The sequence below is a fragment of the Sinohyriopsis cumingii genome, chromosome 2, assembly GCF_028554795.1.
Source record: "Sinohyriopsis cumingii isolate HCF-2022 chromosome 2, ASM2855479v2, whole genome shotgun sequence".
In the NCBI taxonomy this organism is placed as follows: domain Eukaryota; kingdom Metazoa; phylum Mollusca; class Bivalvia; order Unionida; family Unionidae; genus Sinohyriopsis; species Sinohyriopsis cumingii.
The window spans coordinates 53883265-54025963 of record NC_142962.1 but is presented as its reverse complement, the minus strand read 5'-3'; the positions used below and the strand labels follow the sequence as shown (position 1 = coordinate 54025963).

General features: G+C 36.0%; 1 protein-coding gene across 1 annotated transcript; it reads left to right on the top strand.

The window, feature by feature from the left end:
• The first annotated feature begins 22165 nt into the window (after positions 1 to 22165).
• On the top strand, positions 22166 to 110025 carry LOC149804877 (voltage-gated delayed rectifier potassium channel KCNH1-like). The gene is made up of 10 exons (XM_089945501.1): positions 22166 to 22360; positions 71706 to 71936; positions 77177 to 77305; positions 78418 to 78539; positions 80533 to 80928; positions 84594 to 85011; positions 94423 to 94622; positions 95647 to 95899; positions 101436 to 101632; positions 106632 to 110025. Exons 1-10 carry the CDS (start codon positions 22282 to 22284, stop codon positions 107877 to 107879), a joined length of 3273 nt encoding a protein of 1090 aa, XP_089801627.1. The 5' UTR covers positions 22166 to 22281; the 3' UTR covers positions 107880 to 110025.
• Positions 110026 to 142699: the final 32674 nt, after the last annotated feature.

Here is a 142699-nt window from a genome sequence, read left to right as displayed (position 1 = left end):
GGTCTATGATTACATTTTCTGTTTAATAAAATTCTTCAATTTTACTATCTGTGGAGGGTACTAAACAATCACAACGAAAGTACATTTGGGTCTGCATTTTATCACGGTTTAAAAGAACAAACTTGAGTCATAAAGTTAATAAAGTATTTATTTCTACACCTCTGGCAGTCTGAGTCTTAAGTGTTTAACTTTTAACACCACTAGTTGCTAATGAACCACGCACACATGAAAATCTGCTCTGAAGACATCCAAGTTTCGCATGAATTCGTGCCATTATCGTTTCATTATGAAATTGAAATAATATTAACAAAAGAATAATAATAATAATTACCATAATGATAATAGTAATTACCAGAATGAATAGCCCAAGCGCTGGTCGGCCTCATTACGCCCAATGTTGTCTTTAGGGTCATCGTCCACCTTCTCATCTCGTTCGGGCTTAAATTTGTATTGTCTAACCTCAGCGAGCAGAATCTTCTTAAGATTCATTGCGTTCGCGACCTTCGCCATCACCTTCCTCACACGACGAAGATGAGTATGACACATTTTCCGTAAATTCTCTAGAATCATTACTAGATTCCGCCATCATCACCACACACGTTAAATTTGAGGGACCTCCCGACAGTACGTCACTTCCTGAAATCTTATTATAACTAAGTATACAAATATTTCCTGCGTGTTTTCCGTAACACATCCATAAATGCGCACATTATCTTCATTTTAATGCACATTTCTGAGTCACGTGCCGAAAAATTAACATTCTGATATATAGTGTGTATTACACTATACTAGACCCTTAAAGTTACGCTAGAATTTACACGTTAATGCGTAGTTTAAGGGATGTTAGTGACGCGGTACCATTCTGCTCACATAAGGTCTTTACGTAAGCTTAGCTCAGCAAATTGGTTCGCACAGCTTTCGCAAGAGCTACTGCGTCAGCGGAGAACGGTCAACAAAAAAAGGTGACAAGACAAATTTCTATGTCAGGCAGTCAATGATAATTATAGCTGTTTTTTATAGTAGGAGGAATGACACATTAGGGCAAATAATATTGGGCATCGCCACAAAATACTTTTCTACGAGTAATTTCAGCATCCAGGCCAGCTACAGCTTGTTTTATATTAAACCAGGACACACATGTACTTATATAAACCCCAGCATCGTGAGAATCGAGTCTATAGTGATACCCTGTTCATGAAAGCGTGTTTGCATGCGTTTGGCGAGCGTTGCTTCCCCGTGCCGAGTTTTGTTGATGGTCTTTCGAAATAGCAGATTCTAGTGTGAAGTTCCCGTTGTACATATTTAACCAGTTTTAGTTCACCCTCGTGTTACAACTTCAGACCTGTAGTGCAGTCTCGTATCTTGTGGATCGGCGTCTCGTATTCCGCTTTGGTCAGCGTTCTCCTCTCTACATGTACGTTTTTATCGGCCTATACAGTCTTGACGAGGGTAATTGAAAGTGTGCATGTTACCCTTGAACTGTCGTACTGAGCTGACCAATGATATATTGTACTGTGACACTGTCGTGTTCCTGTACCACCGCTTCTTTGAGCGCGGTGTCAATTGGTTCCCGACACAACGAGTGGCTCAATATATGACTTTCTGCTTGTTTCTGTCGGAACCACCTCTCGTACTGACAGCAGTATTTATACCGCCTTACTGATTACCTTTGGTATTAATTTGCTAAGCTGATTATATACGCCTACAAATCAAATGCCTTTGAATGTGAGTACTTGCTACGGAATGATTTTGTTCATCCCGTCTCATACTCGACAGGGATACTAGATATTTGGAAAGACAATCTGAATAAGATGACCTATTTCTTATGCCATCTGCCTGAAAGAGGACCTTTTTAATCATTAATTTCGACTTCAGCTGCTGCTAGGATATCGACCTTCCAAATCTCTTTATCTGTTTATAATAGCCAGACGGCAGCTAGATGCATGTCGTATGGACTATTTCATCTTGTATGTCAGCGTCTCCTCTACCAAAATCTTCCATTTCAATATCAGAGAGTACTTGAACAGTCGTAAAATTCAAGGGGTAACTGATCAGATCTGTATTAAATAAATTATATCCGAATGTTAATGTTGTGCATGTTGCAATACAGATACAAACAAGACCCATTTCGTTCTCTCCTCCCCGTGCTTAAAGGAGTCCGTGGCACCGTTGTTGAGTCTAAAAACCCTAGCACCATTGACCAATCCTTAACAGCAATAATGGTATTGCTCCTGACATAGCTAGGTATGGCATTTCACAATTGTTTTGATAAGCGACTCAACAGTGCAGGACGCCAACCGTACACTTGAATAAAACCTGGACAACTCATTCGTCAAAGGATCAATGCAAAGTTTGCAAGAAACAAATAGAGCCCGTATTGACGATTCCCATGTTTTCGATCTCTGGCGGACGGAGAGGTAGCGAACTAACGCTGTCTGTCAGGGTATCGAAAACGATACCACTAGCGCTTTACATATCGGCTCTAACAATGCCATGACTCTACACAATCCGATATGTCTAACGTTGCAACGCTGGGAATTGTTTTGTAGTGCTGCTCGATTTGGAGCTGCTAAATGACTACATACATACTACCAATTAGGCTTTTCGGACCGCACCAGCTTCTAGCTGACGTTAAATAACTACTGTAAGGTATTCAAGAGTAATTATAAGTAATCAAGCTTTACCATTCACGGTATCTCTCTGGAGTACGACGTTGTGACACAGGCAGAACTCCCACGCATAATCAGGCATCAGTCCATGGAAAAGGTAAAACTATACTGTTGTGTCATCAGAGAAAGGTGGAGAATAAAGACCGGCCTATACATGAAATATGAACCCAAACACGCCGATAAAAACAATGAAGGCGACAGTTTGCTGCTCGAGGATGCGACAAAGAGTGCTGCGTTTAAGCATGATTTGGAAAATTTCTACAACACACTTACTAAAAACTTGTCAATGAAGATCGACGGCATCACAAACCTTATTTTAACTCAAGGGTTGTCGAGATACCAGCAGTGTTGAGAGGCCATAAATTAACAGCAAATGAGTCTACCAAGGAAACAGCTTACGGCGATTGATGTTGGTGTCTTTCACCAAGGTTTGCTTGCCCTTGTCTTCGACATAACCTTACGATTCACGGGTCAGGAAGGTGCATGGAACAAAAATGTGGTGCCTCAAGTTAAAACTACGGTCTATACGGCAGATGTGTTAAACGTGTGCTACACATCATCGTGGACACATACCCAACATACGGAATGGCCAAATTGTATCCGTCATCTACTAGCAAGCATGCAAGCACAAGTGCAACGCTGAACTTAGGTGCACTGCAACCTTTGATAACATTCAAGCACTCTACACCATCAGGCAAGACAAGGCACTATTACCAGTCAACCCGGAGGGCAAAGATCTGGAGGCCGAGGTTGTTGCAGTCGCCAAATGTTTGAGGAAACGCATCAACCACCCTTTTTATATTCAACGAGTTTGCTTTATTTTTATGGCGTCCAAGACAATGTGATGACCTTTAGTAAATTCGCTTAGGCTCGCTTTAACGTTCAGGTCATATCTCAAAAGTTGCCAGTGACATTTGCGAGCAGACATTGTAAATTGCCCTTTATATTTGCAAAGAAAATGACTCATTTACGAACATGCTACGATTAAGAAAAAATATAATTAAAGCCGCGAGTCTAGTAGAGGGCTTTATGTTTCTAAGAAAGGAGGTTTGGTAAACTGCTTTGCTAACAGACCAACCAGCATCCTACCAGTTTGTTTACCGACACCCACCCACACCTAGCCTTGAGTTGGGGTAATGCGAAGGACCATTATTTTACTTGGAACTGTAACCTTAAGAAATCTATAATGTTCTTAGAGTTAAACACTTAGACAACAATTTTTTGAGCTTCATAAGAACCATGGCGGTTGCTGTAAGTGACACGGAGCTTGAGATACTTTATAAGTGGACAACTCAAAAGCAAAAATAACGGGCAAGCCGGATGTAAAAACTGTGTGGCAACCCGCGCCGCGCTTCAAGCACCCGACGAATAAACACTTGCACAGAAACGTGATCATTAGTCTGAGTTGGTGGCTTCTGGAGCAGCGAAATAATGGCTGACATCTTATCTAGCGAACTTTAAGGCGAACATTTTCAAAGAGGTAACAAACACATATGATACATAGGAAGCTAAACTGGAGGACATGGATTCTTCGCGAGAATCGTCTCTAATTGGATTGTATACATCATTTGTAAACCATTTTCTGCCTAAATTTAACAGCGAATGTTTAGCTTTTGATTTAAAACATAATACAGTCATCCAGACTTCTTTGTTGACAACCAATAGCCATCTTTGCATTACGGACAGTATTGTACATGGAAAGTCACTTTATGATTTCTGGAGCGGACTGCTTTTGGTAGCCGGTTTTCTTTGCACCTCATTCTGATCGCCAAGACAAGTTTGTCCATTGCAGGTGCAAGAGCAGCCAGCATCGTCTAAATGACAGCAAAAGCAAGTGTCTCGGAAACCGTCGGAACGATAAGCACTCCAGATTCCGCAGAATTTGTTCTACATGGGCTTAATCCTTTCATATGGAATAGTACTGTGTCTTTCACAAGTCACTAAAACAAAATAACAAACTTCTAAACTGATAGACAAATACTTTATTCCTGTTTTAGGTCCGTCTGTTGGAACCAATTTTGATCCGAGTTTACAGATGTGTTGTTGAAATCAGAAAAGATTCCAGAGGAATTATATATTCAAAATAATAATTGAATTACTAATTGCTCATTGCTGTTTGGATTAATATATTACTTTGGAAGTTTGTGAACTCATTCAAAGACATCTTGGACTACATTATTTTGTTATATCAGGACATTTAATACTATTGAAATTAAGTCGGAATAATCTATAGCATTGGACTTGTGATAAGACATTTAGGAATCAATTCACAATATTCTAAATGTCTTTTGACTTTTCATTTCGTATTGAATAGAAATGAATTGTTTGGTGATTTTACTTAAATTATAGGTTTCAATTTCTTTCTGTTAGATATTTTAAGATCTAGATTAGTAGCATTTGCCTAGACTTCTAAGACGACGCAAAGGAAGTAAGCATTAGATTTGGACCTTTGGACGCAAAACATGCCAATTACACAAGGCATCATCCCTGCTAATATTATCATAACCGAATAAAAGCAACAATTGCTTATACTACCCTATCATTCTCTAGCTCAAACCTTCTCTTCTCTGCAGAATCAAATGAAGCCAACACCGAACGCTTCCGCCATGGCAAGGCTTCGGAAGAAATCCAAGCTGCACAGGCCGAGTAGCAGTATAAGCGCAGCAAGTGTCTCGATTGATTCAATGAAAGATTTCGGCTAATCTTTAACGCGAGCACTACTTGGTGTCTGGCAAAGAAATAGACTATGATCTACCAATCGTCAACGAACCGAATCTTTTAAAGATATAGACGCTGTCACCCGAATATAAACGATACGAAATTATTTTTGTTGTCCGGTAAATGGAATGGGGTGCTCGTTGTCGTTGGCTACATTTCTTATAAATATTTATAAACCCTGTGGCGTTGAAACGCGGAACACAAACAAACACCGTGGAGATGGTTCGCCCTGTGTCAAACCTTTTATGGCCATATTAGACTAACCTGGCACAGGCTTTACAACTCTATGGTCTTAAATTAGGTAACAGAAAAGAGCGAAGACAAGAACATTTGTTAAATTCAACAAATAGTTTATTTCCTTAGAATAAAATTAAAAATGTAAAAAGAACTTACGGAGTTGTCAACTAAATCAGAATAGCCCTAAAAGTTATATCACAAGTCCAAAAGAGTAGAGTATTCCGAAAATAATTCTAGTAGTGTTCCGATTGAATTCCAATTTGGAGTGATGGGATATACCAATAACCTGGAATAATGTCGATGTGCTAACAGTCTTGATATATCACAATAATATAATTCAAAATGCCTCTTAATTAATTCACAATAATCCCAAACTATAGGTTCAGTCCGATAGCATTAATGAGCACTTTGTAATTCAGATAAAGACTTGAAATAAATAAATCCTCTCAAATCAAATCTGAACACAACTAAAAGACTGATTCCACTTCAGAAGTTAAGATAGGAATAAATAATTCTGACGTAAGCAACCTTAATATAAATAACTTGACACTATAAGAGGACCAGGGTCAGTAAATCATTTCCTGAAAATTCTAGGTTATAATAGAGATCAAGTTTATTACTAGAACTTTAGTCAATTACATGGCAAACATCACGTAAACCAGGAATTCACGAGGAGAAAACCAATATTCTGAACTCAGATCCAAGTAAACATGTGTACCTAAAAATAATAATAATCTTAAGACAAAATCAACAATCACAGAAACAAACTAACTTTGTAATGTGTTGTTTTATATATATAAGAAAATATATTAGTCAGGAAGGTCCAAACCCCTACCCTCATTTATGGACAATGATCAATAGCACAGTACAAATTAAATAAACATAACACTGTCTCCCCGACTTACCATTTATGCATGTACAGCACGTCGTTCCGAATGCGTTGTGTCCTGTGACAGCCTTTACTGGAGAACATAATGGTTAAAGGTCAAGGAAACACCTCAATCTCGTCAGATGAATGTCCACCGACAATCGATGAGTACTTCCTTAGGAAGACCCTACCCGGTATGCTAGATGACATGTCGGTACTTGCTTCTACAGACGGACTAATCGTGCTCTGTCAATTCGAGAAACCACGTACGTACCACTTGCCTGGTCAACCACTCGTATCAGTTCAATGTTCTTGGAGCAAACTCTCGATGCCTACTCGATACCTCTGAGTGCCTAAGCCGTTGTAAGCCTCAATGATCTTGGGGAGGGTGTCCACCCATTTGTTTTTGTTGGTACCTAAAAACCAGGTTCGCAGATAGTTTTGAGCGTGAGCTCGAAGTGGTCAACCCACTCGAGTGGGGGGTTGCTTTTCAGCTTAGCAAAGTGATGTTTAATGCTGTTTCATTTTTACGGATCAGCAAAGGGTTTGGAAGTTAACCCACAGATTACAGACTAATTCGTTGGGCTGCGTCAGCTAAAATTCGGACCATTTCTACAGTTGCGTCGCTTTTGCTTTACAGAGACTCGACGTATGCATAGCGACTAATGCAGTGGATTGCTTTGAAAATGCTCTTTTACACGTGTTTGAACGGTCCAGCTTTTGAAACAACGTTATTTTGGTTTTGGCGTGTGCCAGGACGACCCCATGTAGGGGACGAAATCTTAAGGTATAACAGTAGTAGTAAATGGGGTCACCCTAGGGACAATGGGACTTAGCATTAAAAACACCCCTGGGTCACTCTAGGGACAATGGAAATTTAACATGGAGAAAAATCGTGGGTCACTCTAGGGACAATGGGAATTTAACATAGAGTTTGGGTTTGTCTAGGGACAAGGGAAATTAACATGAGGAATAGAGTTTGGGCTTGTCTAGGGACAAGGGGAATGGAACAGGGGACTATAGTGTGGGTCTGTCTAGGGACAATGGGAATTTAACATGGGGAATAGATCGTGGGACTGTCTAGGGACAATGGGAAATTTAACATGGGGAATAGATCGTGGGACTGTCTAGGGACAATGGGAAATTTAACATTATGGAAACCCCTGGGGGATATAGCCTCAAGGGAATTTAACATATGGAAATTGAACATGGTGGATCTGTATAGCGTCAAGGGGAATTGAACATGGTGGGACTATCTAGGGACAATGATGGTAGAGGGTCAAACACAACAGAGACAGAAACATACATACACTAGTACAAGCGTGGGATTTATATATAAAGCATTACGAAGGCCTGAAATCTTGCTGGGGTGTTCAAAAATTTGCATAATTGTAATGATGCTATAAATAGCTATAATCAAGGAAATGCTCAACGACAAAATGGATGTGACTAAAAGTAACGTTAAAATGACGAAATTGTCCCAGAATTTAAAGGAAAATAAACATATCCCCGAAAATTAAGTTACAATCGTTTAGACTAAAATGGATAAAATTAGTAACTACTTACAATATCAAGTTCTGTGACGATCGTGGATAAATACCTATGTATCTATAATCAGCTGAAATTCCTATGAAATCCCACTATCTATTTATAGCTCCAACTTGTGGGTTTTTCCTTTGCAAAATCCCACTATCTTTTTATAGCCTCAGCTTGAGTGACGTTCCTGTTTATGAATTCTAGTATATATGTATAGCTACAAAATGTGGAAATCCCCAAGTCGATATTTATAGTCTCAAAATTTCCAGCGTCAGTGACGTCACTGTACTGAACACTAGGGGATAAATGGCAACAGTGTTGCAAGTGGCTGACCTGAATACGCGCTACTGTAGGTAGGTAGGTAGAGTGTATCTGATAGGGATAAAGTGAGTTTTATAGGGACAAACAGAGACCAATACACACAACATACGCGTGCAGACACACGCACACACACACACACACACAGAGGGAAGAGGAAAAAACAAACCCCAAATATACTATCAACACAGAGGGGAGATAATACAAACCCCAAATAAACTATCCACACAAACGTACGCGAACGCATACAAACCCCAAATATACTATCCACACAAGGTCGCTAACGCATACAAACCCCAAATATACTATCCACACTCGGGAGGAAGAAAAATAAAACAACCAAATATACGATCTACACAACGTACGCTAACACACACACACACACACACCACACACACACACACACACGCACACCACAGAGGGAAGAAGAAAACCATTATACACTATCCACACGGAGTGAAGAAATAACCCTTTATATATATACTATCAACAGAGAGTGAAGAAAATAACCCATTATATTCCATCAACACAGAGTGAAGAAGAAAAAGTTTTTTGAAAGCACCTAAGCCCTCACCTGCAATGACCAACTCTGCCAAACACCTACACTCCACCCCCACCCCCACTCCCAACACTACAAAACCCATTTAACCCGTTATTTTATGGCATCAGTGTGTGCTTTAGGAAACATCAAGACACAAAATGATGGATGAATAGACTGACTATTGTTTACGGACTTGCATGCCTAAAGAGCGTGCGTGAAGGAAAACATCCTTCCATTTCAATTCTAACTAAAACATGATCCAGAGGGATAGAGAGAGGTGAAAGAGCACAATTTCATAAAGTGTGAGTAAAAACAAAACACGCCATCCTTATTATACAATGTCAAGACCAAGAGACACTTACGTTTTCTTTCTGGTCTATTCTCTTTTAGAAGGTAGTATGAAATTTCACATCAGGGCCAACGCATCGGCTCACATTGTCAATTTTTCCATTTCCATGTCTTTACTGGCACAAGTTCTTCATCATCTTCAATTTCTTCTTCTTCTTCTTCTGAATCCATCTTCTCTGTTTCGTCTTGTTTCTGTTTCTTCTCTTTTCTCGTAGGGCACTCTGAATTCCAGTGTCCTTTCTCCTGACAACGATATTAGGTATCTTGACTTTTGTCTCTCTTTCTTAGACGAAGCAGGTATTTTGGAGACAAATACCCATTTACCTTTGCAGATATAGCAAACTTCATTAGCACACACTTTCGTATGACTCTCATCAAATCAACGACCAAAAGAGTAAGTTTTGTTGCCACTTTCGCCTGTGAATTATGCTTTCGTATGACTTTTAGCAAATATTTGACCAGCAGGTCGATCTGTGCTGACTCTTCCATCTTCTTGATCGTTTGAGAGTGGAATGAATACTCTGACGCTAAGACACTCTCCTTATATACAGGGACCTGCTGCGTATGAAACCTAGTCAAATCTAATTTTGCAGTAAGATGAAACGATTTCATTGAGGAAGTAAAAGGCAATGATGTATCGTATCGCCTCACACAGAACCTGAAGTGTTAGCTCAGATCCGTGTCAGCGATTTCGAAGACGACATAACTGAGCTTTCATCAATGCTCTCCATTTATGCCACAAAACCACGAGTCCTGATTCACGCCAAAAGAAATTTCGTTCGGTCCATAAAAAAGAGTGTTACATCTGAGAAACGCAAAAACGAACTTCCAGGAAACTGAGAACGACGGCTTACACCTACAACGTGAAATGTATGAGTTCAAGTAGTGCGTAAAACTTAGTCAAATTAAATTTTTATAGTCTAGACGAAACGATCTCTTTTCGAAGAAGAAAGCAGACACCAAGCGACAATGGCGATCCGTGTCACACAACACTTTTCAAAATGTATATGATCAGAGGTTTGTTCTAGCGATCTGCACGGTTAAATTAAATGTTGATGTATTTTGTAATAAGACGGACACAATTTCCATGGGATCGCCCATGGAACCATTGTTCGTGCATTAGTTTAATTTTTTAAAATATTTTTTTTATATAAATCGCCTATAGGATAGACCCAGTAAAGCATGGCCATTCTCGTCACTGTGTGAATAGCTACTCAAGTCAATTCGAAGTGAACGCGGTAAAAAAATAAGTATAGCCAATGAAATGGCTTACAACGGGTGATGCATTGTTTTGTTCTAGGACTGTGTGGCATAATAATCCCTATGTTCTTGCGTTGTTACCATTACAGTGCAGACAGACTGAAATGTGAACTTACAAGCCCTCTTTGTGTGTGTTGTACCATTTCTTCTTACCACATCAAAATACTGAGCGTCACAGTATTGGTTCGCGTTTTCAAGCTGACCATTTTTTTTATATCTCACTTAAACATTTTAACATAAACACTCACACTCACATCGGTAAAGTCAGAACAGATGTGTTACAGTATTGAGGGGCATGTTATCTTTTTTTTTCAAACTAATAAATTTGGGGTTTGTATGAAGTAAAGAACCGAAAGTACAGTGAAACTCAAAGATGATGACCCAATCTGTCTGTCTATTGATGCGTGTATTTACTTAAGAAGAAATATGACCTCTAAAACACAAAGAGATACGGCAAGCATGATTAGAATGAACATAACGATGTTTTCCTTCACGCCCGTGTAATTTAGAGCTTCAATCCTCTTTGAAGACAAACTTGGTCTCCTTTTGTAGGGCTTGAAATAATAAAAAACCTAAACAAATCTTAAGCACTTTGCTATAGATAATTTCATCAACAGACTAAACAACATAAATAAAGTTACAACACTAGAAAGCCTTAAATCTTCTATCAAAAAGAAATGCATAAAAAAATTAAAGATTAACGATAACTAACCAATGAAACCGAATTTAACAAAGGCAGTGACATGTGAAGAAATGGCTCTCACTTTGGAAAGGTAGGCGAACGTACTCTGTCATGCACCATCAAGTTGAAAAAAAATTATAAACAGAGAGAAACCTGAATTCAAAATTCAGTTTTTTTTTTCTTCAAAATTGTTTCGTTTCTTTTTTCTTTTTTTTTTGGAACAAATCTAAGCACTAATATAGAGTGGAAAAGGGAAAATGCACATACAAGCTTTGATATTTCTGAAAAAAATGAGGGGATATTCCTAACGTTCATAATCACCTATATATGCTTGGACTTGTCTGTGACTTATCCACAAAACAAGATGTACATATTTCTGGTCAAGCTGCAAGTGTGTGCGTGATTTTGAAAATGGTAAAAATTGGATATACAATTTTCTCGTGACACTTATAAAGTGAAGAGTCTGTGCAAGTGTCAAAAGCCAAAGTCATATAAGTTTTGTATTTTGTACGGCTTGTAAAGATTTCCACTTTAGAAAATGTGAAGTATCACAAGTTATTATCACAAACATAAGTGGAACATAGGGGCTTGCAAGAAAGAAAATAACCCAGACAGTTGGTGTCATCAAGAGTGCTAGAGACGGTACCCGAACTTGCTTGCTTGCTTACTTGAATTAAAGTGATTTTCGCTCTAATGGAGCATATATCACTGGTTTAATAACGCACCGCGTGATTTTTAATTACTCCTGGGGAAGGAAAGAGAGCCTCATCCCCAGGCTTTTATGTACTCACAGACTACTTTTAAATTTAGCCACTCAGGTGTAGGACTAACTAGTCCTTAACAACCTGACTGAAAGGCTTTAAACATGAGTGGGAATAGTCTCACCACACACTCATTTTTCTGTCCGAGCGTGGTAAAGGAGGAAAAAAGGTGCTCAAAAAGACAGCCATGGGTGTTAAGTACTCAACAGAACGCTAGCCCGTACTTATTTCAAATCAAGTCCCGTTTTTGCTAATAGACAGTAAAAAGTACCAATAATGTGTTAACCACTTGTGCAATTAGTTCAAATCTAACGAGTCTGTTAAATTTCCTACTTCCTAACATATCTATCTAATATTAGTACTTAGTGTAGTGTACATAAAAATAGCCATACTGATCTTATTTAAATTATTATGTCTAAGAGACATATACCAGTTTGGTCACTGTTAGGTTTAAAAAGTTAAGTTTGTTGCGGTGTTCCAATGGGTCAAGTTTGTTTCGAGAATAGTTTAGTCAAGGAGGGATACCAAGCCAAATATGGTTCCCTAGTTAATAAAAAGCAATCTTTTGGAGCCCTAAAAAAGGCTGTTTTTTCTGTTAGAAGGTAACACGTCTCTGTTTTGCTTTCACGTTCTTTCTCGCACTCCTAGTCTCATGATTCTTGATATCAGGAAATGTGTAGCCATGATGGGCGGCAATGTAAGCAGCGGCTTCTACCAGTTGACTGAAGGGGTATCCAGCGTAGGTTTGTTTGTCGAATTGGGGAAGAACGCTGACCCTAATCCCCATTGAGAAGGTCTTGGTTTAAAGGTGTCTAGAGATTTGTAGGCAACGTATTGTATGACTCTAATAAACTACCCTGCTTTGTTGACGTCATACAATGCCTGATCTAGTCCCATTTCGGTGTACTTCTCAACGAGTGTCAGCGTCCCCCTCCTCCTCCTCAACCGCCTCAATTTCCTCTTCTGGTTCTGATACTAATTCTTTAGTTGAGGTAGATAGTTTCAAGTCCGCTGCTATGGTGTCTGTCGCTGTTATTGTTGTTGTGGTTGTTCTTTCAGCTGAGATTGCCTGCAGTATCGGAGTGAGAAAAGAACGTTGTTGTTGTTGTAGTGTTTAACGCCATTTTTCAGCACGCGATAGGCTATACATGGCGGCCAGTATTAATGGTGGAGGAAGAACACGGGAAAAACCCGGAAAGAACCACCGACCCACGAGAAGCTACTGGCAAGCTTTCTCACATACCCACATTAGCCGAATCCGAGACTCGAACCCACGCAGACAAAGGTGAGATGACAGTGATCCTTCTAACAGAAAAAAACAGCCTTTTTTAGGGCTCCAAAAGATTGCTTTTTATTAACTAGGGAACCATATTTGGCTTGGTATCCCTCCTTGACTAAACTATTCTCGAAACAAACTTGACCCATTGGAACACCGCAACAAACTTAACTTTTTAAACCTAACAGTGACCAAACTGGTATATGTCTCTTAGACATAATAATTTAAATAAGATCAGTATGGCTATTTTTATGTACACTACACTAAGTACTAATATTAGATAGATATGTTAGGAAGTAGGAAATTTAACAGACTCGTTAGATTTGAACTAATTGCACAAGTGGTTAACACATTATTGGTACTTTTTACTGTCTATTAGCAAAAACGGGACTTGATTTGAAATAAGTACGGGCTAGCGTTCTGTTGAGTACTTAACACCCATGGCTGTCTTTTTGAGCACCTTTTTTCCTCCTTTACCACGCTCGGACAGAAAAATGAGTGTGTGGTGAGACTATTCCCACTCATGTTTAAAGCCTTTCAGTCAGGTTGTTAAGGACTAGTTAGTCCTACACCTGAGTGGCTAAATTTAAAAGTAGTCTGTGAGTACATAAAAGCCTGGGGATGAGGCTCTCTTTCCTTCCCCAGGAGTAATTAAAAATCACGCGGTGCGTTATTAAACCAGTGATATATGCTCCATTAGAGCGAAAATCACTTTAATTCAAGTAAGCAAGCAAGCAAGTTCGGGTACCGTCTCTAGCACTCTTGATGACACCAACTGTCTGGGTTATTTTCTTTCTTGCAAGCCCCTATGTTCCACTTATGTTTGTGATAATAACTTGTGATACTTCACATTTTCTAAAGTGGAAATCTTTACAAGCCGTACAAAATACAAAACTTATATGACTTTGGCTTTTGACACTTGCACAGACTCTTCACTTTATAAGTGTCACGAGAAAATTGTATATCCAATTTTTACCATTTTCAAAATCACGCACACACTTGCAGCTTGACCAGAAATATGTACATCTTGTTTTGTGGATAAGTCACAGACAAGTCCAAGCATATATAGGTGATTATGAACGTTAGGAATATCCCCTCATTTTTTTCAGAAATATCAAAGCTTGTATGTGCATTTTCCCTTTTCCACTCTATATTAGTGCTTAGATTTGTTCCAAAAAAAAAAGAAAAAAGAAACGAAACAATTTTGAAGAAAAAAAAAACTGAATTTTGAATTCAGGTTTCTCTCTGTTTATAATTTTTTTTCAACTTGATGGTGCATGACAGAGTACGTTCGCCTACCTTTCCAAAGTGAGAGCCATTTCTTCACATGTCACTGCCTTTGTTAAATTCGGTTTCATTGGTTAGTTATCGTTAATCTTTAATTTTTTTATGCATTTCTTTTTGATAGAAGATTTAAGGCTTTCTAGTGTTGTAACTTTATTTATGTTGTTTAGTCTGTTGATGAAATTATCTATAGCAAAGTGCTTAAGATTTGTTTAGGTTTTTTATTATTTCAAGCCCTACAAAAGGAGACCAAGTTTGTCTTCAAAGAGGATTGAAGCTCTAAATTACACGGGCGTGAAGGAAAACATCGTTATGTTCATTCTAATCATGCTTGCCGTATCTCTTTGTGTTTTAGAGGTCATATTTCTTCTTAAGTAAATACACGCATCAATAGACAGACAGATTGGGTCATCATCTTTGAGTTTCACTGTACTTTCGGTTCTTTACTTCATACAAACCCCAAATTTATTAGTTTGAAAAAAAAAGATAACATGCCCCTCAATACTGTAACACATCTGTTCTGACTTTACCGATGTGAGTGTGAGTGTTTATGTTAAAATGTTTAAGTGAGATATAAAAAAAATGGTCAGCTTGAAAACGCGAACCAATACTGTGACGCTCAGTATTTTGATGTGGTAAGAAGAAATGGTACAACACACACAAAGAGGGCTTGTAAGTTCACATTTCAGTCTGTCTGCACTGTAATGGTAACAACGCAAGAACATAGGGATTATTATGCCACACAGTCCTAGAACAAAACAATGCATCACCCGTTGTAAGCCATTTCATTGGCTATACTTATTTTTTTACCGCGTTCACTTCGAATTGACTTGAGTAGCTATTCACACAGTGACGAGAATGGCCATGCTTTACTGGGTCTATCCTATAGGCGATTTATATAAAAAAAATATTTTAAAAAATTAAACTAATGCACGAACAATGGTTCCATGGGCGATCCCATGGAAATTGTGTCCGTCTTATTACAAAATACATCAACATTTAATTTAACCGTGCAGATCGCTAGAACAAACCTCTGATCATATACATTTTGAAAAGTGTTGTGTGACACGGATCGCCATTGTCGCTTGGTGTCTGCTTTCTTCTTCGAAAAGAGATCGTTTCGTCTAGACTATAAAAATTTAATTTGACTAAGTTTTACGCACTACTTGAACTCATACATTTCACGTTGTAGGTGTAAGCCGTCGTTCTCAGTTTCCTGGAAGTTCGTTTTTGCGTTTCTCAGATGTAACACTCTTTTTTATGGACCGAACGAAATTTCTTTTGGCGTGAATCAGGACTCGTGGTTTTGTGGCATAAATGGAGAGCATTGATGAAAGCTCAGTTATGTCGTCTTCGAAATCGCTGACACGGATCTGAGCTAACACTTCAGGTTCTGTGTGAGGCGATACGATACATCATTGCCTTTTACTTCCTCAATGAAATCGTTTCATCTTACTGCAAAATTAGATTTGACTAGGTTTCATACGCAGCAGGTCCCTGTATATAAGGAGAGTGTCTTAGCGTCAGAGTATTCATTCCACTCTCAAACGATCAAGAAGATGGAAGAGTCAGCACAGATCGACCTGCTGGTCAAATATTTGCTAAAAGTCATACGAAAGCATAATTCACAGGCGAAAGTGGCAACAAAACTTACTCTTTTGGTCGTTGATTTGATGAGAGTCATACGAAAGTGTGTGCTAATGAAGTTTGCTATATCTGCAAAGGTAAATGGGTATTTGTCTCCAAAATACCTGCTTCGTCTAAGAAAGAGAGACAAAAGTCAAGATACCTAATATCGTTGTCAGGAGAAAGGACACTGGAATTCAGAGTGCCCTACGAGAAAAGAGAAGAAACAGAAACAAGACGAAACAGAGAAGATGGATTCAGAAGAAGAAGAAGAAGAAATTGAAGATGATGAAGAACTTGTGCCAGTAAAGACATGGAAATGGAAAAATTGACAATGTGAGCCGATGCGTTGGCCCTGATGTGAAATTTCATACTACCTTCTAAAAGAGAATAGACCAGAAAGAAAACGTAAGTGTCTCTTGGTCTTGACATTGTATAATAAGGATGGCGTGTTTTGTTTTTACTCACACTTTATGAAATTGTGCTCTTTCACCTCTCTCTATCCCTCTGGATCATGTTTTAGTTAGAATTGAAATGGAAGGATGTTTTCCTTCACGCACGCTCTTTAGGCATGCAAGTCCGTAAACAATAGTCAGTCTATTCATCCATCATTTTGTGTCTTGATGTTTCCTAAAGCACACACTGATGCCATAAAATAACGGGTTAAATGGGTTTTGTAGTGTTGGGAGTGGGGGTGGGGGTGGAGTGTAGGTGTTTGGCAGAGTTGGTCATTGCAGGTGAGGGCTTAGGTGCTTTCAAAAAACTTTTTCTTCTTCACTCTGTGTTGATGGAATATAATGGGTTATTTTCTTCACTCTCTGTTGATAGTATATATATAAAGGGTTATTTCTTCACTCCGTGTGGATAGTGTATAATGGTTTTCTTCTTCCCTCTGTGGTGTGCGTGTGTGTGTGTGTGTGTGTGTGTGGTGTGTGTGTGTGTGTGTGTTAGCGTACGTTGTGTAGATCGTATATTTGGTTGTTTTATTTTTCTTCCTCCCGAGTGTGGATAGTATATTTGGGGTTTGTATGCGTTAGCGACCTTGTGTGGATAGTATATTTGGGGTTTGTATGCGTTCGCGTACGTTTGTGTGGATAGTTTATTTGGGGTTTGTATTATCTCCCCTCTGTGTTGATAGTATATTTGGGGTTTGTTTTTTCCTCTTCCCTCTGTGTGTGTGTGTGTGTGTGTGTGTGTCTGCACGCGTATGTTGTGTGTATTGGTCTCTGTTTGTCCCTATAAAACTCACTTTATCCCTATCAGATACACTCTACCTACCTACCTACAGTAGCGCGTATTCAGGTCAGCCACTTGCAACACTGTTGCCATTTATCCCCTAGTGTTCAGTACAGTGACGTCACTGACGCTGGAAATTTTGAGACTATAAATATCGACTTGGGGATTTCCACATTTTGTAGCTATACATATATACTAGAATTCATAAACAGGAACGTCACTCAAGCTGAGGCTATAAAAAGATAGTGGGATTTTGCAAAGGAAAAACCCACAAGTTGGAGCTATAAATAGATAGTGGGATTTCATAGGAATTTCAGCTGATTATAGATACATAGGTATTTATCCACGATCGTCACAGAACTTGATATTGTAAGTAGTTACTAATTTTATCCATTTTATAGTGTGTGTGTGTATGTGTGTGTGTGTGTGTTCGCGTACGTTGTGTAGATCGTATATTTGGTTGTTATTTTTTTCTTCCTCCCGAGTGTGGATAGTATATTTGGGGCTTGTTTTTTCCTCTTCCCTCTGTGTGTATGTGTGTGTGTCTGTGTGTGTGTGAGTCTGCGCGCGTATGTTGTGTGTGTGTGTGTGTGTGTGTGTATTGGTCTCTGTTTGTCCCTATAAAACTCACTTTATCCCTATCAGATACACTCTACCTACCTACCTACAGTAGCGCGTATTCAGGTCAGCCACTTGCAACACTGTTGCCATTTATCCCCTAGTGTTCAGTACAGTGACGTCACTGACGCTGGAAATTTTGAGACTATAAATATCGACTTGGGGATTTCCACATTTTGTGGCTATACATATATACTAGAATTCATAAACAGGAACGTCACTCAAGCTGAGGCTATAAAAAGATAGTGGGATTTTGCAAAGGAAAAACCCACAAGTTGGAGCTATAAATAGATAGTGGGATTTCATAGGAATTTCAGCTGATTATAGATACATAGGTATTTATCCACGATCGTCACAGAACTTGATATTGTAAGTAGTTACTAATTTTATCCATTTTAGTCTAAACGATTGTAACTTAATTTTCGGGGATATGTTTATTTTCCTTTAAATTCTGGGACAATTTCGTCATTTTAACGTTACTTTTAGTCACATCCATTTTGTCGTTGAGCATTTCCTTGATTATAGCTATTTATAGCATCATTACAATTATGCAAATTTTTGAACACCCCAGCAAGATTTCAGGTCTTCGTAATGCTTTATATATAAATCCCACGCTTGTACTAGTGTATGTATGTTTCTGTCTCTGTTGTGTTTGACCCTCTACCATCATTGTCCCTAGATAGTCCCACTATGTTCAATTCCCCTTGACGCTATACAGATCCACCATGTTCAATTTCCATATGTTAAATTCCCTTGAGGTTATATCCCCCAGGGGTTTCCGTAATGTTAAATTTCCCATTGTCCCTAGACAGTCCCACGATCTATTCCCCATGTTAAATTCCCATTGTCCCTAGACAGACCCACACTATAGTCCCCTGTTCCATTCCCCTTGTCCCTAGACAAGCCCAAACTCTATTCCTCATGTTAATTTCCCTTGTCCCTAGACAAACCCAAACTCTATGTTAAATTCCCATTGTCCCTAGAGTGACCCACGATTTTTCTCCATGTTAAATTTCCATTGTCCCTAGAGTGACCCAGGGGTGTTTTTAATGCTAAGTCCCATTGTCCCTAGGGTGACCCCATTTACTACTAACAGTCCGCTGCTTTCGATCCGAGAAATCTGTACTCTTGTCCTTGGAAGTAAAAAGGACCTTCTCCATGCTAATCGTAAATGTTTCCTGTGTCTATATCAACTTGTGCAAGCATCCTAAGCTACATTAACTGCGTATTTTGTTATATGACGGTGTGTTCTGGCGTTCTGGGAAATGTATTGGATGTGAGCGTTATCAATGCTGCCGATGCCCAAGTACTTGTCTATCTGCTCTGGACAGTTTGTACATTTTTAACCCTGGGAAACCACTTTCTGGCGGGCCCAGTAGACGGTGAAACATTGCGTTGCGCGAGCCTGCTTTTTCTTGTTGTCAAATGGTCCTGCGGTTTCCCTTTGTCGGAATAACAAAGCAATGCCATTCAGCCGTCGGACGCGTCGTCGGCAATTTTGGGCCCTAGGGTACGCTTTTCTGTAATACGGCTGGCATTGCGCATCGTGTAGTCGCGTATAGCAAGATTAACATCTTCCACGCTGCAATGCGTAATTGCTGGGATGTACCATTTAGCTGTGACCATCGGGCACCACGGCCTACGAATGAGTTTTGTGGCACGATTTTGCATCAAGTCTCTGTCCACACCATCAAGTCTCTGTCCACATAATCAAGTCTCTGTCCACGCCATCACCGCCCTCTGTCGCAAGATAATTAATAATAATTTGATCTTTAATACTAAGTGTTCGTTGTTGGAGTTAATCTTTCTCGTGCATACCAGCTGGACATATTTACGGCCGACCAAAGAAGCTGTCAGATGTTATTTATCGCCTTAAACAGATACCCTAGACGTTTACTCGGTCCACCCTAAACGCTGGTTGAAACAATATACGAGGTGAACTCAGGATAACGACTGCTATAGATCAAACTGAAAGTATTAGCAACATTTGTATTGTGTCACTTACAAACATATTGAAATGAATACTTTTGCCACGGTTTGATAACAGTGCTTTCTCCTTATGCAGCCATTTTGTTTTGATCGCATGACAATCTGTCGTTCGCGTTCACATGACATCGTATAACGGAATGCATAGCATGGCACATAACAAAGCAGAGAGCCAGACTATTTATGGCGCCTAATGACGTTCGAGGTTTCTTCCGCGAGCTTGTTCCGATTGTGATTCACCATATTTCCTCAACGATGTACATACAAATATTTACAGTAAGTCAGTCTTAGGCGGTCGATGTAAACCTATAAAAAGTGCAGACAATCGGTGTTCCCGCAATTTCATAAACTATAGACAATGCTGATGAGTATATATTATTATGTGAATATTCTGAATTATATATTTTCTACTTAGTCCAACATAATACGACATGCCATAATAAATTGATACTCATTTTCTATTTTTGCGTTACATATGTGAAATATTCTAGGTACAAAAACAACAACAATAACAACAACTACTACTACTGCCAATAGTAATAATAATAATGTCTGTGCTAATTATTCTTTTTCAACGTGAATCCAATTGCTGACATGACCAATGCCATCAAACACATTTGAGGGACACTGTTATTCAGACTGCATTATTGTGTACTGTTTGGCATGTGTGTGTGTGTGTGTGTGTGTGTTTTCAATATTTCTCCACTATCACGAGAATGCTTACTACTTTTATCAAATCTCAAAGGCAGGCTCCAAGGTCCATGCTGATGTGTAATGTTGAATTGCTAACCAATTTATAATAACGTTTGCTAACTACTTGGATAAATAATTTTGTTTTCATTGTGACGTGAATGCAATCAGAAACTTTATGATGAATTATTACCAGAAAAAATGGACAATTTGAGAAAGGCAGTTAATGTAAAAAATAAATTGATCATATATCTTAAGGAGTTTATATGCTTTACCTTTTGTTTTAAATAAATTCTGCAGAAGTTTAACATATTTTGCTTTTATGTCTTATCTTGTTGTACGTCATGTTTATATTTATTTGGAAGTGTTTCTTTTCCCACATTTTCTGTGCGATTCTTAATTTTTCCATTTTCGGTACTTTAAACTGACACCATATAGCCTTACTGCGTTGAAGAGTGTTACATGCAAATACATACATACATACATATATACATACATACATACATACATACATACATACATTACGAATCGGTTTACTGTTATATGTGACGTCATCCTCGAATGAGCCTACCAGACACTAATGTACAAGTCATTGACCGCACGGTCATTTCTAATAAATGTGAATGACTTTGTGCTGTTTAACGTCACAAATAGTGATCAAAACAGATTTTAAAAAATGTCATTATTTTTCTTTCTTTAATTTCTACATGGAGAAATGGCGCAGAAAATAGAGATCTACCGACAATAACGTGTTAGACATTGGCATTTTTGAAAGCGCCTTCTGAGCAGGCCCTACTGCTCATTTTATATTTTTCCCAAGCAAATTACAATAATTACCAATGATCAAATCAAATTCCTGCTGTTATTTTAAATGTCGAGGAAAGGATGTGACATATAATTGAGGCACTCATCAGACAAAAATGAGAGAGAGAGAGAGAGAGAGAGGGAACATTTTAATAATTCAGTGCATAACCATATCCTTATTTATATGCTTTTTAGTTGTAACCGTTGATGGCAATTACATTACAGTGAGTAGAACGACATAGATAGCGTTAAAAATGTTCGTTCAGAGTCAGATTAAATATTCATACGCTAAAATCGATTAAAAGATAAAGAAGGAAAACAATATCCTAATTGTTGGAGACATAAATAATTTCAAATGTTGCGAGTATCGATTGAGACATGAAGCAATATGGAGACCTATGGGCTTCCGCACGCGCGGACTCATCCTGCGCGTGCTTCTGTTAGGAACAATGTCGTCTGCTTTGAAAGAGAGAAAAGGCTATAATCTATACTATCTGATGTCTGTATCAAACCTAACTCTCGTCGCCATAGTGACGAGTGCATTAGGACACTTACGTCAGCGATAACTGTAACAAAAATGAATTCCTCCAGGTTAATAATTACCTGCTTGCGCATGCGTGCCAGTCAAAGGTGACCATTAATAATTTCCCGACTCTATTTGCGATCATGCTGATAAATGACTGTCCTCGACAATGAGATTGTGCTATTTGAAAATGTCAGCCTTCAAAGTCTATGACGGAAGTTAGTGTTCGAAAGATTCAAAGTATGGATTTTCATGTTTAAGGACTTATAATCGGATTCTGTGGAACAAAATATATCAACCATGCCAGGTGCCAGGCGAGGATTAGTCGCACCTCAAAACACTTTCTTAGAAAACATTATTCGAAGATCAAACGGTCAACGTAAGTAGTTTTCAGTTACAATTGCTCATGGTGTCATTCCTACCCACCCACTGCCACTTTCCTTATCATCTCCGCGAAGTAATTTTATTGTATCTATTTTTGCACTTTGATGAGACTTTTGCAGGCCTAGAATTCAAATAACATTTCATATTATGCTTACTGTACTTTGTGTTTATTGTCTTATGCCATTAATTTTACGGGAATTAAAGTTCAGATTTCCGAAGAACCTAATTTCACAATCATAACTCTCTATTGTAAAGAATATAAAATAACACCGTATAAAGTATCCACTCTACGACTGATAATTTAACAAATCAATGAGCTGAACATTTTCATTTTAATTTGTTTGCGCGAGTTAGCGCTTTTAACCAGATCAGTTCGAGGGATATAAGTCGATTTTGCAAGAACCGATTTGCTGACTTTATAATTCCACTTTCACACTACCTCTCGCCTATCGCCAGGAAATCTGGAGAAAAAGGGTCAATTTTCAACACTAATAGTCATTGTAATAACGTCAGTTGATTCTGGTGGGTATCAAAGTCCCCATAATCTCTTCGAATAAGTCTGTCAAACAACGATTTCATTTTTTGTATTGTATATGCTTTTGGCTTCCGTCACAATGGTGAAAACAAATTGATATATTAAACTATCCGCTGCTAAACTTGAGATCCTGTCCTAGGAGGTTACGTGTCGAACAAATATTTGGGCATTTCATTTCATTCCGACATCTTAATAACAAAAAAACAAAAACAAAAAAAAATCCTGTGTGGAAAGCTAAAGTCACAAAAATATATTCTATTTTAATTTTTTTGCGTAGCGACAGTGTTCTCTGCAATGGGCTTAAATGAGGTTTCTTAATCACATTGAAATTGGTTGCATGACACTGAATATACGTCTGACATTTTTCAAATGATATAGAATGACTTTAACTTGCTTTATGTTTACTATATCGTATTTTCCTCTATATTTAGGATTAGTTACATTTAGTGCCTGATAACTTATTGTTCTAATAGTACGTCCTTGCTCTTTATTGTAGCTTAGATCACAACTTCAAAAAATCCCCTTCTTCAGCATAACGCAACATTTGTATGCCGATGTCGGAATTTTAGTTAGCAAACTAGCTAGATAAAAGAAATGAATTAAAGAACTGAAGTTGATTTATTTGTATGTAATACATTTTTGATACAATACTGTGTGTTAAAATACTTTTTTTTAACAACAAACATTTGTGATATTATCAAAGAATGGAAAACAATTAATCTTATTGTACATATCTGGGAAAATTATTAACCTTGTGCACATATAAAATCCATTACAATTCGGGAATTACTTTATTATATTTGCACTTTGGCTGACGGATGCCTATGGCAGTGCTGTCGCCAATTTGACGCTACATGGTTTCCGCTAACGCGTCTCAGTTAAAGCAAATCTACAAATGGCACAACTAGCGATATTCGTCAGAAAATTCGAAAGCAATATAAATTTATATCTATTCTTACACTTATTAAAAAATTTAGTCAAACCTCCCCTCCCCGGCATATATACCCAAAGAATTCGTAGCCCGTGGCACCAGCTACTATAGTCATAATAGGGCATTTATGTCAGTTTCTGATTGTACATAGTAGATTGAATTGCAGGAAATTTCTAATACGAAAACGTTTACTAATAAAGATAAAATCAATTATAACTCGCCTGTGGCAAAGCAATCGGAGTCATTTTGCAATTTAAAAATGTTTGGTTCCAAAATTAAAATAAAATATTTATAATCATATAGCTTGAAAGAAATAATTACTGCCGGATGTGTTTATCCAAATAATTTAGAATAACAAGTGTAAAATAAAATTTCAGGCTGGTGCTTTGATATTCCCTATATTCGATAAATGCCAAAAGTACACAAGAAATTTTCAATTTTCTTAAACAACGGGTTATCAAAAATATTTCTGACTCTTTACTAAAGCAAATGAGGTATGAGATACTAAAAGCAAAGTGAGCCAGTCTGCTGCAGACCTTGTAAATAAAATATTATGATATAGCAGTACATTTTCTATCAGTAATCAACCAAATCTTTGATTTCGGAGCCGTTCCACTAGGAATATCAGGACTATTTAGAAGTGTACGAGTTGTATCCTTGCCAAAATAAACAAACGAAGTATTTCAAGTAGTAGACAAACTCTGAAGTATAGAACTTGGTCTTTCAAAAAAAAAGATGTTCTATCAAATTAATAATATATCTAGTACTTTAAAATCGGCGTTTTGATCTCGAAAATGCGCAACACGGTAATTTGTAGCTTATTGTGAAAGCATTGTGACAATGCCGAAACTTTTTGGAGTTACAATAATATAAAATTCTGCGTGCTCTGTAATTAAAACTGTCAGGCGACCCACTTGACAGTAAAACCCCAAGCGATAAATTGACAGCTACTGCTGCTAGACTGACAGGATATTATAACATACACCCGTTGAGGTGGTGTTGATTTTTAAAAATCTGTGTCTGATATTGGAGATGTATCAATTCAAACAGGCATACTGTCACACATATAGGACCACAGGATGTTTTTTAATGGCTCAGCAAGATGGAAAGGCAAGTGAGTCCATTAGTTCCAAACCTTTTCTGGCCATGACCCTAAACAGTAGTGTTTCTGAGCCTCAAGACCCTGTTTTCGCATTTTAAAAGTTTTGTCACCCTAAGAAAATCATAGCGACCATATGCAACTCTTCAGAACGTCCTCGCCACCTTGAATTGCTTCGCGAGTTGGGGATTGGAAATCACTGCCTTAGGCATATCCAAAGATGGTTTTGGCGGCTGAGATTACTTTCAGATCCATATGAAATCTAGATTAAACAACGGCGGGGTCTTCCATTGGTCAAGCATTTTTATTGTTTTCATTATGCAATGGATGAGAGTGTTATGGTGTGACGAAAGCTCACGCAGGCGTACCAGCTGATATACATATTATAAAAATAGTAAGACCTTTTTCGTATAGCCATGGAAAGAAACGGGCCAAATCTTACTACGAAACCTCTGAATTAATGGATCATCCTTAAAGATGAACAATCTATAATTATGCTCTACAGCTTATATCTTTTCTTTTTTCAAGTAGGTGAAATCATTCAATTCATTCAATGTGCTCTTCTGACCTTGCACAATTCCAGCTGAAACTGTAAACTTCATAAATGTTTAGAATTAATTATTTGACACAAAGCTCACAACATCTGGAAAAGAAACGTTACATGACCAGGAATGACGTCGATGATAAAATTATCGACTATAAAACAAGGAAATAGGGAGCAAACAAATGTCATATGATTAGTCACTGAAATTCTTGTAAGCTGGATAAATGAAAGTCACTAAAACTGCTTCTTAACATACCAACACGTAGATCAAGATAGAAACTTGTGTTAAGAAGAAATCAAAACCCTCCTGAAAAATATTTACATTACTTTCAGATGACACATATTCCAACCTGCCATTTGTCTCTATGTTGAACATTTTGATTTTGAAAATTCTAATAAAACTATGTTTTATATTGCGTATGATTACATAACTATGCAAAGTAATCACGTGAAGTACGCGGATAATTTGAAATGTCAAGGTTATGAGGGTTTTATGTCTTGAGAATTATTTAACGATGGTGTCTGATTTGCTGATAGGATGGAATAGTATATGTCTCCGGTTCCAATGTCGCATAGGTTAAGAAGTTAAATTCACCTCAGACATTAAATGTGGCCATATTTATTTATTCATGATTTGGATTTTATGTTTGCAAAAATATAAATAAAATGTACCGAAAGCCCATACAAACGTAGTATTCGATCGAGTGGCTGAACGCCATAATGTCAAAAAGGATAAAGTTGATCCTGCACATAGCCGAGACATTACACCTTACACGTATATTCTGAATGTCATTATTAAAATATTTATCCACTGATCTGATTGTTATCATAAAGAGATATCTTAGCACAGTGTCCTTGCGTTCAGCTATTTTAATCATTTTATAATCGTTCTTGACAATGCAAGCAGAAAATGGAACTGTCTCCGATAATACATAATTTGATACGAAATCAATGAAAGTGTTTGAACTTAGGAAAAGCACACTTTGAAAGCAAATAGTTATCTATGACAAGTTTCTAACAAGTAGGAAAAAGGCGCTGATGATAGCAAGATAAATGGAAACCGCTATTGATTATTTGTCCATTATTGTATTGTCATGATGGTTGGACGTTCAACTAAAAATGAGTATTTATTACTCGTTTTACTGCATTTGTGTCGGTTTTTATTGCCATCAGAATGATATATCTAAAGATCCATCGCTTACATACAGTAATCAGAGCAGTCTAGTAAGCTAATGCATCCTTTTCTTTTGACAACACCTGTATCTTATCGTACGAAACCATTTGAATGATGACAAAAGAGAAATAAGACACACACACACACACACACACACACACACACACACACATATATATATATATATATATATATATATATATATATATATATATATATATATATATATATATATATATATATATATATATATAGTAATTAAAGTTTAGGATGAAAATAGCAAAAAAAAATATTTAACTGAATAATAAAAGGTCAAAAGCAGGCATAAGTTTCATCTCACCAAATGAAACGCTCAAACGTAATGCTGTTTTTCTTAAGCTTCATTTAATATATACTGCTCTATTTTCTCAGCAATGCACGAATCAAACACTGTGGTCTGTAACAGTCATGTGGTTACTTTATCACCGTTATATCCGATATAGCATCTTCCAGGCAGAGCTGAGTTCTCGTGCAATGGAGAGAATTTTCTGAGTTCCTCCCTGAGCTAGATTAATAGAATCAATCGAAAGCATCGGTAAAGGAAAGATAAATCCCACCCAAGTGTCAGTGTAAGTGGGCAGAAACACTTGACGTTATTGATGCACATATTATAAGGCGCAATTTATACACAAACCATTGGAGTTTGAGGATTGGATTTTATACATGCACTTGCAAGTACAAATCGTTATTGAATATACCAGTTGATCTAAACAAGTTCCCTAATAAAATACTATAGAAGAGACGGAAAAGCCAGAGATAGTTTTGACTGGAGGCAGTGTGTTCAACTTTGTGCCATATTGGCTTTTATCGGAACAAAACATGCCCACCTTGAACGGCCCAGTGAAGACAGTGGTTGTTCCTAGCTGAAAAAAAACTGAACAGAATGACAAAACAAGTGCATGCATTTGGTAGAATGCTTTCATATGACAAAGCTTATTAAAACCGTATTTTTTTTGAGGATCATAATCGAGGTAACGAGCTTTAGCATGCGCAAAATATCCGCTTGCAGTTATCAAAACAGCTTTTGCTTTGCATATGCTGACTGGTCTTTACAGGACACACTTCCTCAAACATAATTTACAATAGACTGTCATACTGATTACTTCTGAGGTGGCACTGCTATGTACTATTGATAGTAGACCAATCGCCTACAGGTGCTCACAGTTTACATTCTACACTGAAAGCTGCTGTGGATGCTACACAGATTGTTTGCATTCCATACTTTTGTGTGTAGTCCTATGTAAAATAATGAAGTTGCTATGCCTGAGACAATACACTTCATAGGTTAAGCTTTCTTTTCAATAATTTTCAAGATTGTTCATTGCTTCTTTCATTTCATTATGTGTGATGAGTCAACAAGGAAGACATAATGTTATACATTAATCCATGAAATTCATCATTGATGAACAAAAAACATATATCGCCCCGTTCAAATCAAATGAACGGCTTGATACATCCGCCTAGAAATTCGAAGCAATTTCTGTGAGGATGTTATTGCTAATTTTTTGTAGTAATCCGTAGTTAGAACAGGGAACTCCTTAGTATTGTAATTAAAACTTCAACTTTATTTTATTTCAAATCGATATAGACGTTCTTCCAATGTTTATTTTTGTGATTTTTACAGTTCAAATGTTGAATTGATGCGATCATGCTTGTGAAGAACACATAAAAAGATAATGGACGCGTGACCCATGCAAGGGCAAAGACGGGTGATCCATGCGCGGTCAAGGATGAGTGACCCATGCGCGGTCAAGGATGGGTGACGCGTACACGTATTGGAAGCCATTATCGAATCCTCGCCCTGATTTAACTAAGAAGCTAAAATTATCTTCTCAGATTTAGATGTTTCAAATTATTTCTTATGTTATGGGTGGGGTGGGGAATTATGAACGTTTCACTGAACATCAGGCTGGTGTTAAGGATTAAAATAAAGTCACAAAGCCATGCATTTCATTGAAATTAGCCTTCTTTTTATCTATGACAGAAAACGTGAGATTTCCATAAGCTTGAGTAATTGTTGAACATGTCTTCAAAGAATAATATAACTTGCAAGTGTACAGTGTTAAAACCAAAGAGTTGTTATTCATTCTGTCATCCCTTCTACAATACCTACCTCTCACGAACATCTCATTATTGTCAGAAATACCAAATGCAAGGTAGTGTCAGTATTGATGCTTACCGTAGGACCTTTCCGGCATTACAAATTTAATCTTTTTAAAACATAAATGTTACAACCCTATAAGAGTTTTTATGTTCTGAATAATATCGAAACAGATGTTACCAGTGGCCAAACCGTTGACTGGTAAACATGTGTCATCCATGAACTGTTGAGAGAGCTATTAATTTCTCATCCATAACGATGAATCAGGATTCAAAGGATTCCAGATAATTAGGAATCAGATTTATTCTGATCCTCTTAGGATTGATTGACAGGAGATATATGTTTGTCGTACTCTTGTATTCTATTGACCTTTGCACATAGCAGTATTTCAAATGAAATAAACTTCTTTATTTTCTTCTTCTACTTATACATAGCTAATCAAATATTGGCTACAAGCCTATTACTAATTATTAGTCATCCACTTGCAGCGGGATGTATAATACATTGATATCTTACAAGTAGTAATAAATCTAAAGATCAGGTATACATTCCTGATTGCACACGAAATTCGTGATGACAGCTAGTTTGTTTTCCAGAATATCTTTGCATGCATTAACTTAAAGTGGACTATTCGAGGCCATTGGAAACTGCTTTAACCTAATGCTCTAGCTGCGAGATATCTGTCTGTAGAATTAATGTCACAACAGGAATACAAGAAATAAGAATAACTCCATGATATGAACGAATCTGGTACCTATTATTACTATATTATTACTATATTTTACAACATACCCCCCACGTGACGGATCGTAGTGCTCAATAAATATTTTAAATATCTATTTATGTTACCTAGCCCATCCAATGGCAAAATACTTAATTCTTCTAGGACCGTCCAAACTACACCAGTAAATGAGAAATTAACCTAAAGTCGTCAAGAAATCGTACTATTAAGATTATTAGTAGTAGTTGTCAACACAAACGCAAACATCATTTAAAGATCCTATGCTAACTGTAGGCTCCTAATATTCTTCAAACAGACCCTATTCACGTAGGCAAAGTCTAGCTAAAGATAATCACGTTTTCAATATCATTGGCATCATAAAACTCCAAAATCCTCAGCCCCAATAATAATAATAATAATAATAATAATAATAAAATTTAATAATAATAAAATTTAATACTACTAGTACTACTACTACTACTACTACTAATAATAATAATAATACAAGCATAAATATTGTTAAATGTAATTACTTGGGTAAATATTTTCACAAAACTGCGAAAGGCTGAAAATTGACTTACTGGCTGTAATTTTGAAAATAATGAAACAAGAAGGTTAGATTTTTGTCATTTAGGCCGAATTCCTCGTTTGTTTTATATTGTAATATCCTGTATCGTTAATTATGCTTGCGTTCTTTGTCGGCCCACCTCAGTTGGTATCATCTTAAAGGACTCGAATGAATATTCCGTCTAGCTGTAGTTGTTGTCGACTTTCGCGTTGACTTCGTTACAACGTTACTTTTGTAATTATTCATTTGGCTTTAGTAATTATTCATTCTCTTTCTAAAATCAACGGTTTCGCCAACATATTGAATGAAACAGATCTTGTACTTTAGAATAGATATTGTTATCCCGGCGCGAATTCATAGCTTCTGATTGATGGTTTAGCTAACTCCAATTGTCAAACTTCGGAAAGATTCGGTCTTGTGCACATGTTTGCAAATTAGGGAACGCCTGTCTTTCCAGTGTATTTGCATCATTCTATGTATGGGCTTGTTTGAAGTTACATCGGTATGTACCAGATGTTCCTTGAAATATTTAAGAACGCAACCAGAGGGACTTCTTAAAGGATACCATTCAGATGTTCGGACGATTCATCATGGTTCCAAATTGTTTGTTCGAGGCGAGATATTTTATTTTATTTTATCTCAAGATAATGAACATTATTTTTCTTCAAAAATAATGCAATGGATATAATATGTTATTTTGCTGTACTTCAGATCAAGATAATTGTTTGTGAGCCGGAAATGTAACAAACGAATTCCCAGATCACTGCCTCAGAAAATTATTTTGTTGGTTACTAATATAATCGCGTTATACAATGGTATGTTTAGCAAAATCGGTACAGACTTTCTCGTGGTAGCCAGCTCTATATTGTACGATTTCGACAGGGAGCAAAAGTTTAATCCGTTGGAGTCGAGACCTATGTTCGAATCCGACAACTCAACTGATGACATATTTACAATAGTGATGATATTCAAGATTGCCAGAAAGTTTTTCCTGCGAAACTTATATTCTTTTTTTTTTCCTTCCGTGGTGAAACGACGTTTGGGATTTCTCTGTATAATGTGATCTCTAGAAAATGTACTGTGATGTGTGTCCGATAGCTGCCTTTTTGGGCTCGTCAGAAATGTATCCAGCTTTCCCATATAGCCACGAAATGTATTTTCATCGCAATGTCGTAGAAGTTAGGTATGGCATTTAATACCCGCCTCCAATTCCCTGGTTTGATAAAGGTATAAAGCTGTCAGGATTTCCAGAAGCTTCAGAGACGTGAAATGAAGAATATAGTTCAATCTTTTGAGCGAAACGTAACTTTTAAAAAATAATTAGACAAATTTTGTATTCCACATAGGTTAGATAATTACACACACACACACACACACACACACACACACACACACACACACACGCACGCATACACAAGTACGCACAAATGTTATTTAACATGTAAAAGCAGCAAAAATCGTGAAACTCTCATTACATACTTTACAATAGTATTTTTTAATTGAGTAATGGTGATCGAAGTTTTGTGGGTTTTTCTTCTGAATTCCATAAAGATCGGAAAACATCATTATCGCGCTGATTCTAACCCAGCTGTTCGATATATACGTTACTCAAGACGAATGGAAAAAAATGAGGCTTTGGGTTCTGTTTGGAGTGGGGCGGAAGGTGATATAATTTTACAAATATAACATCTTCACTTTTACTGCATTGTGATAAGCGTAAAATTCGATCTTGTTGATTGTGATATTTTTGTTATTAGATCTCTGGACAATGTAACCAACACCATTTTCTGCGTTATCACAAGCAATCTTGTCTCAGAGGACGTTGTTTGATAAACTGGGTTCTCGTAGGCTTTAATTAAATTTATCTTTCAAATAAAACACTGGAGCTCCAGGTGGACAAGTGGTTTAAGGTGCGCGCCTTTCCTGATCAGAGTCATCTTACCTCTGTCACGGTGGGCTCGAGTCTCATGCTCGGCCAATGTGGGTAAGTGGTTCTTACCTGGGTTTTCCTGGGTTCTTCCTCCATCATTTATCTTATCCGCCATGTATAGTCTATCATGCGTTGATAAATGACGTTGAACCCAAATCAACAACTACAATAAAATAAGTATTCATTGCCTTTATAAACGTATTCGTGTTCAAGTAAGTTACTACTTGATAATCAAATTAAACATTATATTATCCTTACAAACACTTAACATTCATATGTGATCTAAAAAAATGTACGATAAATGAATTATCTCGCAGAGTTCCGGATAGTAATGAAGGCATTATATAATAATTATTATACAATTATAGACATTTATTGAGGTAAATATCAAGTTTATGTGCCAGTTAACTACATACTAAATATGTATTAATACTGATATATGCCAATACGAAGAAAGTTTATTAAAAGAATATATTTGCTCAGCAATTTCCTACGTTAGTATATTGATGTATTTTGCTGTACATACAGGTAGCATTGCTGTATACGCAGATTAAGGAAATAGTTAGACACTAACGTATCACTTGTGTAACCGCGACTACCTTGTATATATTTAAACTGACTTAAAATCAAAGAACTGTGTATATGGGATGAAATGAAGTCACTTCGATATGTTATCGATGCTTTTCCGTTACAATAAAAAAATTACCCTGATACAAAAAAAATATATTTTAGACTCTGAGACAAAGAAGCCGACGATGATGATAATGATTTTGATTATGTCGCTACTGCTGTTGTTTTCGACGCTGAAGACAATGATAATGATTTAAAAATGGCAAGGATCATAAAGAGGAAGATCAATAAAAAAAAAAAAAAACACTCAACCAAAAACGTTGCCGCTATCATAGTCGTCTTATTCATTGTCGTCCTCGATCTTCTAATCATCATCACCAAAATAGTATCAACTGTATCGTACAGGAAAAATATTGTCCGATACGCAGCTATTTTCAACCAACGTAGAATAAACTTTAGAAAGAACGTTGCCGAAGTGACATATGATACTATGTGTCAAATACTAGTACTAATTGATCCACGATCGTTTGAGGAAATAGTTTTAGGTATATCGTAGTTTGTTGATTTTTTGAAAAATATTTTTTAAAACATGTTAATCAGAAACGTTAAATGCTTTTTGTGAGAGTTAAAACGAATCCATTAAATCATGCAATTGTCCGTGTAATGGGCATGCGCAATGGACCGATAATTAAATAATCTTTCGTCGAAAAACATTTTTAAGTATACATATCACTGTGGCATTAAATGTGACTGAAACATCATAAGATCGTGTAGTTTCTGGTTAATTAGAGAGTGGATGCATCGTGAATCTCATTTACTTGTTGTCAGTATATATTTATCAAGTAGCGTTGCTCTTTGATTTAATGGTTGGCATGTCCTTTCAAAGAGAAGTATCAATTTGAATTAGTGATTGACAAAAAGATATCTCAAAGTGCTGGTTGTCATAGCAAGTGTACGAAAAACCAGGACATTAATCATGTAAACATGGTTTCCTCAAGGGGAACTTTTAAGTTTCGTAACATTGTCATCGCGACCGGTGCGGTCCATGCGCACATAGACGTAAACAGTTTGGGATAGAAATGCAGTGAAAATTCCTCGGACACTAAACGTAAATTGAAACTGTGATGCGATCGAAAATAAATACCATACATATTTAAACTTAACACTCTAATCGTCTAGTCTTTTTTCTGTGAGATACAATATGGTGATAACAGCCCATCATATTCTCACATAAATTAAACCTTTCCAAAAACCAATGTTGGATTATTGATTTTGTTCATTCGAATTAGCTTTTTGTATCTTTCAAAGCAAATAAATGCACAATAACTTCGCTATAACGGCCCCTTTGTAATCCGGTTTCCCCTGACCAAATTGTTTCGGACTGAATGCTTAAGAACCTTTGCGACTTTATCCTTGTTTCCTCTATGCCTGATTAATTAATTTACAAGATGTATATATAAAATTGACTATTAAATAGAAGCAGGTCATGTAAGCTTGTACCTGACCCACGTACCAAGAAATATATATATATATATATATATATATATATATATATATATATATATATATATATATATATATATATATATGGGTCAGCGTTGCTTCAAGTTGGGTTATTTTATACAGGTACTAGTCAGTTTCATCAATGATCAGGTGTTGAGGAAACCATCATCGTTTAATAATATTTATGTGTTTTTAAGAAGCTAGACTTAAAAAAGCAATTTTGTATGAATTAAAATTAACGCACTTTGTGCTCAGACCTTGTGGCATATCCATCACAGGAATTTTGTTCTTGGTAAATTTTACCACCCCACTTCCCCGCCCCCCCCCCCAAAAAAAAAGTGTAATATTTAGCAAATTCTCAAAACCAATCTCCAGATTTTCTCGTGATAGGTAAGAAACGTGTTTGTTTATTATTAATGTTTATTAAGCCACAAACTTTGAAATGATGTTTTATCCTTCTAAGTTCTATTTACAAAAATGCATCGAAGTTATCTTGACTTAGTATATTGTTTTTAAATAAAATATAAATATTTTTTCTTGTATAATTAGAAAGACATTTTACAATTGTAAAAAAGGAAACTTTGGTCCGTAGAACGTCGTAAAATTATCAGACAGCGATATATTCGTGACAGTTAATAGTATCTTTATTTAACTAAGCTTTAAATTCCAGAGAGAGAGAGAGAGATGAGTTTAAATATAGAAATTAACTCATCGTATCATGTCCATCAGTACAGTTTTGGATATAAACATAAAATTACAATTTAAAAAGTAGAAAAATTCGGGATGAAAGGAATGAAACAATATAATTTATACAACAGATCCAAACTAGAGAAAAGTATGTAATACTTCCTGACGATTGAAAGTCAAGCATCCGATAGCATAGCATTTTTTGTTAATTGAATCAGAATTAATTTTGCTTCACAATTGATCGCTGCGGAATACATCATTAAATTTTGTAGGCTTACATTAAGTTGTTGTATTTTCAGTTATGAGTTCCTAACTTGTTGTTATTAATAGTGACAAAGAGTGTTTTATATTCCATATTAAATCAATATGTTGCAATCGTCACCATAGTCTGGTGATGAAGTCGAAGTATTGACTCAGTTGTAATTGTCTACACTGAACATCTGAATTGATTTCATATTGATTTCTCCCTGGGGGTTGACTCGGAATGGAAACACTTCAGGAAACTAGTGATAGTTTTATTGATAATAAAATGTGTAAGAAAGGAGGCTAGGGAATATTGGCAGCTAATATATTAGACGTATCACGCTATTTTTAAGGTTTGCAAACTTTTAGTTTTTATCAGTCACTTTGTTCTAGCTGAGAATAGGACGAAACAAGATAACATTTACATCGAGATAAAGAAATCTGAGAAAATAAATGATTCAACTAGAGAAAACAAACGCAACTAAATTATGGAAGTCTTGATGGTGTGAACGCCCGGGTCACTGTCACAGTGAAAAAAAAGGTTGATCTTATTACAGCATACTATATGGCATGCGATGTTTCTTAAATGTTCAAAGTAAGTCAGTCTTATGGAATCGAATCATGGCAATAAAAACTAGAAACGAAAGAGAAAGAGAGATACTGACAGACAAAGAGAAGAAGACACAGACATTGAGAGAAATTAATTTGGTGTAATTAAAGTCGTAAAACTACAATTAAATGTATAAAGGTTAATACCGGTCATCTGGTTTCTCAATTAGTGCAAGAGGGAGTTTATTTAATCCGCACTCAAAAAAGAAATCATAACCATTCTAAGTAGAAAATCCCCAAAAGCAGTAATGATTCTCGTAGACGAGCATCCTCGTGTCAGCACATCGAAAATGAACAATATTACACGGCATTGTTTGTGTATATATATATATATATATATATATATATATATATATATATATATATATATATACTTTCATAAACGATGTATTTCTTTTATTCGTCAGATGACAGCAAACAAAACTACTGAACTTCGTTTTAGATATACAAATACATGTATACGGTAGGTTTTGACTCGTCTTAGATAAGAACCAAAATATACTTTTATACATTTATATTGTATAAACATGTAGTTAAAGAATTATCGCTGACTTAACACATAAATAGCAGTGTTATAGCGAGGAAATGGGAACTAAGTGCCTTCCCCTGTTTCTTAGCTTGACGGAAATGGCTGTACGAAGTTCCGAGCGTGTAAAGAATAAATCTGAACTTCGGTCGCCCATTTCCGTTAGGTGACGAAATAACTTCGGAGTCAAGTTGTAGGAATAAACATCAGTTTGATGTTTTTGATGATTCGCCGCTGGCGGAGTGTACCACATACTTTACACTAACGAAGGCAAAGAGTTTTCCCTTTTGAACTGCCCTCAGACCATTGGCAACGTAGAGGTCAGTCCTACGGATCGTACCTCGAATGTGTGTATTACGACCACCTCAGCTCTTGACGAAACAATGGTTGACATAGAAATTGCTAATGAATGGAATTATTATTTCATTTGTAACTTCTTTGACCATCCTCCAATGAATTCAATCGTAGAAATAGATGACTTGGTCCATATTGACGTTTCCTGAGGAAACGTTTGTGAAGATTAAAATTCAGGATTTTTCAGTAAATTACTGTGCTGACATACATTTGAGGCATATTTCTGCTTCGCAGAAAAAGCCGATGACGTTCCAATTTACCACAAATCCATGCTTGTCATTATGTCATAAAATTTTAGTGACGTGGTAATGACTAAGTTATTTCTTCAATCTTTTTAATGCAAAGTCTCGGGAATAATGTTAAAACTGAAAGGTGAAGATATTATATTGATTTTTTTTAAACGTCGTTCAGTGTAATTTTCAACATATAATTTTAAACGGCTCTATTCTATACAAATCTAGCAGGATGTTTGACCTAAAAAAATAAATAAGTAAATAACAGTTATGAAATACCGCAAAGATTACTTCTGTCTTTTTCAAAGAATCGAACTTATCCCACTCGCAATGGAAGGAGACGAAGATGTTTCGAATGAGGAAACGTACTGTCATATGATCCTAAAATCTAACGTAACCTTTCACTTCCGTCAAGAATGATAGAGAGAGTAACGTAGTTGTTAGAGTTCTTTGATGCAGACACTGTATGTGAAAAAGCAGAATACATTTATTTATGTTAAACATGAATGACCGTTAGAATACATGTTGAAAATCCCCCAGAGATACTCTCAGACGTTGAGCCTCTCCCTCGTGCAACAAGGCCCAAGTATAAGTATGCCGCAACGTGTTTTGCCTTTCGAAGTTGATTGGTTATAGCTGACACAAAATTAAACAGATATATCGATCCATGTGATGAAATCTCCGCTTGTTTTATATTATTCATGGTTTATTTCTGCACCTTTTAATTACCACTATCCCCAATAAATTATATTATTACACTGTCAAAATGCTTCCCGTGGGAAATCTTAAGTAAGTGATCAATTTTATTATTATTATTATTTCAACCACGAAGGTAGCAAAATCTCAAGGGATTTACGTTTATTAAAATACCCGTCAGACTACGAAAGTAATAGTCTTTAAAATTAGCATATGCTTTATTAATGAGATGGCAATGTAGTTACTGTGTTTGTATTTGGTTGAACAGATCTTGGAATCGACGCACTTTTGTTGTTTAGAAATGTATCGTTTTCGCTGTGTGCCATTCGTACAAGGAACATCTCTAATATAAATGCAAAATGACTTTTTATGCACACACATACAATGTAGAAATGTTAACGATGTAAACAGTGTTCACATATCTGTCAGTCCCCTCAGTCAACATATTAGGGGGTAAATATCGGCAATTTTTAAGATGATTTAGAATCGGAAGAGGATGTCACCTTGCAATGACGTAACTACCGTGGTAGCAGGTACAGACATGCTGTATTTGGGGCCTGTCCCAACCAAGAAAAAATTAAAGTGACAGTAAAGGTTAGGGGGCGTACAAAAGGTTTGCTGTGGGGCCCGTGGTGAGATAGCCACTGTGACCAAGTTAATTCAGTTACGCTCAGTTTGCAAGCATCACGTGCCCTATTTTTTCCATCTTTGACAAACCTGATTATGGGTGTAAGCAGAATTATAGTCTCTATCTGAACAATTTGTAATAGTATGTTTAATCCAGTTTTGTTCAGTAATTTACCCTTTGTCATAGAGAGTGACATGTGTGGGTAAAATTGACTATTAAATAGAAACAGATCATGTAAGTTTGGTCACTCACCATTTGTTCGATTCACTCGGAATATTATTTAAAATAAGACAAATCTTCAAACCTCTTTGTGGTTGTTTGGAATTTGTTTTTGTTTTTTTTTTTTGGCCATTTTGTGATGGCCCCTCACTGCTTGCATAAATTATAGTTTTGGCATATTTTAAAACCTGTATATCCTAAAAGAGAGAGAGAGAGAGGAGACAACGACACAGAAAATGGAAAAAAATTAACTAGACATAAATATGGAAATGTAAAAGAACTAAAAGCATATAGTTTGTCATAAATGGGATAATAAAGTAGGCCCAGAGATGATGTCGCCATTATGGCGATACTAATTTTCTTGCTTCTGTGGCGGTTCGTTTTTCATTTTTTTTTCAGACTAATATATTCAATTTCATATTATAAAATATGTAATAAATTTCCAATATTATGTTTTGATGTTTCATTATGAGTGACACTTTTACATTCTAAGAAAATCATAATGAAAAGAAATAAAACAACAATATAATAAACATTTTGTTTCGCTTGACATGGTTAATATGTTATCATCTGTTTAAATTCTTACATTTATTTTAATGGTTGTCAGCATTGTTTTCATTGTGTCTGTCAACCTCATGGAATATCGAACATATAATCTGAATCCGGTGTTTCTTCCTTTAAAGTTTATTACTGAATTTAGCAAGAAAAAAAAATCAAAGTTTAATTGTTGTCAGGGAAAACTCTCTAAATGCAGTATGTTTGTTTCAGCTAGTTACTGAAAAGGATTATACAATCGCGCTGGTACAGCTTTTCAGAGGAAATGCGTTTCATCGACGCAGCAAAGAAAAACACTTTAGTCAAACCATACGTTCTTTCTTTTGTCTTTCTTCTTAAAAGCAAGCACCAGACCAAGATCGTTTCGTTGGTAAGGTATTCATGTTAACATAAAGTAGTTTAAAATAAAATCACAATCAATGCAAAGTTGGTATTGATGGAAGAAGTATAATATAACTGAAAACCTGTTTTACGAAAGTTGAAGCGATAAAGTAGATCGAATCCATTCGTACAGGATATTTCCAAATGCTGGTTCTGAACTTTCTTCCTGCCGATTATGGATTGTGGAGTGAATAGCTAGCTTCACTTAAAGGTGTTACTCGTGTAACAGAAACACTCCCTATAGTAGTCTACATTAATCAGAGTCCATTGATCCGTAAAACCAGTTCACCGAAATCCATCTTCGGTTATGAGTCTGAAGCACGCGCTACCGTGGCAACCATCATTCACGCGCTTTGTCAATACTCTGATAATGAAATTTTCATGTTCAACTTCATGCCCCCGGATATAGTTACATCTAGATTCAAATATCGCATTTGTCATCAGAAAAGTGTTACAATTTTGTAAAGTTGCCATTACTCAACGTAAAGGTCGTGGTAAAGGGTGGGGCATTGATTATACCATAATATTGTAAGCAAGATTCAGCTAGTGCGCGCTGATTTTAGTCCGCTGAGCCCAGGTAGTGACTGGAGTACATACGTATTGATATTTAAATGTGTAGGCTAGTACAATATTTCAGCTTCCTACTACTGAATGATACCATTCGTGTATTATTAGTACAATGGCGGTATAAAGATCAGGTGCTAAGAAAAGCTCGCACGGATTCGACTTGTTTGAACATTCGCTTCGAAATATTAGATACCATTTTCATTTTGAGTTATAAAAGATATTTTTCTGTCGCAACATATGTCTTTTGTTTGAATGCGTCAGGCCTGTGTAACAATAATATGTCCTGTTTGTGGAGATATATGTATACGGTGCCATATTTGTATCTAGTTCCTAAAATTTGGAATAAGTCAAATGTTATTTTTTTCTTCACGAACAGGAATTTCCGTGTCAAGAAAGGAAATTTACATCTGTGTAACAATCCTTAATCCTTCTTGCTTAGACAAATCTGTGCGGCGCATTTATTTGTACTTTAATTAAAAAGTTTGCAACTAGTAGATTTATTTATTTATTTATTTATTTATTTATTTATCAGAATTATTTATTTACAAAATTTAAAAACAATAAGGCGTGATTTATAAGACTAGCGTACTTTTGATCTGGCGTTATCATAAAACAAAATGCATAATTGCTTCGCTAATTAGAGGATTTTGCAAAGAGATCTCGCAACGACAATCCGCAGACATAGATAGAATGCAATAGAATCTTGCATTCTCTTTGCGAATAAGTTTGCTATACAGACACTCAACATAATAAAGCATGTTAAACATGTCTTGACTTCTTGTATGTAAAGTCTGATGACATACAGCTGGGCAGAAGTTGGTCAAGCGGCTCTTATGTTATGTAAATCAATTCGTCATTTTTTGTATGTTAAGGCATGCTTTTAAAATGTCCTTCGTATGCTGTATCGTTCTGTGACGAGACAGTGACGAAATAAAGAAGTATGCTATGTCCATTATCAACTGATGTTTAGAATTTTGCAATAGTTTTCCATTTCAGATAAGTATATATGAATAACATTACCAGTTTGTATTTTAAAAACTCGAAACATTTATGAAACAGTTCGATAGTGAAGCTTCTCGTTACCTAAATGATAACGAAGAATTATTGGATTATAAAATGCTGTACCACTTTGCAACAATTCGCATTGCCAAGAAAATGGCCATTGAAAAGTTACACATGTAAACAATATTCATGTTTTACACGTTTTTGAAGTTCTTTTTACTGCAAACATGGTAGACCCAGATCTATTGTGACAAAATACTCCTGCAGATGTTGGTCTACGCTGCATGCTAGTAGTTAGAAAATAACCAAATAACTTTTATTAGCAAACCATTTTCTAATATTACAAAAAAAGACATTTTCCAATATTAGTAAACACTGCAGAACAGATACTATATCTAATATTACAGAATTGATTTTATAATACAATGCAATTCTATTATTAGGATACTGTTTTCATAATTATTTTAGGATATTAGAAAAATTTGTATAGTCTATAGTGGAAAGAAATCATTTTCAAATAATAGAAAATGATTTTCCGATATTAGAAACTCGCTTTTAATATTTCGATAATGTCGATTTTCAAATATTAAAACATCAGTGACCCCCCCCCCCCCAAGACTGGTCATATCCCAACTTCCAAACAATGGTTTCTTCCTTTGTATATCTCTATCTTTGTAAGTTAGCATCTAGGTCGATGAAAATCGAAGCGTAAGTAACGTAATGAAAAGGATATTATTTTGGAAGGAACGGAATCAATCTGCTTAATTATGCACATCTCACACTTGTATTTATTTCTAATAGTAATTTGCATATTTCTAATAGTAATTTGCATATTTTTTTTTCAAAATATAGACTGATGAATACGATTAATTATTACATCATTTCTAACTAACACATAATCTGAAATTCGTTGTTTGGTGTTATATTCTCCGATGACAGATGAAACTCCAGTCTTCAGTAAATATACTTTGTGATATTCTGTGTGAGGGATCGTTCATTGCTTCTTAGTTACTTATACTATTTTTAGTATCGGCTGCGTTGATTTTCAAAATTTATATAAAAATTTTTTTTAATTATTAGAATATCATTGTCTAATATTAGATGATACCTATTTTTGTCAACAGTGGATTGCCTTTTACACGAATATATACGGTAATCATTAAGTTGACAATAATATTGATACCCGTTGTCGTTACTAAGTTGTTACTAATACAATTAGTGTGTGTGTGTGTGTGTGTGTGTGTGCATATGTGTGTACCATTGAAGTCTGTTGATGCAACGTTTAAATCAACTTTCATCTCGTAAATATGACTTATTATCTCGTTATTACGACTCAGCTATGTCGTAATTCCGACTTAATGAACTCGTAATTGCGTGTTAGTAAGTCCCAACTAGGAGATGAAAAGTCGTAATTACGACTTTATTACCGTAAAGGCAATAACTCACGTCATTGAAAGTTAGAAATAAGTCATGCTGCAGCAGGGAAATGCGTTTGATCCTAAACCAAATTATCTTATTATTATTATTATTATTATTATTATCAATATGTGCAGCTCTTTTTGCCATTTGGGGATAGATCGTGCGAGGATATGCAGCTTTAATATTCACTAGACCAGATAATGCATTAGTTATGACAACTAACAAGCAAATACTGAACTCTATGGGCCTTCATAGGAGATAAGTTCATTCTGGTGTACTGGAGGTAGCCCAATTTATTTAAGAGCAGATTATTAATTCCGGTAATGAACAAGGCTTTCACTGGATGCATTTACGATGTCGTCAACAGAGAACGATGGTATCAAGGGACATGATACAATGCTGATACAATTACTCGATCCTGTTGGTGTACAGTTGCGGAAAAGTAGGCATATTCGGATACCTTTAAACATGGTCCTGATAACAATTTTGGCATGTCGATTCTTACGATAACTCAAACATGGGTGAGCTACACGCACACGTATGTTTGTATTTGTGCGTAGATGGAAGGAAAATACAATATTCTGGGTATCACGGTAACAGCTTCATAGAGATAAAATGACAACTACTGGGGGTGGAGTGGGTCAGTTATATATCTCCCAGATAAAAACCAAAGCGATGCTAATAATTAAAGATCAAATATGCAACCGAAATTAATATTCTCCATATACATTTTAATGATGTGAAACTGAAAAAATATTCGGCAGAAATGAAACATTAAGGCGTTCAAATTAATAACAATACAAAGCACATAAAACTGTTTACCAAAAGTATATCTATGAATATATGTTGCAAACAAAACTGAAGAATTCCTAACCTTAAATCACATGATAATGTCTTATAGCAGTTACTTTTAAACTCATGTAAACTACTGCGATATCATGTACTTCTAAACCAAAGATGTTAAAAGTGGTGTGCGTGTGTGTGTGTGTGTGTGTGTGTGTGTGTGTGTGTGATTTGGATTTTTAACCTAGCTTTAACAATTCTTTAGGCATATCGCTACGATATATGCAGTATGGCAGTTTATAGTGATGTCTAGCATTCCGCAGACACGTAGTTTCATGTCCCACCCAGTCATATTATCCTGACACCGGGATGACCAGTCCTAACACTAACCTCTTAATGCTTAATGCCTATCGAGGCAGCTGTTACTATCACTTTTATAAATATTTGGTATAACTTGGCCGAGCTTCGAACCCGTGACCTCCCCAATTTGAGGCAGACGCTAGAACCACTAGGCCACCGGAGCGGTGTTACAAGTGGAAAGACTTCAAAAACTAACAGTGAGAATTGTACGTCACAACAATAATGATAATGTTTACGAATATATACATGACGTGAAGATCATGACCATCTATGTAAAACTCTTTAAGGAAAGGGAAATTTACCTGTAATGTCTCTGATGGTTCTATACCCAACTGTATTAAGTGGTGTGTTCCGTAAAAGGACAAATCGTAGTAATACAGATTCTGCTGTACCAATACTGCGCTTAAAGTCATGTAATAACTTTCTTCTTCCTAGACACAAACTGAATTGTATAAAGCATATTTGGCTTTCTCTGATCAACTCATTTGGAACTTTCTACCTAAAGATAACAACGAAATGGTGTCATTACCTTCCTTTCATCTCTGATGTTTGCAATGGAATCAATCCAGATATACCTAAAACAGGTTATGGAAAATTTAACCCTTTCCCCGTCCAAAAACAGTTCAAATTGAGGATGAACATGAAACAACTGACATAAAAGCCTTTAGTATATATACAAAAAAAACACGTCTTTTGAAGCGTTGATATTATGCAGTTTGATAAACCAATAGGGATGTGAAAAGTTCTTTCATTCCGTCAATGCCAATATTTAATCGTAACTCCTTAAGCCATGCAAGTAGGTATATTTGTATGTGGTATAAAAACAGATAAGTATAGTCTGTACACTGTATCTTTTATATACCACCTGTTGTATAAATGTTTCATAAAAAAAGAGGCTGGTACATATTGCATTACACAAAATACACAGGGTCAAGGAGGGGCATTTACCCGCCCCCCCCCCCCCCGATTTCACCTCTAAATATGTTCTGGCGTATATCCACAAAAATTAATAGCTGACGACAACGTATTTGCCTGACTCCCCACAAAAAATAAAAAATGCGGGCGCCCCTGCCTAAAACAATTGCAATACAAATACTTAAATCACTATGTGCTATTCAAGAACTTCAAAATAAATTTAAACAAGACTCAGTCATGTAAGTTAATTCCCCAACTGTAAGTTCTTTGGGCGAAACTATTGTCGAATGGTAGATAAACCTACTGTATCTTTATGTATAAATGAATTGATAAATATCGCATTAAATCTATGGTAAAAATACTATTAACAACTCTAAACGAGAATTAAAAACAAAATATAAATTATTTATTACGTTAGACAACTGATACAATTCTCCACGCAAAGTACAAAGGATGGCGTAAATGTGAGTGTGTAGTTTTTCAAACTACCATTCACTTCAACTTAAAAAATGTGCTGAAATTAAAGGCACTACTAAAGGCACTACTGTAATCTGTAATAATTCTTTATGAAAAAAAAATTCTTAAAAATGGAGGTGAAAATCGTTAAACAGAGACGCAAAAATCTCAGTTTCTCATTTGGTGAACCAGCAACATATAATTGAAAGGAAATACATTTCTTGTGGAAACTTGTAAATAATGTCAAACAGTAAAAAATAAACGTTGTAAATAATGTCAAACAGTAAAAAATAAACGTTGCTGCTCATATGTTATTCAAAATAACTGACATTTCATGAAATGCTAAAATTCGCAATATCTTGAATTGGTCAAAACGCACGTGTGATTAAAAGTGAAATATTGTAAACAAATCTGGAACAAATTGAAGGCAATTTAATTAATATTTTTTGGTGCATTTTGGTGACAAGAGAAAATGGTTGGCATCTCTGGTTGGGTGCATGCAATAAATCTGTTTTTCTTTTGATTTAATGTTTGTTTCTTCTTTTTACAGGAATTTATATGGAAGGGTCTGAAACCAATACAAACATTGCAAACATTGTATGGATAAGTAAAGACTTTTAGCTAGTTGAGATGGACAGACATTCGACTCCATCTATATCATAAATGATTAATATTTAATCAGCATCTATTAATGTTATGTGGTCGAGTGATTGTAATTGACCAGTGGATATGAATTGTCATTATAAACGCAACTATTTGTGTGCAAGCACTGACCGTTCTCAACGTTGATTTTGCAAACTAATTTTTCTCTTGTCAGATCTTAACTTTTGTTTTTCATTTCAAGACTTCATTTTGTTTTTGTTTCATATGGTGATTAATTTTGTTTGATAAATATTTCTTCGGACGTTTAATATTCAGTTTCTGAGAATACATTTCATATCATGTACTAAAATACAACAATCGGCAATTTTCACGCCTTCAAAAGGTGATCTTGTTTTTTAATCACGACATTAGCGTTAAAAAGTTTTTAATTAACAACTTATTTCGGATCTAAACGTGTTTGAAAGTGTGATGGTTAATGCTTTTCTTAAACAAATATATTTAATAATCATTCTGTAAGGTAATACTCTGTATAATTAACGCACATATATTTTAATTTCCTTAATGTGTGCATGTATATAAAGTTTACTATTAAAATCAATTGCTATAAATATTGGAAACACAACTATGGTACTTATATACGCGCATCAGTTACACGTATAAGTGACAACTCGTAGCCAAAAGGCCCTAACTGTAGTAGGTTGTTTACGGATGAACAAACGCAGTCTACAAAATATACACAAAGCTTAATTTCACTTACTGAATGATTAAGCAAAATTATGTTTTCTTCTCACCTTTTTCCCCCAAAGCAAAGTAGCACAACTTTATATTTTATGTATTTGCAATTTTCTTTAATTTGTTGTTTTTGATAGTAAGGCCGAATACCATACTAAAGTTATACATTACAAACCTGCATTGGCCTGGACTTTATCATACAGATTAATGATGATTTTAGTTTCATTTGTATCAAACATTGAAAATACAAGCAGTATGTACAATGAGACTAATTCATCTTTGATGAAAGTTGGAGGGGTATAACACGGTACCTTTTGGCATATTAAATCAATGAGAAACCATGACCTCATAGAATGATTCCGATGCAGCAACGTTATAATAGTAACTGAAAGTCACACAACGTATGTTACAAATGAATAATTTCATACAATATTACTAATAACAAGAATTATACGAAAATAACAATACTATCCTGTGTACTTTTGCTAGTAAGAAACTAAGTGAACTAGACTTTAAAGGTTTGCAAATAGAAGCACAATTTTCTTTGTCCGCTATTACAATATCGGAGAAAATGTTACATGTCAAACTGCTTGACTCGACTAGCATTACTGGATTGACTCCCTGACAACTACAGGTTGTATTTCAAAATGCCAACTCATTTATAGGTATTATCTGGAGACGTATTAAATAGTTCACAAATATTAGAAATTTATTCAGTGATTTGTGTACTTACTTAAAAATGTATTTTCATAAACATTCAAGTTTTATCAGTAAATCAATGAAAGTGGAAAAATACTTGATACTGTTGTAAAGTAAAGCCACATTAATTTTTGGCATGGTCCTATTTTCCCGCCCACAATGTATCACTAATCTATATAATATACGTCATATGCTGTAGTTTATAGATAGGGTTAATGTTTCTACATTATGATCAAGATATAATCCCCCAAAGTGTTAAACGTGATGTATTTAGTGCCTAGGAAGTAATATATATATATACATATATATATATATATATATATATATATATATATATATATATATATATATATATATATATATATATATATATATATATATATATATATATATATATATATATATATATATATATATATATATATATATATATGGTGATATTATTTTAAGCTGGGGATATCATTCTCTCTAAATTACGAACCACAAGATACGTTCCTCGAGCAGCGACAGTTGTCGACTAACATATCGGAAATCATGTTTCGTGTTCCAAAATATGGTGAACATTTAGGACATCATATAAATCCTCATTTCGAATGAAATTTATGAAACTCGTCGAATAATTTTTTTGTTTGTGAGCCTTGTCAGAATCTAAGATCTTTATCATACAAGGAAAAATGCAATTTGTAACTAAAGAAACAGGTACAATTTGTAGTGAGAGACAATAGTGGTAGCAGCAATTAAGAAATTAGTGAATGGTATGATTCGTATCAATTAAAATATATGGCCACACATTATCAAATTCGACACATCATCAATTCCAGTACAGTGAAGTAATTTGCGCTTCACTTTAACATACAGCTATTAAAGTAAACATTTGGTTGTACATGGTACAAAACAAAAAAAGAAAAAGCAAAACACCCCACCCCCAACCCCCAGAATCAAACATATATATGAAATGTCCTTTGAGCTGTCCTACTTCCTTCAAATTTGACAAAGTTTCAATTTAAAGCAAGTTGATATTGAATCCTTGGAAAATTCCAACACATTTTCTATTCGTTGATTGGCTCTGCATTTGCGATAAATGAGACTTTGATTTCCCGTCATGAAATCTCGCATTTGAGTAAAATGGATGTTTTCTGTTCTATGATCGCCTCTAATTAACACTGATATCCATTCCGCATTAGCACTGTTTCCAAATAAAACGTTTATGGTTTATACTTGTTTTGTTAACATAAAGCCAAATAACTTGCCTTGAGACAGCATTACTGCAGCCGTCAATACACAGTAATTATTATTTAGTTTTAGAATCGATTTGCCAAATAAAATCAAGTCCGTGTATCCTTATATATACTTCGACCCTTCGTATGGTCATTCCTTGTTGACGACATCGTAAATGCTCCCAACAACAGCCACGTTCATTACCGAAATTAAAATACTAATCATCGATAAACTGGGCTACCACTATTAGAATGAAATCTACCTCTAAAGGGACGTAGCAAACACAGTATTAATTTCAGAATTCTCATACTGATTCAAAATCCGGGTATCTGATCCCAAAACAAGACCAACAATCAATCAACTCAATCCCAACGAACAAAAGATACATATCCGTAGTAAGTAGTAATTCGGAGATACGAACTCGTAATTACGAGATATATAGATTTTTTTTATTTAACGTCGCAATAAAAAGCTTTCGTAGTGTACAGTAAGAGTGAAGATAAAGAATAATATTTAAATAATGTCGTATTGTATCCTGTTATTAAATTTAAGTTAAAATAACAGCATCCTCTGGGAAATATGCGTTACCTTGAAGATAAATTTATCATCATCCCAATGAATTACGGTCGCTCTAACATTATGTTTGTCAACTGAACAAATTTTAAATCCTCTTTAAACGTCAACTCTGCATAAATCTGCATAGATTTAATTTAGTGTGTGTGCGTGTGTATGCGTGCGTTTGAGTAAGGTAGATTTTTAGCGTAGCTTTACCAGTTTTAGTCATATCGCAACGATGTCTGCATTGTGGTAGCTTGTAGTGATGTATATAACACTGGGGCATCATGCCGCAGACATGTGGCATAATGTCCCACCCATTCACATTATCATGATACCAGTCCGACCAGTCCCAACACAAGCCTCTTAATCCTGAGCGCTCAGCTGGTGTTCGAATCCACGACCTCCCGCATCCGATGCGGACACTCTAACCACATAGGCCGAAGGAGCGGTCTTTGCAGTTCGTTAGTATAATCAGTAGAACAAACTACATCTGTTTTGTTTTTCTTTTTGGAAGCTGGTCTCGACTAAAAAGTGAATTGTTTGATGCCCCATACTACGGTATGAAATGCGCTTGATGCTCATCCAATTTGCAATACAGTGAATTTGTGACTTTCCATAATTACTCCTCCCTTACCCCGTCAAAGCAAATAAATTATAACCTTCGACGTTCGAATAAATATAGTCACTTGCAATTTAAGGCTAAAATCTACTATATCATCATTAATACCCTCTTCAGTGGCCCTTTAGAGCAATCTTGAACGTGATATACAATATAGCAAAAAAGTTAAATAATGTTAAAGTCCTAATATTGAATCCAATAAAATACCTAGTTTTAGTCATCGACCATCAGATGCTATCCAATATCAATACCATATTGAGACACAATGTAAGCTCATTAAAACTGATCATTAGCGCGTTTAACTTGCGGATACCCATTATGTTCTTACGGTGGTATAGAGACCACCATTTCTTCATGATGCGTCCCATGTGTAGTTAAAAACGAAATGAGTTGAGAAAATTACTCTCGGTGCTATATGCAGCTAAAACTGCTTGTTTAGGGAAAGGGCAGTACCAACACAAAATACAGAACTGTACAACACGCATGCAAATATATAATTGTTACCGGCCAATTACAATAACTTATTCAAACCACAAATGCTTTCATAAAATTCTCTCTCTCTCTCTCTCTCTCTCTCTCTCTCTCTCTCTCTGTGGTGATTTTCCATTAATAGCTTTTGCTACACTGTTCTCATCTTGAAATACTTATATCATGTAGGGAGAAGGCTTATAATGTTGTTTGAACTTGTGCCCAATCTCCTTGTATCTTACTGTAACAATACAAAATAAAGCACAGCAGTATATGAGAGTCAATCCCAACCCGTCACCAATCGAAGCACAACAATATTTCAAAATCTGTAGTAAAAGATAACCAATCAAAACACTAATAATTAAAACACACACCCCAACAACAAAAAAAACCCCAATAAAACAAACAAACAACAATCCCTGTCATCCATCCAGTCCAACTACATCAGTATTTAAAAATCAGCCACTACCAAACACCAATCAAAACACAGAAGAAAGATTTGAAGGAAGTGCATTTTAACAAACGGAACTGAATGTAACATGTGCGTAAAATGTTTTTAAATGTGAAGGTTCCGTTTAGACTTTTTTATTTTTTCCTTTACCATAGTTTCGATTATACAGACAATAATTCAATTGTGCTAGCGCTTACATTGATTTTTCTATTCATGAAAGGGGTTTTATAAATATTTAATGCTAAATAAACATATACTGACGGAACGACAATTATATTCTCTGTATTTGTTATTTTTTCTTCAAAGAAGGCAGCGTTTGATGGATCAATTTGAAACGACTAGGTTTATCGGTCTTTTAAACTGTTGTGTGTACATTTCATGCAATCATCACAAATTGTTGGCTTTATTTACGTATGGAGGCCCCGAATGGCCGAGTGGTCTACAACGCTGTCAGTTACGGATCACTGCCATCTCACCTCTGTCTGCGTGGGTTCGAGTCTCGGATTCAGCCAATGTGGGTATGTGAGAAAGCTTGCCAGTAGCTTTTCGTGGGTCGGTGGTTTTTACCGGGGTTTTCCCGGGTTCTTCCTCCACCATTAATACTGGCCGCCATGTATAGCCTATCGTGTGCTGCAAAATGGCGTTAAACCCTACAATAACTACAACAACAAAAATATTTACGTAGGTATATGACGTTGTGCATATTTATTTTGATTTGCTTCTGGTTTTTACATGTGAGTTTCTAAAAAGTCAACGTTCATAGATGGAATAAAAGTAGGCCTCTTTCCATGGTATCTATTGATCAATAAATCAATCACTTTTGTATTTCTTTCGCCAATCATTTTTATTTTAATAACTAAGAAGTATCTATCTATCTATCTATCTATCTGTCTGATTGTCTGTCTGTCCGTCTGCCAGTCCGTCTACCCACCAACCCACCCACCCACTCATCCATCCATCTATCTATCTATCTATCTATCTATCTATCTATCTATCTATCTATCTATCTATCTATCTATCCATCCATCCATCCATCCATCCATCTATCTATCTCATCTATCTATCTATCTATCTATCTATCTATCTATCTATCTATCTATTTTATCTATCCATCTATCTTTTAATACGTATTCTGCACAAAAAATAACTGATTTGTTTCTATGGTATCTTAATGATAATATAATGTCAGAAACTTAATAGGTCGTTCTCATTTTGTTATCAGAAGGGCTTCAAAGTAAGCACGAACACTTGCTGTTCACATGGCAATAACACAGACTACATTTTATTCATTGTGTTCAATGTACAAGAATATTCAGTTAAAACTAATTAAGCATTTGGCAGCTGAGCAACGCCGGATTATGGTTAGCCGCCATCCGTTCCACCGTCAATCTACAAGAAAAAATCTTTTGTCTAAAAAGATATGACTATAGTGTCAACGATTGCATTCCAGCTAAGTTCGTATTATATTATCTTAAATATGAAAAAAATGCAAGAACTTTATTGAATAATTTCAGACTTCAAAACCTGTATGTGGCGTTCGACATTCCATATTTGTTTACATTGTTACGATGTCAATTGCCTTGTCCCACAGTGCTTAATGCATTGTCACTGCGGTGTTCGATTGATACAGAGCTGTTATTATATGACGATAAAGGTCGTAGATTAGAAATGTAAATAACACTGGTACAAGTAACTTAGTGACGTAAGAGCTCTTTGCACACGTGTATTTATTCCCATATTACCGAGCTTAAATTGAGACTCTACGTAAACTATCGTGTAATAATCAAAACAGAAGACTAACCGACCCCATACCGACCGCCCGCCTTTCTCCCTCTCCAGCGATTTATTTATGAAAGTATGTACCATGAATCGAAAAAATGGGAACGGTTTTATTTATTTAGTTCCTTAGATTGTATTCCATTTTGATGTTAGCAGAATAAATAAATACATAAAAATTTAATTGACTTTACGGTAAAGTCAACATATTTACGTTCATTATGTCGAAATTTGTATTTCGTATTCGCGAGAAAGTTTTAAATCATTCTCTCAGCACAGTCTGATTGTCCATTATCTCAAAGGAATAACTTTTTAATAAACATGGAAACAAAGCGTTGGCTGAACGTGTGCTTCGTGAAATATTTTATAAACAGTATTATTAAATTGCACATTACAACTTTGTGATTAATATATGGTTGGAAAACACATACCTTGCCAAATGTGGTCGAAATTATGTATGGCAAAAGGAATGGAAAATGGTCTTTGAACTGTGCTAAACCAGATTTTGAGCCTAAAAGAAAAACTATTTTGTCCTGAGCCTCACGACCCCGTTTACACATTTTGATAAGTTTTGACACTCAAAAATCTGGCGACCCTCCATAACGTCCTTGTGAGGTTGATTTGGGTCGCGTCCTGGGGGGTTGTGAACCACTGGTATTAGATCAGATGGGTTATAGTACTTGACTTGCCAGTTATATTGATTATGCTATTTTGCACAATGTTCTCGTGCAAATGATCGTTACGTAGATTGAGGAACGCGTCCTTAGATCACTTATGATAAGTACGAACAGAATAATTTCACTAAGGCTGATTCAAAGACTGTTTGATTTTCATGGTCTGCGAACAGTATATAACCGTTTCGCTTTGGAAGAAATACTGCAGACAAATATTACAATTTAAGAATTAAATCAGAAGTCTTCTCTTGGAATGCATGTTTTCGGTAACTAACAGCACCATCACCTCTGAATTGACCTATCGCCACTTGTCAAGCTTGCTGATCAATTAACCAATCAGCGAGCGTAAATTAGACACACCTCCAGGCATTGCTTTCTTCCGCCATTTTCCTCCGACAAGCTGATTGTGGCATAATGAATTGATTATGAAAAGTATTTACAAATTTTGCAATGATTTGTTAATTTTTCCATCGATAAGGGTGAAAATAAGTCAGTGGGCGCTTTGTGATTCTGACAGGTGATACCCAGATTGTCTAAATGGAGGAAATTCGATGGATAAAGACCTTTTTTTATGGTCGTGTGTACGATCAGCTGAATATGGAAACAACTGATAGCAATTACAACATGTTGATTGCACAAACGTATGTAGAAAGCACGCCCCGTGGATGGCTTGAAGAAAAAATAAAGAATTAAAATTGAAAAATATATGCAACAATAAACGTTTATAGAATATGAGTGGAGAACCCCATAACGTTCGGATTTGTATGTATTTCATTTTTCTTGTATAGTAATGACTGAACCCCAGACAGCATTATTTTAAAGTTTGAAAAGTTACATTTTAATGTTTGATTTTCACAAAAATAATAATGTATCACCTCGATTTTTCAGACACTTGAGTCACTCTTTACTTGCTCATTTGGCTGAAGAAGGGGTGGGGAAACAGAAATGTAACAATAAAGAAATACCAAAACAATGGTTTCAGATAAATATCGTCCGATATATTAAGCATGCATTTGTACATGTTAACATCAACAGAAGTCACTGATAAAAATTCCGTCCGACGAACACAGTAGAATTGTAAAATTATTATGTACAACAGTATACTTCTAAACAAGTATTATTTACGATTTTGTCATTAATTTTTAATTCATTTACTTCCTAGGCAGCATGAACATATGCCAGATAAAATTCACAAGAATAAGATTATATGCTAAATACTTTAGCATCTTTTGCAGCGAATTTCTTTGTACATGAATAAGTTCTCGAGCAGTTTTAAAATTGATTTTTTATTATTATTTAATAATAATAATAATAATAATAATAATAATAATAATAATAATAATAAATATCTTAGGTTATTACTAAACGAACTTGAACTACAAATATAAATATTGTCTACTGGCGTATTATTTACGCAACTTTGTAATGTTACATCTTTTAGAATAATACAAACGATTTTTTATAAACGCATAACTTTAACTGAAACATATTTTTTGAGAAATACTGCATGTTTGTCGGAGGTTAACATGTGGTCATAGTAGGCGTAGCAATCTATCATATCGCGTAAGGTCAACTGATTTATCGCATACCAATTTTATTAAGGCGTATTTCAGTACAGCAAGGAATGCGATAATCAGAATTTTGTTTCTAACTTTCAGATCAAAGATTCCGAATTCTTTCAATTAAAGATTATGACCAGGGTTGAGTAAACATCAAAACCACTAATAAACTGAAGGAGTAATGTTATTGATTATTGATCTTGGAACTCGTGAGCATTGTAAACATGAATAAAGCAGTTTCATAAAAACTATGAAAAACTTAAGAAGAAAAAAAAAAGAAAAAAGCTCGAACCATCATCATCGATTGGAACTTTTTTCCCTTAATTTAAATTTATATCCCATTTTTAAATTGGTTTGTTCCTGTTCGTTCTTATGGCATACATTATACGATGCTTTAGAAAGTTCGATTCAATAATATGCAAATATTTATCAGAATAAAGGTTCTTGATGTTATTACTAATATTACATACAAATTATCTCTGCTATTTCAAGTAAGATTTATAAAAAAACAAATAATCTTTTTTTACTGGCGTGTGTTTAAATTCTCAATAAGTGAATAATTGATTCGATGGTCATTCATTCATTCAATTATTACTGCAGAAAAGCAAAATTATATTAAGCTGTAGGTCTCATGTAGAACAATAATTAACTATATAAAATGTTGTTGTTTCCAAATCATACGCCGTATTGTTAATCTCCCGCTAATTTTATGTTTTGCAGCCATTTGCTATAAATTACGCAATGAAATCCCCACAGTGATGTATGGTGACAATATGTATATGCCACATAATAATTGTTTTCAGCGAAGTGTCCAAACGTTGCCCACGTTTGAAAAAATATCAACTTGAATTACAACTAAGAACAACATGTGACGACCGTAAATTGTCATGTCTGACAGAAGACACAGAGTGTAGAATGGATTTTAACACCCTAATTGATAAAATAACAAAATTCCATTTTATGTGTGACAATATTTATTACGTTCACAGTACTAAATGCATTTAACAGAGATAACATTTGCCTACATGCAACTCAAAGCAATGACCGTTTGATCGAAGCTGCAGCGGATACTTTTTTATTGCGTTCTTTGGTCCCCTCCAAAAGGAAGGAAACAAATAAAGCAAAATAAAACAAGACATTCCCTGTAAAAAAAGCAAAAATAACAGATAAAACCTCCAACAAACAAACAAAAACTTAAAAAAAAGAAAAACATATCCACCCACCCCCCGAAAAAAATCCCCAAACAAAACAACAACGGTTGAAATATTATGTCCTTTTTAATCTGGTCACATTTTTCAAACATAACTCAAGAACTGAGTCCATTTACGGTCTATGCCAGCTTATTTATTTATAAAACAAACCTCTAAAATGTTGTATCCCATTAACGACTACGGTCATCACGTGCGGACTTTATATAGTCTAACAGACGGCATATATAAGCTATAGTTTTTGTCCTTTTGATAATATCAGGTTTTCTATTTTCATTGATACCTTATTACTTTGTTCAAACCTTTTTCAACCATTTAATCACAGAAGGTACTAATTTGCTGGCCGGATTTAATTCATAATTGTTCGAAATGAGGCTCTTTCCTTGGCACGTGAAAACATTACGTTTTATTGTATTCTTTTTCTTAATTTCTGAAATAATACAATGGTAAGATTTCTTATAATCCATATCATAATGTCGTGGAAATAAACGTAAAATGCTAATAGCTACAAATATTAGGTTACAATAAAAAACAAACAACGAATTGGCAGTCTATAAAACGTCATCTATAATCATTTAAAGAAAAATGACCGAAAGGAATAAAATCCGAGTAAATTTTATCTTGAAAATAGTTAGAGAAATCGAACTGAAGCAGCAGTTTCTATTTACCTGAATGCCGGGGGGGAGGGGGCGTAATGATACATTTATGGATTTCTACATTTACGATCGATGCTTAATTTTGCATCGGTTTGGCCTTGACGTGTGATTTATAACTCCTCCATTCTGCAGAAAGATAAGAGTACAATTGTCAAAGCATCGTTTCTCAATAGCCCTTTAAATTTCTAAAACAGACATAATATGATACGTTTCCAAGCCTCCGTTTATCAAAAGAAAGAGGTCTTTTGAATTAGTAAATGTTTCGTACACCATGGTTAAACGTCATTAAGAAACTAAAAGTGTGATTAAAGTATGTGAAAGCCTGTTGTATTAAATCTTGCTTCATTTTCTATGCTTTTTATAGTGTACCATTGTGGTATCAAAACTCGGTTGTCATACGATATCGGTGTTATTTATTATTTCATTTGAAGAGATGAATAACTCATAATGTGTCATTGTAGCCAATCTAACTTCCGTCATCAACTCAGTCTTATATATATATCCGATATATTTTTAATTTTACTTCGAACAATTAAGAAATTAATGAATTTAGGTTTTTGCAAGACTATGGTTAAATCCCAAATGTCACCGTTATTTATTAATTTCACCATTCTCCATGTCTAACTAAAGTTTGGAAGGGAGTTTAAATAAGTTGTTAAAATAAGCTGTTTGATATGAACCGTTCTGTGAAATAATCAACATGTTAGGTTTAAACGATGTTAAAATATACAGATAAAGTTTAGAATTAAGAGGCGCAACCCTTAATCCAGTCAACAAAGTCGATCGTAATTCCGATCTTTTTCCGGAGTGCTCAAAAAATTGTTATGTGACACATCATACAAATTCCGTTAGCTACTAATCTAATAACAACAACATTCGCTAGTGGCACACAAATTGATTCGAGAGAGAATGAAGAGAGGCATGCTCGTATTTTTTAAGCGGATCGGACAAGATAATGCGCATTAAATAAAAATAAGTCTCGAGTGTATATTGGTGATCAGCTGGGGCGCCGGAAATTACTCAGTCCGACACAGCATGGTGTTAACTTCTTATGTTTACAGTGGTGACGTCATCGAAGCTTGTGTTGCAGCATTCCCCTGAAATCGATTCACCCACGGATGTCGCCGATCAACATCGAATTAATTCGTACATATGTGAAAAATAGATGGGTTTCTCAGTTCCAGGAAGAAATTACATGACTCATAATGTGATGAAATGTCGGTATTATCTGGTTTTAAAGGAACCCAGCGATGTTTAGGACCAATATCTTTCAAGATTCAGTATTATTCAGATGATTTGGCATGTACGACTTTTTTTGCACTTGGCGGCGGCATTGCGGTCCAAGCAAAATAAATTTTGAGACCTACATGAAACTTGTATGGTACGATGATAAATTATAATATAGATTCATGTTATTAATCTCACTTTCCCTGATTTATTGTGATCGCTGTAATCTAAACGTACTTTACCTTGATATACGTATGCTGCCGTCAGACAATAACCGCTCTATACGCAGAATTTCAAACATTTACCTAATTGGTGAAAACTCTGTTTTAATATTACACGAACGAGTCTCTAATGTTTGAGCTGTTGAAACATCAAATTTACACCATAAGGCAAGTAAGTATACTGGATTACATTCTGATAATCAACTTGTCATTATGAAATTTCAGTATAATATCCAATAGGTGCTTCATTCTGAGACTAACATGATGATCACATAGATAATAATGTCAATGCTTTGTAGCTCAGCAGTGGCTTACTGCGCCGTGAATTCTCCACGGAGCCTCTCCGGGCGAACGTGATCCTGCTACATTTGCAACTGTGTGGTGACATGGCGACAGCTAAAATAACCAATATACTTGTTTGATTTTTTGGAAAATGAGAAAATAAAATATATGTAAAATAAACAGAACTTCTAGTTTATTCTTGCAGAATGCTGCCATCTTACACGTGCTTCTGTTTGTTCTATATTTCTTACCTCTCATGTGGCATACATACCTGTGTGCTACGTTTTCGTTCTAAATAAAGTGTATATTGCGCTTACTAACTCTTAACTCCCTCGGCTACCGGACCCACGACTTCCACCCTCCCTCATTAGCTTTGATAAAAACATTATGCGACTATGCTTAGCACATTCTGAATGTGTCGTATTGAACATAGTGTATATTAATTGAGAGATTTTGTGAAAGAAATCAGATGATTAAACTTGGTTAAGTTATTGGTTGAAAAATGCCATGAAACTTATTTTCTGCTTGTTATTAATGCGTTGAAGATGCATCCCTACGTACAATAATGGTAAATATATGGCAATATAATAAAATTGTACAATTGTACAGTCTTCAAAGCCATAGTAAATTTAATCTTTAACCTGTTCATTGTAGCACAATATTTCTTCAAATAGAGCTTCAGCTGAATATTGTCATTGTAAAGAGTTGTCATTATGCCGTGCAATGTTAGGGTTTTCTGTCTTACCATAAGATAAAACAAGCATATTCACAAGTTTATGGGTTTATGAAACAGACTGAACAAATGACTTTACAGCTAACGTTGCAATACGTGTTTAACATTGTAAATATGTAACCTAATACAGTCGATATTTGTAAACCTGGAAAAACATGTAATTTGGACAAGCCTTAATTTACAGCACATTTCAAGAGAAAACAAAATGTGTTTCGTATGTAACATTTAAAATTTGTTTTCTTACAGAATTTTGATGCATTGTGATATTTAAAATTGATGTGGTCATATTTGTTTTTCTCGTGTAAATCCATACATATGCTTCGGAAATTTGGAAACGTGGCAGTAATTCAAATGAGATATCAACGGTATATAACATATATATTGCAGTGATAGATAATTTCCCATTATTAAGACATGACAGTTTAGATTCATTATTTTTTAGGGTTTAATGCCATTTTTCAGCACATGATAGGCCATCCTTGGCGACCAGTATATTTGGGACAGGAAGAACAAACGAAATCCCCGGGAGGAACCACCGACCCACGGGAAACTACGGAAGTTTTCGCATATACCTACATTGCTCGAACCGAGACTCAAACTCACGCGGATAGAAGTGAAATATATTAGTGACATGTAGAGGCGAGCGCCTTAGAAAACTCGGTCACTCGGGGCCCTCGTCAAAATTTAGGCCGAGGCAGATTTTAAGGTATTGTTACGACTCTAGGTCTTAATGCATCTAACAGAAAGAAGTGAAACCGTCACTTTAATTAAAATCAGCAAATTATTTTTTCTATATTAAAAGTGAAAATTCAAAAGACACTTACTGTATTTTGAATTAAATCCCAAACAATCCTGAATATCCTCTCACAAGCCCAAAAACATAGAATGTTCCGAATCAATCAAATTAGTCTTGAATGTCCTAGAGTACCTCAATGATGAAACCGACAATATCTTTGAATGAATTCACAATAATTCCAAATAATGTGTTAATCAAAAGTCAACGAGCACACCTTAATTCCAATGAATAATTTAAGTGAAACATTCCTCACTAATTATACAGGAAAACAACTGTTACTTCTTATCAAAATGGATTTCAGCAGACTGATCAAACCAAAAACGAATGATTTGTTTATCAGGTCCATATGTATACACACTTTTGCTTGACATATAACTCAATGCAGTATGAAGATTTCCAGCGAAACAATGTAGACTTACTCTAAGCAATACTGACTGTCACGTTTGCTCATCCCCAGTTCGTAAGTCGTGTATAAACTAAGGTGTTGGTACAAGCCATGGTTTGATATATGAACATTGCCGCAGGCTAACGTTAATCTCATACGCAAAGTTACCGTGGCCAGAGAGAAGATCTGGCACCTTAGATCGGCACAGGCGTTAGATCAAGCGTCTTCACACCAATGTGTTAAAGCTTAGTCATAATATCAGAAGAACAGAGAGAAGGACCGGGGCGTGTTCTAAATCCGTCCCCACGTGGACAGACAGCGAGAAGGACATTTTCCGCTAAGTTTGATTGGATCGGGTCAAAGCGACATCAAATATGAATTGTGATATCAATTTCGATCCGAATTATAACTTCTAACTCGCAAGCGAAAATATAGTCTCGCCTAGGAAGATTGCTGAGCAATATATGGTTACTCAGTGGAAGCCACTCGTAATTTGGCGGTAAAACGTAGAAAGGAGATTCTAAGGAAAGAAAAAGCTTCGTAAAGGACGCTTTTTGGGGGACAGAATGTCCGGTTAGTTAAGTCCCAAGTCTCTAAGAGGGAGACGGAAGTGAGACACTAGTAGAGCAGTCGGAGTCGACAAGTCTAGTCGGGGGAGACAGTCGAGGAGGAGGAGGAGGAAAAGGAGTCGAGGAGGAGAAAGAGGAGGAGTATAGAGAAATCGAGGAGGAGAAGGAATTCGAGGAATAGGAGAGAAGAATACACATATGAGTAGAATACAAGGATAGGTGGAAAGCTGTCTCATACTACTAATCAAGTGATGCAATAGGCTATCACAGGGTCGAGCGGAAGGAGAGTGCTTGGGAAATTTTAATCATTTGACCATTCAATCGTCTATAAATTGTCATTCGTTGAATTTCACATTTTTGTATCTTGTTACGTGTTTAGGCTCGAATAAATATAACACAAAAAAGAGTGAAAACAGCAAGCTTTGAAAAATATAATAATTTATTTCCATGGAAAAATACTGTAAAAACGAGGAAAGAAAATTACGGTTTTAAGAATTAAATCCAAAAACAATTCAAGAATAATCCACGAATAAATTTTTTGAAGTCCTAATAATGAAATGTTCTAATGATTTCAAGTTCAAGTCCTGACGAAGAATCCAAGATGGAAGACGATAAACGTATGCTGTAACCTTTAGTATCTTGAAGTCTACAGTTCCATGTAGAAACAAAAAATATCATTCTGGGCGCATGGGACGTAAATCCAATCAATCAATCAATCAATCAATCACTCCGGTTTTGGAAATCCGAATGAACTTTTATAAGAGCTGTCTTTGTTCAAGAATTTCGTATGAGCACACGTATATCTCAAGGAAAAAATAATTAATCCTTTTGAATCCAAGTAATTTGAAATAAGTCCAAACGACACAACACTTTCCAGTGTAAAAGACCAACTTAGAATATCTCTCCAAAACAAAGGTTATATCGTATTCTAAAACGCAGTTGCAAAAATCCCCAAGTTGCGAAATCGAAAAAAGGGGGAATCACGTGATCTTGTTTATATCAGATAGCCTAACATGAGCCTGACGGAAACCGATCATTTTAGTGTAAGAAATAAAATTAATTTTTTTTACATCTCAAACCACTAAGTCCCACCTTAACTTCTACAACAATCAGTCATTTTGAAATAAAAATAGAACTTATTTACGTGGCTACTACTAACTTTTAATCAAGTTCAGGATCCAGGTCAACACCTTGTGTTTACTAAAACGACGAGTCAAGGTCAAACTATAAGATCATAGCAAACATAACTACATTTTTTGACATATAATGAAATTGAAGAAAAAAGATTTTAAACCATACAAATAATTAAATGAGATATAATTATATCAAATATGCATAACACATCTCCCATAAAGAAAAGAAAGATTTATATGATAAAGCTTTCTTTTTACCACAGACTAACTATACATGAGGTTAAAAAGAACTCATATAAATTACATGAGTGTACATGAAATAATACATTGTTATACACAGGAAAGTGCGCTTCCTATTAAATTATATTTTCCCTTGATGTGCCTGATGTCAAGATGATATTCCTGTAACAACAAAATCCACCTAGATAGTATTTGATATTTATTTTTCATCTTGCCGATGAAAGTAAGGGGGTTGTGGTCACTAAACACAATAAAAGAAGAAGAAGCTGAACTAACGTAAACTTCAAAATGTTGTAATGCTAATATCAAAGCCAAACATTCATTCTCTATTGTTGAATAATGTCTTTGGATGATCAATGCCATTTTCATATTCTTGAAACAGAACTGCTCCAACCCCAACATCACTTGCATCAACAGGCAATTTAAAAGATCGGCTGAAATTTAGACCTATAAGAACTGGCGCGCTGTTAAGTATGACTTTCACCTTGTCAAAAGCCTACTGACATTTTCAGTCCAAAGGAACTTGTTTTTCTTACTCAATAAATTTGTCAGGGGTTCAGCAATTATATAAAAATTGGAACACAATTTTCGATAGTATCCGGCCACATATAAATATCGCAACAGCTGTTATTTATTAACAGGCACGGGAAATTCAGAGATAACCTTGACTTTAGCATCTATATGTTTAACTTGTACATGTCCCCCGATATGCCCAAGAAAAGTTACACTAGCACGGCAAAATTCACTTTTAGATAAATTAATTGTCAAACATGCATGAGTGAGTCTGTCAAAGAGTTTCCGAATTGTTGCTAAATGTTCTTTCCAGGTGTCGTTGTAGATGATAACATCATCGATGCAAGTATCACACTTGTCTAGACCAGAGGTAATCATATTCATGAGACGTTGAAATGTATTTGGCGATCCTTTCATCCCAAACGGCATTACTTTATACTGGTAACGAATGTCGAAATTTCCTTTGCACTTTCCGTTAGTGGAGTTTGCCAAAATAATTTCTGAAGGCCAAATTTGGTGACATACTTGGCATTTCCGATTTTATCAATACAGTCATCGATTCTTGGTAATGGGGAATGAATTCGGTTTTTGTTAGGCTATTCATCTTCCTATAATCAGGACACATACAGAAAGTTTTATCTGGTTTTGGAACAAGTAAGGATGGTGAACTCCAGTTACTTTTACTCGGCTCTATAAAATCTTTCTTTAGCAAATATTGAATTTCTTTTTGCAAGTATTCCTGTTTGAGAGGGTTCACCCTGTACGGGTGTTGTTTCACAAATTTAGAATTTGCAATTTTAATGTCATGGAACATTTTGTTGGGTCTTGTAGGAACATCTGGAAATAAGTGCTCATATTGAAATAATAAATGTTTAAGTTCATTTCTTTCTTGCTCTTGCAAATGCTGTTACAGAATCAGTTCACAAATCTTTTCTAGTCCAGATCTTTCATAATTTCTGAATTCCAAAGATTTGTCACTCCAATATCAATATAATCTGATGAGATTCCTTCACTTAAATCTTCACTGAGTGGGACAAGTACAACTAAATTAATTGTATGTTTAACCTGGCTATCTCTTCAATATACTCTTTTAGCATGTTAATGTGACAGAGCTGTTTTTGTTTACGTCTTCCAGGAGTATTTATGATGTAATGTAAATATTTTATTTTCCCGTTAACTGTGTAGGGACCATGATACTTGGCCTGAAGAGGATTTTGTGGTATGGGCAAGAGAGCCAGGACTCTATCACCAGGTTGAAAGCTCCTTTCTTTCGAGTTTTTATCATATCTTGACTTCATTTTGGATTGAGTTGATTGTAGATTTGCTCTTGTAACCTCACAAGCATTTGACAACTTATATTTAAAATTAGAAACATAATCAAAAATATTAATTTCAGAATCTTCATTAGAAAGAAGTTTCCCTTTCAATAACTTCAATGGTCTACGCACAGTGTGTCCAAAATCCAGTTCAAAGGGACTGAAACCTAACGATTCGTGAACTGATTCCCTAACAGCAAACAATAGAAAATGAATGCCTTCATCCCAATATCAAAACAATATGATCGAATCATATTTTTCAAGGTCTGATGGAATCTTTCTAATGCTCATTGGCTGTCAGGGTGATAGGCAGAATATTTGAATTGTTTGATGCCTAATTCGTACATAAGTTGCTGGAAAATTCCAGACATGAAATTTGAGCTTTGATCAGACTGGACAGATTTGGGAATGCCAAATTGAGTAATAAAACTGTATCAATGCCTTTATTAATGTTTTAGATTTTATATTCCTCAAAGGAATTACCTCTGGAAACCTTGTTGACGCACACATAATTGTCAACATGTAGTGTTTGCTTGACTTGGTCTTAGGTAAGGGACCAACACAATCTACCATAGTTATACTAAACGGTTCGTCAAAGACAGGAATAGGTTGTAGATGATCCTTAGGTATTTTCTGATTGGGGTTTCTACCTTTTGACAGGTATGACAAGATCAACAGTATTTCCTAACATCACTTATGAAATTTGGCCAATATAAGTGGGTTAAGATTCTTGTGATACGTTTTATTGATCCCTAAATGACCAGCCAAAGGAGTTTCATGGGCCAGACTAAGTATTTCCTGTCTGTAAGGTTTTAGAACTACAAATTGATAGTTCACTGACCATTCGTCATCAGCATATACATCGTGAGGCCTCCGTTTTCTCATACGAATTCCCTTTTAAATTAAATAAAAATCATGAACTTCGGTAGCTTCAGTTTCACTAATGGTCTTTTGAAAGAAGCATAAGATCTCATGATCTTTTTCCTGTTCAAAGACAAGTGATTGTCGTTTATCACCATGATGAGAATAAAGAGAATGAGTCGTTAAAAGAGGATCACTGTGATCAATATCTTCTGATTAATTCAAACAAGGAATGAAAGTAACCTCATAAAAATTCTGACCAGTACATGCGTCAGCTAAAGGAATACTTTCCTTGCTTATCATCATTCTCAAAACCTTTCTTTGCCATAGCTCTGGTAACTACACAAGCTTGGAATAAATTAGGGAATTCTTTTCAATTGGATCGACTTTCGCGGCCACGAAAAGCTTGTCAGTTACAAGTGGATTAACCACAAACGTGTCTCCAGCTAGATGGTTGCCTAGTAATAAATCAATGCCCTCAGACACGGTACCAACTGTCACGGGTCCTGAGATTAAGTCTGATGACAAATTTACACAATGGAGAGGAACATTATCAAAGCCGCACTCTACTCCCTGATTAAGAACACTCTCATTAGTTGAAGACTTCGCCGAAAAACGCAAAGTATCTGACAATAAAAGACTCTGAGAAGCTCCTGTGTCCCTTAAAATTTTAATAGGGTTAGGATTGACCGAATCAGTCAAGAGTGGTATAGAACCCTTCGATATGAATGGTTTATAAGTTTCCATAATAAAATCAGACTGGGGTTTATTAGACCCAACAAATGTATTTTCAGTACATGACCGTGACAAAGACCTCTTAGAAACAAGAGCATTTGGAATATGTCTGTCTTGATTCTGATAATTTTTTTTTAAAAAATTGTAGCAATCAGAAATAACGTGTCATTTTCTTCTTGCAATATGTACACGTAGAAAGAAACAAGGATCTTAAATCAAGCTTATCAGAAGCTTGATATTTAGATGTTCTGCCGGTTTGAGTTTTCGAAGATCTAATTGTTCCTGGGTAGGATTTTAAAAAAAAGATTTCTACTTTTAAAGATATTTAGAAAAATCTTGTACATTTCACTAAAAAATGTTGAAAAAATAGGGGAATTCAAATTTAAAAAACAAAGTTTTCTGAAATATTCTAGCCAAAATTCAAAATAATCCCTTTTACAAGCGCCCAGTTTTTATGTCCACGAGATCTCAAAAGCCAATTAGGTTGAGTCGAGTGCGAGTTTGTACATCAAACTCGAGTTTAGACATCAGTTTCAAGGTTTTACTTCATTTCTGACTCCAAACTCGAATTTGAGATTAAAAAATATCGAATCGCGTTAGAAGTAAACTTCAAACTTACGCAAATACGGCAGTGTAACCAGACACAGACGCTGTAGTGTGGTTAAAGAGCGCTCTGATATTGTCGTTTTAACATGAAACACTCTTCAAGGCAACACATGAATGCACATTTAATTAGCACAGTTTATGGCATACTGGAAAAGTCGTTCTTTTTTAAAAATAGTGACTGGTGGATAAAAGTTCTCAGAATGTCTGTACGTTTACTCGTAGGGGTGGAACAATACATTTTTATCCTGTGAAATATTATTCAGTTTAAGATTAATACTTAAGAAAGCACCGCTGATTATGAACTACAAACAAATCAGCTTAGGCGTAGCTTTGTCTGCCTTTTTCAAAAGGGTAATAAAGAAAACTTATTTACAACTTTCGTAGCAGGTGACTGTAGGATACTATTCGACTCTGTAGGTCTTTTGAAGCGTAAGAAATGTCCAGAAGTGGTTAGAGCAAATAAGCGTATTTTAAAGTCATTTAATATCACATACCGTATATTATGTAATATGTTCCAAGCCTCGTTCTCATTTTGCAACATTCGTATACGTTCATTGTTATGGCTGGTTTGCCACATCACGTGATTAAAATAATATTCTTTGATTGGTCTTTAGAACTAACTCGTGGAAATATATTAGTATAATCATGGGTTATTTTCGACGGACTCTGTGATCTGCTATATAAGATACATTTGAGATCTCATTCTGTATCGACGAAAAGAGTCATTAGAAACAGTACAAATAGCACGTGATCGATATCATAAAAAGTGCTGTCACGGTGATAAATTTGTTAAATGTAGATATTGAAACAGACGGTTGATTTTGAGAACTTATGTTTTCTTTTGTGATGTTTTTCAGTAATGTCTGGCACTGTCAAGATTCACCGTGCACACTCAGCACTCTTATAGTGTTCTGAATGTGAGATGCCTGTATCATACGTATTATATGTAAGAATTGTTGTTTTTTTTTACTATCAACTTTGTCTGCTACGGCCAACGGAAATATTTCCGCAAACTTTAGCCCCTCCGTGTGAGTTTCATTTTTAGCGATTAATGCATAGGATTGATTTTATTACCTTCTCCCACATGTAAGAAGAATGGAATTAATCCATCTTTGATCAGCCGTCGGCTTTCTCACGGGACCTAATATTTAAATGAGGTATAGATAGCTGTCGTTATTATATTATATTTGCCTATCTCAATTTGAGGAGATTATTGAGAGGTTTAAGTTGGTTTGCACATTACTTTCCTCTTAAATACTTCTCCAGCTTTGATTCAGAAGATTTCATGATTAGCTCTGAAATCGCCAGAACTAATGGCGTAACTAAGAACCAGTCATTAATTGTGAGATATGGAGGATCATCAAGGCTTTGGACAGTATGAGAAAGAGTGCAGAAGGATTAATAGTGGTTTATAGCGCAGATTATTGCGTCTGGCGTGTATAAGCGAGATAATAAACTGTTCTGGTACTCGAGAAACAATATTGCAGTGATTTATGATGATTCCAGAAGAGCGCTTGTATAGCATAGTTCAGTAGGTCCGTTAAAAAATATTGGACGTTGAAAAATTATATAAGTGAAGGTTTAGGCTAACCAGTAATGATATAAACTTTGAAGGCAAATGGGATTGCTTTGGGCATTTAATGAATGTATATTCCGTGGAAATAAAAGTAGAAGATTGAATCCATTTTTAGGGGAAAGACGAATCAAAAGAGTTCATGTGACAAGGCACGTTATATTAAACGAACATGATTCATTTTTTAAAAGTAGATTTCTATTAAAAGAAAACACCACTGATGTAAAATCTTGAAATACAAATCTGTTGAACCGGCGAGTTGCAAACATATACTATGAGACTCTAAAAATAAAACTATGGCAATACTAGTTTTATAAACATTTACCTACCGAATGATATAGTAAGAGTTTCTGGGGTTATTGAATGGAACACAAACCGGTAATTGACCTTTATGATTGCAATATGTCGGGACGGTTTATTCTCGCCTGATCATTTTAGTTCAGGTCACTTTTTATATTATATATTATTGTTCCCCTTGTTGCGGTTGTTGAGCAGGAACATTTGATATACAAACATGCAGTCTTTTCAACACATTTTCTTTTTTTTTTTTTGTCATTTACTGTGATCAGTCATTACCTTTAGAGTCCCCGTATCTTTGAGCCGCGCTGTGCCCAACAGGTGGACTGTATCGATTGACTAAATTTCCAGGATTGACAATTCGCAAATTAGCAGAAGTTAGAGTTTATAGTAGAACTTTTTATTAAGAATATTTTTTCTATGGAAAAGATTCAGATTTAAAAAAAAAATAATCATAAGAAAATCAACTTAATGCATGTATTATGTTGCTTGGAAAGAACACGTATTTCAGTATTTGAATCATTAATACTCTTGGATACAGTTCTTACTCTATTCAGTTTTCACATCACTCATTCAAAATAAAACCCTCAACAACTAAAACAACAAAAAAAAAAAAAAGAAAAAAAAAACAGCTGTCAGTTTCATAAATTATAATAAAAGAAGTTCCGCTAATAAAAGTTGCCTTTATTCATAAAACCCAGGTGCCTTTGTTCAGGATTTATAACTTGTAATCAGCCGTTTCATCTGTTTTACCGTATTCGACCACAGTAATTATGGTTAGTTTATAATACCATTTATCATATTGATTTTATATTCATATCATCATGAAAATCTAGATTGATCAACGATGTACTTAATTAGTGACTAATGGTTACCAAAAACGTTAAATTAGAAAGATTTGATTGATTAAAGTTTTTAATTTTTTTCAAATTGTTTTTTTATGTATTTGTTGATCTAGTTTATATTGGTGAGCCAGACGAAACTTAAAGGATGAGAAATAATGATATTTTGTTTCATTTAATTATAACTTAAAGATCATAAAACTCTAATTATTCTGTCTCATGTAGGCGAGAAGCAGATACAAATGAAACTTACCGAACATATTCCATTATGTAAGTATACACATCTAGGCAAGAGGTATATACAAAAGCATTTATCCGAGCTCACCCCAATAATGACGTATTCATATATAGGCGAGAGGAAGATACCAAAGCAATGTACTGAACCAACTCCATTATAAAGGTTTACACATGTTAGCAAGAGGTATATACAAAAGCAATTTACCGAACACACTCCATTGTAACAGTGTACAAATGTAGGCGAGAGGCTAATACAAATGAAACTTACCGAACTTATTCCATATGTAAGTATACACATGTAGGCAAGAGGTATATACAAAAGCAATTTACCAAACCCACTCCATTATAACCGTATACACATGTAGGTGAGAGACAGATACAAAATCAAGTTAACGAATCCATTCCATTATGAAAGGGTACACATGTAGGCAAGAAGGATATACACATGCAATTTACCGAACCCACTCCAATTTGAAATTATAAAAATGTAGGAAGAGGTATATACAAAAGCAATTTACTGAACCCACTCCATTACGAAATTATATAAATGTAGGAAGAGGTGTATGCAAAAGTAATTTATCGAATCCGCTCCATTATGAAATTATAATAAAAGTAGGAAGAGGTATATGCAAAAGCAATTTACCAAACACACTCCATTATGGAATTATAAAAATGTAGGAAGTGGTATAGACGAATTGCAATTTGCCAAACCCACTTCATTATGAAATTATTAAACTGTAGGAAGAGGTATATACAAAGCAATTTACCAAACCCACACCATTATAACAGTATACACATGTAGGCGAGAGGCAGATACAAAAACTATTTACAGAACTCACTCCAGATGAAAGTATACACATGTAGGCTAGAGGTATATCTACAAACAATTTACCGAACCCATTACATTGTGAAAGTATACACATGAAGGCAAGATGTATATGCAAACAAAACTATTGAACTCAATCCATCATACAGGTACGGACGTAGGCAAGATATATGCATAAAAAGAATTTACCGAACCCACTCAATTATAGAAGTATATGCATGCAAGCAAGAGGTATATAAAAAAGCTGTTTACTCATCCCACTTCATCAGGCAAGAATATTCGTGTAGGCAAGAGGTATATGCAAATAAAATCATCAGCTTAAACAAATGCTGGTATTATGCATATTTTCTGTTCACATTTTAGGTGTACAAGACATGCCCATAGTACATGAATATAAATTTCAGCATTAATTACTAATCACAAGCATGTTTTAATACATAGTTTTGCTTTGAGAACATATTTCTGAATATCCTATTCGAATAGTCTAATTGTTTATTTATTTATTAAATATTTCCAAACTAAGGAGTAGCTATATAAATGTAAAACTTTAAAATAGAGAGGTACTGAAACAAAGTCTTTAAATTGTATATACTCTACTCTCTACAGTTATTTCTGCATGATACCCATATGAAAGGGAGGTAATCATGCTTTAACTTTACCAAAACGAAAAATCCCAGATCATAATTATGAGTTCTACATGAATATCTTAATCTTGTCAATAGATTAAAATATCCCTAGTTCTTTGTCCTCTTCAAAACCGATACATTTAAATCGTACAATTAAAATATAATTGTTTTAGGAAAAGCTTTACTAGAAATATTAGTTCAAAATTATTTTAATAATGTTTGAATTTCCAGCAAGAAGAGTTTCCAAAAGATCTAAATCTTAATGGAATAAATTTATAAGGAATTCGTTTCTAAATGAGTAATGTGGCGGTGCGGCAGAAATAGACTCATTCTTGCGAGCATGACCTATGCATTGTAAAAGATATTTCTTTATTGGTAATACCTTTGAGGAAATTTTAATTTATGGTCAATGCCAAGTGGAATAATTGGAATGAATATGGCATGTTTTGACTGATACATTAAGGTTGATCCAAACTGACACACATATAACAATTAACCAAATACGTGATCTATAATATTCCATACTGAAAACATGAAGCATTTAAAAGTGTTATTGGCATAGGCAAGTTCTATCATCTTGCAAAATACAGCCAGCTCTTGGAGGATAAAGTTTTATTCTTTATGTACAGTTGCAAAATATTTTCGCGTATTAAACTTAATAAGCATTTTGACTAGTCTGAATAGGTGACATCTTGTTGTACTTTCCTCTTGTAGGTGATGAACAGGCAAACACAGTCCCTATACCTTCATAAATCAATGCTTCTAAATCTCTCGAGTCAGATTTACCTACCGCTACTCAGTCATGCATTAAGCTGGCCTGCCCGTAGCTTTTTCGCTAAATCTTCGCACATGTAATCAAGTAGTTCGTACACCATTATTGGTACGGATATGCCATTTTTTATTTGTTTAGTTTTATGGGTTTTGATATTACAAGTATTGTTTTTGTTGATCTCTATCCGCTATGGCTATTGAGGCACCGCTACCCTTGAGAGTTGCTGGTTCCTGGCCTGGTGATAAACATGCCAAAAGGGACGCTAGCTACTTGCCTACAAATACGAAATAGTGGGGAAAACAATTATCTAAAAATTCTCAACTTTATATCGATATAATGGTTGGTGATTCTAATATTCCCTGTTCTCTCCGTCCTATTGAATTTCCTTTTGTTTTATGATTTCCGTTTGTAGATGTGTGTTGTTTTACATCAGATCATCATCGTTAGCAATATCATCATCTTAGTTTTATACATTTTCATAATGATTATGATGATAACGACGACGACAACAACAACGACGATGATCAACTACTGCATCCTCTTACTTGCTAATAGAATAAAAAATATGGCACCAACAATGACTTAAATACAGGAAATAACTGATTTCTAATTATATTTTAAGCAAAAGCACTGTTCTCATTAAAAGACCCCAAAACTTGCATGTGATGATATACAAAAACCACAATAACAAAACTTAGCCCACGTTCGCTATCAAGATATTAAGACATGCATTATCTATCAAAAAAAGAATATTTGCAATAGTTTTGCAATGAAAAGAATTGCAACTAAAATCCATTAGCAATTAAATGATTTTCCGTTACTATTATTCTCACCTGTGTACCATTGCATAAATAGGCCGATCAAGAAACTGTAACTGTATACAAAATATTGTCCATCGAGGGTAGGTTTTATAGTTCTCAGTGCATGTCAGCAAATAATGTCTTTCTTTTACCTCACGTGACCATGTTATTTTTCTTACAGACAGCAGTTTTCTGTTGGCGAACGCACGGATTGTTGACTACCCGATCGTTTACTGCAACGATGGTTTTTGTAAGCTGTCGGGTTTCAGTCGGGCCGAAGTGATGCAAAAGAGCAGCACATGCAGTTTCATGTATGGCGACCTCACAGACAGTGCTGCAGTGACAAGAGTGGAGGATTTCTTTGAGTCCATGGAACAACAGCAAGTTGAAATTCTTCTGTATAAGAAAAACCGTAAGTTTATTTTCAAGCCCATCTTTCATCGAACGTCTTAACTTTAGTACGTACCCAACTTCGAATCTTGTCCCAGTGAAATAAATGTTGATTTCTTAGATTTACGGTTTTTTGGGTGCTATGTATTCCAAGTTTCTTGTCATAAAATAAACTTGATGTAGTGTTTAAAAAAGTAGGCAAAATAATGTGATATAAAAAGGAGCCGGGTATATACTGAACGTTGTTTCGTCAAGCGTATAGGTATAATTATTATTTTTAATTTCATGAACCTTGTAGGGATCACGTTCAACATTTTTAAAATTGCATTATACTTAATGCATATATATATAAAATTTGTTTTATTTAAGGTATGTTAATAAAGTTATTTTTATCCAATTGGTTTGTGCATTATATGGGGGAAATACTTATTTACCGCTGCTGCTGCTCCGTCAGATTAATAAACATTAAAATATAAGAAAAATAAGGCAAGACTAGACAGAAATGCACACTGGTTTTATTAAATCTGTAAATTTGGCTATTGAAATCTTTTTTCGTTGACAGTTGCATGTGAAGCAATCTTCCTTTATGGTACCGGTTTATGGATGGTGGTACTGTAAGAATATTTTTTTTTTGCATTGTACGCAACGCACTGTCTTTTTTTTTAGTAAAGCGACATATAAAAGGACATTTTGCGATCAACGGTCACGTAAATGGGGGTCTGTTGTTATCTATTATTTTCTGAAGGGCAAATGAACTAGACAGTGATAAAAAGCAAAACAATATGTCATCAATTTTAATGGCAGATTGTATCCAACCTGTTAAAAATTTATACAAAGTTATTTTCAAAATGCATGTTAAAATCATTACGAGAGTTACATTAATTATGGGTTTAAATTATCAATTAAGTTAGGAAATATATATATATATATATATATATATATATATATATATATATATATATATATATATATATATATATATATATATATCTGTTTAATTTCATTCCCTATTTATCCTTATCTGATTTCTGAAATACATGTTTATGTCAGCATTCACTTTTCAGGCTATTAGTTCAGCATATATATTTAGTAAGCTTATAAACTTTTAAAAATAGCATTCAACAATTTTTGTTAATAATGCGGAAATTGCCGTTATTTGCCATTACGAAACTTTCACTGTAATTAGCAGAAATAGGATATAGATCATTCCTTTAAAAAGAGGTAACTCCGAATCAATGTAAATTAAGGTAGCTAGTTTCAGAAATTGGCCATAGTCTGTCTGCAAAATATTTTTTACAGTGGAAAGGATTTTCCTTCGGCGTCGGAGAGGCAAACGCTAGGACCAATCCATAACTTTGACGATACAATTTTATTTTCTTCGTGCTGATATAAAGACTGCCTAATGTGTCAATTTAAATTAGTAAACATCTTTTTCTCGAAACAGTGTTTATGTTCAGAAGGTGTTTGTCATTATCTTTGAATAGTCAAAACACTTGTATAACTGTTACACAAAACACGTATGTATGTATGTATGTATGTATGTATGTATGTATGTATGTGTGCACATATGTATGCATGCATGCATGTATGTATGTATGTATGTATGTATGTAGGTATGTATGTATGTATGTATGTATGTATGTATGTATGCATATACATTGGTGTAGTTTGAAATACTCTCTGAGTCCCAGAACATGACATATCTACTGACCTAGCTCTTGTGACCCTATCAATAATTGGAAACTCGTATGAAATTTAATATAAAGTTATTTCATTGATACGTATACAATAATAAGCACTTTGTTTTCAATCTATTTATGTTTTTACCATTCTTAGACTAATGCCTCAGCGCGAATGGGATTTAAAGATGTCAAGTTTTTCACAGACCCTAGTTCTTAAAATAGAGCCTATTGATTGTGTCGTTTTGTACGCAGATGGTCATCATTGTTAATTGTCATTCTGCATTCTAGTTTCTTCGTTTCGTTTCTAATGAAGCATACGTTAATAACGTCAAGCAAAGGTGAAGATGGATTAAACTTCCTCTCTTCTGTCTTGATGAAATTAGGTTTTGCTAGGTTTCATGGGGATTATTTAGATTGTGTTATTGATTTTTCTACCTCTACTTCGATACTAGGCATCTTACCTGTATCAGAGAATCGACCACCAGCTAAACTGCCGTGTATCAAAAAGCAGTCAGTCTAAAAATATGGCTGCCGTTATTTGATATAATGGTTAAAGTAATGGGTTTGAAGATGAGATTGCTACCTGGATCTTTTGTCTTAAAATCCATTTTTAGTATCGAGATAAATTGCTTATATTTGTTTATTTATCCCATAGGCTATTAATCTACAACTGTATCAGGGTGAAATGCATTAGTCTTTATTATATGTTTAATATAAATTTAACATCATCCACAGAATACCAGGCGTCTAACACATCCACAAGCGCACACAATCACACAGATAATTAGAGATCAAACAATCTGTAGTCTATTTGAGGTGAACGTATTATAATGGGATATTATTTTTCCTTATATTAATTTTTCTAAGCACCAATTTAATTCAGGAAAAGTGCAGATGGCCCGATAAAAAAAAAAACAGAAAGTACAACTGATTTAGAAATGAAGATAATAACAATATATAAGTTCTCGTGGCTTTACATGGAAACATATTGTCTGTCTGTCCGTCTCTGTGTGATCGATCGTGTCTTCCATTGCATTATATGAACATAAATCTAGCCAAATACTCGCACTATGAATTTTAGGCTGAAGAAAAGTTATATGATCCTCTTCAAACATTCATTTTAAGGTAGCATTGACTGAGTGATCGCCATTCAGTCTGATATACAGTTATTATATCCCAAATAGTCTGCTATGAGCGTTTTAGTTGCAGCAATTCGTTTTCTCTTGAGATTATACCAATTTAAGTTAGACCAAGGAAAAATATGCACTCGACACCAAAAGAATATATTCACATTTAGGACCAGAATGAGAACCACGCAGATGAAAGAGATGGATTTTTTCTTTTACATTAAAATTGGTCGCTTGTGAAATATTGAAGTCTTTAATATTTTGAAAAATAAATATTTTGTGTAGCTAAAGATCCAAGCAAACACAAACTGCTTAATATTGACAGGTTGGTATGCATTTTCCTGCTCTATACTTAGTTCAATACATATTCCATAGCAAAGGCCATAACACAGACAAGTAAAAATATATTGGCACAAATTGCCGATTATAATAACTGAATGAGGATATATGAGGTTAGACCACCCGGCCACTTGGGGCCCCGTTAGGACTGGTCGGCTGGAGTCAGGATAATGTTAGTGGGTGGAACATGATGATAACTATCTGCGGCATGATGCCACTATGCTATGGAGGCAGGGGTCAGTTTTTATGCACATACTTAATGTTGCATATACCTGCCTAATATAAAAATTCTTTAAAAAAAAAATAAAATACAGAGTGAGGTCAAAGAGGTCCATATGTTTGGATAGGTATAATAAAGAAACACATAATATATATATATATATATATATATATATATATATATATATATATATATATATATATATATATATATATATATATATATATATATATATATATATATATATATATATATATGTGTGTGTGTGTGTGTGTGTGTGTGTGTGTGTGTGTGATTGGGATTTTTAACGTAGATTTAATAATTTTCAGTCAAATATGGGTCCATCTGTCGTCCCTGTCCATGCTGGAACTCGTATACTGCTTGATTTATTAACATCAAACTTTCACATCAAACTTTAACATTAAACTTTCACTAGGATAAGCTTCGGATTAGCTGCACTGAATAAATAGATAAAAACAAATAGAGAACTATCCTGTTGTTATTTTGAGAGAGAGAGAGAGAGAGAGAGAGAGAGAGAGAGCATAAACTTTCAATCTGTCACACTTTGAGATGATCCCCATGGTCTCATTACAGAATAAGTCAATTGCATCATCCATTTCTCTAATACTGCGTATAAAAGGGCTTTACTTCAAGGAGGACATATTACTATGAATCAAACCTATTTCATCTCATTGGCGACATTAGTAGGTAGTCTTTTATTATTACACAAAATAATGTGAGAGCATGATCATCCACTCACGCCGTTTGCGTTTTAAAGTAAAACTTTTGATTCGTCACGTGACCATATTACGAGTCGACAAGCTCTGTTTTTATACGAAAAAGCCATACATCATACGTTGAAGCATTGGGGTCTTTAGACGCGCTTTGCAGCCTTTTACACCGAAAACAGGACAACCTTCAATATTTTCCAGACTTTTGAATCTAACGGAAAAATGAAGGAAAAGTAAAATTGTTAAGATTTTAAGTAGTAACGCACCTTTAATACATATTCTCCTGTATGATATGCTTCTAGTTTCCTTTCATCTTTAGCGAATGCTGCTTTGTACCAAGTACTTTGTCGGTTAAAAAAGGAAAAAAAAAAGACCGTGGGCGGCGATATCATAACCAAGATTCATACTTAGGTACACCGTCATGTATATATTAGGACATACCTTTTCATCAAGGGTTTCTTTGATTTTCACTTTTACTTTCATATTATCATGGTAACAGGAATTCTAAAGAGAGTCTTTCATCGATGGAGCGTCTACAGCTACGTTTATCATAAATTGCAACAAACTCTGTTTACAAGGCTTCTAGTGTGGAATACCGCAACAATTATCTCGTCTGCCTGAATATGCCTGGAATGTGTCGCTCGAGAACTCATAAATAAATGTTCCTTTGCAATTATTATATTGAAATGAAGGTACAGTAAGTGACGATCAAAAGTTGAATATTTCTTCTGAAAAGTCGCTACTCAAAGAAATTCTCTCTCGATCTGTACTTGCCTGTCTGATGGGGGAGTAAGCTAGGAGACAATTTCCTCTAACTGCTGTGCACTATCGTTCTCTGTTTTGACTTCGATATAATACCGCTATTAAAGTTGTGTACTTTTTATTTTCTAAAAGAGTATTTACTCACCCTTCATAATTCACTTTTTTGCAGAGCAGGAATGAGCATGCATTTGGCAGTTGAAAATAGTAATTTCTTCTTCAAACGATGCCATAATAGCGTCGAAAGGGACACACACTATGAATACGAGGTATAAAAGGAACAATGAAAGTTACATGTATGCATATGGAATCTATACACTTGCTTGTCGTTTGTAGTTTGATTCGTTCTTTCTTCTCGTATGAGAATCATCATCAAGCTATTGTTTTTCTTAATATTTTTTCAGGATCGCCATTATGGCTGATACTGCACATAGCACCCATAAGGAACGAGAAAGACCAGGTGATTCTCTTCCTGTGTTCATTCAAAGACATCACGGCCTTGAAGCAGCCAATAGACGACGACAATGCCAAAGGTATAAATTCGAAACTCAAGAATTTTATGTATCCGAATAGCATTAAAAAATGTTACAAATGCAAAATGGAACGAGAAAAACTATTGTTGAAAATATGTTTTCTACATCCAATTTAAAATATTATTATTGATAAGAACAGCACATTAGTAAAAACATAGATATTGATAAACATACACGTATGTTTTTGCGTGCTTCTAGTAAGGTGAAAACGTTAAGTGCAGCAATGTATTTTACAGAAAATAAGAATAATAGTAGTTACTTCTACTCATTAGAAACAAAAGAAAAAGGATACAAGAAAGAGAAATAAACAAGCCCCTTGTAATTGAGCCATTATCGTGCTGTGAAATCTAGCAGAACTCTAATGTCATAACGATTGCACAAATATCATTCTAATAATAGTTACTGTGTAATAGAGGTAATCACCACAAAGACTACAAACTAATATACATGCAAATTTGATCTGTATTTGAATGTATTTCGTGTTTATTGTAATAATGTTACTTAATTTGTCCATATTAATACAGCCTGTAAAAATTGCTCTAACTGGTTGCCTTCAAATGAATACTCTGGACACAATTTGCACACAAGCACGAACCACTGTAATTTTTTTTAATTCATTCAAAAACACTGTTATTACAGCCTTGAAAAATAGTAAGACAAAGTGTTATCTCAAAGACTCTTATTCTCAAGTAAAGACGATTTCTTTATTTGCATTATCTCCTTTGCCGCTGCAAATAGAAAAGTGACGAAAGAAGATAAGAATATATCGAAACAGAAGCAGATCAAGTGTTGTGTACCTCTGGTATTTTCTTGGTAACCAGTGAAATACTAATGTTTCTGATGTGTCCGTTTACAAATAAAATATAATTTTGGTACGTGTATACAATTCTCATCTGAAATGAACAAGAAAAAAGTATTAAACGCGCGGAAACTGATGAATAGTGGTTTTCTTTCGAAAATTAATTATCATCCGACAACATAACTATTGCAAAGCTTATGCATTCAATGCATTTATGTTGTTTAGCGTCATCGAAAATATCTTTTGAAAACAACATTTCCTTACTTTTGCGGGTTGATTGTGCTCATGACAATTTAATCGTTTCTAATTGTAGGTCTCAGCAAGTTTGCGAGACTGGCCCGTTCAGTGACAAGGAACCGGTCTACGCTTATGCAGTTTTCATCCCATATGCCAAATGTTCGCTACGACAATTCGAAGCCATCCCATTTAGCTACGGTAAGGTCATCAACTTTTAACAAAGATATCACTATTACTTGCCTTTTACCAATTATCAATATCGCGAACTGCACGGCCTGCATGTTTCCTAAATATATAATTACTATTTTCCCTTTTCGGAGTCCCTGATCATTTTGACCAAGAGAGGTACGAAGTGTGCTTGACTAGTTCTGACTCATTGTTATAACATTTTTGTTTCGTTGATCCTGTTAATAATTTTAACGCCATGCGATATACAAAATAACCTTCAATAAAATGACCTGCTCCTGCATGTACATCACGCCGGACACATGGAGATGTATGCCAGTGAAGAAACATAGGTTAATAACAGTGATGTAAAGGAGATAGAGAATAATTCTACTAATGAGCAAAGATCATCCAGTTGAATCCGAGTGCATTAAGGGCACAGTGCACCATAGTCGCTAAACAAGCCTAATTTGGGATATTATCTGTACGACAACTAACACAGAGATCACTTCTGTATGTTAAGAACAAGAAATTAGTTCCTACCACGTAGCCCCATTACTTTAATAATATTCATTACTTACTGAAGTCAGTCTAATACATGCCTAGGAAATAATTTTCAACTAAGAATAATTGTTTGAAAAAGGGTGGTAATTTTTTCAAACATGAAATTGACGATGTTTAATGGAGAAATTCCGTTGTGTAATCTTCACTTTCGGAGGTGTGTAGTTTTGCATGTTGGAAAGCTCTTCTATTTCGGAGGTAGGCAAATCATGCTTGTAGTTCTTAATACCATAACGAATAAATAGAAGTGTTCGGTTTACCCCCTCCCCCCCCCCCCAACAAACCAAACATAAAAAAATCAACAAAACAAATCACATAAACAAAAACAAAACACCAGAACTTGTAAAGTTTACGTTTAACGTACTCTTGAGACTAATTTTAAAACCGACCTGAATAATGTTTACCTATCCTGTGAAAGATGGTCATGAATCCAAGGAAAACTGCTTACGTTCTGAAGGCTGCTGTCTACGATTAGTGAGCGGGAAGTGGCTGCATTGAAGGGGGCGAATGATGAAGATGCTCGATACACGGTGGAATATATTCTCACAGGCATCAGATGTTTTAAATGTATCAAAAACTATTTCAAGTACGGAAATGTTTGTGCAGGATGCAACCTGCATTTGGTGTCGGCTGATCAAAAACCGGCTCGCCATGAAATCGTCAGGCAGCCGTAAGTCAAATAAAAAAGGGACATGTGAAATTTTAAAGAGAGCGTCACATGTGACGTAGTCGGACTCTCAAGAGACTCTTTACGCATTAGATTTTGATGCAAAAATTCCGTTCGCAGGTACATGTGCCTGACTGAGTATTTGTCCCTTTTCATTTGCACACCCCCAAAGTGTTGCCACGGTGAACCAGTCGTCCGCGCACTGGTGCCGTAGGTATACTTCTACTTTGGGTCTGTTTTTAAGCCCCGAAATAAATAATCAAATTCTAAAGTAAAATTGGAAGTAGTAGACAATATGTGGAGTGTATGACTTAATCATTCTTAAGTCAGTGAGTTCCAATTTCATTTTCTGTGTTATACAAGATAAATAGTATATCTACTAATTTTGATGCAAACACTAATATAAAGATGTAACAAGTAAGAGAAATAGTACTTTACAGTAGGTTTAACTCCAATTTATCTTTGTTTGATCGCTCCAAGGTTGTAATAGGCATTCCTGTTTTTCTGCCATTTTATTTAAATTTTCTTGTTTTTCTATCATAAAGACGTCGCATTATTTTTCTGTCCTTACATGCTAGTATGTCACCTAATATCTTGCATTATTTTGGCAGAACTAAATTATTTGCTATTCATTATTTTATTTGGTGTGAACCTGTCAAAATCAATTGCTGTGAAGGAGATCGTGTATGTTTATCTCAGTTATGCACTTGATAAGTAAATTGTTTTTTTTTTCTTCATTTTTTTTTTTGAATTAGATGATCTGAACCATTTCATATATGTTTTACTTTCTTGTTATAGATGATGAATATGAATGCCGATGTGTTGCCTCAGTATCGACTGGAGGCGCCAAAGACACCACCACATATCATACTCCATTACTGCCTTTTCAAGACAGTCTGGGATTGGATTATCTTAATCTTGACCTTTTATACCGCCGTCACAGTTCCCTACAATTCTTCATTCAAAAACAAAACGATGGACCAGGTCCCACTTTTAGTAATAGACAGTGTTGTTGATGTAGTGTTCTTCATTGATATCGTTTTGAATTTTCACACCACATTCGTAGGTGCTAGCGGAGAAGTTATATCGGACCCCAAAATTATTCGCATGAACTATCTGAAGAGCTGGTTCGTTATAGACCTGCTTTCATGTTTGCCATACGATGTGTTTAATGCCTTTCAAGATGTAGACGAGGTAAGCTACGTGGTTATTTGATCTTATATTGATGGGTTTATCGTATCTTCAAGTCTTCACATATAAAAATTTCACCAAATGTATGTAATGTACTGTATTGGGAATATGTTCAAGGTGCCAACATATTGCCCTTTTGGATCTTATGACGTTGTCGTGCTGTTTTAATTTCTCGCTTCTGTGAGTCGGATATATTCGTGTATTACTTGTTCATTATTATTTATATAAACTCAAATGTTCATATATGTTTTATTCTCGTTCAAGACTGGATGTTTTAAAATTTAGGGAACAAAAACCACCGGGAAAACGACTCTATGTACGGTACTCTCTAATATTTGAAAGTTTTTGTAAACCTTCGCGTCAAAAGTTTTGTGAATTAATTTCACGAAAGATAATCTTTAATTTCATGTTTCATCTTCATATCTAAATGTTTGGTGCAACAGGCCCTTTGGGTTTATTTGACCAACAAAATCTTATGTTAGCACACATACAAAATTTACAAGTTATTGTTCTTGAAGGAAAATCATACTTCCTGCCCCCATGCTCTCATTTACGGACAAACCACCACAGCATACTGATTGCCACACTAACTTTGATAGGTCTACACTAGATCAGTTTACATCTTCCATTTACATGAGGGATAGTCGGGCTTGCCCATGAGCCAGTTTCCACTTCAGGACGTAATGACGATACTCATCATTTTATAAGTTTAACTCTAAATATTGAAATGTATTGCTGTTTTGAAAGGGCTGAGAACCGAAGTTTGCAGTTTGTATAATATTTCTCAGGCGATTCCGTTAGCCTTGAACTCAGCTTACGCAGAACATTATAAGTAAGTTCTTTTTTTTTAAAAAAAAAGAACAACAAAAAAAGATAATATAGTTTCCAACACCTCGATAAAATCAAGCGTGATAAAACCCCAAGAATGATAATAAATCTCGAACAAGTAAGTCCAGTTTTGTTATGTTGGTAAACGATGTCTTTATGCAATACATTTTTGATAATTTTTAATACATTTGGTACCATGGAAAATTCAGGTCCTTTACCAGTAATTGATATTATTTTGGTAGCTTTGCATGAACAATAATGTACTTTAAATTTCCTCACATACAAGCTATTTTGCGTGCACGGTTTTACACCAAGTGGACCTTGACAAAATCGGGTAGAAACTATTTCAGTACAATTCGCTTTCTAAATTCTCCAAACCTCTGGCTTGTTCGTTTAATTTTAAGAAAGACAACTTCTTGAAAAGGTGGTGTGAATAGTTTACAGCTGTATTTTTAAATTGATAAAACTATTTACTTGCTTGGGGTGCTATGGTTCTAGGTGCCTGTATAAATTATCCGCAAGTGTTCAAAAAATAATACCAAAATATGAAAATGTGCAGACAATTTGTATGTTAATGTTACCATGCGTAGAATATTTGCAATCGGAAAATCCACCACATTCTTTGAGAACAAATACTTCCCTTTTCCTATATTAACTTTAAATTTTTAACGACATCAGTACTCATGAAAGGCACTGTCTGTTATTGGATAGGATATTAAAATAATGTCATTGCATGACAAAGTGAAATACATTAAACATATGCATCTCAGCAAGCTTAACACCTTTTCATTTCAATTCTTCTCCACGATTACTTCGGCCGATTGTAAAGAGAAATAGGTTAACCAGTCACCCTATGGTACTCCAGAGAAGCAACATAATTCTTCATGAATAGTAGTTTTACTTTTACCCTTCAATTTTATTTTTTATGCACAATTTTTGAAAAAGTCTTTTAAACGATTTACTCTAACTCCACATTGGAGGAAATTATATCATAATATATTTCTTACGACATATTCAAAGGATTTGGAAAATTAAAACAGCTACTAAATAGTATCTTATCACTATTATTACCACTTGCAACTATTAAAGTAATGTGTGAAATAAATCTATATAAAACTAATATGTTGTATACCGTGCTATTATGGTTTATAGAATCAGTTTGCTATTGGATGCATTTATATAGAGAATCGATCAAAGTAATACTTCTCTAATTTTTAACTTCATATCTACTACCTTTCTTATATTAAGTAGCAAAGTTACTTTTAGACCAAACGTAAAAAATCAACCATTACATAAATAATTTAACCTTCAGATCATGTATTAGGAAAACAGCATGCATATAAAACAAAGTAACCTTCAGAACATGCATACAGAATATATTAAAACCTTAACCTCCAGGCCATGCATGCAGAAAACGACCAGAATACAAAATGCAGTAAAAAAGATTGAACATAAATGGGATTAAACGTGAGATTTATATAAGAAAATTATTTGGTTACCATACTTTAATTGGAAAAATGCATGACGTATTTCTTTCGCTGAAATCTCTGAGGCGATCTCCTCAAATATAATCTGCAATTCATGGAAAGATAGCTGGAAGCAAATTCATTGATATCATCATCGTCATATTCCCACAGATAAAAAAAGTCAACAATTACCCTTTATATACCAATAAGCTTGCTGAGATTGCTGACAGTATAGATATAGTTAGGAGAAAGAAACGATAAGTGAAAAGTGGTCCAAACGTCATCAGCTTTGTGAGAAGCGGCGAGACACAAAAACAAAAGACTGAAGCAAGAGGCATCTTGGCAACAGCGCAGGATTGGGAAATGCAGGCAGATGTAAAAGGACAGCTGAAATTTCCAAGAGACATATGTAACGCACACTTCAGACCTGATATTGTGCGGTGGGCAGGAACTATCAAACAGGTGATTATTTAGAACTGACAGTGCCATGGGAAGCTAGAATGGAGGAGGCCAATGAGACGACATTGGCCATGTAACCTACTCCTCCAGGAGTGCCAGAGGAACGGATTGAAGTCCTGGAACCTTTCGGTAGAAACACGATGCCGTGGCTTTGCATCACAGACCTTTTGGCATGCCATGGATGCCATCGGCATTAGGGGAGCTAGCTGCAGGAAGTTGGTCACCAAGGTTGGCAAAAAGCTCGAAAACCTCGAACTGGATTTGGCTGCAGAGAGTGAGATTGAGGAGCGATGGAAACTAATCTGTGCTGTGCCTGACCAATTTAGTCGGTGCACTCCTAAAGAGTGTTGTAGGCCAGAGCAGGAACGCTCTGGGAAAGCGAATTCCCACCTGACGAAGTTTTATCACTCTGTCAAACACATTAGACTCTTAGATAGGGTCTTAAGCATTAATAACACCAGACGAAGGGATAAATATAAATTTTGTTCTAAATCACCCAGAACGTTGAGTCAAGTACAGCCAAACTGTGTCATTTTTATCTATTTTTAAGAATTTAATGAATGGATATGAGTATCATCACTTCCTTTATTAAGTATCAGCGCTTCCTTTATTAACCTTTCCAAAACGGAGAAATTGATGTAAAGTGAGGAAGGATACAATTTATATAAAATGGAACGGGCAGTGTTATATTCCAGAGGGAACAAATATTGTCGTGAACAAAGGCATACATTATGTAATTCAACTGCGTGCTCTGAAATCAAGTTGTTTTGTTAAATACATTTGCGTCATGTCATCGAAAAAAGTACAGTATTTTATGTAATATTGTGACATTGTCATACTGTTCTTCTATATATTTATTTATTTATTTATTATTGCTATTATTATTATTATTATTATTATTAATTCAAATTTCAGGGAATAAGTACATTGTTCAGTGCACTGAAAGTGGTTAGATTGCTACGACTCGGCCGCGTGGTACGAAAGCTGGACCACTACCTAGAGTATGGAGCAGCCATGCTGGTTTTGTTGATTCTCGTATTCATACTGTTTGCCCACTGGTTGGCGTGCATTTGGTACAACATTGGGTTAACGGAACTTTCTAGTGGTGTTAATTACGGCTGGCTGTCTACGTTGGCCAGCGTAACAGGAGAACGTTTTGATACATCAAATACGTCGACAACAGGCGAATTGCTAGGTGGACCTGGAAAGAAAATGCGGTACTTGACGGCCTTGTACTTCACGCTATCTTGCATGACTGGGGTGGGATTCGGCAATGTGGCAGCGGCAACAGAATCGGAGAAATTATTCTCCGTATTTATGATGATCACAGGTGGTAAGTAATTTTTAGAAGGTGGCTAGGAGTTCTAGTTACATGTTAGTTTACTGGCGTGTACGGATTGCTACGACTACTTTGAGCTGAGGACAAAGGATGTATGGGATTCAAGATGGTCGAAACGTTCCATACACCCCAATAAACTAATATATAAAGAATGTTTTTTTCTTCTTCGTGAAACTTAATAACCTTATTTGTTGAAAGAAAAACATAAAGAAGCATCTTATCTGCTGTTGCTGGCAGCTCGCTAGTTGCATCAATTATCTCCTATGGCCACCCACAACGTTTTTGTTTTTTTTATTTTTTCCTGCCGAACACGACTGATGAAATAGCGTGTTTGAAAAACCTTCACTGATGAATAAACTATACTACTACTACTACTACTTTCATATATTTGGACCATAAATGAGATAATTTACATTTTTGTTTTGAAGAGGATGTTGTCTGCCCTTTTCTTTTACCCATGTGTGACACCTTGCTTGTAACTCGTATGATCTAGTTGTGACCTTCCTGGAGTTCTTTGATCTCGCTAGAATGCTTTTTAACAGAACAAAAAATAATTTTCTATCATGATAACGGACCAGTGATATTCAGATAATTTGTATACTAAGGTAATCAGTTATCCTTTCGTCAATCTACATATCTTCTAAATCAATGAGTGAAAATTCACTTAAATTTGTAGCTTATGCGCAAGATGAACAGCTTTGGAAGCTGCCAAATGTACAGCGAATTCCAATTGCATTGTCATTTTCTAAGAGGTTTAGGCAAAACTTGACATAAGTAGTCATAAAATGCATATATACTTATATATTTAGCGGATTGTGGGTTGGGCTGCTCAGTAAAATTGAAATCGTGACTTGGTCAAACTGATATTATTTCAAACAAGGCAACATGCGAAAAGAGAGAACATTTACGATAGCTACACATGAAAGCGGTCATAGGTATGCTTTAGTTATGTTTTGTATTATCCAGATGTAGACAGCGTGTATATAAAACCACAGTGGATTGTAAGAGCGCTATCAAGAAAGCGGATTGGAATACCATTAATGTGTAACAACGTTGAGCATGTTGTCAGGGTTCTTTCCTCATTTTAAGAAAGGTTTAGCTAAGCAGTATAACTTCAGCCAAAACCCTGAACAATATTTACTGCTGCGTAATCGGCTTCTCCTGAGCATTTATTTCTGCTTGCTGAGAAAAATCGGTAGCTTCCGAAGACAGCTAAAGTACGATAATATCCCGTAGTATGTTTCCGAGAATAAGTAAAATACAAACGCAGCAGTGAGAATTGCTTTATACTGCAGGTAGGACCTGTGTCCTGTTTCCATCCGTTTCACGTAAATTTCAATTGAAAGCAGACGTCATGTTCTAATTTTTTTTGTTTGTTGTTGTTTTGTTTTTGTCAAGCACCACCAGCTAATATACTTATATTTAGCCTCTTCGGTTGTTTGACGCACAAGCCTTCACATATTGTAATCAGTTATGGGGTATACAAAAACATTTTTTTATCTGAAGCGAGCTTTTTCAACATGAGCAAGGCGAGAGATCGCTTGGAGTTAAAAAGTTCAGACTTCATACAGAAGCGGCTGCTTTTTTGTAATTAGAAACACTCGTATATTGTTTTGCACAACGTGTCAAAGACTCAACATTATGCTTATGTAACGATATACCTCACCGGAAGGACGAATATTATATTTGATTTATACTTCTTGTTTGTTTGTCGATTAAAAAATTGACGTTACTATTTAAATTAGATAATTTACACTTTTATTTATTAGAAGGTGTTTGGAATCAAGAAACAGGAAATTCATGAAACCGGATGCGTTGGCAACTGATCGAATAATTCATTTGTGTTATCCCTTACGAGCGATTAAACGAAGTTCTGTCTAGTTTGATAGCCTGATCTCTTGAATCGCGTTTCATTAACACAGCAGCAAGGGATATGGGTAGGGAACGAGACTACTACAGGTTTCGTTCACCTAAAATCACGCGAGAATGTTGCACAGAAACAGATTAGAACATGCAATGTAGTGGGATTTTTTGGGCTGTTTTTTTTACAAATGCTTAACGTTGCATGCTTTAATTTGGCAAACATTTTTGGTGAGTCACCAAAACCATTTATCTTTTTAAATAATAATAACAAGATGACTAAAGTGTAACCTGCTAATAATTTTTCTTTTATTATTTTGTTTCGAACAATACAGACCAATGCCAATATTAAAAATGTGCAAATATTGAAACAGTCATAAGAGTTTAAAAATAATATGCTAAAACAAAGAGGGTGGGGATGGCAGGTGTAAATAGCTGCGGCGGCCATCTTCTTTGCATTTTACCATGCTCAAATTTATCTTATAATCAGTGGGAGCGTCTAATGAACTGCCTCTTTCCAATGTTCACGAAAATTGCATTCAAACATGTTTTTCCCTCTAGCTTGATAGGATGAAATATTGTTGAGGCGTGTTGCATACTCTGTTAAATTACAAGATCAATAATAACACAGATTTATCAGGCATAATCGATGAAACTGGGCAGATGATTTATCTTCCTAAAGTCTGCCTCATTAGCAGTATATTTTGATCTCTGGGTGGGAATAATGACCATCATTAGTGGCAATTCCAATGACTTTCACAATTTGAAGGAGAGGGATTATTGTTCAATGCATTAGTAGGTTATGAAAGGTTAAATGTACGCAATGTTCTTATTTCTGGACTAGCTCTTTTTTTCTCCATCAACATATACATTATTAACAAGCCATACAGTGATAGTTATTGTTTTAAAACATTTTTCTCATGGCAAAGGTATAAATAGGAGTATAATTTTCAGATGGCTCAGTAATAATAAGATGGATGTACGCTTTTTACAAGAAACCAATTATAATAACGACATAGCGCGTCTTCGGAAAAATGAATTAGACAAATGAAGTATTTTTAGCAATAATAGTAACAATGATTATGGAGTAGTTTTTCTACTTAATTCAAAAATATCAATTAAAGATGGTCTTCGTGAATTCTCAAGTTGAAGTATTATTATAGTACAGAAATATTAAAGATTTTGGTTATTGTTTTATATACATGCTAATGTCCCCAAACACTGACGATTTAGGTTTTAAATATCAGAGAATATATGAAGGAAATAATGCCAAAATGCTTATTATTGGTAGGGATATGATCACAGTATAAATCCTGCAGTGGATAATAAACGTGAAAGATATGTTCAATACATGTACAGAAAAAATACTCTCATTGACATCTGATGGTATTTACATGCTGAGGAGAAACAATTTACACAGAATTCCGATTATAGAATTCCGATTATAGAATTCCGATTATTCTACTACAAACTTATTTTTATGTTTGGAGCATTTAGCAGTTGTGTTGGATTTAAAGCTTTCTGAAGTCCATGATACTTTAAAACTGAATAATAATCTTGTATTTGATGAAGAATACAAACAAAAAGAATACAATACAATTATAGGGCAATTGTGGAAATAGACATGCAACTGATGCCGATATAAAGTGTTAACTGATAAAGTGCTCTCCGGAACAAAATCATTATTAAAACCCAGGTGAATAAAAAGAAAATGCGCATATAAAAAAACGGAAATGGAGGGAAAAAGAGGAATATTACAAGCATACAAGGAAACCAAACCCAAGTTACATACATATATTAAAAGAAAGCTAGAAATAATGACTAAGGAACTGAAACAATATATGATGAAAAAATATATGGGATTATTTTAAAGCAAGCGGGAGGGGAGCGGAAAGAGACGAATAAAAAGAAAATATTTTGGTAATTTAGAAATGGGATTTTGAGAATATGGTGATATAAACTGACAACTGAAGAAGAGTGGACATATGATGCAAAACTTATTTTCGCAACAGCATTATGAAAAACTCTGCAACAATTAAATAACCTACCCAACAAACCGTGAATTATTTCCATTAAAATACAAAAATAAACTCATGAAAGATGAAAAGATAATTATGTGAAGGTCTCCTATCACTCGAGTAAAGCACTAATCCGTTGAAAAGTATGCATCACGATACAGGTCCGGACCTGATGGCATTAGTTGTGAGTTCTACAAAATGTTTTCGCATGACATGTATAATTAATTAATAGCTGCCTTTAACTTCAATTTCCAAACGTATTTGTCCCAATTACCCACTTGAAGGCCATTCTGTTTAATGACTATAGACTATACAATTGAAAGTAAAGTTACTGAAAACCGAAAAATAGATACTAAGCAGAGTTATAAACGAAAGTCACAGAGGCTTTATTAAAATTAGGTACGTAGGCCAAATTATGTTGCTCTTGGAAGGCACTAACTATGCTGAAACAGTCTTTGAGAAATTAAATCACAAGTTACGGAGCAAAACTCTTGCAGTTCTTAACCTGCGCCCTAATTTGGTCGACTTGCCTGTCTCTTTTACAGTAATACTAAATTCTGTTTGTTAAATAATGGTTACTTATTAGAATTGTTTCGTTTAGAGCGTGGGTGTAAGATATCGTTGTCCTTTATTCCCTTATTCATTTATATTATCAGTTGAACGTCTATCATATGTAATCAGAATACGTGCTGACAGTGAAGGCTATAAGCTACATTAAATTGTTTAATTGAACTTTGTTTGCTAATGAAGCTACAATACTATTTTATGGTTTAGAAACAAGTTCTTGATATATATATATATATATATATATATATATATATATATATATATATATATATATATATATATATATATATATATATGTTTGCAAACATTTCGGGACTGCATTGAACTACAACAATTACACATTATTAAGAAGAAAAATACATTTCAACTGTTATTAATATACAACTTTTAATTTGACTTCGTAGAGTAGACACATTTTACTGCTAATATTTCACATAAACTTAAATGTATTACATGCATTGAAATATATATCAAATGCTGAGGGAAGCTAATGCATGTTTCTAGAACTGGAAATTGAGAAATCTATATTTGATAAGTAGAATAACAGTAGTTGATATTACCATTAACGGGATTTAACTAGGAACGTTCCGGATGACGTTTCTCATTCGTCTTGCAGAGGCCAAATGTAAAATGTACAATCCTATGTGTGCTGACTTGGGATTTATGCTCAGTGAATGAGGAGCATTTAATCCACTCACATTTTGTCAATGCATCTTGTTCAGAATATCTTTGGAACCCTCAGAAATGTTTTCAATGAAAATATATATTTAAATGTCAACTTATTTAATGTGTGTGTATTTTTGGGGAGGATGAAGTAGAGGATGTTGCAAAGAATATTAAGGTAGCAACATAATCTACTTGTACATGTACATAAACTAAGTATCTTCCTTCTACTGAAGTTCCTTCTACTGAAGTTTTGCGCTTCAGTCTATGTGATCGATACGACAAATCGACACTCATAGGCTTTCTTTAAAATAAATCAAGTGAGATGGACAATACAGAGAAGTCTCTCACAAGATACTCACAGTACTCAGAGAAACAAATGTAGATCTTTTCTATGCTTTTTTCCAACACGTATGCAAATTGTTAACGTACAGCTGTTTATGCGACACTCTGTCTCACTCTTACCCCATCCCTTTCTCCTGCTTACGAAGAAAACAAGTGGAATTGACGGTATAATATTACAAAAGCCTGCTTCTGTAGTGAACTCACATAATACTACATGTATGTACTTTTCATACCAAAAATAAAGATTTCAAAGAGAAAATTAAAAATAAACCAAATTTTACTTCCTAGTTTCAACGCGAGTGCGTTTCTTGCAAAGAACTCTTCATCGTGAAACACTTCCTAATAGATCGTTTCGATCTCCAAACTGCACGCGATCGTTACTATAGTGTTCATCACATGAAGGAGCTGTCTGATATAGCAGATGTGTCTTCTATTTTAAGTTTCTTCAAGGAAGTTAACATTTATTCGAAAGTATTGCTTGTCTGCAAAATATTTCTTCTGAGTATTTTTCACCTACTTGTCTACTGTCAAACGCCATAAATATATTATCTAGTTACCTTTTATCTACCACTGATATTCTTTGTTGATCCGAAACCTTAATGTGTATTACGATCGCCATTTCGTCATTGTGGTTCTGTCTCTTTTATCGCTTGCTGATAATGAACCACTTTTCCAATGTAAATCAAATATCATGTAATATTTCGTATGGCGCCATATAGTCTTGCTATGCCGACGTGCCGTAAAACCACAATCAACCTTCATTCAGTCTTTACATTTGTATTACTGCGTTGTTTACTTTTGTTTGGGTCTGAATGTGTTTTTATTCCTTTAATTTATTTTCAAAATGTTATATTTACTGAGGAAACGTTTATCAGCATAATTAATGCTGGATTAAACAGGATGTGGTTGGGTGTAGCCAAAACACTTGATCAAATCGCATAAATGATAAAAATATTTTAAAAAATAATTCAGATTAATAATTAATGTATGATACTCTACACATATACACAAAATTTAAGAACGGATATAAACAAAATGACATCGTATAATAAATTGATACGATCAAAAACATGAATTTTCAACAAATAAATCACAAATGATCGGGCATGTCCATGGATTCCATGAACGTTTGTAACTTATCAAAATATAAACTGAAGAATCCTTTAAAAAAATCCTACCTCACAGACGCGGGGCATATATCAGAGTTTCTAGGCAGATTTAGAATAAATTCCGAAACACGAAATATGAATCAATTTCATAGCATAGAACGAATAGCAAGAAGAATACAGCTCTCATGTTCATATACTTGTGCGGCTGTAAACTGCTTGCGTAAGATACATTGCTTTCTGACAAGACTCATCTATACTCATTGGCGTCCGCCGAGGGGGAAGGGAGACAAGTTACATTCCTCCGACTTTTAAAAAGTACGTCATGCAGTATTTACTATATTCCGTTTATTTAGGTCCCTCCCCCCACCGGAAAAAATCATGCGGACGCCTATGACTGTACTATGAAGATACAGGGAAACTTTGCGCTACAAGTACTTTGATCTTGGACACAACTACGGCCAGAAAAGGGGGCCCCGAGTGGCCGAGTGGTCTAAAGCGCTCACCGTTACGGATCACTGCCATCTCACCTCTGTCTTCATGGGTTCGAGTCTCGGGCTCGGCTAATGTGGGTATGTTAGAAAGCCTGCCAGTAGCTTCTCGTGGGTCGGTGGATCTTTCTAGGATTTTTCCAGATTCTTCCTCCACCATTAATACTGGCCGCCATGTATCGTGTGCTGGAAAATGGCGTTAAACCCCATTACTACAACACTGGCCAGAAAACACCCGATAAAATGGGTTCCAACATGTCGGCGCTTTGTGCGTGCAGGCGTGAGTGAACCGAAATCAGTATTTCTGAATCGTCACGGTTCAAACGAATAATCCCTCGGGTAACACTGTACTCGGCAATGAAACCAATCTACATTTTCATTTATATAATGCATAGGCATTCTCGTTCACGAAATTCAGTGAAGTGTTAGAGTCTGAAAGTAATATTTATGATTCAAGACACAAACACACACATACACACACGCACAGAGAATAAGTTTTTTGACAGACCTACTGATATTAACCCTTTAAGTACATGTTTTTGTTTTATATAAATCTAGTAAATTGAATAATATTCACTTGATTTCTGAATACTTACTAGGGCCAGTTTTGAACCAAGTTCATCAAGTTCTTTTAGACTGAGCAGACAATCTCAACTGGTTACGCGTACACACTCATCGTTTTTTGTTTTACTTCTTTTGTGACTTATGATGAATGCTAATTATTAATTTGTAATGTTCTACAAATTAACAAACTGGACATATATAATGATACAGTTAGATTCGTGCATGCATGTTTGTCGTATTGTATGTACCTCTTATGTGAAACTGTATCCTACGTTTTCCGTTCGCATTGATCTTCATTTATTACTAACCTATATGAATAAATATATATTTTTAATGATCATTAGAATTTTCAGCTGATTTAGTTTTTTTAAATTAAGATACCAATTTCTTGAGATGAAATTTTTATCACTGATCTGTAACATTCAACTATTTGCAATTAAACGAATGTAGCGTTTTCGATAAAAAGGGGGAAAAAAATGCAAACGCGAAGAACAATTATCAAATTTAAACATGTTCGTTATTACCTTGAACATAACCAGCCGCAATGTGTTTTTCCAACAAAAGTGCACGAAAGATAGTATCAACTGAAGTTGAGAGTGATTTGTGCTAACAATGAGGTCTGGATTGCATCAGAAATAGGATACAAATTTTGATTTTGATCTGAGTAGAGTGCATGTTATATCTCAAAATCCACCTTTATTTGATTTGTGAAAACGTAAGCTATCAGATTGCGCCATATGATGATTGATAAAGAACAAAAATGAACCCATCTTGACAGTAAAACTCCAATGAAACTTAATTTTTAACACAGGAGAGGCTTGGCTTGTCTCTTTAGTGATCAAAGAGTGATTCACACATCTAGATGCGAACCATGCAAAATTTAATTGGATTCGGATTCAATGAGCATAAGTAATAAGTGGTAGCTGCCAGTGGCAACACGTTTTAGGGTGAGCGATTGAGTTTCCAGGATTTGCTATTGCTCAAATACCTTCAGCGTGACAAATTTTAGCGGTGGAAATGCACCTGGGATGCAAAGTGCATTGGCGTTGACTCCTATTTTCATTAGTAAATCGTATTTGTTAGAGAAAGTAAATGCACATATATGTAGTAAATGAGGGACGGTGTAGGTAACTTAAGGTATTGTAACACGTATATAGTTTTTGTATTCCATCACACAGTCCTCAAAATATGACAGCAGTAATACCGTGGATTAAAACATGTAACTATAATTGGCTATTTTAAAAAGTCAATATTTGTTGTTTCCCTTTTTGTTCCTCATACATTGTGGTTTGAAAAATATGTCTGAAAAACTTGAGGGAAATCTGTCTATATATTACAATAGCAAAGGTGTGTGTGTGTGTGTGTGTGTGTGTGAGAGAGAGAGAGAGAGAGATTCCATTACTGTGCGAGGAGTCGAGCTGGCCTTGTATTTAGGGTGACGGATTCGTAACCAGAAGGTTAAACGTTATGTTACTGCACATGTCAGTGGAGAGTCTGTTCTCGATGTATTTTACTCCAATTTCCTCGACACGATTTAACCTTTAGAGTATTATTGTACTACTGAACACCAGTCAATTACTTAGTTATTTATTTTGTTCTACCCATGAACTCTTCAATCCTTTCACTGTTTAGCTTAATCATTGTATATGATATGTGTCTGGGCACAGAAATAGATGGATTGATGAAGGTGCGTTTGGGCCTATTGCTTAGTACATCACGTTATGCAGACATTGCTGTTTTCAAATGATTTGACTATCTCGCATTTTTTTTCTTTTTCTTCTTCATTGTCAGCTCTTTTGTACGCCACCATTTTCTCGAACGTCACTACCATCTTCCAGCAGTTTTACGCAAGCTTTGCTCGATACCATGACATGCTAAAAAGCGTGAGAGAATTCATGAAGCTTCACGACGTCCCAAAGTCCCTCAGTGAAAGGGTCATGGACTATATAGTCTCCACCTGGGCAATAACAAAGGGGATTGATGCAAATAAGGTAAATTAGCGATAAAGTTGTATCCTTCACGCTCCCCATGATAGATTTATTCAAAGTACCATCTTGATGGCACCTAGTAAGTCTTATTTATTTTCACTAGACCAAGAGTCTATGAGATTCCCGACACACACGTTCACTGCTTAAACATTTTTAAATTAAGAACACACATACGTCAAAATAGCAAACATCTTCCACCGGTTTTGAATAGGTACAAAATAATTTAAAGTAAAATTTATCTCAACAAAGTTTTATACATAAATTTATGATTTTTAAATGGAAACATATTTTTGAAGAGTCTTTTAAACGTTAAACAGATTAGAAAGATGTAGCACAGTCAATGAAATTGATATTCGGAAATAGTTTCAAGCAAAATGCTTAGATTTCACTTTTGACGGAATCTTAAACAAAAGTTATTTAATAGATAAGCCAATGTTACCGATCAATATTTTTGTTGCCTGTACTGAAGTGTGAATAGTTAATTTGCTAAAGTTCTTTCTTAGTGAGAATTTGAACAAGTCTCTTCTAAGACGTGTGACATGTTGATTCCCATGCAGATAGTGTCCTCTCAAACGTTATAGTATGAAGTTCTTTCAACGTTCAAATAGTGATATTCTAACACCGAAGGTGACAATGGACCAACAAATGTAACACCTACTAGCACAGCCTGACTGACACCAGTGAAAGCTAGTACGTGTCCAGTTTATGAAGTTAATACAGAAGCCAGACACATATGCTCACATTAGATATAGTTAGCACTTACAAGCTTCGCAAAATAGACAAGAAGTGTGATGAACTACTTTAAGTTACGGATAAGTGATGATATGACGTTTCATTTTTGACAGGCAATATCGTACACGGAGCGTTTCGCGTCACAGAGAACTATAATTGCAATGCTAACCAAACTTTCTGCATGGCTTACACTTTCACTTTTTTCAAGTTTTGCATTGTATATACCAAACAGTACATTATTATTATTATTATTATTATTATTATTATTATTATTATTATTATTATTATTTAACAGGTCTTAAATTATTGTCCAAAAGACATGAAAGCAGATCTATGTGTGCATCTGAATCGGAACGTATTTCTGGAGCATCCTGCTTTCCGATTGGCCAGTGATGGCTGTCTTCGTGCCCTTGCCATGCATTTTAACATGACACACAGTGCACCGGGTGACCTTATCTTTCACCAAGGAGAGAGTTTGGATTCCCTCTGCTTTGTAGTATCCGGGTCTTTGGAGGTCATTCAAGATGACGAAGTAGTTGCCATTCTAAGTAAGGAGAAATTTCTACTTGTATCATATTTCAATAATTCATAGTTATTTCCATTTAATGTTTCAAAAACGTTGCGTAAGATATCACTTGTAAAGATGTCTTGTTTTCTTTTTATTACAAAGTGATCATCTATTGATTTGGGCAGTATTATAATAATATGATAATCAACAACGTTCACTGATTTGGTCCTAATTCGAGATCAATTTTGTGCAAATATATTTAACCTCTTTTCCTTATTTTGCGTTTGAGGATTTTAAAATGACTGAGCCGTTTAAAGGCCTTAAATAAGGCTTGGTAGTCTGTACCTATTCCTCGAAGATGAGCTGTTTCGTCTCCCTCTACAACTTAGGAGGAAACAGAGTTATTAATTTTGTACAGTAGATGCTTGTTTAAGGCAGACATATCACTGACAGAATGTTCAGCATGAGGTAACACTGCGACATCATCACCGGTGTGTGCAGCCATTGGCTGAGTTAGACGTTCGCATGCAGTTCAGTACTTGATATTTTTCTATTGCAATATATGCCTATTGTCGAACAATTCATTCCTAAATCAAAACGCTGACTGATATTTTGTTAGAGACTTACGACGACACAATGTATAAACAGTACACAATTTTATAATTCTTATAATTCTCTCTCTCTCTCTCTCTCTCTCTCTCTCTCTCTCTCTCTCTCTCTCTCACACACATACACATGTAGTTTTCTGCGACAAATTAGGTCAACGCATCCTACCGCTCTCTTACACTGGTCATTATAGGATCAGCCGACGGAAGTGAGGTGAATTTACAAATAAGGGTGGGGTTGAGAGTTTGTGTGCTGAAGAGTGAGTTTAATCCACTAAAGTGGAGTAAGTTTGGTATATAATACATAGAAAAATTCTCTTTTGCTACGTAAATACTGGATATATTTCTTCTTATGGCTCCAAATATGACGTATCATGTTTCTTTATAACACTTTAAAACAAACTTTTTATGTTAATTAGTCTGTAAGTTTTTTGTAGTTTAACCTCTTCGTTATTCTTGATAGTTTTGTTTCTTTGAGGGATTATATATATATATATATATATATATATATATATATATATATATATATATATATATATATATATATATATATATATATATATATATATGTATGTATGTATGTATGTATGTATGTATGTATCTGTGTGTGTGTGTGTGTGTGTGTGTGTGTGTGTGTGTTGTTATTTAAATAGTCATGGCTGTAAAATTGGGAACGAAGATGACCTGTACTTTGAGAAACATTTTGAAAGAACAAAAACCTAAAAAAATAGTTCCTGATGAATGAAAACATAAAGTTAAGGAGTTGCGTACGATACAAAAACGCATTTACTTTGGAATGGGTTAAATTAACCGAACGATTAAGATGTGTATGACGCTTTTCAGAATCTAATTTAGATTAATAACAACTTATAACAACACCAATTAGAAACACATATACCTGTGTCTAGTTGAATCAAGGAGGGAACAAAGCAAATAAAATGTCTGCTTCTCAACTGCTGTATTTGGGACACCTGAAATTTCAAATAGGTGAAAGAAACTTTCATAAAAAATACATTTTTGAAAAGGGATATGCTTCGAACTTTTTTGTAAATTTTAAAATCAGGTAAATTATATTAGGTGATCTATCGTTTGCAAACTCAATGGCTTGAAGGAAGATTATATAGAGGACTTGTTTTATGGAGATCTTGCAGACCGAATCACTGGACCACAAAGTGCGCGTAATCCTGAATTGAAAAGGATATAACAAATCGTGTAACCGTTGGGAAGTAGCTGGAAACTTAATGCAATACATATAAATTATGTGTTAAAGACACACCTGAACTGTGTGAAAAAAGGAAGACAAATACGTTAATAGTCTAATATGTGCCATGAGAAGTAAAGCAGATTATATATTGTTATAATTTAACCTATCTGATTGTAGAAAAATAAATGGATACATGTCACCGACAAGTTCACACAGTGGCTTATTCCAAAATGGAATCTTATATTTTGAGATGGCTACACTCAGCAGTAGACAAACAAGATGCTGTAAAAGTTGGCATCGTTAAAGAGCTGTAAGCAGAAAGCAAAACCACTAAAACCGCTACCAGAACCTTCAAAAGGAACACCAGGATGCATCCGGTGTAGAAGTTGTTGTTGTTGTAGTGTTTAACGCCATTTTTCAGCACACGATAGGCTATACATGGCGGCCAGTATTAATGGTGGAGGAAGAACCCTGAAAAACCCAGGGAAGAACCACCGACCCACGAGAAGATACTGGCAGGCTTTCCCACGTACCCACGCTAGCCGAGCCTTGGACTCGAACCCACGCAGACAGAGGTGAGATGGCAGTGATCCGTAACGGAGAGCGCTTTAGACCACTCGGCCACTCGGGGCCCCCTCCGGTGTAGAATATATTCTATATGTCAGTGGAAATGAAAGGGATCTGAGTGACACACATGTCAAAAGGAGGGAGGGGTGCATTTTACTAAGTGTTGTACATCTAAATATGTATTACAAATTTTGGACATAGAGGACGGGCCTGGGTTTCTGGATACTGAGAATTGCGCATGATCAGCCTTGGAAAGCAGTAATTCGAGTAAACATCTTGGTTATAAAGATCAAATAAGACACAAGTGCAGATATATGCGTTATTCAAGAAAGGGATTTCCACAAACATTTAAATTGCAGAAAGCTACAAACCTTCTTTCTTGCTGCACCAGAAGCTCTAAATCTTGAATGGTCTGAGTTGAAGAAATTAAGGAATTATGATAATGTCGTAGAACAGAAGCAAGAACGAAACGCACAAACGACGTCGTGCGCATGATTATCACAATAAATTATTTAGTCTTGATGAAACATTGTCTAGCATCTAGACTTATTAAATGAGGTTGTACCACCGCGATCATGTTGCAGAACCCGTTGATAGTATCCAGAGGTTAAAACAGAAGAAAGTTAATTTCTATATCAGAGCATATATCAGAGTCTCTGAAACACTGAAAGGGTAATGTTTCAGTCCTGATTCAGTTACTGATTGGGAAACGAAGCCTGATCAAAATTATGACGGACATAAAGGATACATCATAAAATATGGGAAGTTCTCTAGACCACTAAAGAGACGCCGACAGATTTGGAGTCCAAAATCATATTATTATTAGTAGGTGTTTGTTGATCATCCTTTCTGGTTTGGGGTTTGTTTCTTCAATCAATTAGGTTACATTGCCATACGTCGCTTTTGACAATTGATCCCTGCAAATTTGAGAATCGAGAGATCGCACTAGTTATAGCCTGTCATTGAATGTATATTTTTGTTAAGATCACATGACTGCTGAAGTTGGTGAAATAGCGAATTGCTACCTATTCGTAAAGCTCTCCTTTTAAAAATTTCCTGCATATGAGAAATCGTGTTTGTTCTTATTTCAGTTTGTAGATCAAGACTGAAAATTGATTTAAGAAAATTATGTTCACTAATAAATGTAACATGCAATATAAAATGCATCAAGTAAAATATAAGACTAATAAACTATATAGGTACTTTATTACAGTAAGGAATGCAACTTAGAAACCATAAATCTTATTAGAGCAGGATACAAAATCGAGGTCATCAATCAGGTTTGACTAATATCAGTCTGTATGAAAATCTGAATAAATAAAAACACCAATCATAACGTTTGCAAAATATTATATAAGTGAATAATTAAATAATATAAATATAATAAATACGGATCTATGCAGTCTTCGATACCTTGAGTAGATTGAAAATCGATGTGATAAAACCCAGGTTAATACAATATTTTATGACATTAAAAAAATGTATAAATTAAAATATAAAAAAACCAAGTATGTTAAAGTATATTCTAACCTAAAAAATGGATATATTAAAATATGTAATTTAAAGTAAAACAAATGTGACTTAGAAAATTTGTGTCCATTAATATGTGATATTCGACATTTAAAATTGGACCGGTCCGGTGGCCTAGTGGTGAGAGAGTCCGCTTCGGATGCGGGAGGTCGCGCAGTTTTAAAACAGTACTAACAGCTGCTTCGCTAGGCGCTCAGCTTTAAGCAGCTGGATTATATTTTACAGGAACACCTTCTGTCGTTGTATTCCTTTTAGCTTTAGTGGGTTAGGTGCAACATTGACAAGATTTGTTGCAAAGATTTTCAAGGAAACTTTGATATACGACATATTTTGCAGCATGAAAGAGTAACATCTGTATCAGTATTGGTAACGTGATACGAAAAGCGGAACGTAACAAATGAAGGAACTACGAGCATTTTTTGTTTGTTGTTGTCATCAATGAGTTTAACAATAATTATATATTGTGCTGTTTCTCACACAATAAATGGAAAGTTATGTTAAAATCGACGGTTTCTTTAAGAAAGAAACCTATTTTGATGATTCGGTGAATAACAGAAATTGTAAACTAGACATTGAATTGCCAAGAATAAATTTTGCCGTTGGAGATCTGGGTAATGCAATATTTTTAATGAACTTTGAAACAACATATTTCGCTACATAAATGAAAAAAAAAAGAAACAATGAGAGCTTAATTTGTGACTGATTTTAAAATGTTTAAATATACATGGAAATAAGTAAGAGAGGGAATGATTGATAAGAATGACAAAGACAAATGTTTGAAATGCAACTCTAAAATTATCATCACAATGAGGAGTAGGTATACAGTGCATGAAACGTAAACAACCAATGTTGTGCTTACTGAACGTTAACACGAATCTGAGCCTAATAGGTACAGTACAAAAGACCCACGTAATACTAATGAAGAGAAAATATTTTATTAATTAAATCGAAATACAAAGGAAATTATGTTAAACTATGATGAAAAATAACAACCACAGCAGTAGCAATGATCATAAACAGAACGGAAATCAGCGTTAAGTAAGTTGGGCTGAACATTGGTTCTTGCACTCCACGATACCCATGCAGGCCAGCCCGCCTTCGCTACCACTGTTATTATTGGGAAAGGCACTCATATAATCCATTTCCTAGGCATGATATAGGTAAGAATGAGTCAATAGTGCCGTTACGACGAACAACAACTGCATCTGCACAAAAGTGATCGGTCCATTGTTGTTTTTAATTTTGATTTATAACGATGATGCACACTAATATGAGTGGTCTCATAATTTTCGACGATTTTAAAAACAGGCCATAAACGCTTTGGTCTAGTATATTTAAAATTTTGAATTTTAATGTTGTCATGTCCTCAATATGGTTAATGCAAAATTACGGTTGAAAACTTCATATGTAGGCAGCGGTTACATCTGTGCAGCAATCATCAACACGCATGTAAGAAACCAAAAGTAAACAGTTTTGAAGACCTAATGTGACTTTACATTAATAAAGCTGTCTCAAGTTACTCAAAGGCTAAATTTTTATGAAAGATTCAATCTCTTTGACGTAACACCTAATTGAGCGAATGGTGCTTTATTACCCTATAAGTTTTTGGTATTGCGTACCTTAAGAATCTGACCTAAATTGATCAATGCCTGTTTGTATTTTTTTTTCAGGTAAAGGTGATGTATTTGGAGACAACTTTTGGAAAGAATGTACCATAGGACAGTCAACAGCTAATGTCCGCGCACTGACCTACTGTGATTTGCATATTATCAAGAGAGATCGCCTCCTGGAGGTTTTAGAGTTCTACCATGCCTTTGCCAATTCTTTTGCGAGAAATCTGACGCTCACGTACAACCTCAGACACAGGGTAAGTGAATTTATTGTTTCTATAGCTGGTAACTTTCTGGCATGCCTATTTTCTTACAGACACATAATTGTTATTCTTAAAAGTAAATATATGTTGCCAGATCTTCTATAAAACTCATTATTGTCGACCTTCCGCATTAAAAATGGCCATGTCTCGTGTTTGTTTCCGTTCAATTGATACCTTTTCCGGTACAGACATTTAGCTGTTTCGTTTATATGCGTAATTATTCGCAGGAATACTGACTTTCTTGTGCCGTGTTTTTCGTTGCAGACAGACATGCTTCTTTGCTCGACAGTAAATAATTTGACAGCATCAAATGGCTAGTCCCATTAAATTTGAAAGCTAATTTGCATTTAAAATATAATGTTATAACTGTTTTGTTTAGCGGTTAAATGGTCAAAAACGGATACGGAATAATATGGGACTGCGTGGCATGCACTCTCGCATATTTGTTCACCGTAACGTTTTTCATGTTTGTAATTTTCGTAGAGTTTGAGGAAGAGAATCTGAACTAGATAAGTGTAAATTCCAATGTTTATGAAATAAGACAGTGATAGAAATGTTGCAGCTGGCACATAAATAGCTACATATACATGCATGGAATTGACAACGAAACATAATGCATGTTGTCTTAGCGAAGATAAGACAGTCAACTGAGTTTATTACGGAATAGAATGTAACGAAATATTGGATATCATGAAGAACAAGCCAAGGTCTTTTCCATTGATTTATCTATTTCTTTTACTTCGTTTATAACAAAATTTGGATACAACGATACCAGTTTTTGAGTCCTTTTGGGTTTGATATTTCCAGAGTTTACCCTATTAGCCGAAACACAACTGCAGACTCTTTACTTAATTGCCATTATACGTAAATGTAATTTTGTTGTGACCTTTTTGCGATTGTGCTTTTGAGAATCCCATAGTCTTTGAAACGGACTATGTGCTATAGGTAAGGGTAGAGGCTTGTCTGGTGTTGTAAACTCAAACAGATAGTAATATGGATGAAAACTGAATTATAACGTAAGTATTTGGTGTTGTCATTCGATTAATATATACTTAATGCTGGTTAGTATTTACGTCGGCAACTATGTTTACGGTACACATCCTGTGGCTATTCGTTCATGATGAACTATATCCTTTTGACATTGATAGGGACTTTTCTGTTGGAGGTGGGGAGGGATCTTTCAATGACGTATTGCACCCGAAAAATGTACATCTCTACGAATCAATTCTGAGATAAGTTTCAATTCAAATCACAACTTCAAAATGTTTGTTTGAATTACGTTTTCAAATGCATTAAGTGTAACCAACACTTAGAAACATCCAGAAAGTACAGGTTAAGGTTTAAATTTCTTAAAGTTGAGACAAAGCACCGGAAAGACTATTAGAGGATGCAGTTTGCAAGACATTTCTGTCAATAATATTAAGATGCCTGCTGCGAATGCAATCAGTGTGTAGTTGGACAATAAATCACAGAGATGTCGTACGTTGACTGAATTCGTACACATGATATGCTATGCTTACTTTCAAACAAGTTTTTCGCGAACCAGTTTAAAATATTAGCAAAAATATTTATTGTGGTAGATTGTAATCTTTTGATTAAGGTACGGAGTAAAGCAAAATATGCAGATTTCAATTAAGAAGTAAGTACATGATCTCTAAGTTTATTCCGATCTTTAGTCATAGCCACACAATTTGATCGATCAATGCTATTTGCCTACTCATGAAGGGCGTGTAAGGGTATATCTCAATAAATAATCGGGGATACCATGCATGTTTGGCGCAAGCTACTTCATGCAAACACTGCCATTGTAATGATATTTTTCAAGTCAGTGTTTACCAGGATGCGCACTTTTCCAAGCGGATGTTCAACATATTCTAATTTCGTATTTATACATTAATTGCATGGCCTTAAACGGATATTAATTAGTGATTGTTGTGTAAATAATTAGACTATTTTACAATAAACTGAAAGACAGCAATGTCATAAAGACCCGTCTCGAGGGACTTTAATTTCAGTAAACATTTCCAGATGAGGAGATTGTTGTCAACCTAGTCCTTCATTCTGAGACTTCAGAAGCCTTAAGCTAAAGCTCCGGAAATCAATTGAAGCAATATCAAGTACAGTATAATTTATAAAAAAAGTTCATCACATTTCCAGATTGTTCTATATTTATTACCAAGGTTGATGCTGTAAATAGGTCGTCAGTTAAGGTTACGTGTGTGTGTGTGTGTGTGTGTGTGTGTTCTGTGGGTGTGATTTGGATTTTTAACGTATCTTTAACAATGTTTCAGTCATGTCGCTACGATGTCTGCAGTGTGGCAGTTTATAGTGATGTCTAGCACTGGGGCATCAAGCCGCAGACATGTTCCCTGATGTCCCACCCAGTCACATTTTCCTGACACCAGGCTGACCAGTCCTAACACTAACCTCTTAATGCTGAGCGCCAAGCGATGTAGCTGTTAGTACCATCCTTATAAGTCTTTGGTATGACTCGGTCGGGGATCGAACCCACGACCTCCCGCATTCAAAGCGGACGCTCTAACCACTAGGCTACAGGAGCGGTCGGTTAGGTGTGTGAGTAATACATTTTTATTTTTACATAAAGAAGCTTAAACCGGAAAGAGTGCGCTAAGACGTTTCCAAAACCACTTTGCTTAAAAACAGAAACAGGCAATCCAATGTTCAATTAGATTAGGTACGTATAAAGCTTGAATAACTTCCCCCTTAGAACTGTAGATTAGCTAACTTAAACAATCTGTGTCCAGTTCAATAGCATATTTTGAAAAACAGGATTTATTGGTTTAGATTGGATATGTTAAAATCAGTAAAATGTATCCTTGATATTTTCAGACAATGTAGGTTTTCTTTTGAAATAATATCACACCAGGAAACGTGTCCTAAGAAGTATATCGGCAGTTTAGAAGCAATATAACGTGACCTTAGACATGAGGCGCGATAACATGTCGGATAGGTAGCATCAATATCAACACGAGCTGAACAGCGTGTTATCAATCCCACACGAGCTGAACAGCATGTTATCAATATCAACACGAGCTGAAGAGCGTGTTATCAATCCCACACGAGCTGAACAGTTTATAGTCAATTGTAATCATGCCGAACAATGTGTTATCAATCCGATAGATGCTGAACAGTGTATTATCCCATTCAACATAAATTATATTATCACCTGCGTAATTGAAGGGTTTGTATATACCGAACGAGGGTGAGATGATTCAGCAAATTCATATAGTTGACTTTACGTTGTTTTATGTTATGGTAATGAAAATGTGAAATGCTAAACCGAATTCATTCAAATATGAATCAAAATATAACTTTATCATGTCACCCATTAAAATTATTGTTATATGTAACTCTGCATAATTTAATAAGATATAAACTAAGTGATAAAGTCATTACATTGAACCTATGGCAATATAAAAAAGACACAAATATTGTGCGATGATAACTTGGCTTATTATTTCGAGTATTAAATTAAGCCACCCACCCATCCCACCTCACTTGGGTCACACGTGACATCTGTCAATCAAGAGTCACAAAACAGGTAATCTCATCTCCCGCTGATTCATTCGCGAGCTGCATGTACACGCTTGTATTATGGAGTGGCATGGCAACCAGACAATTAAGGGAATTCTCTATAAACATAAACACCTTCAACTCCTCATAAATTCGACATTTGTCCAATTTTTATGAGCCTTTGGCAATTATATTAATTATTTTATTTTCATTTTTCATTTTTGAAACTACCGAAAATTCGCCCACAAAGAAAAACACCGGTTTTAAAGACAGATATATACCAAGAAGCCGGCGAAACATTCTCCGCTTCTATTGAGGGTAAATTATGTTCTTGAATCAATAATGTCGTTGGGTGTCCACGTGGTCTAAAGTGCTCGCCTTTACCGATTACTACCAACCAACGTGGTATCGGCGTCGGTTCGAGTCTCATACTAAGTCAACGTGGGTATGTGAAGAACGCTTGGCTGTAGTTTCATGTGGGTTGGTGGTTCTTACCGGGGTTTCCCGGCTTCCTCATTCACCAGTTAAACTGGCCGCCATGTATAGCCTATCATGCGCTCGGAAATCGCGTTATCCCCAAAACAATAAAATGAGTCCTATCGGCGTCCTAAATAAAGAAGAGAGAATCAATTCCTTAAAATTGCCGCCCTTACAATTAGTAACCACATACCAACATAACGAATATATGTAGCTACGGACATTGTTTGGAGTTGCATGTGCAGAACTCACTGATGAATAAAATAACGCTTAACAGAACAAGTTGCCGGGTGTACATTGCTCATTGACTCCTTTCTTAACTTGAAGATTGCAACGTTTTAATAATATGATATGTAAAATATATTAAACAAAACAGAGCACAAATATACGCGGACACTGCGATAGCTTAGATGGTACAGTTTCGGACTCGTAATCCTAGGGTCATGGATTCGGCGTGTGGTCAGGCCAGCCCGGGTCGGCAACCTAGTTTTGTCCTTGGAAAAGTCAAATGATTATCATTTCCTTGGCATGATATGTCAAAGCATGAGTCAAAGATGCTTTTAAAACCAACAACAACAACAACAACAGCAAAAAAAAACAAAAAAAACAACAAATAAAACACCACATATGCACGCCTAAATATTTCTGATTTGATTAAGCTGATGGAAATTATTATGATAATAAAAGGGATATAACGACCATGACGATATCGCACTATATATATATAGTATTAAGTAGTAACAGTAGTAGGCGTAAAAGCAGCAGCAATAATTATAGTTGTGGTTGCTGTTATTGTAGAAGTTGCAGCATTATCAGCAGTAGTAGTAGTAATTGCTGTAATTGTAAAAGTTACAGTAGTAGTAGAGTCAGTGGTAGTTTTAATAGATTTTGTTGTTGTCGTTGTATACATAATAGTTGTACTATGAGATTAATGTAATGACGTGATCAAAAATCCTTATAACATATCTTTATTGTTTTACAGCTAATCTTTCGAAAGGTAGCAGACGTGAAGAAAGAAAAGGAACTGGCAGAGAAAAGAAAGAATGATCCGCCTTTAGAGCTATCAAATGATCATCCTGTTAGGAAATTAATATCAAGGTTTCGGAAAATTAGTGATAACAAAGCACATATCAATGATATTGAAAAGGGTAGTCCCCCCATGAAGCATTCGGATCGGTCCATTAACTCAGCGAAGTTAATAAACGTTTCTGAAAGCCCTACACCAGTCACCCCCGTGCCCAAGCTTGGGGGTGGTTCTTCAAAATGGGGAAGGCTATTTGGTGGTGGAAGTACGGTGACTGATAGCAATAGTAACAATTACAGAGTGCCAGACAATCCAGCTCATGAAGAATCTACGGAGGAGAAGGTAGAGAAAACCGATTCTCAAAATATAGTTGTAAAAAATATATCAATATTGCAAAAGGTTTCGGGAGAGATTTCTCAGGAAAAAATCGAGGAAGTACCTGAAGACAACGAGAAATCAAACCTCAAGAAAACCGATTCAACGGACAGCGGTATTTTGCGAAGTAATATGAAACTAGATCAGATTAGCCAGGGGAGTTACGAAGGGCCACAAACCACGCGGAGTATTACAGGCGGCGCCCTTTCAGCTGCCGAGCAGCAGATGCTTACGTCATTATACGACATCAGACTAGAATTCAAGGAGGAACTAGAATGCCTACATCAAAAAATGAATCGCATAGACGAACATTTAGCAGAAGTTTTGAGAATGTTTTCCCCAAGTGTTTCTCCTTGTTCTTCACAAAGGTCTACAACATTCCCGTCTTCAAAGGTAACCTCTCCTCCTACTACAATCACAACCAATAGTGATGCTCATTCGCCAAACACCTCTCTCGAGTCTCCTTGTCGCTCTGATTTTAAACATACAGCTTCTGTTTCTGCACCTACTTCAGACATAACAAATATGTGTAATGATGTTATAAACATGAAAATCAATAATCAGAATCGGAGAATCCCAGCCTCGATGACAAAGAAACGTTCAAAAGACTCTTATAAGTCCTTCGAATCATCCAAGTCTAATCGATCTCGTATCAGCGATGATTCCAAGAAGGATTCAAAACATTTCGTTCCGGACATAAGGGGAAGCTACCCATGCTCTTCACCAGATGTAAGTTCCTCTGAAAAACCTGGGGAAACAAAATCATCAGCTCCGATAGCAGATGATGATGAAAACCTACCTGTTAAAGACCGGGATCTAGATATATTGTGAGTTGTATGTCTTGTTATGAATACTGATTATATACTATGTTATATTAAAACTTGTATGTAATAAACGTTATGACATCTTTATACCTCTCAGAGGAAAAATAAAAGAAAGAATGCACACATAGACTTCAAATTAGAATTATATTTTTTAAAGTTCAGTTGTTTTTAATACATACAAGTCAATCCAGTATACACAACTTGAAATAACCATGACATATATGTGATTTGACTTATAACTGATTTTTTGTCACGATAGAAGTATAACCTTTTACTTGTATGGTATGCATGGTATGAGATTATGAAATGGATTCGTGTATTTTATTTTGTGTGTGAAGTAAACAATTTCAAAGAAAAAGAACTGTCATGATTTTCAAAATGTTTTCCTCATTTCTAGTTACAATTGTTTAAAGTTGTATAAAATGACTGCAGTGCATTTAAATTTTTAACAAGCCAAAGAGCATGCTGTACCTCGTGTCTCATGAGAACCAGTCTAAATCATTAAAACGTGTGCCATTTGGAGTGTAACGACATTCAAGGAAGCAATTGATGAGGGACCGACCTGATAAAATCTAACGGAACTAATATTTGCAAGAGATATATTCACAGCCGCAGTTTCACAAATGCACAGTGAATTGCTATATCGATAACACCGCGAAAAGTATTGTTTCAGGCTACACACGAAGAAGAAGAAGAATAAAACATGACTCATTGAGGTGTCAAATGTCGTTTCTCGACATATAAAGTTTGAAACAATCGTAGAATATGACCCAACATGTTAAATACTTTTGGTTTGTTATTTGGGTCAATCTTGTCAGGATGGAGAAAAAATGTAATGGTGCTTTATTTGGGATACTTTTGTCAAGATATGAAGATCTGAGGGTACTTATTTAGGACAATTTTGTCCAGATGTGATGATCTGACGGTGGTTTTATTCTCGTGAAATAAATTTATGATACAGCATGCATGTGAGGAAATAGATAAGAGATATACTGGTTGTCATGCTATTCAGACGTGCAGCACTCGATAAGAGATGTGTTGGTAGCTGTCACAGTCAGAAGTGTAGTACCCGATAAGAGGACTACGTCAATAAAAACGATCGCTTCCAATGCTAACGTGAAAGAACATTGCTTGTGCAATAGTAGTCGTTTTCTTGGGATCGGGATGTCAAATAGATGATGATGGAATGTAGGTGTTCTACATTTCCAGGGGTCGGTATATTAGACATAAGATGGTAGAAAGTGTGTGTGCCACGTTTCAAGGGGTCGATATATTAGACATAAGATGGTAGAAAGTATGTGTGTGCCACGTTTCCAGGGGTCGATATATTAGACATAAGATGGTAGAAAGTATGTGTGTGCCACGTTTCCAGGGGTCGATATATTAGACATAAGATGGTAGAAAGTATGTGTGTGCCACGTTTCCAGGGGTCGATATATTAGACATAGGATGGTAGAAAGTATGTGTGTGCCACGTTTCCAGGGGTCGATATATTAGACATAGGATGGTAGAAAGTATGTGTGTGCCACGTTTCCAGGGGTCGATATATTAGACATAGGATGGTAGAAAGCATGTGTGTGCTACATTTCCAGAGGTTGATATATTAAGCAGATACTGGTAGAAAGTATGTGTGCCACGTTTCAATAGGGCCGTTAGATTAGACTTATGATGGTGGAGCCAATGATTGCCACGTTTCTAGAGACAATTGTATTTGACATCTGCTGGTAGAAAGAATATGTGCCACGGTTCCAAACATACCAGTTTGTACTATACCCTAAGCTGTTTATCGTTCATCTCCCAATAAGTTCAGGAACACCACCAATCTGTATCACTTAATGTAATCAATCCCATACATGTAATATGTATGAAGATTGGGCGTTGTAATTGCTACTCAATGTGGCACATATACTTTCTTCATCACTGCCCACACTTCGTTTTTTTTAATCACTATGATTCGCATTCAGTAATGCTTTACCCACACAAATATATTGTCATCTACCACATGTGCTGTTTATTTTAGCAATACGATAGTCCATTTCAAGTACATGTGTTTGTTCAATCCATTACTTATCATTTGATCTCCTTGTAATATTCAATAATATTTTATTGAGCTCCTGATAACCTGATAATCCTCAATATTGGTTCAATGTATGTATGTATGTATGTATGTATGTATGTATGTATGTATGTATGTATGTATGTATCTATCTATCTATCTATCTATCTATATATATATATATATATATATATATATATATATATATATATATATATATATATATATATATATATATATATATGACAATTGCACTATCATATTCCAGTTGTTTATTTAATTCTTCTCTTGTTATCAAATACGTATCAAGTTCATCAAACATATATCAATTATGCCGTTTGAACGTCAAAAATAAAATAGGTAATTCGCAGAAAAATTAACGACATTCTTTTCTATATATGCGAGAGTCGATTGCGTGTACTATCCTAGGCAATATCGCTCATCTGTTATCTCTCGTCTTACTGTGGATTTGTCCAGGAGTTTCGAATAAAAGTTGCGATACGTTCTTCCGAGAAAGGTGTGTGTGTGTGTATGTGTGTAATAAGCTACTCGTTTGATGGTGCAGGAAGAAATTATACACTTCCCGTATCAAAAATTTCATTATGTCCCCTCGTCTCAACAGGAATGTTATTTAATGGGGATTTGGGCCACATCTGGGCTGAACAGTCACCCCTCCCCCCCCCCTCCGTGTTGCTTGGGCGGTTTCTGCGCAACATCAGTGGTTCCAAGTTTTGCGAAAGCGAGTTTTCTCGTTTTACTTTTTTTCGTTTTACTAACTCTCAATTATTGCATTATCAGATTTGTTTATTTCTTAGGCAGAACTGATGTAATGTTGTATCTGCTACAGTTTAGCGTATTCCGAAAAGGACATGAATATAAACATTTTGTGTGATGGAAATTTATCATGAGACTTTGCACATTCATGGAATTTCAAAATGTTCAAGGGTTTGATTTAGTTGTTGTCTTTAAAAATATTGATTCTACAATGTTTAAAATAATTTCATTATTCTTATATCTTGATTGTGTGTATACAATTTTATTCTTTTTACATTTATTTAAAAAATATTACAGTTAGTTATTTTCATCTTACTTGTGAACTAAATTGTTTCATTGAATAAAAAGCTACTTGCATTCACGTCTTAGATCTCTCTCTCTCTCTAAAAAACTCAAAAATAAGGTTTAATGATGGTGTGAAGTGTTCTGGCTCATTTTTTATAAGATTTTTGAAAAAATATTTTACAAATGTTGGGACGTTTAAAATCAAATGTTATTAATTCTGACCTTGAAAGTTGAATGAAAGGTGTAAACATATCATATAAAGTCGGGAAAAGTAAATGAAAATAACATATTTTGAAAGTAAAATGTCCGAAAAAAAAAGGTTGCTATCGTTTCTTCACCTACACCGTATCGGCGATTGTCTTGAAACTTTTGGCGCTAAATTAGGCGTTAGAGTTGATTCGTAATAAGGTTTTATTCTTTTGAGTATGGCTAATTTTCAGAAATATGCCTGGAATTGCATTGTAGTTGCAAGAAACGGACTTTTAGGATCAGTGTTAGAAATAAGCTTACCATCAGTTTAGATCCCACACACATGGAAAGATTTAATTTTTGTTTCGGGGCTAAATGTTGTGTATGCTTATTGTCCCTTATCCATGTTTTGTAAATTTCTCTAATAATTGTTGAAAAATGATGAACTTTACCAATCTGATTTAGGAAGACGCTTTTCAGCGCTTCTCTTGCCATACGGTTTCGAATAACAAATTGTGACTTCGTGGAGGTTATTACAAGAAGTGAAGTTTCTATTTTTGTGCTCATATGTTAGAAATATCTTTTGACAAAATTGTCAAGAAATGGTGAAATAAAGTTTTAGACAAAAAAACTTTAACGGAATAAAGTACTTACCACATCTTTCAATGAGCTGCTGATGAGATTTTGTTTATGTAAGTACTTGTTTGCCAGGATAAATCGTAAAATTCAGAGTAAAACTGGTATTCTGAAATGTGTGTGTGTGTGTATGTGTTTGTGTGTGTGTGTGTGTGTTGTGTGCGTGTGATTTGGATTTTTCACGTATCTTTAACAATTGTTCAATCAAATCACTTCGATGTCTGCAGTGTGTCACTTTATAGTAATGTCTAAAACTATGGCATCATGCCGCAGACATTTAGTATCATGTCCCACCCAGTCACATTATCCTGGCACCAGGCGGACCAATCCTAAGAATATCCTCTTAACGCCGAGCATCAAGCTAGGCAGCTGCTAGTACCATTTTTATAAGTCTTTGGAATGACAGTCGGCGTTCGAACCCGCGACCTCCCGTATCTGAGGTGGACGTTCTAAACATTGAGGACATCGGAGCGGTAAACATAACAAAGATAGTTCTATCTGTAGAAGCAAATATTTATATGTTTTTTTATTACTATTAAAATGTCCTTGTTGTGGAAATTAGCACGTATACGGTTGCATTATATTTAGATTTCACATTTGACCGCTCCGTCGAATAATCGGTTAAGTATTATGTTCAGTCTCAATATAGTCACGTACCAGATAGGTTTGTTAAAGTCACCACTCAGTTAACTTTAAGAGACCATGGTACCCCAAAGTAGTTACGTTTTAGGTCCCAGCCATGGCTGCAAGAAAATCGTCAGACAAAAGACAGAAAGAGGACATGTTTCTCGAATTTCAGAAAAATGCTTTGGAGGAAAGCCTGCTGGCCAAATCAGAGAGGAGTATTACAACAAAAAGAGAAACACATACTACTGACAAACGAATTTGTACTGCAAATATAAAAGGAAGACTGTTTTATCAAAAGCTACAGGACACTACCAAGTTTAAACATATTCGTTACTTTAATAATGATTTATACAAGGAAAGATAGGATAAATAATCTTGGATCTCCAATAAATGGACGTTAACATGGAAACGGTACAGGAAGCAGAAGGGGTAACAATGAAAACATTTATTTGAAAATTGTATATGTCCGACTTTCAGTCGCTGATGAGAATAGGTTGTCTCATACACAAATCCCAGTCACTACTGAATCCATTCGTACGAAGTAAAACCCCACCCCCAGAAATAAATTTAGCAGAAATCAAAATAGCAATGTGTGCTAGAAATCCGTTCGGAAATAGTCCATGTGGACAACATTTTAATCGAAACCAACTTTAAAGCCAAGTAAAAACACGTACATCCCCCAAATGTTGTAGTTTCTCTATATTTTCAAAATATTTGCAGCAGAAACAAAAGAACATTAAATATTACTGTCCGCACTAAAAAATGACCGAGATTCCTGGAAATTGAAACACCTTTAAACAACTTCATAAAATACTCAAAAACTTACCAAAACATGAGAGATAACACCTTGTAATTGACAACGTTATACATCATACAAATATTGCACATTTACTATTAAATATGTGCATCCTTAATGAAAATTAAATAAATCAACTTTTAAATTATGACATCTTGCAAAAGCCACCAATCAGAGACCTTGACAAAGTAACAGAACACCTACTGTCCTTACGGGGCTTTGTACAAATGATGCTGATCTACCTTCTAATATGGCCGCCGTTAGACAGATATGAAAGTACATAGATAGCGGTGTCAAGGAGGATAACAACTTGAGTATGTCGAGTTACTGAGACTCTCGAATGTGACATATGTAGAAAACAAAACAATCAAACAACCAAAAATCCAAGGCAACCAAAACAAAGCAAGCAAATACCCCTCCCCAAGAAAGAAACAAACAAAAATCCCAAGCAACCAAAATAGGAACGAAACAAACATAAACACGAAGCAAAACGATTCCCCCAAACCCCAAAATAACATCACAACTTGAAGCAACACATTTGAAATTGCACTGATCGGGACCTTTACAATTTATGCAAATCATGCAAATCAGGCGTCAAATATAGCAAGTGTTACTTAAAGTAGGAATATTTTTCAATTACTTAATAATTTAAGATTACAAATGAAAATTATTTATTAAAGATCGAAGTTAAACATTCTAGCAAAGACAAGTTTTACTACTGCACTAATGGTTCTGATGTGCCATCACATATGGAAAAAAATACCAACGAACTGCTCATGTCTCTGTTCCACATGGATTCGTTACCTACTGTGCTCGATGACACCAAATGAGAGAGTTCAAATTTGTCCAAGTCTGTGCAGATGATGCACATTGGTTGCTGCAAACTATCCAGTAAAACAATTTAGGTGCATGCGTTTTAGTATGTGTAGTCCCGGTGGTACATGTTTGAGAAACAGAGGTATATTAAACCAGGGTAGATGGTTATCTGTCCAAGCATTTAATATGAGAGTGGTCATCCTAGCAAATAACTAAGCATTCCGACAGCTATCTGTACATAATTCTGAGTGCCATATATTCTGTCCCACATTTGGTATTTCAACGGTATTTCTTCATTTTAATATGTACTTTTTGTCAAGTAAGATTTTTAAAGAAAGATCTTACAAAGTGGATACAATTCTTTATATTTCTTGTACCTGTATAGTAAATTATATCTTTCCGCTTATCACCATTTTTGCGACTATTTGGTGCTGATATTTGTAACTTATTGCTGCAAACGTTACGTAAAATGGAAAGGTTTTCATTCACTTCAGCGACACCTATGGACAGTGTTAATAGTTGCAATTACCTGACCTCAATCGGACCAAACAGCGGGGAAAAAAATACTAGAACGCTTGGCGAGGCGGGACTGGAGGGATATATATATATATATATATATATATATATATATATATATATATATATATATATATATATATATATATATATATATATATATAAGACATAGAACATAAATACATGGATTAATGAACATCAATCTATCGCAGCTAAACTATGAAATCGACTAAACAAAATTTAGGCAGAGAGCAAATCCTTTCAATGCAATGGAGTGGCCCTAAAAAGGGTCTTTGGGTTTGTTCTTCTTATTCTTCTAGTTTCTTCTTTTCCTCCCTTATCTTAGTGTTGTTATTGCTGTTGTCCTCTTATTTTCTTCATTCTTTCCTCTTGTTTTTCCTTCTACTCTTCCTCTTACTTCCTCTTCTCATTCTCCTCTTCCTTTTCTATTATTTTATTCCATTCCCTCAGTCTTATTTTATCCTCTTTCTCCTCCTTCTCCTTTTTTCGTCTTTTCTTCTTTAATCTTTTCCTTTAACATGTTCTTTGATTTTCGTAGATTACTGATTTCTTGACTCGACAGGGACTGTAAAAATAAAAATCATCATCCATTTTGACTAACGATTCTTCGATCATTCCCAAATTATCGAGAACGTCTTGCAGCTTCTTCATTTTATCAAGGTGGTTACTTGCCATCCTGGTTTATTCAATGTTGAATGACGCGAATATTTAGTTAGTTAGTTTGTTGAATTAATGTTGATTTCGCCCGTTAGGGCATGTTCGCCGGTTTATTCCAGCACAGCTGGATGTTTAATTTCTCCTGGGGGATGGAATTAGTGCCTCATCCCCCACGCATTTATGTGTTCAAAGAACACTGATTAATTTGGCCGTCAGATCGTGGGACTAATTAGTCCCTAACGACTTAAATGTAGGGCCGTCATGAGTGGGAATGAACCCAACATTCACTCATGATTAAAACGGATTGGAATTCAGTTGCGATTGAACGCACCAGGTGTCAACCCAAGCAGTATGTAACGTCCGCCACGATTAGGCGGCAGCGATGACGTCACATTAGGACACCTGGTTTTTCTGACGCGTGGCAATGGTTCCACATCTTCGTCAATGTACCATGTCCGAGAGAGGCAAGGAAGCAAGGAACTCGGCATGCCATCCATAGATGTTGTGTACTCCCAGAAACGCCAGCCCGTACGTATTTCAAATCAACAACTAACTTTTTTACACTCTAAAAATTCAAATACTTGCTTAATTAATATTTACTGGCGCTTAGGGAACCCCATTTGTTACCTACTACTAAATAAATTCATTAATTTGTAAGAAGTCTTTCAGAAAAAAATATTAAATAAACAATTATTGTGTTCAATGTGTTTTATTATATGTTATTTGGTGAAGAAAAACAATCATATTGCTGAGATGACAACAATAAGGTCAGACAAGCAACTGATCAGAACAGATACATTTCGTAAAAGAGGATGGACTGATTTTGATGATAACAAATTTTGTATCGATGGTGTAAATACCTTTGTATTAGGTCATTAAAAAACACATTGAACAAAATAATTGTTTTCTTATTTCTCTCTGAAAGACTTCTTACAAATTAATGTATTTATTTAGTAGTAGGTAACAAATGGGGTTCCCTAAGCGCTAGTAAATATCAATTAAGCAAGCATTTGATCTTTTAGTGTTTTAAAAAGTGTTAGTTGTTTCTGGAAGCGTTTGTACATGCAACTGATGGTATCTTTTCTAAGCATCTTAGGTTAGTGGTGGGGACACCAAAAAGATCAACATACAAGGTTAGAAAGCTGAAATAAAGCATGTTTGATGGAAACATATAAAATTGCTCTTTTAAGCGCCTTTTCCTTTACTACTATAGTCAATTTCTTCTTATGCGTGATACAAATCATATACAAGTCACTTTTAGTTCGTTGATTGGTACTTTTTAGTTCATTATATGTACATTTTGTACACAAAATCCTAACTTATTAATGAATAAATTATTTTTGATTTTTTTAAAACTCAGTATATGTGATTAGTTGCACAGGTTGCTCACACACTATTTGTATTGTTTTGTTGTCCATTAGAATAAATGGCTACGCACGGGCTGGCGTTTGATGGCTCTGTGAGTTTGCGCCTGCTGCCGGGTACCTTTCTTCCACTGCCACTCCCTGCCCTCCTGTACCTTGACGGAGATATGGAACCGTTTCCACCCGTCAATCCAGGTGTCCCAATGTGACGTCATCATAGTGACCAATCGCAACGGGCGTCACATACTGCTTGGGTTGACACCTGCAACATTCGATAGCTGTCTGAAATCCAACTTTGTTTTACCATGAGTGTGTTGGATCCATTCCCACTCATGAAAGCCCTTCATTTAGGTCGTTAGGGACATTTAATCCCACGACCTAGTGGCTAAATTAACAGTGCTCCTGGAGCACATAAACACCCGGGGGATGAAGCTCTAATTCCTTCCCCCTGGAATAATTATCAGTCCGCCGTACGGACATAAACCAGTGGCTTATGTACGACCGCCACTATAGTCCAAGTAAACAAACAACAAACAGTTCGAGCTATTCAACATTGAATAAACCAGGATGGCAAGTAAACACCTTGATAACATGTAGAAGCTGCAAGACGTTCTCGATAAATTGGGAATGGCCTCAGGTATGCTAGTCAAACTGGATGACAAATTTTATTCTTACAGTCCCTATCGAGTCAAGATGGAAATCAACAATCTACGAAAATGAAAGGACATGTTAAAGGAAATGATTAAAGAATAAAAAGAGAAGGAGGATGAAGAGGATCGAAAAAGAACAAGTTAATGGAATAAAAATAAAGAAAAGGAAGAGGAGAATTAGAAGTGGAAGAAAGAACAAGAGGAGGAAAAATGAAGAACAGAAGAAAAAACAGCAATAACAAAACTAAGAAGATAGTGGAGGAAAAGAAGAAACTAGAAAAACTAGAAGAAGAAACCCAAAGAGCCTTTTCAGAAAGATTTGCTCCTTGCCTAAAAAATTTTGTAGTCAGTTTTATAGTTGAGGTATGATAGATTGATGTTCATCAATCTATGTATGTATGTTGTATGTGTTTTATATATCTATGTCACGCCAGTCCCTCCCCGCCAAGGGTTCTAGGTATTTTCTTTTCCCGGTGTTTGGTCCGATTGAGGTCAGCCCCTTCCAACATTCTTACTAATGTCCAGTACCGTGACGTCACTTTACCTGTTCAATTCCTATTGTCCCAATACAACACCCAACTTTCCGTTGCCCCTATACAGGCCCAATACTCCCCATGTTAAATTCCCCTTGACGCTTAACGTGCCCAAGGGGTCGCTTTATAACGGGTCTTAATTATAATTAGACTTTATATTAGAACTAACACTAAGCCAAAATGTAAATATATCACGAAATGAAGGAAATTTGTTTGGTCTTCTTTTTTTGTTGTTGTTATTTTACCCGATCGAAAAAATCCAATTCTAAAATGGTAACACTTGAGCTGTATGCATTTTGAAATTTTCTAGCATTACGCTATGTTTGAGCAAACTGTGCCATCTGCTGGGAATCGAAAGTTAAGTTCAGTTTTAAATTTCTCTCCAAGATGTCATTATGCATATTATGGTTACATGAAAATATTATTTAACTGGTATGTAACTGCTTCCTTACAGCAGGGGTTAAAGTCCGGACTGACGAACCAAAATCAATTACATCATACTCTAGATTGAGACTATGTTATTGACCAACATATAGTTTATTACTTTTCCACTCAGGTCGTCCAGCCTAGCGGAGATATTTGTTCACCCAGCCACAAACGATCGAATTAGGATTTTAAAGGTTAATATGACATCGTATCCTTAGATGGTACATTTGTAAGTATTTGTAAGTAGAGGAGTAAGATCCAGATGAACAAAAATCCACTTTAAAGCTTTCTACAGGCACAAATTTGCTTCATCGTTTATTCAGCGAAGTCGTGCATATTTCATACTCATTTCCCTATGAAAGCGGAACACAACATATACATTGTTGATGTCATCAGAAGCCTGGCCTGAGTAGATTGCATGAACTAGTATTCAAAGAGTTAAGAAGCTTCAAAAGTGACTTTGAGGCAAATATACATTTTTTCGTTTATATATTATTTTTGTTTTGGTGTAAATGTTTCACAAGTCTTTCTTCACGATAAACTGATCAGAACTCCAAAATATACTTAGCTTGAAGCAAGTTATAGTAAATTACTGACTTAACCTAAAAAGGAGTATCTTCAAACAAAAAGCGCAAAACTGTTACTTAAGTGTCCAAGAAACATACTAGATGGAAATGTTAACTGTATGGTTGTTGTCAATGAATTACGGAAGAAGGACGGTTAAAGTATGTCAACGACATAACTCATCCATGAATTTTGTTGAATGAAGTTTGAATAAAAGGAACATTTTCTTCTTTTCTCATCACTTTATTTTCGTTTCTGATACTTTTTGTACCCAAAGTGTAATTTTGTGAACTACGGTATAGAATATAATTTATGATGTACAGAACATTTTTCTTAAAGTTTGTGTTTGAATTTGTCTTTGAAATTCACAATGTCAACTGGTTTTACTCGCACCTGAAAAAGTCATTTATTAAGTTGAGTGACACAGTGTTGTGGATAACTCAAGTTATGGTGGGAAAACAAGTTTCTAGCTATAGCCTGTTAGGTAGGCTGCTTGTGACATCATTAGAGTTTTGGTGGAAGCATGAGAAATCACACTGAAGTTACAATGCGGATACCGTTTTTCTATCACGCGTCTAACTGACCTTGACCCTTATGCATAAAGCCTGATAACGGAGGAAGGAAAAATATGTCAAGTTGCCATTCTAAATTCGAAACTGCAGAAAGTCAGACAGACGGACTGATGGATGGATGTCAACATGACATTAACGCATAAATGCGCATACAGAATACAACTTCACCATTCATATTCCATGATTTTAAGTGTCTGCCTTGAGTGGTGCGGACAGATTGCAGTGAGGATCGTGGTTAGTATGATTAGTATACATTAATATAGCTTGGTTATTTTATTGATTGTGCCCCCCCCCCCCAAAAAAAAGCGTCTAGAAGTGATTCTTCCTTTTACTATTTTTTTTTCTTTTGTTAACCTTGTCATGCTCATACTATACAATGCCATATTTATTCATACGATAAATGTCCATACCACAGCATAACTAAACGTATCATCCTATGACATAAAGATGCGTTCACACATTCAAACATGATATCAGACTGACCAAGGCAAAATTGACCCCCGCATCAAGCATTATTTACATTTTACTCAAGCCTTTGAGAATTTGTCAGCATTTCATTTGGGGGAGGCGATTAAAGCCACAGAGCTTTGCATCAATTTCTGCAAAGTGGGTAAACTAAACGGAGTTCCAAATGAATTCACTTCAGGAGAAAATTAAAACAAAATGAAAGCAAGGAAAATCGATTGGATTCAGTATCGGAGACACTTTTTAATCGTGTGATCAATATCCATATTTCTGGTGTCAGTATCCAAGTTGGGATGGCGTAAATTTAAAACAATGATGAAACTGTCGTTGCCGTTCCAATATCCCCAATACAAGGTTTTCATGCACGTTTTCAATCAATGCTAAGATAAAACCGATCTAACAATTTTAAAATTGAATAACACTAAGGGTGACTGATACGTCGCTAATGGGTTTTATATGTGCTAAAGCATGCATACATATCCTTCATGCAGCATGTCAAACCATTATTTAAAATGAGAAAAAAACACCTAATTAAATTACTCCCGACTTTAACAGCTCTCCAAACATGCATTTAAAACTTATTTTGGATAAATCAATATTTAATCACAGAGAAATTTAATTGCAGGTCTATGCCCTTCACGTGCATAAATATTGGCTTTGATCAAGTGGCATCGTGCACCCCCCAAGGACTGATGTGTACCTTTACAATGTATCAAATGTAATGTCATGATATTATTCAATGCATGTTATTATTGTATTTCCAATACTGTGCGCTGTCCATGCATCAAGAAAGATATCAATCTCATGACATCCATACGGTTTTATTATGCATGCTCTGTTGTGCACACACATCGACCATGTTCTGATAACACGCTGGAATTCCATTATCACCTCGAAACGATCTAATATAATTTAATCAAGGTTTACTCAACAGCAACGTACGGTGTCTAAAATTATCGACACAGAAATATTATAGCATATTTTGAAGTGTATAAACCTTGTCTTGCAGCGAGTAGGATTGTTTCCTAATGGATGCATCTACAGATTAGGTTTTATGCTGTTCTTAATACGTACGTTTGCAATATAACAGCGCAGACATTAATCTGTTAACGCTTTATGTGGCTATATATCTGGGTCTATATTGTCTCAATCGGGCTCGTGATATACATGGACAATTACAGTATGTAAATACTTAGAGAAAGGATATTTTGGCAAGGACGAAAATATAAAACTAGAGAAAAAGGATGTTTTTGGCAAGGACGAAAATATGATATTGAAACAACATAGATATTGTACTAGAATGAAATTAAACAGCAAAATAACAAACGAATGCAAATAATCAAAGAGCTTATATGAGATATCCCAGGGATCCCTAGCAACATACCCTGGTTTTTGGATAATATTCGTCGATAAAATGTGTCCTTCTCGGTTGTTGCAGCATTGTAATCTGAAACACTGAACAAAGAAATAAGTTTTAATTTGTGCCCCTACATACCGGATTGTTGCTAGAGCGTAAACGGAAGAAAAGGGATTTTTAATCATTGAATCTTCTAAATGACATGCAATTCGTTAATTATTAAATTAATTACCTAAAATGTTATATTTTTCTTCTTCCCCCTTTTATCGAATCAAACAATATTTAATTTGGGTTTTTGAGTATGCAGTAACTATTTGTTCGAGATATAAGTTATTCGTAAATGATTATAGACTTGAGAGAATCATAACATCAAACCAATCACCAGTAACAGGAAGCAAATTCATTCAGGAAAAAAATCCCTGACAAAATAGATTCTGAGTTTTCATTGAAGGTTTGTGTTCTGTCTGTACAGTACTGACCTTTTCCTTTCAAGTATTCATTTGTCGTAATATAGTTCAAGCGTTTAACATTTTCAAGAGATCAAGATCTCCAGATGCACAAGTTAAAATTATGCAAACTTGTATAACTAGTGACTTCTTGCAAATAAATTACAGAAAACATCACAAAAAATGACTGTTGGGTGATTTGATCTTTATCCTGCTCTACTCGGAAAGTGAAATGCTTCCGTTTGCAAAGGAAATTTAGATAGTAAACGGAGTATGAATGCTGATATTAAATTAAAGTCTATGGACAACAACGTATTATTGGATACTGGGTATCAAAAACTCTGAAGTGGGTGATAATTGTGCAAACACAATCGACCTACTTAATGTCACCTATTAGGAAGAGTCGTTTTTGGCATAAATTGTTAAATCCAAAATTAGGAATATTTCAAAGACAATACTTTCAATAATGTCTCCAAGGATATTAAAAATATCAACATTAAATAGAGCACGAACATAAATTCAGTCTTCAAGATGTCTATGTGATCCTTTCTTCTTCGCAATTAGCACAAAATCCTAAAAGAAAGGTTGTTTCTGATTTCCTACACAAGCAATGTGGAAATGATTAGTTTCTTTGTACTAAACCTTAGAGGGAAAGTTATTTGCGGTTTGCAATAAAATCAATGGGGAAATAAAATGGGACATTAAAGTTTCAAACATCTAAGCTTGTTATCCATTCCTTATTACTTTTAAAATGTCAAGAATAATGACGTTAGATAGTAGACAGCTCGTTAATGATGCTATCATTGATTAAACACGACCCATATAATTTTTCACTTTGGAATAAAACGCACCAAGCAGCAGGGAGGGCGAACAGACCAAGTTTGTTCCTTCGTTTGAAGGCTCCTACGAAAGAATTCTTTCTAGAAACCTCTATTTTCAAAATTAAAAGCTTCTACGGGTGTTATTTTTGCCTCAGCCATTATATGAGGCATCACATAGGTACTTGCCCTCCTTGCTGCTGGAAGTTTTCTAGGATTAGGCGAGTGTGCTAAATACTTTGCTCAATTTGGACATCCCAGTAGCGAAATGACGAGGGTATCAATTAATGGTCCACTACCAGATTTCCTTTTGATTGGATTTGCTCGTGTTGTATCATTCGAATTTGCTGAGAATCTTCACAAAATTTGTTATGTTTGGTTTGGTAGACACTTTTCAGAACGACGTTGGGTTCACACGGCGTTGTTGCGATATATGCTAGATTCAACGATGTTGACGTCGTTGATAATCAGTGAAGCAATTATATCGTATAAAAAACAAACTAGTGTCTGGTTGCCAATGGATCGTGACGAAAAAACAGCAAAGGATTCAGGCAGAAAAATAATTGGTAAATTTACACAAGGTGGTGCGTACGATCATCAACGACATCATTCTAGATTAATCATGGATGATGTTGAATTGGATTTTATAATTGCTGATACAACCGAGAAAAATGTATTTTGTAACCGAGAAAATATTTACCTCAATGACGGAACAAAATTAGGTACTGTTGTCAGTTACATTGAAGGAAAATATCCCCAGCACACTCATTTAAGATCATCGATGCTGGCATATGTAAGTATAAATTTACTTCCAATGATAAATAGATTTCCCAATTACGCGGTCAGAGTAGCGACTGATTCATTTTACAGCGATGATAAGCACTTTTCGTTGCTGGAAAACTTAACCCGCGACGGTGCATGGGGCACTTGGAGGGTACAAAATGAGAGTATCCTTGATTATTGCGAAAGTGCCGACGTTGCAGATAGTGATGAATATCATCATGGTACAACATCAGAAATTTCTTCGTCGCCGTGTGTATATGATCCAATATCACGACATAAAACGGTATACGTTAATGGGCCAGGTAGTTCTGGTAGTAGTATATGGGGCCACCCTAGCGACAATGGGAATTAGCATTACAGAACCCCTTGGGCCACTCTAGCGACAAGGGAAATTTAACATGGAGAAAAACCCTGGGTCACTCTAGCGACAAGGGGAATTGAACATGGAAATTGAACATGGGAATGTCACCTGCGGATCAGTGGGAATTAAACATTGGTAACGTCATAGGTTTATAGGGTCAAAACCTTGTATAGGGTGAAATGTATTTGTAGGGACAAAGGGTTGATAGAGACAAACATAGACATACAGAAACAAACAAATACACATTCAAACACACAGAAAAGAGGACAGAAATATTCTAAAGAAAGACTCACAGATAGAATAGAGACTCGATAAAGAAAAGTCTGTTGTATGGGTTCAAAACATTTATTCAAGTACATATATACATGGGCTCTCTGGCCTGTGCTTTGGTCTAAGCACTATCCATTAAGTACATAAACATTTGAACATAAAAGAAACATATTTACGAGTTGTTTAGTTTTTGACTCTAGTAAACTAATGTTTAAAATTAACGTTCACTCCTTTCTAAAATCACTTCATATGCAACGAATTTACATTAAATGTTCGTTTATAAGAAAAAGTTAAAACAAAACAAGTAACAAACAATCAAATAAGAGAAAGTTCGTGTTTGTCTCTCTATCCGTTACACACGTTGTTTAAAATCTGGTCAGCTACCACTTGTGTCCCAGCATAGATGTTTCCGATCTCGTATTCCCTGTCAGTGGTAAACCTGCTGTTAAGTCCATCGTGCTAGGTACACTTATCGGTAAGCAGATCAAGAGCAGTGATCGTCTTCTTCCCATGGAGGTACAACATATGCCATATGAATAGTCACTTTTCCATCGGTGATGTCAAATTTTTCTCTCACCGACCGCACGTCTTCAATAGCCCTCAAAAGTTTGGAAGAAGTTATTTCTGCAGGTGTGCTAAATCCGAGACATACAGGCGAGTTCAAACTGTCGTGATACATAGATAGGCTCAAACGACCTTCATCTTTGACTTGGCAATGACATTTGAGTTCCTCTAACAGTGAGTCAAGTAGATCCGTAATGAAACCTGATACTTCCTCGGCTGGAACGTCAGACGCGAAGTCTTTAAATTTCACCGTGTAGGTGTAAGTTGTCGTTCTCAATTCTCTCGAGGTCGCTGTCTGGGTCATTTGGATGCTAAAATATTCCTTTAGGTCTATTGAATCCTTTCCCTTCTTGAACGCACTTTGCTGTGACGGTATGGCGGTGAAAAAGGTCAATGATGTTTGCTCCTTCTCTTTTTTCTTCTGCGTAGAGTTATTCATCTTTCTCGTCGCTTGTCCTCGCAGTGAAGTGTCGTTCTTGGAAGTCGTCCCTTTTTATACTGGGTGATATCAGCATGTCCATAAGGTAAAGTTTTGTGGTCTGGAAGTTTCACTGGTTGCACGTAGTTTGTCATGGCATTAGTAATAACAACTAAGATGTGGTATTGCATTGGTGATGTGATCGTGAGGCATAGAAACACACCCGAGTTTCTCGTTGGACTTGAGTCTTACGCTCTATACTTGCTGTTTGAAAGGATTCATTTTTGTCGATTGGTCTTGTAGTGACAATCAACTACTGGTCTTGGACGTTGTCCCTTTTTATATGCTGACCAATATCGATGTGACCGTACGGCAACGTAAAGTGATTGGGAAGTCTCACTCGCTTCTGGTACACGATTTGATAGATTTTTTCCAGGGGTCGACTGACGATGTGGTGAGTGGGTAAACGTACAATCTTGCTCGGTTGGTGAGTGGTCACTTTAAAGTTTCCATCCTCTCCCGATTGCAAGGCTTCTTTCAATACCCCAAAGTTGACCACTCGACTGGTACGATAATTCAGAGTCAGTCCTTTCACTTTGCACTCCGTGTGCACTTCTCCTTGTTTGTCCCGGTATTGGTAGCCGTAAGTTTTAGGACCGCCACTCGCGAAACTTAGAATCTTGTCGTCGGGGTGTTCGTCTGTCCAGGCTCCTAAACGGTTTTCTTCGATGTTAGGGTGTTGCTGACCCGGTCGATCGATGTAGATGCAACTGTCCGTGTCAAAGTACAGGACGCGTTCCCCTAACAGTTCTAAAGCTTCGTACAATTTTAAGCGAGCATGAGCTGTCACGTAAGCCGCAATGATGACATTTCCAAAAGGGTCGTCTTGTACAAAGTCCAGATCTTCTTCGTAATTGACCAAGATCAAATTCTCTCGAACGACGTCCACGTGTTTCATGTATTTGGTTTTGTCGTGAATCATCTGGAAGTAGCGGGAAGGTTCTGTCAAATATTCCGTCTTGGGTAAACACGGTCGTTGTGCCACTTTACCCCACAAGCAATTTAACATCACTTTGGCAAACGATCGCCTGCCTTCGTTTTTCTCGATGTGGTCTAAAGAGATGCCTTCCTGTTCATAGTATTTCTCTTTGAATTGTATTTGGTCTTCGGGAGTGTGACACCAGGAAGGATAGCCGCTGGCTTCTTGTTTCAGTTTCAAAAAGGCATCCACGTAGTCAGCGAAAATGCCTTTCTGACTGGGATCACCCTTGTGGTATTGTTGTGTCTTGGGAAAGAGGCAAATTTCGTACACTTCTAACAGTTGGTATCCCATGTCCAGAGCTTTGAACAATTCTACGCTGACCCAGGTTCCCGTCAAGGCACGTTCTTCCTGGGTGTGCTGACAAGGTTGGTCTTGGTTGCACGTTTCGGCACAAGTACGGCACAATGGAAACATCAGTTTGCCTTGACAATGGTGAGGTAAGACGGGATGGTATAGGTTCGTGGGAGGCAAAACTTTACACTTGATCAAGCCTTCGTATTGTCGAATGTTTTTCAGGTCGATGTGTTCCGTTAACAATTGCGGGTGCCCTACAGGAAAGCGACAATATTTGCACACGTAGGGATACAGCGAACACACGTCCAAGTATTTGATTTCTTCTCCTTTCTCTTCGTCGGCTTGGTACAGCAAACAGGTGGCATTGGTCCTTCCTCCGTACAAACTATCCCTCGGGTTCAGCGGGTCCATGAACTGGTAACTTTCCACGAGGCGTTTAAACTCGGGATCGGTTTTCATACGGCGATCGTACTCGTGTTCCCACATTTGCACCACTTGGTATCCTTCCTGTTCCAACTTTAGGCGCCGCTGACAAGTGTCCTGGTACAAGTCTTCCATGGTTCGTTGTAAAAACTGATTTTTAGTGCTACGATCAGGGTAACAGACGGGACATCCGTGAAATAAGCAACCGTTAAACTCGTACACGATCTTTGGGTTTTCTAAGTCCCAGCCATCGACCGAATACGTTCCGATGGTCTTTTCACCCACTCCGTTGCGGGCATGCTGAATCCATTTGTTTTCCTTGTCGCACAAGTAATGTAACCAACGTAGGGCTTTGACCGAGTATTGACGTTTGACAAAGTTGGTCGTTTGAGGGCTGATGACAGCCACGGTGTTTTCAGGCATGAATCGTTCTCGATACACTAAGGAACACGCTTTGGCAATGGTGCAAGCTTCTTTCAAAGGATCGACCCCTCCGTGTTCCATGAACAGTTCTCGAAATTTTCCACAGCAACGCCGTAAAATGTCCACGTCGGAAAGACAATACTTTAGCATTTCTTCCTGAAAGTCGAAAGGGTCCGAGGCGTGAGCCTGGTACCAAGCGTTCTATATGTTCTTTTATGTTTTCAGTGATTTTACTTTATATCTGTATTTTAATTTAGATGTATAGACTATGTAGTCTGAAATAAAGAATTCTTATCTTATCTTATGTAAGTGGAATGACTGTTTCTTTGAAACTTTCGTAAGGAAAATATACCGTAAAAAAACAAACTTGGTACCTTTTGTAGAGCTTGAAATAAAAAACTGAACAAACTTAAACACTTTGCTATAGATACATGCATTTTCTTTTTTGCAGCAACAGACTAAACAACATAAATAAATTAAATCTTCTAGCAAAAAAGAAATACATCATAAAAATAGAATTAAAGATTAACGATGACTAACCAACAAAACCGAATTTAACAAAGGCAATGACATGTGTAGAAATGCCTCTCAGTTTGAGAAAGTATTTGGGTGTCATATGCCATGTACCAACAACTTGAAAAAAAATGTATAAACAGAGAGAAACCTTAATTCAAAATTTAATTTTGTTCCAAATTGTTTGTGTTTTTAGGGAATATACCTAAGCACTAATAAAGGGTGGAACAGGGAAGATACACATAAAAGCTTTGATATTTCTGAAAAAAATGAGGTGATATTCCTACAGTTCTTAACCAGCTATATATGCTGGGACGGGTCTGTTGGATATCCACAAATAAAGAAGTACAGATTCTGGTCACGTTGCAAGTGTGTGGGTGTTTTGGAAAATGGTAAAACTTGGATACACTATTTTCTCGTGACACTTATAAAGTGAAGAGTCTGTACAACTGTCAGAAGCCAAAGTCATATAACTTTTGTACGGTTTGTAAAGATTTCCACTTTAGAAAATGTGAAGTATCACAAGTTATTATCACAAACAGAAATGGAACATAGGGGCTTGACAGTTGTTGTTTAGACACCTCCGCTCAACTTCACAACTTACTAGCTCTGTCTCATATTTTGATCTTAAGGAAAGATCATCTTTGTGCAGCAACAGTGGTAACAGCAGGAGGAGACGCCGTCACTGCTGTCGAAAAAGGGTAGTTCTTTTAAAAATGCGTTTAGTATATTTTTTAAAAATGTCAGATGAAGAAACGTGTGTTAAAACAGAGTTGGTAGAATGTATTCAGCGACAAAGTAGAAGTGACTGAGAGAAGGAGACAACGTTGTCGAGTGGCGTAGTTTTCTGGAGTACGTACGTGTCCCAGCGACACAGTGCCGGCGTCTCTAGCTCTCTTGAAGACACCACCTGTCTGGGTTTTTTTCTTGCAACTTTTTTCTTTCGTGGTAGGGTTTGAATCGAAGGGTCGTCAAGATGCATGAGGTGTTTAAGACGCACCGCTGTCGTTGGGCTCCTATATGCTTGGCTTTCACTTGCCCTTGTGAAATATACCAAGTCATTGTGACAACAAGAGGTAGAGAGGGTATATATGGAGAGAATGAACTTGGTTAAATCATTTCTGAATCAGCAATCGAGATGAAACGATCGCATGATTTCAGTGAGAGAGAAGAAGAACGTAAGAGGCAGCGAAGTGACGTATCGCCTCACACACGAAAAGAAGTGTTCGCTCAAAACGAAGACATGAGCAAACCTGAACCAACACCTTCCACGTCTGCGACCAGACATAGAGAGCCCACTCCAAACCAAAGTCCACCAGTTAACCCTGAAAAGTACTATCACATTCGAGAGACGGAAAAGCGACCCTCTAGAAAATTTAGAACCACGACTTACACCTACACGGTGAAGTTTAAAGATTTCAAGTCCGACGTACCATTGGAGAAAGCAGAAGGGTTTATCACCGAGATGTGGGATTCTTTGCTCACCACACTAAAGCGACAATGACAACCCAAAGAAGACGATTTCTTGACACTATCCATAGATCACGACAGCTTGAAATCCCCTGTTTGGATCGAGTTTAGCAGACCCGCAGAACTAACCCCTTCCAAAGTCATGGACAAGATTCAACACGTACAACAATCTAATGATCAGTTTGACATCACCGATGGTAAAGCCACACTGAAAATGGCCCACGTCTCTCCTCCTCAAGGGACTGGACGCAAAAAGGTTTTATTGGTGGACGACCTTCGCAACACCAAAACAAGTCTCGTCCGAATTAACAACCCTCAAGACCAGATGTGTTTAACCCGTGCCATCGTGGTGGGACGAACCTATGCCAACAAGAACGACACGGTAGAATGGAAAAGAACCTGGAAAACTATTCAACGATCCGATCGAGCCAAACAACGAAATGAAGCAGAACTCCTGTTACAACAAGCCGGACTGTCCAAAGACACACCCTGTGGCATTCCTGAGATGCAAAAATTGCAAGATGCCCTAGCTCCACGATACACCTTGAAAGTGCACCCTCAAGAAGTGCGCGGACCTCTGTTGTTTCGAGGCCAAGACTTTAAGGACGGAAAATACATTCATGTCTATTATCACGATGAACATTTCGATACCATTACCGCCATCCCCGGATTCCTGGGATACAGATATTACTGTGAGAAATGTGACCGTGGTTATAATAATCGAGAGCAACACAAACATTGTGGATCGAAATGCCCAGGATGTTTGGCCTCTCCACCCTGTCTGAGCAAAGGGCAAAAACCATTGCATTGTCCTGCTTGTCTGCGCACGTTTGTCAGCCCTGCCTGTTACCAACAACATCTGAAGACGCAAGGTTCACAGCAGAAATGTGCTTGTCAACTCCTGAGATTGTGCCCTACGTGTGGACAAGGCATACGTACCAATAGTACCAAGGCACACGTATGTTCAGGAAAAAAAATGTCACATTTGTCATCACATCGTGGACTTGAAACACCAATGCTACTTGCAAAAATACCAACTCCAACCAGAGAAAGAGGATGGTCACAAGAAGAAAAGCAATTTCATCTTTTTCGATTTCGAATGCATGCAAGAAACTGGCATTCACATTCCTAATTTCTGCGTGGCTCATCGAGCGTGCGAGAAGTGCATTCAAGAACCTATCTTCAGTCATTGCCCTCACTGCAGCAAGATTCCTGGAGGACGTGAAAAAATCTTTCGGGGACCGAACACGCTAGCCGATTTCGCTCGATGGGTCTTAGACCCCATCGACAAGACGTGGAGCCAAGAGGACATCGAACGTTACGGAGATTGTCATCGTCATGCCACGGTGATGGCTCACAATTTCTCCGGATACGATGGACAGTTTCTTCCCAGATACTATAGGGAACATGGCACCGAACGTCCTAAAGTGACTCTGAACGGAGCCAAAATCATTTTCATGCAAGTGGGACAAGTGCAGTTTAAAGATTCGATGAGCTATTTGGCCATGCCTTTGAGTCGAATGCCTAAAACGTTTGGAATGACAGAAATGGCTAAAGGGTACTTTCCACACTTTTTCAATACGGAAGCCAATCAACACGCCGTTCTACCCCATTTACCTGAGGCTCACTATTACGACCCCGACATCATGTGTACCGAACAACGAGAAGCTTTCTACGCTTGGTACCAGGCTCACGCCTCGGACCCTTTCGACTTTCAGGAAGAAATGCTAAAGTATTGTCTTTCCGACGTGGACATTTTACGGCGTTGCTGTGGAAAATTTCGAGAACTGTTCATGGAACACGGAGGGGTCGATCCTTTGAAAGAAGCTTGCACCATTGCCAAAGCGTGTTCCTTAGTGTATCGAGAACGATTCATGCCTGAAAACACCGTGGCTGTCATCAGCCCTCAAACGACCAACTTTGTCAAACGTCAATACTCGGTCAAAGCCCTACGTTGGTTACATTACTTGTGCGACAAGGAAAACAAATGGATTCAGCATGCCCGCAACGGAGTGGGTGAAAAGACCATCGGAACGTATTCGGTCGATGGCTGGGACTTAGAAAACCCAAAGATCGTGTACGAGTTTAACGGTTGCTTATTTCACGGATGTCCCGTCTGTTACCCTGATCGTAGCACTAAAAATCAGTTTTTACAACGAACCATGGAAGACTTGTACCAGGACACTTGTCAGCGGCGCCTAAAGTTGGAACAGGAAGGATACCAAGTGGTGCAAATGTGGGAACACGAGTACGATCGCCGTATGAAAACCGATCCCGAGTTTAAACGCCTCGTGGAAAGTTACCAGTTCATGGACCCGCTGAACCCGAGGGATAGTTTGTACGGAGGAAGGACCAATGCCACCTGTTTGCTGTACCAAGCCGACGAAGAGAAAGGAGAAGAAATCAAATACTTGGACGTGTGTTCGCTGTACCCCTACGTGTGCAAATATTGTCGCTTTCCTGTAGGGCACCCGCAATTGTTAACGGAACACATCGACCTGAAAAACATTCGACAATACGAAGGCTTGATCAAGTGTAAAGTTTTGCCTCCCACGAACCTATACCATCCCGTCTTACCTCACCATTGTCAAGGCAAACTGATGTTTCCATTGTGCCGTACTTGTGCCGAAACGTGCAACCAAGACCAACCTTGTCAGCACACCCAGGAAGAACGTGCCTTGACGGGAACCTGGGTCAGCGTAGAATTGTTCAAAGCTCTGGACATGGGATACCAACTGTTAGAAGTGTACGAAATTTGCCTCTTTCCCAAGACACAACAATACCACAAGGGTGATCCCAGTCAGAAAGGCATTTTCGCTGACTACGTGGATGCCTTTTTGAAACTGAAACAAGAAGCCAGCGGCTATCCTTCCTGGTGTCACACTCCCGAAGACCAAATACAATTCAAAGAGAAATACTATGAACAGGAAGGCATCTCTTTAGACCACATCGAGAAAAACGAAGGCAGGCGATCGTTTGCCAAAGTGATGTTAAATTGCTTGTGGGGTAAAATGGCACAACGACCGTGTTTACCCAAGACGGAATATTTGACAGAACCTTCCCGCTACTTCCAGATGATTCACGACAAAACCAAATACATGAAACACGTGGACGTCGTTCGAGAGAATTTGATCTTGGTCAATTACGAAGAAGATCTGGACTTTGTACAAGACGACCCTTTTGGAAATGTCATCATTGCGGCTTACGTGACAGCTCATGCTCGCTTAAAATTGTACGAAGCTTTAGAACTGTTAGGGGAACGCGTCCTGTACTTTGACACGGACAGTTGCATCTACATCGATCGACCGGGTCAGCAACACCCTAACATCGAAGAAAACCGTTTAGGAGCCTGGACAGACGAACACCCCGACGACAAAATTCTAAGTTTCGCGAGTGGCGGTCCTAAAACTTACGGCTACCAATACCGGGACAAACAAGGAGAAGTGCACACGGAGTGCAAAGTGAAAGGACTGACTCTGAATTATCGTACCAGTCGAGTGGTCAACTTTGGGGTATTGAAAGAAGCCTTGCAATCGGGAGAGGATGGAAACTTTAAAGTGACCACTCACCAACCGAGCAAGATTGTACGTTTACCCACTCACCACATCGTCAGTCGACCCCTGGAAAAAATCTATCAAATCGTGTACCAGAAGCGAGTGAGACTTCCCAATCACTTTACGTTGCCGTACGGTCACATCGATATTGGTCAGCATATAAAAAGGGACAACGTCCAAGACCGATAGTTCATTGTCACTACAAGACCAATCGACAAAAATGAATCCTTTCAAACAGCAAGTATAGAGCGTAAGACTCAAGTCCAACGAGAAACTCGGGTGTGTTTCTATGCCTCACGATCACATCACCAATGCAATACCACATCTTAGTTGTTATGTACTAATGCCATGACAAACTACGTGCAACCAGTGAAACTTCCAGACCACAAAACTTTACCTTATGGACATGCTGATATCACCCAGTATAAAAAGGGACGACTTCCAAGAACGACACTTCATTGCGAGGACAAGCGACGAGAAAGATGAATAACTCTACGCAGAAGAAAAAAGAGAAGGAACAAACATCATTGACCTCTTTCACCGCCATACCGTCACAGCAAAGTGCGTTCAAGAAGGGAAAGGATTCAATAGACCTAAAGGAGTATTTTAGCATCCAAATGACCCAGACAGCGACCTCGAGAGAATTGAGAACGACAACTTACACCTACACGGTGAAATTTAAAGACTTCGCGTCTGACGTTCCAGCCGAGGAAGTATCAGGTTTCATTACGGATCTACTTGACTCACTGTTAGAGGAACTCAAATGTCATTGCCAAGTCAAAGATGAAGGTCGTTTGAGCCTATCTATGTATCACGACAGTTTGAACTCGCCTGTATGTCTCGGATTTAGCACACCTGCAGAAATAACTTTTTCCAAACTTTTGAGGGCTATTGAAGACGTGCGGTCGGTGAGAGAAAAATTTGACATCACCGATGGAAAAGTGACTATTCATATGGCATATGTTGTACCACCATGGGAAGAAGACGATCACTGCTCTTGATCTGCTTACCGATAAGTGTACCTAGCACGATGGACTTAACAGCAGATTTACCACTGACAGGGAATACGAGATCGGAAACATCTATGCTGGGACACAAGTGGTAGCTGACCAGATTTTAAACAACGTGTGTAACGGATAGAGAGACAAACACGAACTTTCTCTTATTTGATTGTTTGTTACTTGTTTTGTTTTAACTTTTTCTTATAAACGAACATTTAATGTAAATTCGTTGCATATGAAGTGATTTTAGAAAGGAGTGAACGTTAATTTTAAACATTAGTTTACTAGAGTCAAAAACTAAACAACTCGTAAATATGTTTCTTTTATGTTCAAATGTTTATGTATTTAATGGATAGTGCTTAGACCAAAGCACAGGCCAGAGAGCCCATGTATATATGTACTTGAATAAATGTTTTGAACCCATACAACAGACTTTTCTTTATCGAGTCTCTATTCTATCTGTGAGTCTTTCTTTAGAATATTTCTGTCCTCTTTTCTGTGTGTTTGAATGTGTATTTGTTTGTTTCTGTATGTCTATGTTTGTCCCTATAAACCCTTTGTCCCTACAAATACATTTCACCCTATAAAAGGTTTTGACCCTATAAACCTATGACGTTACCAATGTTTAATTCCCACTGATCCCCAGGTGACATTCCCATGTTCAATTTCCATGTTCAATTCCCCTTGTCGCTAGAGTGACCCAGGGTTTTTCTCCATGTTAAATTTCCCTTGTCGCTAGAGTGGTCCAAGGGGTTCTGTAATGCTAATTCCCATTGTCGCTAGGGTGGCCCCATATACTACTTCTGGTATAACGACTCGAGTAATTGAGCTATTTAAAAATTCTGACTTGATTGTGTTAACGCCGACACACAGATTAGCGAAAGAAATGAAGCAGCGAGGAGTTAATTCATGTACTTATCATAGCTACTTTAAATACAGCGGTGGCGTATGGACTTCTTCGCGAATGGGAGAAAAATATATTAATAAAATTATTATTTTCGACGAAATTTGTACTGTTCCGTTAGAAACGTTAAAATTATTTCTTGATTGGTTAATGCTAAAATATACTGCATTAATAATGTGCGGCGATCATGGACAACGAAATCCAATTGACGGTGAATCTCCTCTTGACTGGTTGAAGAATTTTGTTGATTATTATGAAGAAGTTGATACCGATTATAAATCTCTTGTTTCAAAATTAACTGAATTTAAAAAATTAATCCGATTACAACCGAATAAAATTCAATGTGACATAATGAGAAAAGTAATTTCAGAAACATCAATGAAAAATTTCTTAAATTTATGGAGACCGGATCATTGAATAGTTGCAAGTAGAAAAATAGTTCGTGATAATCTTCAACGAGAACTATTTCAGTTACAACGAGAAAAATTTCCGTCATTACCTGTGCCGTTATGTTATCGACCAGCAGATACTCGACGACAAAATATTGACGTTGATGTGCCAGGGAGAGGAAAAAAGAATTTGGTGTTAAATGGTATTGTCGTCGTTGATATTAATCTTGTCGAAGAAGCATTAAATGCAGAAAAAATCTCCGTGGAAGCTAGGATATGCAATGACGATTCATTCATCACAGGGATTAACTATTTCAGATATAGTTGTTTGGATTGTTGATGATCGCATAGAATGGTCAAATTTAGTTTATTTAGCCGTATCTAGGGTTAGAAAATTATCTCAACTGAGACGAATCGTCCTAGATGAAATGATAATTAGCGATGAAACCCACGAAGATGTAATTAAGAAAAAATTATCCAGCTAAAAACAAAGTGACAAAAAAAAAATAATCGTGAATTTGACCTAGATGTTGATGCTGTAATATCGCTAAAAAAACAGCAAAACAACCACTGCTCAGGTTGTAATTGTGTAATGTTATGGAAATAACATAAAAATGATTCAAGACAATTTACCGTTGACAGAAAAATTAATAATCTCGGTCATACACGAGAAAATGTCACGTTGGCGTGTTTAGAATGCAACAGACGCGTTATTTAAGTGATTTAGGTGGCAACTGAGTATCCGCGGAAATAATTTGTAATTCTTCACGAGTAAATCCACGTTGAGGAGCTAGTGAATCAAAAACATAAATTGCTGGTCTTCCAGATGACCTTGTTACGGTAGATATTTTATATGAAATAACGCTCCAAACGGGATCCGTCGCTCTTTTTCTGCCACCTTCACCTTCACCTGGTTTGTATAAATATCTCACGACGATACTGCCTAATACCGCCCTGGTTGAAAAATCTCTTCTCGATATTGGTATAATTGTTTTTGTGATTGCAATGGCTGGTCTCATGTTTATTGTTCGTGTTATTTCGTTATTTATCGCGTTAATTACGTCTGGCAATCTTTCGACCCACTCGTGAGATCTTTCATCGGTAATAAATTCCCTCGCATACTGATACCAAAATAATCGTTCAGCTAGTGTTTTATTGAATCTTTCAAGAATTGCTTGACCTCGATGAATTCCAGTATGTCCGCGCCGTATTTTAACATTATTTTGTTTCATTAAAAATGATACCACACCTAAAAATTCCCTGCCAGGGTCAACTTGAAGTAAATTTGGCCACCTTAGACCACGTTGTGGTCCTGGTCCTCGTTGATAAATTCTACTAAATGCGTCTGCAACTTCAGTTGCTGTTTTATTTATTAGCGGTTCTGCTTCTTTATATCTACTTGCAATATCAACTATCGTCAACACATACTTGTATATTTTATTGTTAACAACGTCATGTGGCAGAAACATAATATCAGCTTGATGAACTTCATTAGGTGCGCTGACATCAAAATGTGCATGTTCAATTCGCTTAGGTGGCGGCAGATAAATTTGCCAAACAGCTTGTTTAGATAACCACGATACCGCCACGGGAATCTATACTCGAGCAGCTTTGGCGAGTTTGTTAATTGCTGCTTTACCTCGCCAAAATCCAACCGGAGAATACTAAATCGATTCCATATTATTAATTACCAGCACCTAGCGCTAATTTACATTTCATCGCAGTATTAATTAACCAATTAGCTAACTTTCCTCTGATAGATTTATTAGGAATAGAATTTAACATGTGAATTAAATTTACATCAGCGATATGTCTTTATTGTAAATCTTTGCTTCGATAAGCAATATCATGAACATAACATGCTTGATCAATAGCATTTACTGGATCTTCATTCAATTTTGGTTTATCATCATTGTCAAGTCTAAGATCTAGTCGAGTACCACAGCCACAATAATTATATCCTGGAAGATGTTTTTCTCCGGGATACTTTGCCCAGGGAGCACCAGGTAATTTTACTAACTTTGCAGCAATGTCACCGCCGTATTTTTTTTTTTTTCGATTTTATTTTAGCCGGACGTGCTCGTTGTCCAGATGAAATAAATATAAATTTCTTTGTGCCACATTTTCCACATGCACCTGTTGCGGCTGATCTATGATTGCGCGTAACGACACGAGTCAGGCCTATCGTTGAAGTACGCGAGCGACATTTTACACAATATAGATCCATGAGTATAATTATATCATGAATGTAATTAATTTTTCTGCTACAAAAAAACGTGAACAAGTTAAACATCACGCGGCATTGCCAAATTCCATTAGAATGATAATAATAGGTCCATCTGGGTCTGGTAAAACGCAGCTGTTGTTAAATTTGATAATGACATGGCTGAAGTGGGATAAATTATATTTAGTTGCACCAAGTGTCAACGATCAGCGATGTTATGAGGTACTAAAAGATTTTAACGAAAATGCACGATCATGAAATGAAAATCACGATAATATTATTGAATTTATCACTGATATTAATGATGCACCATCAGTTGATGATCTTGACGGAGATATTAATAATTTAGTTGTATACGACGACGTAATGTTAGACAAACAAGGAAACCCAGCAAGAATAATTTCACGTGGTCGACATAAAAATACTGACGTTATTTATGTAACTCAGAGATGCACGCAGATACCAAAAGTAATTAGAGATAATTGTAATATTCTAGCAGTATTTAACGGCGTTGACACGCACACGCTAAGGAATATTCATCAAACTTGGTGCAACGGCGACATGGATATTGTTAAATTTAAAAATTTATTTAGTCATGCTCAGTTGACTCCACACGGATTCATAACGATAAATTTGCATGATCCACGAACACGATATCGTATCGGTCTCGACAAAATATTTTAAAATTCTGTCATGTACAGCAGCAGGGAGGGCAAGTACCTATGTGATGCCTCATATAATGGCTGAGGCAAAAATAACATCCCGTAGAAGCTTTTAATTTTGAAAATAGAGGTTTCTAGAAAGAATTCTTTCGTAGGAGCCTTCAAACGAAGGAACAAACTTGGTCTGTTCGCCCTCCCTGCTGCTCGCACCAAGCATGGCAGGGCTTGGGAGAATGTAACATTTGTGACTGGAAACGTTTGAATGAAATTGCCACATGTAATGAAACGTGGATTTACTTTTATGAGCACGACTCAACATAAAATAATATTTGGGTTTGTGAAAACGAGCAGAAGCTACAAATCGCTCGATATAGTACAACTGTCTAGAGAGGTTTTGTTTATTTATTATTATTTTAAGTCAAATTCTTTGTCGTACAGGTACCTGTGCTTGACTCGACTATTGTCACTGGACACTTCTGTGCCCCAATGGTCTGATAAATTTTTTGGAACAGGACGGAAACACCAATCCAAGCCTGTACTTCAGGTATCCATCTACTTGCTTCTAGATCTATGGAGTTAAAGTATGAAAAACAGTTAGTAATGACAAAGACGAAATCATACATATTGAATGTCAAATATAACTCTAAAGTATTGGTTACTCCTAGCAATAGTTACACAGTCTATATAACGAACTAAAATTTTAAATTGTTAGGTTTCATTGTCAGAAAGCTTTACAACTATCTACTAAATCAGATACAAATTGTGAGTTTTTGAAGCTTCAGGAGTTGCAAACTTCCTTCACTGGCTGAAAAACAATTGCAATACAGGATATCATTCAAGTTAACTTGAGTCCTTGCCTTTCAAAAAATGTATTTCACGGTGATTTTAAATCACATGATATGAATATTCCATATAAACAATTGCAAAGAGATAAAACACACCCACACCCACCCACCCACCCACACACACACACACACACACACACATATATATATATATATATATATATATATATATATATATATATATATATATATATATATATATATATATATATATATATATATATATCACCATTAAAGACACGCAATCGAAAGTGATTTTTATGGCATGGCAGTTATATATAAGTAAATGGAAGAAATACGTCTGAAGGACCATGTTGATGCTAATCCAGTAGAAGAGAAACCGCCGCATTTGGTGAAACAAGTAGTGAACCAAAAATATTAACAAAACTTCATCCTAGTACAAAATCCCTTAGGGCTAGTTTTCACCATCATTTGTGCGCCTTGTCCCTGTGAGGTCCAGCTGCTGCTTTTCGCTGCTGCAGCATCTTAAACAAGCAGAACTATAAACTTTTTACTTCTGTAGCTATGCAAAATTCACAAACTAGTTCACCCAGTTTTGGCAGCAAACACTCCACAGAAGAAATATCAACATCCACCAACTGCATCGCCCCTGTGAATAGTTACTCTTTTTGTATACGCCGGACATAACAGCCTATCTCATAAAAACTCTTAAAATGGATTGCCCTCGTAACCATAGATATTTTTTCCATATGTACAAATACAAAAAACGTTGTAGATGAATGTGGGACAGATAAGCTGATGTAATAGAAGAAGTATATAATATGTGAAGACTTTGACGAATACGTTGGGAAAAAGGCAAGGACTCTTTGCTTGCAGTGATGTAGCATAGTACTGACAATGGTGATAGGTAGTGAATGGCATCTGCAACAATATACTGATGACGTCACAAGGAAGCGAATTTGAGGCATGATAAATAGCCTGGTTCATGTTTCTTCGTTTATATTTGAATTCTAAATCTGTGCTAAGTAAACACAAAATTGTATCCAGTAAACGTCTTCTTGTAATACTGCTTGGAGGTGAAGAACTAATGTTTTGATGACCATATTGGCAAAAACAGCCATATGGCAGCGATATATTTTGAACGAGTATGAGCTATTACAAGCGTGGGTCAAGACAAAACTACTATATTTGATAGACGGAACAAACAAATCAAAGTCACTGTTCACCCGATTTCGTTAATGTAGGCAGTGTTTTGTTGTAACAGTGCCACCAACCTTCAAAACGGCATGTCGAATAATGACGTTAGACGTTTTAAGTTTTCTAGCTTGACCTTGGAAAATCACGAGTTCACTCGCGTCGAAGTCGATAACAACCAAACTGTTAAAACCCGCTTTGGATTTAAACTTACTCAGATCCACATCAGCGCAGTATCGGGATGAATAACCTCCGCAATTATTAATGGTAGGCATGGTTTATGATATTAGGCAAGCATTCTAAGTCGCAATAAAAATAAAAAAAAAAAAATCGTGTGAGGCTTGGTGAACGCGCAAGTGAACACGATGCTTTAACAACAAGATATCCACCTACTGACTCTTATAGGCAAGTTTGTAACGGCAGAGTAGAATAAATCCGTGGTTGCCGTCCACCACCTCTGGTTAAATAATCGAGAACTCCAAGTGATGGTGCAAGCCCTTACAAGTCAAAATATAAAGGCTGTCCAGGAGTTATCAAATATGCGAACCATTGAGACTCTGGACCTTATGATAAATGCAGGTTAATGAATCCGGTTTTACTTTTGGGAGCATCGGTGCAAGTTCATCTCCCAGAAAAACACATCGGACATGTCGGACTGACTTTACCATCGCGGGTAAGTCACGACTGGGTGATGGCGAGGCCTACTGCCAGTCAAACACCTCAACCTCAGGGCATTGCACGAATCGTTCCTAGTAGTCGAAAACATTTGTCCTTTTTTATTTGTTACAGAGAAGCCATCCGGATGCCAACCGCCTTATTCATAGCATTCTGGAAGCAGTTTCGACGGCCCGTTAATGCAGCTTTTTTTGCGACAGCGAGAGCCCTAGCCGTTGACATTGCTGTAAAGGCCGCAAAACATTCCACCGAACTTTTGAACTTGTGTCACCTCTAACTTGCATAATGTTAATGTCACCATGATGCTTTTTTCTTTGGGTACATTAGGTTGAAAAAGTTAACCCTACGGGAATAATTCCAGTTAACTTTGTGGAAGAATACAACATTTCGTATTGAACTTTTGATTTTACCAGTCTGCTCTGGGTTAATGCCGATCTTAACATTGTGATAGGGCACTGTTATTTGGAAACGTTATAGGTTTCATTATTACGTTAATACTTTATAAAACCTGAAAGTATGTTAAAGGAATGAGATTTCTGCGCCTGCCAGTTAAATTCTCTTAATATATATTTAATTTCCATTGCTTAGTTCCTCTCTTTGTGTCTCCCGTTCATGTCTCTGTATTTCCATTTCTTTTCTCTCTGCATCTGATTTTCCCTCGCTTCTCTCTCTCTCTCTCTCTCTCTCTCTCTCTCTCTCTCTGTCTCTCTCTCTCTCTGCGTTTGCAGTAGCCTCAATTTCAATCTGAATTTGTGTTTCTCTCCCCCTCTCTCTCTTTGCATATGAATTTGTGTTTCACAATTTTCCTCTCTCTAAATTTACATTTCTATAATTATCTTCTGGAGCAGAAGCTTTCCTAATTCCAATTCAATCTAGTGTTTTAGCAGTAATTCCTTTCATTTCCTTTCAAAACCAAATTTAGATTAACCAATCAAACCCAAAGCACTAATACACAAAATATTTCCTTTCCCGTCAAATATTGAATCAAGCTGTTCTTTATTACGCTTCAGAAGGATCATACTGTCTTGCAAGTTCACTCAACTCGTCCTTTTCATGGAGTCTAATCCAGTAGTTCCCAACCTTTTGCGAGTATTAGGACCCCATCTAAACATTCTGTATTTATGGTTGTACTTTTAGGCTCCTTTGGAATATCTCCTCCCACGGAGTCAGCTGCCCACCGGTGGGGAACTACTGCTCTAATCCGTCCTGTTTAAGGTTGGATACCAAGTTCTCAAATTTCGATGACATGTGGACTGCTCGGTAATGTGACTAAAGCTTTTCTATGGACAATGAAAGTTCCGAAACAATCTGATATTAAAAAAGAAATTAATTATTTGTTTACCATGTCCCTATTTATACACATTTTGTGAACATAGACGCAAAGCATTCTAATGAAAATTGCAATAAAATTGTAACCAGTATGTTTATAGAATTATCTTTGCTCATAAGAAACATATTTAAAACTTACAATAATGGGCAAAAGTTATGCGCAGAATTTAAATTAAATTTACTTTACAATACAACGCGTTCTTGTCACATTTGTATAGTCTGTTATAAATGCCTTGTTCAGGATTTCTAAAATTCCACTCACGACTTTGTTTAGTAAATAATTGCTGTGGTATTTTCATCATTGACTGCTATACGGGTGATGATGTTGAAGGAATATTCTCAATAATCATTCTGACATATACATCGAGTAAATGAGGGCCGTTAGCGATGACATTATGTACACAGCTTTGCCTTCTTGGCATGTGTTCATCTGCTCTGGTAACTGTTCATGGCTCATATTGTTGTGACAATCGGGCCAGGTTTATCTTCTCTTTCCATTATCACGCCGATGGTTTCCGCAATTGTCTTCTCTTTGTTTCCACATGGGTTTGATTAGCGGTACAAATTTTTGTTCAAAGTTCTTTGCGACAATTTCCCGTGAGGTCTGTCGCGACTGTAACATGTTGTCACCTGTCTATAACATTATAGATCATTTCCGGGTGTTCGCGGCTAGTTATGCTATCAATTGCAGGTTTGTATATGATTATCATCATTGTTAAATTGCACTGTCAGACTAATTCGTGTAAGTGTTTTCGCGTCCAAACCGCCTCGATATTTTCCCCATTAGGCCACTAGTCAAGACAATAGTGAGGAAGCTGTTGCGAAACTCATCCAACGTTGTACACCAAATACAGTAATTGTGTGAGAGACCATGTCCGTCCATCAAGATGTTAAAAGTTGTCATGAATTAATTCAGGTGTGTGTTCGTATTGCTGCGTAACATAGATCGCGTGTGTATCT

What these genes read in the sequence shown, in the direction of transcription:
- LOC149804877 (XM_089945501.1), top strand. Translation starts at nt 22,282, where the DNA reads ATGCCAGGTGCCAGGCGAGGATTAGTCGCACCTCAAAACACTTTCTTA. An exon ending in AGCCATCCCATTTAGCTACG is followed by an intron (nt 78,540 to 80,532) that starts GTAAGGTCATCA and finishes TTCTTGTTATAG; the next exon opens with ATGATGAATATGAATGCCGA. An exon ending in ATTTATGATGATCACAGGTG is followed by an intron (nt 85,012 to 94,422) that starts GTAAGTAATTTT and finishes CTTCATTGTCAG; the next exon opens with CTCTTTTGTACGCCACCATT.